This window comes from Taurulus bubalis (assembly GCF_910589615.1).
Source record: "Taurulus bubalis genome assembly, chromosome: 16".
Lineage (NCBI taxonomy): Eukaryota > Metazoa > Chordata > Actinopteri > Perciformes > Cottidae > Taurulus > Taurulus bubalis.
Window position 1 is genome coordinate 21,911,714 of NC_136604.1, and position 105,000 is coordinate 22,016,713.

General features: G+C 40.6%; 7 protein-coding genes and 1 gene segment (V, D, J or C); 3 read left to right on the forward strand and 5 right to left on the reverse strand.

Moving 5' to 3' along the window:
• Positions 1-62: 62 nt before the first annotated feature.
• On the reverse strand, positions 63-8,677 carry LOC306748772 (cell division control protein 42 homolog). The gene is made up of 6 exons (XM_079231982.1): positions 8,641-8,677; positions 4,645-4,749; positions 2,858-2,930; positions 1,858-1,967; positions 1,046-1,243; positions 63-173 (listed from the first exon to the last, which is right to left on the reverse strand). Exons 2-6 carry the CDS (start codon positions 4,747-4,749, stop codon positions 84-86), a joined length of 576 nt encoding a protein of 191 aa, XP_079088108.1. The 5' UTR covers positions 8,641-8,677; the 3' UTR covers positions 63-83.
• Positions 8,678-24,983: 16,306 nt separating this feature from the next.
• On the forward strand, positions 24,984-38,589 carry LOC306748826 (gamma-enolase; the record flags this gene model as incomplete). 2 transcript variants are annotated; one of them, XM_079232051.1, is made up of 12 exons in its annotated part: positions 24,984-25,068; positions 25,771-25,866; positions 26,659-26,717; positions 29,563-29,632; positions 30,595-30,728; positions 31,619-31,710; positions 31,838-31,968; positions 32,908-33,105; positions 33,572-33,773; positions 35,607-35,715; positions 35,799-35,857; positions 37,636-38,589. In XM_079232051.1, 12 exons carry the CDS (start codon positions 24,984-24,986, stop codon positions 37,703-37,705), a joined length of 1,305 nt encoding a protein of 434 aa, XP_079088177.1. In that variant the 3' UTR covers positions 37,706-38,589. The 2 variants fall into 2 exon arrangements, with proteins under 2 accessions (XP_079088177.1, XP_079088178.1); XM_079232052.1 differs by lacking the exons at positions 26,659-26,717; positions 29,563-29,632.
• A 616-nt stretch (positions 38,590-39,205) lies between these two features.
• On the reverse strand, positions 39,206-43,686 carry LOC306748832 (triosephosphate isomerase). Its single transcript, XM_079232057.1, has 7 exons — positions 43,572-43,686; positions 42,320-42,443; positions 41,452-41,551; positions 41,163-41,280; positions 40,794-40,879; positions 40,063-40,150; positions 39,206-39,879 (listed from the first exon to the last, which is right to left on the reverse strand). Exons 1-7 carry the CDS (start codon positions 43,681-43,683, stop codon positions 39,761-39,763), a joined length of 747 nt encoding a protein of 248 aa, XP_079088183.1. The 5' UTR covers positions 43,684-43,686; the 3' UTR covers positions 39,206-39,760.
• Positions 43,687-46,627: 2,941 nt separating this feature from the next.
• Positions 46,628-53,062, reverse strand: gnb3b (guanine nucleotide binding protein (G protein), beta polypeptide 3b; the record flags this gene model as incomplete). Its single annotated transcript, XM_079232054.1, has 8 exons — positions 46,628-46,734; positions 47,846-48,062; positions 48,998-49,199; positions 49,947-50,013; positions 50,091-50,247; positions 51,377-51,440; positions 52,020-52,165; positions 52,994-53,062. The coding sequence occupies 8 exons, from the start codon at positions 53,060-53,062 to the stop codon at positions 46,628-46,630; spliced, it is 1,029 nt and encodes a 342-aa protein (XP_079088180.1).
• A 6,895-nt stretch (positions 53,063-59,957) lies between these two features.
• On the reverse strand, positions 59,958-69,921 carry LOC306748724 (uncharacterized protein). Its single transcript, XM_079231936.1, has 6 exons — positions 69,803-69,921; positions 68,038-68,166; positions 65,802-65,978; positions 65,519-65,694; positions 64,512-64,627; positions 59,958-61,285 (listed from the first exon to the last, which is right to left on the reverse strand). The coding sequence occupies exons 1-6, from the start codon at positions 69,897-69,899 to the stop codon at positions 61,105-61,107; spliced, it is 876 nt and encodes a 291-aa protein (XP_079088062.1). The 5' UTR covers positions 69,900-69,921; the 3' UTR covers positions 59,958-61,104.
• Positions 69,922-74,972: 5,051 nt separating this feature from the next.
• On the reverse strand, positions 74,973-76,206 carry LOC306748831 (Ig kappa-b4 chain C region-like). The segment is given in 2 exons: positions 76,195-76,206; positions 74,973-75,386 (listed from the first exon to the last, which is right to left on the reverse strand).
• Positions 76,207-86,149: 9,943 nt separating this feature from the next.
• On the forward strand, positions 86,150-93,410 carry LOC306748725 (immunoglobulin lambda-like polypeptide 5; the record flags this gene model as incomplete). The annotated part of the gene is made up of 5 exons (XM_079231937.1): positions 86,150-86,201; positions 86,309-86,392; positions 91,821-91,928; positions 92,238-92,315; positions 93,067-93,410. 5 exons carry the CDS (start codon positions 86,150-86,152, stop codon positions 93,408-93,410), a joined length of 666 nt encoding a protein of 221 aa, XP_079088063.1.
• A 2,579-nt stretch (positions 93,411-95,989) lies between these two features.
• The window catches only part of LOC306748727 (uncharacterized protein), a gene marked incomplete at its 5' end in the record, with an annotated part of 11,102 nt that continues 2,091 nt past the window's right edge, over positions 95,990-105,000 (forward strand). Inside the window, 3 exons of the mRNA XM_079231939.1 lie at positions 95,990-96,026; positions 98,051-98,170; positions 103,685-103,867. Coding sequence (XP_079088065.1) covers positions 95,990-96,026; positions 98,051-98,170; positions 103,685-103,867 — 340 coding nt within the window. The remainder of the gene's footprint in view (positions 96,027-98,050; positions 98,171-103,684; positions 103,868-105,000) is intronic.

The window sequence follows — 105,000 nt, forward strand, 5'->3', positions numbered from 1 at the left end:
CTCCTCCTTCTCCTCGTCCTCCTCCTCCTCCTCCTCCTCCTCCTCCTCCTCCTCCTCCTCCTCCTCGTCCTCCTCCTCCTCGTCTACAGCAGGAAGCAGTACTTCTTGGGTTTGTGGTCCGGAGGCTGCAGAGCGGCCATGATGGCCTCGTCGAACACGCTCTTCAGTCCTCTCTGACGAAGAGACGCAAGAGAGACACGAGCTGCGTTTACAGAGCAGTAGCTTGCTATTTAAATAAGAAAATACAATTTAAAAAGAGTAGAAATTCATAGGAAAAGACACAATATGGCAAAAACATTGGGGTGAAAAGGTTCCCGCACTATAACATGAGGGCATGCTATTGCATAAAATACATAAGTATTATGAGTAAGTAAATACATAAGCAGAGGAAATAAATGAGGCAGTAAAATATGAATAAATGTAAATATATACATATATAAACAAATATATATAAACAAGTAAATATAGTTAAATAAATAAATACAAATAAATATAAGTAGATACATAAACAAATAAATAAATAAGCAAGCAAGTAGGCCTAGGAAATAAATACACATGGCTATGAAATAAAGGAGGCAATACAATATAAATACATGTAAATATATACATATATAAATAAATATATATAAACGAGTCAATGTAGTTAAATAAATACATATGAATACATATAAGTAGATAAACAAATAAATAAATAAGCAAGAAAGTAGGCCTAAGAAATAAATAAACATGGCTATTTACACATATTTACATAAATGAGGTAATAAGTATATAAACACATGTAAACATAAATATATAAATGAGTCAATACTGTTAAATAAATGAATAAATAAATAAATTTGGCTTGGAAATAAACCTCACTGACAATAGACCACCGTCAGCCTCCTCAGTTATTCCTCACACATCCCAATCTAATTGTGACAAATTGATCGGTTTATCTCGACGTGATTGCATCGACTCATCGGCTGCTTGTTTTCCCAGAGAGACGCAGACAGACGTAGCAACAGACTCCTGTGAGTGACGGTTGTTTACTCCCCTCTCTGTTTACCTGCGTGAGAGCTGAACACTCCACGTATTTGACGGCCTTCAGCTCTCGGGCCAGCTTCTCTCCGCTCTCGCAGGACAGAGCTTTCTGTTTGTTCTTGGCCAGCTTCTCCAGGGTGCTGCCGTCGTCTCGCAGGTCCATCTGAGTGCCGACCAGCAGGAAGGGCGTCCGCGGGCAGTGGTGGGAAACCTCCGGCACCCACTGGGAAGAGAGGGACGGGGCACTTAATGGGGGGTCGGAGTCTGGATTAAAACCCTGTGAATGGTAGTCCATAGTCTGGGAAACTAAATAACTTTATCAGAATCAGTAACAGCTTTATTGGCCGTGTGTGTACATACATGGAATTTGACTCCAGTCTGTAAAAAACCTGTAAAAACCTGTAAAAACCCGTAAAACAACAGTAAAAACCCTGCAAAAACCTGTAAAAACCTGTAAAAACCCGTAAAACAACAGTAAAACCCTGCAAAAACCTGTAAAAACCGTAAAAAACGCAAAACCCCGGAAAAAAACGGTAAAACCCCGTAAAATCCCTCACAGGTCCGAGAGGAAACGCCAGCCGCTCATCACAACGTTGGTAAACAAGCAGCACAAACAGTAAATCTCTGAACGTACATATATACATATTTTATACAATAAACGAAATAAATATAAAAAAGACAATAAAGACAACAGAGTAGTCTGAGAAGTAGTGGGAGAGTTATCGTGATTTTAACTTTAAAAGGAAAAAAACGGCATTAATTTATATTAAATCCAAATTTCTTTGCATATGAAGTCCGTTGTTTTCTTAATTTTTTTTTTCGAGCACTCAAACTCACCTTCTCTCTGACGTTCTCAAACGAGGAAGGCGACACGACGGAGAAGCAGACGAGGAAGACGTCGGTCTGCGGGTAGCTGAGCGGCCGCAGCCTGTCGTAGTCCTCCTGGCCTGCAGGGGGAGACACACCGCACGCTCTGACCGACCGCAAGCGACAAGCAAACGCTGTTTGTGAAAATGTGGCATGTAGAATAAGAGGAAACTAGGCGGAAACTTTTAGTTCTGAAGACTGACATGTTGAAGTGTCTTAAAACCTGCATTCTCTCCAGTGACCACCAGGGTTGTATAGAAGTATATGCTTCATGTGTTAAAGCTGCATTCTCTCCAGTGACCACCAGGGGAAGACTCCTCTGGTTGTATAGAAGTCGATGTTTCATGTGTTAAAGCTGCATTCTCTCTCCTGACCACCAGGGGGTGACTCCTCTGGTTGTATAGAAGTCTATGCTTCATGTGTTAAAGCTGCATTCTCTCTCCTGACCACCAGGGGGCGACTCCTCTGGTTGTATAGAAGTCTATGCTTAATGTGTTAAAGCTGCATTATCTCTCCTGACCACCAGGGGGCGACTCCTCTGGTTGTATAGAAGTCTATGCTTCATGTGTTAAAGCTGCATTCTCTCTCTTGACCACCAGGGGGCGACTCCTGGGGTTGTATAGAAGTCTATGCTTCATGTGTTAAAGCTGCATTCTCTCTCCTGACCACCAGGGGGTGACTCCTCTGGTTGTATAGAAGTCTATGCTTCATGTGTTAAAGCTGCATTCTCTCTCCTGACCACCAGGGGGTGACTCCTTTGGTTGTATAGAAGTCTATGCTTCATGTGTTAAAGCTGCATTCTCTCTCCTGACCACCAGGGGGCGACTCCTCTGGTTGTATAGAAGTCTATGCTTCATGTGTTAAAGCTGCATTATCTCCCCTGACCACCAGGGGGCGACTCCTCTGGTTGTATAGAAGTCTATGCTTTTAACATTTCCTTTGTTACATGCAGACTTTATTCGTTTGTTACCTGCCGTGTCAAACAGTCCCAGAGTGTACGGCTCCCTGCTGATCATCACCGTCACGGCGTAGTTATCAAAGACCTGAAGGACGAGAGGAAAGACGAAGTGACACGTGTGCCATTCTTTAAAAGCCCAGTAAAGAACATGTAAAACTCTGTAAAACCCCCGTAAAAAAACGTTAAGAAACTGTAAAACCCTCACAGGTCAGAGACGCCAGCCGCTCATCACAACGTTGGTGAACGAGCATCACATAATCATAACAGATTATAATCACAAACAGCAAATCTGCCGTCCGCCGTCGCTCTGCTGAAGGAAACGTTAGCGACGCCACGCAAAGGTTTTATCGTAAGAATGAAGTCTAATCACTCGGCCATTTTGTTTAGCTGCGAACGCATTTGAAAGCTTTTGCAGTTGCAGGTGCTCGAGAAACAATATTTGTCTTTTTTGTTGTTGTTCTTCTCACAATCACTTGATCTTGGCCCTCGCCAAGAGGCTGCACCCTCCAACAAACCCAGAGGCGTTAAGTAATCCTGATTCCGGAAGATGATGGTTAACCGATGCGTCAAAGGGAGTTCCTCCGGCTGCGTCACCCTCTGGCTGCGGTCGCGCCCCGACACGCCTGCAGAAAGCAGGGAGGGCCTCGAACACGCGGCATCAGGACGCATCGCTGCAGGAGGAGACGCTACACACCGACTCCAGCTCGAAAAACACCCCTCGAGTACGGAAAGCATCGAATGTGTGTTTAATTTGTCGATTAAAAACTATGGAGAACGATGTATATGTATGTGAGCTGTACACAGCAAACAGTGACACTTAAACCTGAAAGACACACATGTGATTAAAATGTACAAAAGCTCAAGAGCTGAGACTGAATGTGTTTATTTTGCTGACTCGATGTGACTGAAACTAAACTAAACTAAATCTAAACCAGACGTCGGCTCTGATTTCACTCTCAGTAATAAATAGCTTTAGTTGCAATAGTTTGTGCAGAAAGAACTGAATTAGTTCAGGAGCTGAAGTCGTGGGTTCAAGTCCAGACAGAGACGCTGATGAATGATACGTTGAGACACACACACACACACACACACACACACACACTCGTATGCTTCCTGGAGCTCGTGGGGAAAGCGAGGAGAAGAGCAAACAGGAGTGGAAGGACGAGGGCTCAACAAATAATATCAATCAGTATTTAAATGTTATTCCATGACGATGTCCAGTCATAACTGGGATTACTGGTTTCAAAGGTTGAAGATATAATTCATATAATATTATATGATATAATATGCCGTCACTACCAGCTGAGAGTGGAGGAGGCAATAAAAACAACAGCGGTCATTAAGCAATGCAAATACATAAACTACATAAATGTTTCAGACTGACCAAACTGTGGACCAGCCTGGATGAGTCATAATAAAGATAAATAAATAAAGGGCAAATATTATTATTATATAAATAATTTATATATATATTTTTTATTATCTAAATAAAAATAATTAAATATGAAAATACATCATACTTTCTACAAAGAAGTATTTGGACCACAGGAAATAAAGTCAAAATATAATGTTGGGAGAATATGTTTCGGAATTTGTCGACAAATCGGTTCTAAAATACTATTAAATATCATATTTAAAGTTCGGGTTTTAAATCTGTCGATTTAAATGAGCAGACAGACAGACAGACAGATATACAGACAGACAGGAAGAGGAGGAAACAGTTGAGTCACTTCCTGTCTGCAGCATCACTTCCTGTCCAGAGCAGCGTTCTGGTTAAACTAAAGGCGAGCGCTCCTCACCGTGGGAACGTATTCTGAGGGAAACTTGTTGGTGGTGTAAGAGATGAGGAGGCAAGTCTTCCCCACCGCGCCGTCACCCACCACCACACACTTTATGGTCTGCATCTGAGGAGGAGAGAGGAGAGAGGAGGGAGGAGGGAGGAGGGAGGGAGGATGGAGGAGGAGAGAGGAGGAGAGACAGGTATGGGGACAGAATATATATTTTAAACATTTATATGAGATTGTTTGTTATTTTATTGACGCACAATTGTAAAAAGAAAAATCACATACACAATACAACTATTTGTAAAAAATACTACAAATACAGCAATACTGCAAAATAAATAAAAAGAAGTGCTGCTTTAGGCTTCTGAAAAGGGTTGTTGTTGTTTTCTTTCACATTAATTAATACATGTGAACACGTAAAGATGTAAACAACCATTTAAACATGTAACCTTGTGAACATGTAAACATGTGAACATGTAAACATGTAACCATGTGAACATGTAAACATGGTTACATGTATGCATGGTTTACATGTTCACAACAATTTAAACATGTGAACTTGTAAACATGTGAACATGTAAACATGTTTACATGTTCACATGGTTACATGTTTAAATGGTTGTTCACATGTTTACATGTTCACATGTAAACATGTTTATATGTAAACATGTAAACGTGTGAACATGTGAACATGTAAACATGTAAACGTGTGAACATGTGAACATGTAAACATGTAAACGTGTAAACATGTGAACATGTAAACATGTAAACGTGTAAACATGTGAACATGTGAACTTGTAAACATGTGAACATGTAAACTTGTAAACATGTGAACATGTAAACATGTGAACATGTAAACATGTAAACGTGTGAACATGTAAACATGTAAACGTGTGAACATGTGAACATGTACACATGTAAACATGTGAACATGTGAACAACCATTTAAACATGTAAACATGTGAACATGTAAACATGTAAACATGTGAACATGTAAACATGTAAACATGTGAACATGTAAACATGGTTACATGTAAGCATGGTTTACATGTAACCATGTTTACATGTTCACAACCATTTAAACAAGTGAACTTGTAAACATGTGAACATGTAAACATGTAAACATGTAAACATGTGAACATGTAAACATGTAAACATGTAAACATGTGAACATGTAAACATGTAAACATGTGAACATGTAAACATGTAAACATGTGAACATGTAAACATGTAAACATGTGAACATGTAAACATGTAAACATGTAAACATGTGAACATGTAAACATGTAAACATGTAAACATGTGAACATGTAAACATGTAAACATGTGAACATGTAAACATGTAAACATGTGAACATGTAAACATGGTTACATGTAAGCATGGTTTACATGTAACCATGTTTACATGTTCACAACCATTTAAACAAGTGAACTTGTAAACATGTGAACATGTAAACATGTAAACATGTAAACGTGTGAACATGTAAACATGTAAACGTGTAAACATGTGAACATGTAAACGTGTAAACATGTGAACATGTAAACGTGTAAACATGTAAACATGTGAATGTGTGAACATGTAAACATGTAAACGTGTGAACATGTGAACATGTAAACATGTGAACGTGTGAACATGTAAACATGTAAACATGTGAACGTGTGAACATGTAAACATGTAAACATGTAAACATGTGAACATGTAAACATGTAAACATGTAAACATGTGAACGTGTGAACATGTAAACATGTAAACATGTAAACGTGTGAACATGTGAACATGTAAACATGTGAACATGTGAACGTGTGAACATGTAAATATGTAAACATGTAAACATGTAAACATGTAAACATGTGAACGTGTGAACATGTAAACATGTAAACATGTAAACATGTGAACGTGTGAACATGTAAACATGTAAACATGTAAACATGTAAACGTGTGAACATGTGAACATGTAAACATGTAAACATGTGAACGTGTGAACATGTAAACATGTAAACATGTAAACATGTAAACGTGTGAACATGTGAACATGTAAACATGTAAACATGTAAACGTGTGAACATGTGAACATGTAAACATGTAAACATGTGAACGTGTGAACAGCTCCGCTCTGCATCAGAACACGCTGACAGGAACATGGAGGCCGTGTGACTCCGTGTTTCTCCCTCAGGAGGTCATGTGACCAGCAGGCCGCCCACATACCCGGCGGCGCTTCAATGGCGGCCGGGGTCACGGGGTCACGGGGTCACGAGGTCACGAGGTCACGGGGTCACGGGGTCGTCACCGGCTCTTTGTTTGGCCGTTTGGCCGCGGCAGCACTCAGTAAGTTAAACGCTCTTCTGCAGCACGAGGATGTTAGTGAGGTTTACTGAGACACACACACACACACACACACACACACACACACACACACACACAGGTCTGAGCACTGCAGGCGAGTGTCCACACTGTGTTTTAACTCTACTAACTGCTCTTTACTCATGTGAGGTGTCATCTCTCGTTCACTCACAGGTCACTGAGCTTACTGATGAAGATATTTGATTTGTCAACAGATCACAATATAATCATCGTTCCAGGTAATTAAAGAAGGAAAAATGTCAAATATTTGATGATTGCAGCTCCTCACATGTGAAGGTTTGTTCATTTTCTCTGTCTACTTGTCATGTGTATGTTTGGACTATCGGTTATTCAAGTATTACATCAAAAAAAAAGTATTTTTCTGAAATTATTGGCCTAGTTATTTAAATACATATCAACAACCCCCAATGTTTCTTTTTTTACCATTTGCTTTTAATCATCTATTTTCATTCCTTGTAATTATTAATAATTTTACAATGAATTACACACACACACACACACACACACACACACACACACACACACACACACACACACACACACACACACACACATACAATACAATATACTTTAATTACCATTAATTAATCTGTGGATGCATTTTCTGATTAATGTACATATATATATATATATATATATATAGTATATTGCAAAGTGATGCATATATATGTATATATATATATATATATATATATATATATATATATATATATATATATATATATATATATATATATATATATATATATATACATATATATGTACATTAATCAGAAAATGCATCCACAGATTAATTAATGTTAATTAAAGTAATCGGTAACTGCAGTCGTGTCTATACATTAAGATTAGTTCCTCATGTTATTCGTTTATGATGTGTGTGTGTGTTTATACATTTTGCATGTAAGTATACACACTTTGAAACTCTTTAATATCCTAACTACTGTTTTATTTTTTCCTTTGTGTATTTATCTAGATATGCATGTGTGCTCCGCTGCAAATACTTAATGTTTTCCCCATTTGAGGGTAAATATAATTCATTGAGCTGAACATTATGAATCAATCAACAGATTAAATAATTATTCTGCAACTGCTTTGATGGTTGACAGACAAGAACAAGCCTTTTGAATTTGGGTTCTATAAAAAATGTTGTTATAAAAATAAAACATTGGTAGATTACAGCCTCTGAGTGCATCTACTTTCCTTCAGTGAGACATCAAGATGAGCACAGTGTGAAAACAAACCCTCAACTATCGGAGAGCAGATATACGAGTTAAAAGACAAACAAGCTAATGAATTACTTCATAATAATATATCATTAATAACCAGGAGGATGACAGCAATAAACCAAATGTTGATCAGCTGCTGATTCATTTTCTGATTATAAAAAACGAAAGCAAGAGCTAATACATATGAATCAAAAGCAAAAGTTAGGTCCTTTTGGTTCATTTATATAAATAAACATGAATAAATAATGTATTTCTGCATGTTGACAACTAGAACGACAGAAAGTGAACAGACTATTAAGACTTAAGACTTTTGTCACGATAAAAAATAATCTCTTTAAAGTCAACAGCTGCGTCTCTGCTGATACTTCTGTATTTGTTAAGTATAAATATACATATCTAATAAAGACATTAACAGTTTACTACCTCGTCTCTCTTCTCAGCCGCCGGAGTGTTGGTAACGTCGCGGTGCGTTCAGGTGCTTCCTGTAAACTTCCCCTTCGCCGCCAGCGCGGAACCCGGAAGTGAGACTGCTGGTGTGTTCGCGAACCGCTGGTTTTATTGATTTTACTGATGAGTGGAATGTTCTTGTTGTTTTGGTTGTTTCCGTGACGTGAAGTCTGGTTTCCTCTCAGGATCTAAAGAGGAACATGTTGAGCTTTTACATTTATTAAATGGATTCAAACTTAAAAATGCTTTAAAAAAGGTATTAAATAATAAAAAGTATTAATCTGAAATGATTGGCCTAGATATTTAAATATATATATATATATATATATATATATATCAACAACCCACAATGTTTTATTTTTTATTTTTCGGTTTGCTTCTTTTGTTTTTTTATTATGTATTTTTTTACCATTTATTTTTATTGATTTAATTTAATTCGTTACAATTAATTAACTATTTCACAATTAATTACACATACATGTACACAAAATATATGTCCTAATAGAGTTACAATTCCATGCTTTAAGCTTGGTGATTATATTCAGATACATTAAGTATTTGTTTTCAAGTATTAATGAAAACAAACAAACAAATTAACAAAAAAAAGAAGTAGATGAACCTTTATGGGTATTTTGAAGGTTGTAATTGTAAATAGTATTATTCTAATAGTTTCGGTCCCTGAAGGCAGCATCAGTATCATGTAATACCTAAAAGCAGCTGTTGAGCAGATGTTGTAGGTTCACATGTTTAAATAGTTGTGGTTTATTGTGTAGCTTCAGGGATATTGACATTAAGTATGGCCTTTAATTTATGATCAATGTGCTCCTTATGATCTGCTCTCTCTGAGTGAATAGACTGCAACATGGTTCAGTGACCACCAGAGGGCGATGAAGTACAGACAGTGAAGATAATTCAGCACAACCTGATGAGATAAGTTGTCGTATTGAAGCCTAAGGCACCACTTGGCTGCTCGCTAGATGATTGTTCCTGACGTGTTTCATTGATGACAAAGTCCAGTTGTAACATCCATCGTGTTTATCCTTACAAAACAAAATAATAACCTCATCGGCAGAACTTAATTGCGTATATTCAAATCATAAAGCGCCTTTCAAGGCACCCAAGGTCGCCTTACAATAAAATAATACAGGGTAAAAGATAGAAGCATGAAAGATAGAAACAACAGTAAAACAGAGCATCAACATAAAAACAAGTGAAGTGCACAGGGACCAGTTATAGAGTGTATGCCAGTTTGAAAAGGTGAGTTTTGAGTTGAGACTTGAATGATGTGATGGAGTCTGATTGTCTTATGTGTGGGGGGAGGGAGTTCCAGAGCCTGGGTGCTGAGCAGCTGAAGGCTCGGGCACCCATGGTACTGAGGCGTGGCGTGGGGATGGGTAGCAGTCCAGAAGAGGATGAGGGAGTGTATTCCTGAAGGAGGTCGTAGAGGTAAGTGGGGGCTAGATTGTGGAGAGCTTTATAGGTGAGGAGAAGGTTTTTGTAGTCGATGCGGTATTGTACAGGGAGCCAGTGAAGTTGGATGAGTACAGGAGTGATGTGGTCCGATGATTTGGTACAGGTGATGATCCTGGTGGCTGAGTTCTGAATGATTTGCAGTCTGTTGATGAGTTTGGTGGGGAGTCCGGTGAGGAGGGCATTGCAGTAGTCGATGCGGGATGTGACAAATGAGTGGACCAGGATTTCGGTGCTGGACTGGGTCAGTGATGGGCGGAGTCTGGAGATGTTGCAGAGGTGGACAAATGCAGTCCGGGCGATGTTTTGAATATGGGGTGAAATGAAACGGTGCTGTCCAGAATGACGCCGACGATCTTGACTTGGGGGGAGAAGGGTACAGGGAATCCGTCGACGATGATGGGTGGAGGGATTTGGTGATGATGGATTTGGAGCCGATGAGCAGGGCCTCAGTTGTATTGCCGTTTAGCTTTAGGAAGTTCCTGCTCATCCAGCTCCGAATGTCATTAAGGCAGGTGATGAGGGAGGTAGGAGGGATGGCAGCGGTCGGTTTAGAGGAGATGTAGACCTGTGTGTCATCGGCGTAGCAATGGAAATGGATCCCATGGTGATGGAGGAGTGTGCCCAGGGGGAAGAGGTAAATGGTGAAAAGAAGGGGACCCAAGACTGACCCCTGGGGCACTCCCAGTGAAACACCCGAACACCCAGACTTGTGGTTCCTTAGTTGCACGAATTGTTGGCGGTCAGTGAGGTACGATTTGAACCAAGAAAGTGCAGCGCCAGTGATTCCAATGCCAGCCAGGCGGTCCAGGAGCAGAGGGTGCGAGATGGTATCAAATGCTGCGCTGAGGAGATCCGGAGTCCGGAGTCTGCTGCACGGAGGAGGTCGTTAGTGATTTTGACCAGGGCTGTTTCAGTGCTATGTTTTGGACGGAAGCAAGATTGGAATGGTTCATGGAGGTTGTTTATGTCAAGGTGGGACTGTAATTGTGCGGCAACCACCCTTTCAAGTGTTTTAGAGATGAAGGGGAGGTTGGAGATGGGCCGGTAATTGTTAAGGACAGCTGGGTCAGCACCGGGTTTCTGTGTCAATTACATAAACTTGTTTATCACTCTTTTCTTTTTTAACCTCTGCCAGGCTCCAATCAACAGAAACATGTTTCTTTTCAGACAGGGAAGCTTGTCCTTTTGTGAGTTTCTTCCACTTCACAAAACCCTGCTCCCTCCTCTTCTCCTCAGTCTTCATGGTCTCCCTCTCCACTGGCCTCTCCACAGCAACAGACCCCTGCTAGTCAATGGCTTGGCTAGCTTCCTGTGCTGGGACTGTTGATCCATGTCTCTTTGCAGGGCCAGTCCCTTCGCCTTGTCAACAACAATCTTATTAACAGTCACCATGGTATCCATGAAGAGGTCCATTAATCACCCAGCCCAGCAGGGTTCTTACTGGATATGGTCCCTCTACTAGACTGTTGATCACTTCCCATGGTCACATTCACTTTGAGGTGTTTGTGCCAATCAACAACTTGACATCAGCGTTCATTCGAAGTCCACTTTGACAACTCTTCTTCAGAAATGATATTGTTTGTCGACACTGGCATTTTAGGAAGCTCAGAGAACTGATTGTTGGCAAGTTCAGAGGCTTCCAAGCCTTGGACAATAGAACTTGGAACAGTTACTGTGACCCATTGTGCGAAGATGAATCTTTGTTTTTCTTCCTTCGATGTTCAGAACGGAACGTACTTTAGAAGTACTTTCTGGGTCCAGGAATGCAGAAGTTTGTATGATTTTGTTTCCCTTTGTACACTTAACGTTGACAGGTGAGATTGAAAGGACGCCGTTGCTGCCTTCGGCCCCTGGATGACCACAAGTTGAGACAGTCGTGCCACTCACCGACAGGTCCTTTGGCTGTGCAGCGTGCTGGGATGATTTTGGTTGCAAATAATGCACAATAAGTGTTTATTGCAACTCTTGCTCATGTGCCCTGTGTGCATGCAACCAAAACAAACCCTTTTGTCTTGCAGAAAGTCACATTTTTCCTGATGTGTTCTTTTTCTTAATTGTAGACAGCGCTCCAATGCATGTCCACACATAAATGTGGACATGAACTGTCAGCAGCAACAGGTTTGTTGTGCTCGTCCAATGGGTATGGGTATTTTGGAGGTTGTAGTTGTAAATTGTATTATTCTAATTGTCTCGGTCCCTGAAGGCAGCATCAGCATCATGTAATACCTAAAAGCAGCTGTAGGCTGTAGGTTCACACGTTTAAATAGTTGTGGTTTATTGTGTAGCTTCAGGGATATTGACATTAAGCATGGCCTTTAATTTATGATCAATGTGCTCCTTATGATCTGCTCTCTCTGAGGGAATAGACTGCAACATGGTTCAGTGACCACCAGAGGGCGATGAAGTACAGACAGTGAAGAGCAACGTCAGATAATTCAACACAACCTGAGATAAGATAAGTTAAGATAAGATAGAACTTCATTGTGTTAAACATCACAACAACAAAAGAATAGGGTTAGAAGAAGTGTGTGTTTACACAGTTTACATTCTTTAAACGTGTGTGTACGGTAAGTGTCAACTCCATGCCACAGACATATTTCCAGCCTGTGGGATCTTGACTAAAATTCAATAAATAATTTTCACCATCAAATATTGCTTTGTTGCTTTTGAGGTGGTAAATGGTATGAATTTTCAATTAAAGATACAACAATTCAAATACGATGCACAATGTTGAGTTACTAATGTGAAGACGTCGGCCATTTTATCTTCCTATAGAATTGTTTGTATTGCTGCTCTTTACAAATATGTACTTCTGTTGTTGTTCTGTTTGTCATTGTGTTTGTCGTGTCACAAACGGGCCACAACGGAATTTCAGTTGTGCATCACTATGCTGCATGGTGACACAATTATTATCCTTGAATCCTTAAAGCATGGCGAAATTAACAAGCTAGCTATAGCATACTGGCTGGCTGGTTAGCTGGTGTGCTAATTCCACCATGCTTTAGTGCTACACTGGTTACACATTTTTTTATATTATAGTTTTGCACTTGTCAAATGACTTCCGATCTACTCCTCTTCCATTTCTAACCATCCGATAGGTTGGTATCGCGTCTCCAGAGAGCATCCTGAATGTAGAGCAAAATAAATAGTATTTAGCGTCAGAGTTCATCAACAAGGAATCAATGAAACAACATGAAAGGACGAAGTAGCCTCTGGTGATATGTCTTTAATGGCTGTTTGTTTTGCTCGTCGAGGGAAAGGCCAGTCGACCTTCAGCGGCAACGCGGCGGAAAATGAGATAATTACAATGCGAGGCACTTCTCCATTACCCTTTTCCTCCGGAAGGCTTCTCTCTTTCTCTCACTTCACAAGCATTTCATCGCACTTTGATCTCTCCTCACCTGCTCTTTTTCTTCTTCTTCTCTTTGTTGCTGCCTCCTGGTTTCTCTTTCTCTCTCTCTCTCTCTCTCTCTCTCTCTCTCTCTCTCTATATTATATATATATATATATATATATATATATATATATATATATATATATATATATATATATATATATATGTGTGTGTGTCTTTATCCGTCGCTTACCCGTGGCTAACCGGGGGGATGGATGTCAAGGACGTTGTGCTGCTTGTCTCCTAAAGATAATCCCATTAAACTCAGGAAGTTAATTATAGATTATCTCACACACTCACAGTCACACACATTCACACACATTCACACACACACATTCGCACACACAAACACTCAGGCATATGTAAATACGTGCACATGAAGAAAAATGTGCACATAAATAGATGGAAATACAAAATAAATAAACTGGTACACCAAGATTAAAATACTCACCCATGTAGAAACGTTCTTTAGTACACAAAGGTAACACACAAAGATGTGAACGCGCACACACGCGAAACGCACACTGGCTTCAGCCTGTTGCCCTGTCAATGTGTATCAGCGTCACCCTGCAGTCGGCATTAACAGCTCAACCAGTCTGATTTTAGAGCAGGAAGGACGCACAACACACACAACATGAACAAAGGAAGTAAAACAAGTCCCCACTGCGCAGAACTCAATTTAAAGGAGTTCACACACAACAAACCGCAGCGAACCATAGCGCACAAAAGTCATGCAACCTGTTGTATAGAAGTCTATGCTTCATGTGTTAAAGCTGCATCCTCTCTCCTGACCACCAGGGGGCAACTCCTCTGGTTGTATAGAAGTCTATGCTTCATGTGTTAAAGCTGCACTCCTCTGGTTGTATAGAAGTCTATGCTTCATGTGTTAAAGCTGTACTCCTCTGGTTGTATAGAAGTCTATGCTTCATGTTGTAAAGCTGCATTCTCTCTCCTGGCCAAAAGGAGGCGATTCCTCTGGTTGTATAGAAGTCTATGCTTCATGTGTTAAAGCTGCGCTCCTCTGGTTGTATAGAAGTGATCACCAGGACCAACCACACAGCACCTGCTCCAGTTTTCAAAGGGATTTCTGCAGCTGCATTGTTGTCGGTGTTTGAATGCTCACACACACACACACACACACACACACACACACACACACACACACACACACACACACACACACACACACACACACACACACACAGAGCTTCATCATGTCTGAGTGTGGAGGAGCAGGATTGATTATGTAACTGTATGCGAGCGCCTGAACCCCACTGCAGCAGCAGAGAGAGAGGGAGACACACGGAGAGAGAGAACCCGTCCTCCCTTCTTCTATTTATACCTCTGCACCCCGTCCTTATCCCTCCATCAGACCCCTCTGTCCATCTCCTGCTATTTAATTAACCCTCCTCTTCTCCTCCTCTTCCTCTCTCTCCATCTCCCTCTGAGTCATCTCCCCTCCCCCTCCCTCTCTGTCACACATTTCTCTCTCTCTCTCTCTCTCTCTCTCTCTCTCTCTCTCTCTCTCTCCTGCTCTGCCTCCTCTCCAGTATTCTTCTCGGTTGCCGTGAGAGGCAGAACACACACACAGGCGGCAGGTAAAAGAAGGAAATCCTCCCTTTCCTCTTTTCTTCCACTCTCTCTGTTGTGTGCGTCTCCATCCGTTACTGTTCATTTTCTTATGATTTCATGATTGATTATTGATTTGGCTGCAGGATAATGCTGCTTGTGTGTGAGATGGATTCAGTTATGGGTGTTATTGTACGTGTGTGTGTGTGTGTGTGTGTGTGTGTGTGTGTGTGTGTGTGTGTGTGTGTGTGTGTGTGTGTGTGGTTTTGCTTCATGCATTTTATCTGATGTCTTAAAAATATGTGTGTATATTTGCATGTGACAAGAAAGCATACGCGTGTGTGTGTGTGTGTGTGTGTGTGTGTGTGTGTGTGTGTGTGTGTGTGTGTGTGTGTGTGTGTGTCTGATTGGAGGAAAGAAGAGATGTATGTGTGTGTGTGTTTTGGCAAGAGGAGCATTATATGTGTGTACGAGTGAATCGTGCGGTGTGTGTTGGATGGTTGATTTTGTTATGACAGGAATGTGTGTGTGTGTGTGTGTGTGTGTGTGTGTGTGTGTGTGTGTGTGTGTGTGTGTGTGTGTGTGTGTGTGTGTGTGTGCATGTATATATTTGTTAATGTGTGTATAGGTTTCTTGGATCTCTTGAAAAATGGTGTATGTGTACATACAGTAGTGTGTGTGTGTGTGTGTGTGTGTGTGTGTGTGTGTGTGTGTGTGTGTGTGTGTGTGTGTGTGTGTGTGTGTGTGAGAGAGAGGAGATCCTGCAGTCATTTATAGTGGAGTCCTTGTATGGTTGATGTGTTTTAATATGGCAGGCACAGGATTGTGTGTGTGTGTTGTGTGTGTATGTTGTGTGTGCATGTTGTGTGTGTGCATGTTGTGTGTGTGTGTGTGTGTGTGTGTGTGTTTGATGGTTAATTAGTTTTTTCAATATGGCAGGCGTGGGAATGTGTATGTTCATAGGATTGTGTGTGTGTGTTTTGGCAGCCGGAACATTGTGTGTGTGTGTGTGTGTGTGTGTGTGTGTGTGTGTGTGTGTGTGTGTGTGTGTGTGTGTGTGTGTGTGTGTGATCTTGCAGTCAATCGTGTTTGAGTTCCTGGTATATTAGGTGTGTGCGTGCGGTAGTTGATATCTAACATGGACGACACAGAAATGTGTGTGTGTTGGATTTCTGCATCTTTGGCGCTCTGCGTGGGTGGATGTGTGTGTGTGTGTGTGTGTGTGTGTGTGCGTGTGTGTGTGTGTGTCAGAGTACTTGTGATAATTGCGAGTTGAAGATGTGAGTGTGTGTGTAAATGTGGACAAATTATTGCGTATGTGTGAGACTGCTCCACTTCCTCCTCTCTCTGTGTGTGTGTGTGTGTGTGTGTGTCTGCCATACGTGCGATGATCAGCCTTCCTCCTCCTCTTCCTCCTCCTCCTCCCTCTCTTCATCCCCCCATTTCTCCTCTCTTCTCCAGCCAAACAGGGTCATTTAATTATTCATCTCCTCTCTTTATCTCTCTATCTCTCTCTCACAGCCTCGTTTCCACTCGCTCTCCATTTTGTGCTCCCTTCCTCCCTTCTTTCCTCCTCTCCCTCTCTCCTCCTCTTCCTCCTGGCCATCCTCTCTCATTCTCTTTGCATATATTTCTATTTAAATCCATCTTTTATTCCTCCTCTCTGTCTTGTTCTCTTTCTCTCCACATGTTTCAGATTGATTTTATAATTATTCACGATATTTAAATGTTTTAGATGTAGTTGATTTATTTTGACGTCCAGAAAGTAGATGTGACACTTTGAACGTTGGAGGAATGTAAAACTCTCTCTTGCAAAAGATGAACGACTTTGTCCACACAGATATTTATGTAAGAAGTGGACATCACCCGTTGGTTTGTGGACGGCCGTTTTGAAGTCTCGGATTTGGCATTCTGGCCGTCGCCATCTTGTTTTTTTGCAACCAGAAGTAGCACGAGAGGGCGGAGCCAAGTGCAACCTTTTTGAGACGCCCAAAATGTTGCAATTAACTTCCAAGAAGTGAGAACACTAAACAAAAACATGGACAGCACTGTGGTAGAGACCTGTCAATCACCTTTAGCCCCGCCCCTAAAGGATCCCCTGCTTTATGGTCTGTTTGACTCTAAATGACCATAATGTACTAAATGAACATCATGCTGTATTGAAGAAGACTTGAAACTAGAGATTGAGACATAAACTCATGTTTACAATGTTTACTGAGGAATAAATCAAGAGAAGTAGAGTCACTTATATAGACTTCTATACAACCAGAGGAGTCACCCCCTGGTGGTCAGGAGAGAGAATGCAGCTTCAACACATGAAGCATAGACTTCTATACAACCAGAGGAGTCACCCCCTGGTGGTCAGCGGAGAGAATGCAGCTTTAACACATGAAGCATAGACTTCTATACAACCAGAGGAGTCGCCTCTGGTGGTCAGCAGAGAGAATGCAGCTTTAACACATGAAGCATAGACTTCTATACAACCAGAGGAGTCGCCCCTGGTGGTCAGGAGAGAGAATGCAGCTTTAACACATAAAGCATAGACTTCTATACAACCAGAGGAGTCGCCCCTGGTGGTCAGGAGAGAGAATGCAGCTTTAACACATAAAGCATAGACTTCTATACAACCAGAGGAGTCGCCCCTGGTGGTCAGGAGAGAGAATGCAGCTTTAACACATGAAGCATAGACTTCTATACAACCAGAGGAGTCGCCCCCTGGTGGTCAGCAGAGAGAATGCAGCTTTAACACATGAAGCATATACTTCTATACAACCAGAGGAGTCGCCCCTGGTGGTCAGGAGAGAGAATGCAGCTTTAACACATGAAGCATATACTTATATACAACCAGATGAGTCACCCCCTGGTGGTCAGGAGAGAGAATGCAGCTTTAACACATGAAGCATATACTTCTATACAACCAGAGGAGTCGCCCCTGGTGGTCAGGAGAGAGAATGCAGCTTTAACACATGAAGCATATACTTCTATACAACCAGAGGAGTCGCCCCTGGTGGTCAGGAGAGAGAATGCAGCTTTAACACATGAAGCATATACTTATATACAACCAGAGGAGTCGCCCCCTGGTGGTCAGGAGAGAGAATGCAGCTTTAAGACTCTTCAGACTTGGCTGTTGCCGCCAGTCTTTTTGTCAGCAGATGGTGTTTGTTCAGTTGAAACTATGCATAAACTATTTTGTGCCCAAATGCTCCAATGAACTCTTCTCAATGTCGCTGAGGCTCATGGGTATTGTAGTATTTTAGAGTCATTAGCCATACCGAAGTACAAGGACAGCAACGCTGAACAAATACAGGAAAACAAAACATTGTGTTTATGTGAATGTGTAAAACTCATTTGCTTCAGAGACAAACAAAATCAGCAAAATCCCAAAATAATATAATATTTACACAATATTAAACTGAATTGAACTGAAACAGGAGATCATAGATCCAGTATTTCTCCCCATCGTTCTCTCCATCTTGTCTTTCTGGCTTCATCCTTTCATCCCTCCTCCCTCACAGAGATACTGACACAATGATATACATGTTGTCCCTCCATCCCTCCATCCCTCTATCCCTCCATCCCTCTATCCCTCCATCCCTCCATCCCTCCATCCCTCCATCCCTCCATCCCTCCATCTCTGGCTCACCCTGCTCACGTATTATCTCTCTCGCTTTCTTTTTTTCAGCGCTGCTATATTTTTCTGCTGAGCACTGCAGTCTCCTGTAGGTGTGGTGTGGTGCGTTCATGGGTGTCCTCCCTCTCTCCCTCCCTCTCCCTCTCTCTCTCTCTCTCCCTCTCTCTCTCTCTCTCTCTCTCTCTCTCTCTCTGCTGCTGTAGAGCTTACGTAACTCACAGCACCAACAGCACAGAGACACACCGAGATGAAGGAGAGAGAGAGAGAGATAAGAGTTATAACTCATTGAGGTGGAGACAGCAGGAACATGTGTTTATGGATATGAGACGAGTGCCTCGCTGGTGTCGTGCAAAAACGACACAGTACATGTAGAAAAAATACTACTCTGTTACTTGGGTACATAACATAGGATGAAACGTTGCATACTCTGTTTTTTTGTACATTAAAGTACGCAAAAACTGCAATTTAAACGGAGAAAATACATCAAATTGCCTCAAGAAACGGCTCCTCAGTCCCTCAGGAAATTATATTAGATTGAAGGTTAACAACATCGATTTTTCTCACCAAAATAAAAGCTTCTCTTTCTTTGTGAGGGCCTCAAAGAATTCACAACAACGATATTATCGCGACATCTTTAGAGAATTGAAAATGTTATCGGCCAAATCCAGCTTTAACTTTTTTTTGTATTAATACTTTTAAAACATCAGTGCAGTGGAGAGTCTGCACTCAAAATGATTTAAGAGGAGTTTATTCACATGATGTTATTATATGTTTATTATTAATACAATGCTCGTATTTCATCTTTAAAATATCAATAACGGTCAGAGGAAGATGTCGTTGTTTACCTCTTAACTTTAAGTCGTTAAACTCAAGTGTCTTATAACTCCGTGACCAGGACCCTAAATATCTCTCGACGCCGATCATAAACAGATCGTGAAGATGCGCTCGTCACAGGAGAAGATGGAGTGAAAACACAAGTAGCCAAAGCAAACAGCACAATGCTACGGGAAAGTATGTATTTGTATATTTGTACATGAGTTCTGCTCAGTCCACCTCTTTGGTCCCATCGACTTGTTCCATCTGCCTTTATTTGGCAAATCCAATGTAACTCCCATGAGCCTCAGCTCTATGTTGTGCTATGGGCTAATGCTAGCACGCTAACACACTTAGCTCTACTTTGTGCTATGTGCAAACGTTAGCACGCTAACACACTTAGCTCTACGTTGTGCTATGGGCTAACGTCAGCACGCTAACATGCTTAGCTCTACTTTGTGCTATGTGCTAACGTTAGCATGCTAACATGCTTAGCTCTGCGTTGTGCTATGTGCTAACGTTAGCACGCTAACATGCTTAGCTCTGCGTTTGATTGGACCGCAAAAAAAACAGTGGGCGGGCTTTAGGATGCCACGATGTTGTTGGTGGAAATATCTCACGAAAGCTACGCGTCACTATATAAAACTATATAAATAAAAACTGTTTGAATAATCCAATTATAGTACTTTGTTTACAGAGTTAACTTTTATTCTGATAATAGTCAACAAGATTTAATAAATCGTGAAACTGTCTGTTTCATTACTTTATAATTATGTAGTAAATATAGAAATAGATGGTAATTTGCATTAAAAATAATAATAATTATAAACCCAGACATACACTGTGAGACGTTTTGGCTGTATTTTGTTTTAAAGGAAGAAAAGCTGATTGGATTTAAAATATATTTAAAAAAATCATATATTGTTAAATATAGTCTTCTCAACTCTAACTGAAATGGTGATTTTGGTAAATTTTAATTTTCACATGATTTACCGCTCCAGCAGTGTTATAATAGACAGATATTTATATACATTCACACTTACTGATGAACATTTCATTATGTTGAAGATATAACAGATTGGTAAAGTGCTTTCTCAAGTATTGCACCTAAGTACTGTACGTAAGTTAGAGGTACTTGTACTTTACGTGAGTATTTGTCTTTTCTGCTACTTTAAATTTCTACTCATTAGAATAAGAGGGGGGAATTTAAGCTACCAAATAATATATTAAGTGATATATATATATTAAATATATATATATACACATGCATATATTAGCATATACAGTATATATCTAAAATAAATATAAAAAAAGTGATGACACATACTATAATATCATATATATTCCGGTAGCCTACTTTAATTATAACACTTTTGCAATTTCACTAAAGTAAAGTGTTTAAATGCAGGATTTCTACTTGTACCTTGGGAGTATTTCTACACCGTTGTATTACTTATTGTACTCGTGTGACCACCATGCAGATCACGCCTGTTGGGAACTCGGCCTGACACGCACACCGATTAAAATTTCATAAGGTTTGGAATATTAGTCCAAATGTTGCGTCTTTGGTGCTTTGAGGACAAGAACAGGAGAAGAATGATGTAAAAACAGAATGATGCAATGATGTAAGAGAATGATGTCAAACAGTTGGCAGGCGTCTTGAGTTCTGCAGGAGGAACTTTTGGAAAAAAAACCCTGCAGTACTCTTGGGTGGGGCTTCACAACAGCAACAACATGAAGGGAGAGAGAGTGAGGAGGAAGAGCATCCCCCACACATCAACCCCTCCACTCTGCATGTGTGGAGGCTCCTCTGAGTCAGACGCCTTGTCTGCTCTTTCTTATGCCGAGCACCTTTTATGCATTTTACACACTTTCCTTTTTGCTGACGCTTTTATCCCCTCGCGACTTAAATATATATAAATATTCCTTAGTCGCTCAGGAGGATGACGTATACGATGGAGGGTAAAGAGACCAGAGGAGGAATGTGATTCTGCAGCAGGTTAAAAGAAAAGACTTTGGGGGAAGAGCAGAAAGGTGACAGCGAAGATACGAGCAAAACAAATAAAGACACATGTGTAGACTTTATTGTCTTCAGGAAGGTTTAACAAGAAAACACCAGAGAGGAGATATGAAGGAGAATATGTGAAGACAAGAGTTTCTACAAAGAAAGAGAGACATTAATGAAGGCGCTCATCCTAAAAAAAGGACATTTTGTTTTAATCCGGACCACAAACATCTCCAGAAAGACTTTAACAAAAGATTCCATGAAGGAAAACATCTCAGTGCACAAGATATTAACACGAGACCACCGTGCATTCACTCAGCCAGGACTTCAGTGGGTTTAAAGCTCTAGTGGAGGAGACGCACCAAGAACCGGATCACAAGAGGGGGACACTTCCAGAGGAATAATTGAAACGTGTGATGTGGAATCAGAGCGCGTTGTCGTCAACGCTCGGCGAGGAATTCAGACGTCAAAACAGACAGGAAGGCGACCCGTAAAGGAAGTGTGAGGGTCACGGGGGAAGTCTCTGTTTGTACCGCACCAGAGCTCTGTGTTGGACACGCAGGGTTTGTGTTTAAGGACTTTAAATAAGTAAACTGGAGACTTTAATTTGTGTTAATTGGAGTTTAAAAGGGATGAAATCCTACAATACAACAGATGGTTTAGTGGCAACTACGTCTTTTGTGCAACTTTACATTTCTATCAATAAGACTTTACTGATCCTGAGGGGGAAACTCAAGCCACCAAACAATATATGAAATGATAAATATGTATAGAATATATACAAATACACATGTAAGTGATGACACGTTGATGCATCCATAATTATAATGATATAAATACTATAATATCATATAAATACTATTCTGAAATGAGGCATTCTGCAAAATTAGTACTTTTACTTCTGGTAGCCTACTTTAATAATAACACTTTTGCAATTTTACTGAAGTAAAGTGTTTAAATGCAGGACGGCACCGTAGTATTACTCATAGCAGTGGCTTTCTTTGACACAACCACCTGGTTAATAAAAAGTAGAGCGTGGATTTGAAGCCTCTCCAACTTCTTGTTTCTTCAAATATTGTTAATATTGGAAACCTCGGACGTCCAAAGTGCACCAAATTGGACACTGCTTCTCCTCGGGTCCCCGTCAACACACACAAAATGTAAAGTAGATGGGATGCGTCGTCTTTAAGCTACGCAGAGGACTCACAGACACATCGGCAGCTTTATTACATTAAAAGCTGCGAGTACTTCTTGCATCACTGCAGCATCTTTCTCAAACTCCGTCAGGACACGAACGCCAGAGGAAGCTTCAGTCCTGTCCGCCGGCACACCTTAATGGACCCGAGCCATCACGACTGAAATTATTCATACCTGCGCTTCTCGCTGATAACTTAAAATGTCTGCCGTGAGTAAAGGCCCTTAAATCACTGCACCCTCTTTCCCCGCAGACTTGGCTCTCAAACGGGTACAGCGTTTGTCTCTCTGCTGGCAACGCGGCGTCGTACTGCGTCGAGGGAAAAGAGGACGGAGGAGACGAGAAGCGTCTCCGGGAGTCTGGCAGGACCTCGGCACAGTGCCGGGTTTCGGAGCCGGATTTAGCTCCTCGCAGATCGATAAAGTATTCATGCAGGACGGAGACGAGGTCGGCATTAAAAGGCACTTTTTTTTTTGCAGTGTTGCGTGCCTCGAATGTCGGGGGGGGGGGGGGGGGGGACACCCACACAGGAGATCAGCCCGGATGACTGGGGAAATGAGGACGCAGCTCCTGGCGAGTGGGCGGTTGGACTCCACTCTGCTAACGAAGTCACGGCGGCACGCAGACCGCTTTTAAATGTATCATCAAACAGAATTATTACCTTTTTTTTTTACACCAAGAAAAGTAAAGAGAAACAAATCCTTTCATGTTAATAATTAGGAGTGGAAATGAGACTGGACTGTTACAGTGAAATGAGCTCATTCAGGACATTCGTTCAATTTATAATCCATTATTTGTGAGAGGATTGTAATCATAAATTGACTGATAAGTTTGCAGGAACCATTTGTTTAAAACGGATATCTTAGCTGTAAAGATTTCAGGAACATGCATTTTTAAAATCTTCCCAGTTTACATTATTAAATAGCATTTTGATGAAGAGTCATGTGACTTATTTGTGTTAGCTTTATGTTTTTGATTAAAAAGCAGCCAGGTTGCAGCCGTGCACTAAACTACTTTAGCGAGCGCTGTCATCGGTTTCAAAGTGTGGAACGGCTCCTCCGAGATCATCTTTCCCGCATTAGCGCTGCAGGTTCCCTTTCCCCGAGGAGAGGAAACACAGAACCAAGAACCCGCAGAGCCCCAAAACAACCTGACTTCTTCTGTTTTCCTTCGTCCAACCGGCTCACCGTTGGGTTCAAACAGAGGTGTGGCCTAATGAGTGTGTGCAGAGGGAACATCTGGTTATGGAGCACATTACAGTCCAGGTGTTCACATGCATTCTGACTGCAGACGAGGGTTCTATGAGTAAAGGTGTGGAATATAGATAGCGATGCATAGAGGTGCTATAGAGAACACATTTCATATTGCTTCGGCCCCGTCTCATAAAAATTACGTTCCCATATAATGAAATTGCAGCGTGCATTACGTTCGCAGGGAAGCGTATTTAGCCGTGAGCTACGTCATGCAAAAGTGACTTTAACCCCGGAGGAAGTGCATTTCTCCCTGAACGCAGCAGTTCAGTTGAACGTCGCGTTGTCGTCACATTTCTAAGCTGCGATCACAAACAAGCATTTCGATATTCCAACAAACATTATTGTTGGGTTTCAAGTCACCAATGGAGGGATGGAATGTATCGGACAGACAGGAAGTGACATTGTTGAGTCAGTACACATTTGATTAAGATGATTCAAAAGGTGTACAATTACAGCCTCCGGTCACCTGACACGACCGCTCCTCCTCCTCCTCCTCCTGCTCCTCCTCCTCCTCCTCCTCTTCCTCCTCTTCCTCCTCCTCCTGCTGTGAGGTTGCAGAGGAGAAGAGGTTGTTGTGTCTCTGACAGCTTTATTTATTCATCGATGCGTCGGGTGAAAACACACTTATGTACATTTAGGAGATGCGGAAAAACGTTTGCCTGCTTCCAGAAACAGCGAAGTAACTGCAGAGCTTGTGTGTGTGTGTGTGTGTGTGTGTGTGTGTGTGTGCGTGAGACGACCCACTCCTCTGTGGCGAGCTTTGATTTTCCCCGTGAATCTGCTGCGATGCGGTTTCTCTGCTCCCCTGACAGGTTGTTCTCGTGTGTGCGATGTAAAAATAGACCCTTTTTACCCATGAGACATCTCTCTCTCTCCTTCTCTCTCTCTCTCTCTCTCTGTTATTCTCATCACCCTCTTCTTCAGTTCAATATGAGCCAGACCATGTGAAAGCCACCGTAACCTCTTTCCTCTCTGCGTCCCTCAGGATGTCGATCGTCAGCATCGTTGCCAGGGAGATCTTGGACTCCCGGGGAAACCCCACTGTTGAAGTGGACCTTCGCACAGAGAAAGGTGATGAATATGAAACAACAACAGCAACAACAACAACAAAAACATAATCATCTGGATGTCAGCGTCTTCAGAGAAGCTTTAGCAGCACAAAAGATGTAATCAGAAAATGTGTCTGACATTAAACGACCTTCATTTGACCTCCGGCCAGAGATGAAAACGCATCAAAGGACATTTTGTACAGATGACTCATAGAATCATATTTTATCTTCATGAGAGCGTTCAGGTTGCAGCACAACAACCGGCCGCTCTACGTTGCCCTCTAGCGTCACCTTTGGGCGTCGCAGTGTCTCTTCAAAATAAACTTCCACTGTCGGTTTACGTGTTTAATCTCGTGAAGAGCTCATTGGGTAGAAGATGATCTCAAAGAAAGGATGCATGGTGCAATTCTTTTTCAAAAAGATATTCCACGGCACACTAAATTCACCTTTATTCTCCACGCCAAAGCGTATTTAAAAATGGCCGCCATCAGTGTAGGTCGTTGCGTAATTGCCGTTAATTAAGTACGTAAGTTATGTCAAATAAAACAATGTTGACCCGGTTTCACCGGGACACGGACAGCGGCCAGCAAGAGCGCGTCGGCATCGGACGCCAAGTTTCCAAACTAAAAACATTTAAATTCATCCTAAGAATACTGCCTCCTCCTCTCCTCTCTCCATTCTCTCCATTTCAAACTTTAATTATTCCCTCCTCCTGTCTCCTCAGGTCTGTTCAGGGCTGCGGTGCCCAGCGGAGCCTCCACAGGGATCTACGAGGCTCTGGAGCTCCGAGATGGAGACAAGAGCCGCTACAAGGGCAAAGGTATTCCATCAAAAGAGTCGTGGGATTTACGACCACCAGGGGGCGACACATTCCCGATTTAGCTCTCTGCTATAGCGTCTGCTTTACTAGCATCTGTTGCTCGCTGTATTTTCTCATAGTGGGTTATTTCTTCAATGTGTCTTTCTGAAAAACACATGAATGTCCTGCTAGCCTCATTGGCTTTATAGTTAGCATGCAGACATGATAAAAAATGTCGTAAAACTAATTATTACAAGCATTACAAGCTCCGCCAATGCTTTGAAAAGGTTTACGCTTCCTGTGTCCTCCATGTTTCTTATGCCTACACTTTGTTTTCATGTATTTCAACGTTACTTTTCCACAGGTAGCGTATTTAGCGTTGCGGAAATTATCTGTTAGTAAACGTTAGTGGCAAGATGTGTGTGAGAAAATAACAAAGTTGATCTTCTCCAGATTTGTGTGTCTGAAAAATATAATTTTAGTGCTAGAATATTAAAATGATATGGGTCCAATGTTTACTTTGGTGACTAGACTAGTCTCAAAAAAAGGGGGCGGGGCAGTGGTGACCCCAACGTGATGCAGGAACTCTGATTTCGATGCAAATAAAGACATGAAGCGATTTAACATGAGAGGTTTGGTGAGAGCCAGAAGGACTCAACCATACAGCTAAGAATGAGCGCAACAATAAGCAAAAGAAAAAGGCCTAATATCTGCTCTGAGCTTTACTGCTTGTATTCGTTCTTTCCTCCTTTAGTGGTTGCAGAATAAAAATGTCCTTTTTGCTGCCTGACTTATTGTCGTCTCTTCTTCTAGGTGTTTTGAAGGCAGTCGGGCACATCAACGACACTCTGGGTCCCGCCCTCATAGCCTCTGTAAGTCACTGGAACATTCATATATTGTATTATATATTATCCACCATGTAAATCCATATTCACACAGTCTGGGATCCTTTAAGCTCTCGGCCGGCCTGCATGCGAGCCGGAGAGAGAATTGGGCAGATAAATGTACTGAAGCAGTCGGTAACGGAGGAGAAATTTGAGTGAGAGAGTCTGTGTGTGTGTGTGTGTGTGTGTGTGTGTGTGTGTGTGTGTGTGTGTGTGTGTCGAGATACTGTGAATGAAAGATGGCGATAATGTGTGAGGAAATAAGTGTGAGTGAGTGAGAGGAACAGAGAACGAGTGAGTGTGTGTGCGTGCATGTGTTCGTGTGTGTGCGTGTGTGTGTGTGTGTGTGTGTGTGTGTGTGTAATATCTGCAGCAGTGCAGTGTGGGTAATTTCCTCCATCAGCAGATGTTTTAAAATGTTTTTATTAAATGAATCTTGTTGATCAGTCAGGCAGGAAACGAAATCAGCTGAACGGCTCCGAGCTCTTGAACGCCACATCCGAGAGATCGGTGTGTGTGTGTGTGTGTGTGTGTGTGTGTGTGTGTGTGTGTGTGTGTGTGGATGTGTGTGTTGCAAATTATAAAAAACAATCAGAAAGATCTGTCAAAACATTTATAAAAAATTAAAATCACAAAGTTAATTTAATTATGATAATACTCAAGGAATACTATTCAAGATCCAATGTACAAGTTTGAGGCTCCATAAAAAAAGAAACAGTATACATATATATATATATATATATATATATATATATATATATATATATATATATATATATATGTATATATATATATATATATATATATATATATATGTATATTTCCCCATATGTTCATTTAGAAAATCACGTAAAAGAGTTCGAAAACAAACAATAAATGTATATGAATAAAAAAAGGGAACATTTAGCAATTTACTTTTAGAGATCCGATACTAACTGCCGATCATTGATCCATATCGCAGATACAGATCATTAATATTTTAGTTTTTTCATAACAGCTGGTCTACGAAGCTCCAGACTTTTGTGTAAAACCATAACAATTCGAAATGTTATTATTTTACTTAAAAAAAAGTCATCTATAGTCATATTTTTTTTGTGCATGAAATCACAAAATTCAAATGATGAAATAATTATATTTTATTTTTGTATTGATAAAATAAATACAAAATATTGTCGTTATTTGTTTTAATGTTGTATTATATACGTATTCTATAGATTTTACTAAATGGCACTTCACTGTAACGTTTTAATTTTCATTCAACTGATGTATTGATCACAGCGTAACATTATCAGGGAGCATATGCTGATCGTGTATTTTTACTGAATACTTAACTGTTGTACTCTATTTAAACAATACAAGTACACCGGGAGAAGGAAACACACCTTATGGACACTGCCAAGACCAGAGGTGTATGTGTTTTAAACCTTTTCATGTCCAGGACTCTAAACTGAGACACATTAGTTCATTAGAGTGAAACGAGTCCTAGATGAGTCAGCATGTTCTCTGATATGAAATAGGTCATAAACAACCCTCTGGTGAATGTAGAAGCTTTTACAGGTCATAAAAAAAGGTTTAAATCAGACGACCTCCCTAGTCCTCCTTTTGAGTGGAGGAGACGTGACCTGGTGGAGTTTCTCTATAACATGAAGTCATGTGACCTGGTGGAGTTTCTCTATAACATGAAGTCATGTGACCTGGTGGAGTTTCTCTATAACATGAAGTCATGTGACCTGGTGGAGTTCCTCTATAACATGAAGTCATGTGACCTGGTGGAGTTTCTCTATAACATGAAGTCATGTGACCTGGTGGAGTTCCTCTATAACATGAAGTCATGTGACCTGGTGGAGTTCCTCTATAGACTAACATGAGGTCATGTGACCTGGTGGAGTTTCTCTATAACATGAGGTCATGTGACCTGGTGGAGTTTCTCTATAACATGAAGTCATGTGACCTGGTGGAGTTCCTCTATAACATGAAGTCATGTGACCTGGTGGAGTTCCTCTATAGACTAACATGAGGTCATGTGACCTGGTGGAGTTCCTCTATAGACTAACATGAGGTCATGTGACCTGGTGGAGTTCCTCTATAGACTAACATGAGGTCATGTGACCTGGTGGAGTTCCTCTATAGACTAACATGAGGTCATGTGACCTGGTGGAGTTCCTCTATAGACTAACATGAGGTCATGTGACCTGGTGGAGTTCCTCTATAGACTAACATGAGGTCATGTGACCTGGTGGAGTTCCTCTATAGACTAACATGAGGTCATGTGACCTGGTGGAGTTCCTCTATAGACCATAACAATGGAGGACGGAATTAGATCAGGTGTCACGACAGAGAGCTTTTGATCAGAGAGCTATTGACCGGGACCAGAACCAAATGATACTGTAATGAAGTTAATAAAGTTAATAAAGTTGCCGTACAGATTATTAAACTACTCAAAAACATGATTGGTGGAATGTCACATTTAATAAAAGGCTAATACTCTAGTTAGCTTGGTAAAAAGTAACTCTCTTCTTCTTCTTCTTCTTCTTCTTCTTCTTCTTCTTCTTCTTCTTCTTCTTCTTCTTCTTCTTCTTCTTCTTCTTCTTGTACTGTCTGTAACTTCAAATACGAACTCAAATTACATTTTTTACATCAAAACGTAAACAAATTTGAGCCAACATTGCTCCAAAAAAGATGTTTTGTCAATAAGCTAAACACTCGTATTTAAGGTAATATCTTTACTGCGTTTTACGGTATTTTACGGTGTTTTATGGTGTTTCGCGGTGCTTTACTGCATTTTACGGTTTTTATTGTGTTTCACGGTGTGTTTCTGTATTCCTGTCCGCAGGGCGTCAGCGTGGCCGAGCAGGAGACGCTTGACAACATGATGATCGAGATGGACGGCACAGAAAACAAGTGTGAGTCCAAACAACAAGGCTTCCTTCTCTTCTTCCTCCTCCTCCTCCTCCTCCTCCTCAGTCCAGCAGCTCCCATGACGTCTCACACAGACGTTGGTTTTCCAAAGCGTTTGTTACAAAGCGGAAACCAGAAACATAAACACCGACGTGAACGAGGCCGAGCCGACAGATCCTTTTTTTTTAAACGATCGTTTTCTCCGTCTCGACCGATAAATAAATTCAGCGTTCATTTATTTTAATCTACAACAATGCCAACTAATCACTTCAGGCAGCGAGGTAGACAAACAGAGAGTAACGGCAGGAATTCATCTCGGCTAACGGAAACCTGTCGGACTGAACGGAGCTGATGTGTTTTTTAATCAGCTTTCATGTCCTCGTTGAAATAAACACAATTATATGCAGATTAAAAGTCCCAGAGAGGGTTTATTCACACTTATTGCTCAGAATAACAAGTGAGCCACGAGGACTCGTTTCATTTGTTTGTGTCGGTAATTCTTCTTTTAGAAAATAGAAAGTTACCAAATAAAATGCAGTATTTATATATTAAGAAAAATATTGTGAAAGAAAACTGTTCTTGTTATTTAGGTTACCTGATGGTTTAGGAATTTAAATGTAAATGTTCTATTTAATTTAACAAGAAATTATTGAAAAATATACTTAAGAATTGAGCTGCAAATAATGTCTAGTTGTAAAACATAAATATACCTTTCTTAATGAATAATGTTTGTTTTTGCTCCAAATTTGAAATAATCTGAAATATAAAATTGTAATAAAAAAAATAATAATACAAATAATATATATATATATATATATATATATATATATATATATATATATATATATATATATATATATATATATATACTAAAAAAATTAAAATATTAAAAATAAACAAAAAAATACAAATATAATAATATAATATAAACATAACTTCCCTGTTCTTCTTCTGTCCCGTCAAACAGCTCAGTTCGGGGCCAACGCCATCCTGGGCGTGTCCCTGGCCGTCTGCAAGGCCGGTGCGTCGGAGAAAGACGTCCCCCTGTACCGCCACATCGCCGACCTGGCCGGAAACACAGAGCTGGTGTTGCCGGTTCCCGTAAGACTCAAACGCAACACGATGCCTTTTTTAGACTTTTTTCATTGCTACTGATTGATTTTAAAGTTGTTTTTAATTGACATTTAGGTTTTTACATGTAGAAACACAATCTTTGTTGTTTTGGTTATATTTAATTTATTCCAATGCTTTTTATTATTTCATGTGTTTTGCACCGTAACATGAATAACGACTTTTAGACTTTGATGAAATTACAATTTACACATTTTATTGTGTTTTTTTTACAAGTTTATATGTATTCTCTTCTCGTTTCCTCTCCTTGTCTCCTTGTGCTCTCCTCTCGTTTTCTTTTGCTTTTTTCATCGTTTCCTTTTCTTCTTCTCCCCTCTTCTCCTTGTTTCTGCTCCTCTTGTTTCCTTTCCTTGTCGCTTTGTTTTCTCTTCTCCTCTCCCATCTTCTCCTTGTTCCCTCTCCCCTCTTCTCCTTGTTTCCTCTCCTTGTCTTTTGTTCTCCCCTTTCTTGTAATCTTATTACCTCTCCCCTCTTCTCCTCATTTCCTCTCCCATCTTCTCCTTTTTCCCTCTCCCCTCTTCTCCTTGTTCCCTCTCCTTGTCTTTTGTTCTTCCCTTTCTTCTCCTCTCATTTCCTCTCCCATCTTCTCCTCATTTCTTCTCCCCTCTTCTCCTTGTTTCCTCTCCTTGTCTTTTGTTCTCCTCTTTCTTCTACTTTTATTACCTCTCCCCTCTTGTCTTTGTTTTCTTTCTTTGTCTCCTCATTTCCTCTCCTTGTCTCCTTTCTTATGGTCTCTCATTTCCTCTTCCCTCTTCCCCTTTTCTCTCTCTCCTTGTTACCTCCTATCCCATTTCTTCTATCATCCACTCACCTCACCCCTCTTCTCCTCTCCTTGTCTCCTTGTTTCCTCTCCCCTTCAGGCCTTCAATGTGATAAATGGAGGATCTCATGCCGGCAACAAACTGGCCATGCAGGAGTTCATGGTCCTTCCTGTCGGAGCCGAGTCTTTCAAGTAAGAACGTTTTTAAAACTACAACATGATCTCTTCTCGATCGATCAATATCAAAGATCTCTTGTTGGTCTCCTTTCTCGTCTCTTTGATTCCTCTCTCTAACGGTCTCCCCCTCCCCTTCTCTCAGGGAGGCGTTGAGGATAGGATCGGAGCTGTACCACACCCTGAAGGGGGTGATCCAGGAGAAGTACGGCCAGGACGCCACCAACGTGGGAGACGAGGGAGGATTCGCCCCCAACATCCTGGAGAACAGCGAGGGTGAGGAAGGTTTAAGCCCCGACCCACCGCGTCTTCTTCTCTTCCTCTAATGCTCGTAGAATGCGGAGAAAAGGAAGCTTACATTGTGACGTTCATCGCTGAGCTGAAATGAAAATGAATCGTTCTTTAAAATGATGTGTGGTTCCACAAAGAACCATTCAATGTATTGGATGGTTCTACGTGTTTGTTATATGGTTCTTTGGGATATTGAAGGGTTCTTAATTCATATTTGAGTTGTTGGATGATGGTGGGGAGGTTGAAAAAGAAAATAACCAGAAATGGCACCTTTTCTGGTTCTCTTTGAAGTTGTATTTTCTTTTTTAAAAGAGGCATTTAAGAAAATGGTTCTTATGGTTGCTTTGAAGTTCCTTAAAGGTTTTTCTTGAAGCGTTTAAGAAATGGTTCTTCTGTGGCCTGTTTTAGTTGTTGGATGCCGGTGGGGGCATTGAAAAAGGTTCTTCAAAGAACCAGAAATGGCACCTTTTCAGGTTCTTTGAAGTTCTCTTTGAAGTTCCTTAAAGGTTGTATTTTCTTTATTAAAAGAAGCTTAAAAGAAGTTCTTTCAAGAAAGGCTCTTTGTGGAACCAAGAAATGGTTCTTCTGTGGTATCGCTCTAAAAGACCCATTTTATGCATTGGATGGTTTGGAAGTGTTTGTCGTATGGTTCTTTGAGCTATTAAAAGGTTCTTAATTCATCTTTGAGTTATTGGATGGTAGTGGGGGGGTTGAAAAAGGTTCTTTAGAAACTTTTGAATAACTTCAAATAATTCAAATAACCTTTTCTGGTTCTTTGAAGTCCTCTTTGAAGTTCCTTAAAGGTTTTTCTTGAAGCGTTTTAGAAAATGCTTCTTTTGAAGAAACGTGGTCTGAAAGGCTCTCTGTGGAACCTGAAGTGGTTCTTCTGTGGTGTCTAAAGAACCTCTTCCCTTCCCTCCTCAGCTCTGGAGCTGCTGCAGACGGCCATAGAGAAAGCCGGCTTCACGGACAAGGTCGTAGTCGGGATGGACGTTGCCGCCTCTGAGTTTTACCGTGACGGGAAATACGACCTGGACTTCAAGTCCCCGCCGGATCCGGAGAGACACATCTCTGGAGAGGAGCTGGCCGACATCTACCAGGGCTTCGTCAACAACTACCCAGGTGGACTTCATGTCTTTTAGAAGTTCGCTTGCTCGCTCCGCTCGGTTTCTGCTAATCGGCTTGTAGCTTCGTCACTGCGAGCGAAACACTCAACAAAGTCACGACTGTTTTCTGTCCTGGCTCCTCATTGGAGGAATAAGCTCCCCATTGACACCAGGACAGCAGAAAGTCTCTACATCTTCATACGCAAACTAAAAACACATCTTTTTCGACTAATAAGTAGCACCCGTAGTAGCACTTTAGTGGCACTTAAATGTCACTTACTGATAGCACTTTGTAGTTTAACTTCATTGACGAAACTGTACTTTCTTGATTCTTGTTGTTCTGAGTTTGTACTCATGGTTGAATGCACTTATTGTACGTCGCTTTGGATAAAAGCGTCTGCTAAATGAAATGTAATGTAATGGATCTTCAGGTCGGAGAGAAACACGCCTTTTATTCACTTCCCTCCCTCCTTACTTCCCAGTGGTGTCCATCGAGGACCCGTTCGACCAGGACGACTGGGAGGCCTGGTCCCGCCTCACGGCCCAGGTGGGGATCCAGGTGGTGGGGGACGACCTTACGGTGACCAACCCGAAGAGGATAGAGAAAGCCGCCGAGGAGCGAGCCTGCAACTGCCTACTGCTCAAAGTCAACCAGATCGGCTCCGTCACCGAGGCCATCCAGGCGTACGTGTGCTTTACGTCAACGTCAACGAGCTTTTAGACACTAATGCAGAGTCTCTCCCCTTCTAGTTGAGCTTATTTTAGAAGAAATATACACGGTAGTGAGGTCGGTTTATGGCGTTTTGCTGTTTTTGTTTTGCTTCTTCTCAGTACATTTTGTTTGTATGCCCTCTTGAGCATTGCACGCTGTCGTTGGCACGAAGACGGAAGTTTATTTTGAAAAGCCTGAATGCATATATCACGTAGAAAATAATACATTTTGGAGGCTTCCGTAGGAAAAAAGGCCATCCCTGATTGGCCGGCTGCACTTATGCTAATCTTCTGTGTGGGGGTGGAATTCGTGCTTGGGAGCGGAGGAGAGTATTACCCAAAAGGCTCAAGAAGAGGACTCTCCCTGCGCTCATAGAACTAGAGTTACAACATTGTAACCTTCATTTCAAACAGACACGTTATTAGCATAAATCTGCTTTATTATACACTGTGTGAAGACAGTGTTGGTCCCACGCTACACACATGACTACTACTCTCTTCTCAGAGATAAAAACAAACAATATGGCCGCCTCTGGCAGGCCGGCGAACTTGGACTGGCTGAAGAAGGTCATCTATCTTGGCTGAGAGACGACAGAGGGGCCCATAGGGAGATACGTATAGAGGCCCCGCTGCTCTGCTATCAATCACACATGTTGTCAGTCACATGACATATTACCTGTCGGCCATGTTGACCTTGTGTTGTGACCCCGAGCCGGAGATAAACGCGGGACAGGAAGTGACAGCGGGTTTTTAGTTTGAAGATTAGCTGTCAATCAAAACGCATCTGCCTGCTGATATCTTTGTGCAGAGAGTGTCTGCAACGCGTGCGTCATCAATCTCAGACTTAACAAAAACGTCACTCCGGGTTATGAAGCCATCAATCACGTCGGAGTCGCCGCATCACGGCAGGAAGGGGACGAGGAGATAGAAGCGGTGGCGATGACAGAGGTGATGCATCGTACCGCCACATGAAAAGCTCCCACGCGTCGTTAATTTGATATATTTTTCTAATATATCTCAGCAGGACGACGGCTTTTTTTTTATCTCAAATTTGACCCCAGACACCAACAGCATCTTAATTGTCAGCAGGTCGACGTGTCAGACGAGCTCAAATAAATCACGATCTAATTAATTAACTCTAAGATTAATAATAAAGAGTCTAAGCAGGTAGAGATATCACCGGGAAACTCTGTTGTGTTTAAATTAGCAAATTAGTCATTATCTTATTAAATATGTGCTATTTTTCATACATTTTTAGAACAGAAATCTGAACATTAAATAAAGCCACGTTCAAAATGACTGTCATGTTGTTGACATATTAGAGTCAAAGGTTTTTACGGAGGGGATTCAGGATATCTCTTCGTATCGCTCCATAAATCAGAAAATACTGTAAGGGGGCATAAAGAAGAAAAATGGAAGAAAAATAGACCAAATTCTGAAAAATCATGAGATGTATAGGTATAGATATTTATAGAATTTGGGTAAGCATATGGCATCAATAAAGTATTTTTGAAATCATGACATCATCATTTATAGGTTTTTTTTATATTTAAATTATTAATCTGAAATTGAAAAGTTACTTAAGTTATGAAATAAATGAGGTGGAGTAAAAACTTGAATATGTACCTCTAGAGTAGTAAAGTATAAAACAACTCAACTACTAAAGTACCTCAATATTGCAACTAAACCCAGTACTGGAGGTACAAAGTAGCGCACATATCATACTTTCCAGTAAAGACTCGTCTCCGGTGACTCTGGAGGTGAACGAGCTCTCAGTGTCTGATGCTCTTCTCTCCCGGCTCTCAGGTGTAAACTGGCCCAGGCCAACGGTTGGGGAGTGATGGTCAGCCATCGCTCAGGAGAGACCGAGGACACCTTCATCGCCGACCTGGTGGTGGGACTCTGCACCGGCCAGGTGGGAGCGCCGCTCAGTGACGGGGTCATGGGGATGTTTCCACAGGTTCTCTTGGGTTCTGATCTTTGTGTTGTGTGTTGCAGATCAAGACCGGCGCCCCCTGCAGGTCTGAGCGGCTGGCCAAGTACAACCAGCTCATGAGGTCAGTGAGCGCGCTGCACCAGGATGCAGATCAGTCCAGGCCATATGTTTTGTTCATTTGAAAAAAAATGGAAAATTCGAAACTGTAAAAAAAGAGTGAAAATAAAATCTGTTACTGAAAACTGAAAAAATATATTTTATGAAAAAACTAAAACAGAACTAAATCAAAATGGTATTTAACCCCAAACAACTTTTCATACACTTATTTGTATTTCAAATACATTCAAATACATTGTTGCATTTTTCAAAGTTCAACTTTGTTGTTGAACTTGATTTTTCGGGTTTTCAAATGAACAAAACATATGTCATGGATTTAGCTCCATACAGGAGGGCATGCAGGGCTGCACGCCTGTCCATCACGCCTTCTTTATAAAATGTAGCCCAACACATTCGGTATATTTGGAAACATTTCTGAAACGTATACGAACATTCAACGTTTATTGATTTTTGATTCATATCCCCTCATAACGTAGAGTCAGGGAGCAAACTTTGTTTTATAGGACTGTTAAAAATAAATAAAAAATGATGGAAACTCAATTTAAAGGTACGCTGCTTAATTTAATATATATATATATATATATATATATATATATATATATATATATATATATATATATATACATATATATATCATTCTCTGTAGCAGCGCTGCGACTGTACAACACGCCTCTCAGATCTCATGGACATGACAGGCGACAGCAGCGCCGATGTGTCACCCCATGTGTCCGAACCAGTCAGCCAGCAGCAGGAGCAGTGGGAGGAGGGAGGGAGGGAGGAAGAGGAGGTGGAGGAGGAGGAGGAGGAGGAGAAGAAGGAGGTGGGATCGGCTCAGCGTTGTAATCCCATCGGACTGCTGAGGAGACGCAGGAGAGGTGGAGGGTGGAGAGATTAACAGGGGTATTAAGCAGCGATAAACGCTAATCAGGGTAGTGAAGCAAGCACACACTCACACACACACACACACACACACACACACACACACACACACACACACACACACACACACACACACACACACACACACACACACCAGAAATAAATTAATCATTTACACTGTGGCAGCTTTGGAGATGCATGTTTTTCTTAATGCAATTTAATATTACATTTCCATAAATGTCGGGGATCTTTGAGAGACAAGTGAAAAGTCGAAAGCAGGAGAGAAATAATCTGATTTTATTAGTTCCTCGTAAGCGGCAAGCTCCAAAAACCTGCATTTTCCCGAATGCAACTCTTGTTAAACTTCCTTTGCAGACATTTTATACTTTTTGTATTGTTCTTTTTGTTCAGGATACAAATAAATAACAATGACACGTAAACTGATATCCTTGTTTGAAACATTGATGGACTTATAGTATTGCAAAAAAGAAAGAAAACTATCCGGTACAGGCAGGAAGTTATAGAATGGATGGTCAAACACGGGACTTTCACCAAGGAGACCGGTGTTCGCGTTCTGCGTGAAGACTAAAGTAATGTACTTATTTTAGCCCAATGTGTATTTCACTTTACTTCAGCTTGATTTGGTTTGAATAAAGCATTTAAAATCTTCCTCAACGTACACCGGCCTGCACCACCAGAAGTGAATTAATCCACCGCTGAAAATAGTCCCCAACAAATAACCAAAATATGGTGTTTATACTGAAAATTGCATAGAAATACTAATTACAAATAAAAACAGATGAACTCCTGTTTGTTTGATAAAATCTACGACTGACCAGCTGTTATAGGAAATGTCTCATTTATATATTTCCTTAAATATTTCTCTCATCTCGTTCTCTGCAGGATTGAGGAGGAGTTGGGCGACCAGGCTCGCTTTGCAGGCCACAACTTCAGGAACCCCAGCGCCCTGTGAAACTGACAGACGAATGACTCACACACACACACACACACACACACACACACACACACACTCACACATAAACTGACGGACACGCCAAACATGGGAACGAGCCATGCGCAAAGAAATATCACACAGATAACACACGAGCAAAAGAGCCGAGCAAAAAATGAAGAAAAAAAGGTTTAAATAAATTATGCACTGGACTTATAGGTAGGGTGATGGTGCTTTATGCACGCGCGCACACACACACACACACACACACACACACACACACACACACACACACACACACACACGCACACACAAATATAGTTGTATGTAGATGCAACACGCGCTCACGCACACGCAGGGGAATATCATAAGAAAAATCTAATTTATAAGCCAGACATGCACTGTTACTGTAGTTTTAATAGTTCATGTACAGCCAGAGGACAGACCTGCAAAAATAAAGATTATTGTTGTAAAAACAGAGAGATAAATAAGTAGAGATATAATAGAATACTTTAAACCGACGCACGCACGCAACTGAAAGAGATGAAGAAAAAAAATATACAAAATAAAAAACCTTTCAGCACCAAAAGAGGACGACACACTCTCAGAAAGAAACAGCAAACAGCTGTTTCAGGGACGGAGTGTAAAGACAACTAAAGTACGACACAAACACACCTACACACTCCGCTGTGTCTCACGCTCACCTGGACACTGAAGTACCTGCACTCCACCCACTTCTGTCCTCCTTCCTTCCCTCGTTCTGTCTCCTTTTTCTTCTCGTCGTGTCTGTTTTCTCAGTAAAAAAACAAAGAAACGAAAAGAAAAAAAAACCTCTGATGTGACTCTGATTATTTGTCCTTTATGCTTGAATAAAAAAAAAACCTTTATCCAAAAGAAAAAGAAAACAGATCTAAGCCCCGCCCCTTCCCCGTTCCTTCCTCCTGAATGTCCGTAGAATAGCTGTGTTGAAAAAGACGAAAGAAAATTAAAAATGAATTAAAAAAAGAACGCTTGTCATTGAAAATAATGTGAAAATATGTGAAATAAAAAGATGTTAATTTACAATTTCAATCAGTTGAAAGATTGTTGTCTTTTTTTGAGTCTGTGTTTCTAGTTCAGTTCATTACAGCGTACAGATATTGATTATATTGATTATAGATATCAGCCCTCTGTATTGTCCACTGATGACAAGCCCGACCCATAAAGACAACCAGGGGGTCCCAACATGTGGGCTGGGACCCCCGACGGGGTCACAAGATGGGCTGATGACACATTCAGTTTTTCTCCCACAAAAATGTTTTTTCTCTAATAATGTGGGATTTATTATGAAATAGCAGCTTTTCTGGCCTCTAAAAATGATTATTTGGTTCCACATGTCATGGTGAATGTATTTGTGTGCATCATTTTCATTTTATTACCTCCTTAAGAAGACGTTCTATTACTCATCAGACTGGTCTGACCTGATTGAAGCCAGAAATGTATATAAATGCACAAATCAAACAGAAATAAGTTGTATTTATTTATTCATTCATATATATAGGTCCAGTGTCGAAAATACAGCCAAAATGTGAACTACATCTTCTACAACTTCACAATGAAAGTCCCCATATAAGTGCATTCTATCCAGAGCTTTTATTCTGAAGGGCGCAACAACCTGAGGCGAGCGTTCAGTGTTTCACACGAGGAGGAGATGAAAGAAACTGTGTTTGCGTTTTAAAATAAAAATTTCATATTTCTTCTCATCGCTAAAATAAAGAAAGCAAACCAGGAAAACCGCTCACACTTTTTATTTTTATCCCCTGAAGCTGAAGTCACGTCCTCTTTAATTAAAATCAGTTTTCTGTTTACTGACCTTTAAAATCAACACAAATCAAGCCGCATGATATTTGAAGCAGGAACCAAAACATTAGAAACAGACCGACTGGTGCGAAGAACTAGAGTTTGACTCTAAGCTGAAATACGACATGAGAGCAAAGTGTGCAGCAAACAGATATTGACCTGTTTCAACACATATATTTCAAAATAAAACCTCAGTTTGAGGACAAATCTCTTTGGTCTCAATGTGTTTTTTTGGAGCTACACACGCGCGTTGATGATGTCGATAAACTCCGGCTTGAGAGAGGCTCCGCCCACCAGGAAGCCGTCCACGTCGCCCTGAGACGCCAGCTCTCTGCAGTTCGCCGCCGTTACTGAACCTGCAGAGATATATATATATAAATAAAAAGACTGGGACTGTTTAAAAAACATTAAATCTGTATCTGCTTTACAGAACAATTATAATAGTATCCTAAAAAGTCACTAGACTGAAACATTAGTTCAGATAAAGATGTTCTTCTTCGTTTAGATTCCCTGAAGCCTCCAGCGGCGCTGCTACTGACCTCCGTAGATGATCCTCACAGAGTCGGCCACGGCGTCAGAGACGTTGGCTCTGAGCCACGCCCGCAACTTCTCGTGGACCTCCTGAGCCTGGAGAGAGAGAGAGGGAGAGAGAGAGAGAGAGACACACACACACACACACACTTTTTAAATCAACGTGCTCTGTGCATTTCAAATCAAGAAATACATTAATAGCCAATAGAAATACAGCCAGCCACCAGGGAGCGCTCAAGATAATGTGGCTTCACTTTTGGGGAAAGTGTCACGCTCAGGCAGCAACCTCAAGTCACTGCTTCAAGTGTTAAAGCTGCATTCTCTCTCCTGACCACCAGGGGTGACTCCTCTGGTTGTATAGAAGTCTATGCTTCATGTGTTAAAGCTGCATTCTCTCTCCTGACCACCAGGGGGCGACTCCTCTGGTTGTATAGAAGTCTCATGTGTTAAAGCTGCATTCTCTCTCCTGACCACCAGGGGGCGACTCCTCTGGTTGTATAGAAGTCTATGCTTCATGTGTTAAAGCTGCATTCTCTCTCCTGACCACCAGGGGGCGACTCCTCTGGTTGTATAGAAGTCTATGCTTCATGTGTTAAAGCTGCATTCTCTCTCCTGACCACCAGGGGGCGACTCCTCTGGTTGTATAGAAGTCTCATGTGTTAAAGCTGCAATCTCTCTCTCCTGACCACCAGGGGGCGACTCCTCTGGTTGTATAGAAGTCTGTGATTCATGTGTTCACCTGCTCAGGTGAAGCCGTCTTGCCGGTGCCGATGGCCCACACGGGTTCGTACGCCAGCACCACTTTCCCCCAGTCCGTCACGTTCTCTGGAACACAAGAACCAGGATTTATGAACCAGAAAAAAAAGTTCCTAAACTCATAAAAGTTGCCACACATCATATATATATATATATATATATATATATATATATATATATATATATATATATATATATATATATATATATATTTATGTATATACCAATAAAAATAATAATAAATACATTTTTTTAAAAATCTGGAAAATAAAATAAACATAAATTGTATAAAATAAAAAGTATCAAGAGAATAAATAAATAATAATAAAAATCTTAAAACGTGTCTCTTTACCTGCGATGACCTGTGTCTGAGCGTAGACGACTTCTTCGGTGGTGCCGGCCTCGCGCTGCTGCAGCTGCTCCCCGACGCAGGCGACCACGGCGAGGCCGCCGGCCAGAGCGTGAGCCACCTGAGGGCGACGTTAATGCTCACCAGGGTTTCATGGTGCCGTCAGTGCGATTATTAATGTCTGCACAGCTGAGTAAACCAATGCTTAAACAGCTACTTTCCATAAAGGACGATATAGATTCATAGGAATTCATTTTAATAAACATTCTCATACGAGCGTTTTGCTTCTCACCTTCTCACCGATCAGCTCGTCACTTTCCCCGAAGACGTGGCGACGCTCAGAGTGACCCAGGATCACCCAGTCGGCCCCGCAGTCCTTTATCATGGCCGGACTGGGGGAGAGGACAGGGTTTAGTCAAGACCACCAAGACCAAGACCAAGACCACCGAGACCAAGACCACCGAGACCAAGACCACCGAGACCAAGACCACCGAGACCAAGACCACCGAGACCAAGACCAAGACCAAGACCACCGAGACCAAGACCAAGACCACCGAGACCAAGACCACCGAGACCAAGACCACCGAGACCAAGACCAAGACCAAGACCACCGAGACCAAGACCACCGAGACCAAGACCAAGACCAAGACCACCGAGACCAAGACCAAGACCGAGAAATGTGTAACGTGCAAAATATTCCTCTTTATTCACCTCTTTTATTTCCATATATATCTCCACACACACACACACACACACACACACACACACACACACACACACACACACACACACACACACACACACACACACACACACACACACACATCTAGGACCGGGTGACGACTAGAACCCACGAGAGGCTCCATCTAGGACCGGGTGAGGACTAGAACCCAGGAGAGGATCCGTTCAGGACCGATTAAGGACTAGAACCCAGGAGAGGATCCGTTCAGGACCGATTAAGGACTAGAACCCAGGAGAGGATCCGTTCAGGACCGATTAAGGACTAGAACCCACGAGAGGCTCCGTTCAGGACCGGGTGAGGACTAGAACCCAGGAGAGGCTCCATTCAAGACCGATTAAAGACTAGAACCCAGGAGCGACTCCGTTCAGGACCGATTAAGGACTAGAACCCAGGAGCGGCTCCGTTCAGGGCGAGGTACCTGATCTCCCCTGTGAACGCCCCCTTGGCCTCCTTGTAGCAGTTCTGGGCCGCGACCCCGATCCTGAGATCCAGACCGGACCGGACCAGGTCCAGGTAGATGGAGGGAGCGCCGCACACCACCTCTGGGAAGAACCAACCCCATCATCATCATCATCATCATCATCATCATGCATGATTGTAAATCCTCCTCCATGTTGCGTTGTGTTCATGGTATCCATTATTAATCTTCAATGCAACTATGCATAGAAAAAGAAAAAGTGCAACTATGTGGCTGTGAGAAGCAGATAATAATAATAATAATAATAATAATAATAATAATAATAATAATAATAATAATAATAACAACATTATTTACGTAGCACATTCAAAGACAGAGTTGCAGACAAATCAAAAGCAACATAAAGGCAATATAACAATAAACTAAGGTAAAATGTAAACACAATAAAAACAATCGATATGATAATAAGAACAAGCTAATAAGTCAAAATAGGGTTTTTAGAAGTGATTTAAAAAGAGATTCTGATTCTGCAAGATAAATGGACGATTTAAACATTTATTCAGAGAAAAAAACTCAAAAACTGTTAGAAATTGTCTGAGATTTATCAACAATTTTAAATAAAAACTCAAATAATTAGTTAAACATGTTTTTGAAAGATACATTTACACATTTTATTTGTTAAATGTTGTTATGTACATTCATAAATAATAATATAATGAATATATTTTGCAGTGTTTTTGTGCCTTAGGACTTTTTTTTCTTGCTACTAGGACTAAGAAAATCCAAAATCTCATAAATTCTGATATTTTTCACTTTTACTTTAAACCTACAATGGCCTTAATATGAAACCTCATAAATATGTTCCATTAGCATGTCCTCCTTGTTTACATCATAAATAAAACACCTGAGATATGAGTATCTTTTGTAGGACAGGAGCTCTGGGATTAGAAAGTTCCACTAATCATAGCTGCCGATGCGTAAAGTGGAGTAAAAACAAACACACAATATGATATAAATAATATAAATATAGTGGAGTAGAAGTACTTGAGTAAATGTACTTAGTTACTCTCCAGCTGTGAGGATAAACCATGACGTCAGAGGCCTCCAGGCACCTCATCCTGACCGCGTGACTCACAATGTCTGTCTGGCTTTATATCGATTGTTTTATGGATGCATCTCTGCATCACAACAACAACAACAACAACAACAACAACAACAACAAGCGCAGGTGCGTCGTCATCGCGTCGGTTACCTGTCCGCTCGTCCAGGCTCGCGGTGTTCAGGCTGCTCATCAGCCGCTGCAGGCTCTCCTTGTCGCCGTTCATCTTCCAGTTTCCTCCCACGAAGAAGCCCCGGAGCGCCATGGCCGGCCGGAGGTGAAGGTTACCCGGGAGAGGAGCGGTGCGGTGCGGGGCGGTGCGGGGCCGGAGGAGCACTTCAGCTGCGGGACAGTGTGCACTTTAAGGGCGCTCGGAAATATGAGAACTCAATGTAGGGTGAACGAGAACGACGTCCCTGTTCTTCTTGTTTGGGTTTATGAAGAGAGTCCAACAGCTTTGTGGCGCATTACCGCCACCTGCTGTTACTGTGAGGTACGACAGTCTCTTCTTGACTGTTTGTATTACTGTTATTACTGTTTATTTATATAAACATATACATAAGTCAATTTTTAGTGACTTGATTTGTATTTACTATGTGTCTCTTGCTGCTGTAATCCTAATTTCCCCACTGCGGGACCAATAAATGATTATTTTATATTTATATGTTAACATTGTTGAGGACATAAAACATGACGAACACAATGTGATTGCTATTACTATTTTTACATTTAATGCATTTCAAACACAACTTGTCCCCCCAACTGACAAGTAAAATACTGAAAAAAGTAAAATAAAAATAAACTGTTATAATTGCACGTGCATGTTTTATACTCTCAATGAAACACAGAATGATGCATTCAGTGTGTCCATTTACGGTAGTTTTTTCTACCTGTTTTCACTTTGTCCTGATGGAGCATTGAGTGTCATGGAGGAGGGAAACATTAACGTAAACCATTTCTGCATAACAGAATGTGAAAGTGAAGGAGTCTGAATACGTTGGTTCCCTTTACATTATTGGACTGTAAACCCACTAGGTGAACTACTTTCACAGTAAGTTACTGTATACTTTTTTAAAGTAAATGATTGTGAAACTGCAACTGTGACCTCACTGTAGTTATGCCTGTATATTACTGTGATTTAGGGAATTCTACCGTAGAACTACCGTAGGTATACTAACTAACCTCACAGGTAAATAATCTGATTTACCATTACTGTGCTGCTGGAAAATTACAGTTTTTATACGTTAACCCATCCATAACTTTGATCAACAATAAGGTTGAATTGTAATAAAACAAAAACACATAATGTATATTTTTTGAAGCTAAACTACTGCTTTAATGAAACTAATTCAGTAAGGGAGTGAAGGGCTGCAACTCGTCTGTTTTTTGGTTTCCATCTCTTGGTTCACTGCACCGCCACAATGTGTGTGTGTGTCTGTTGTGAGTCATGCTGCTGCTGTGTGTTGACCTTGTAAAATGAAAACTCCCCTCCGGACTAGTTTGTCCACCGGAGCTGAAGCGCTTTGCACCTGCAGGGGACAAATGGAACTGCATGCACGCGTAGAAATACATATTTACCAAAGTAGTTTTTTAGTATCGTATTCAAGACCGTAAACTTGTTTAGGTCCAGTTGAGCCCCAGACTTTTTCATCAAACATTTCAAATGGTGTGCATACCCATACTAAATACAGAATATCCGTAGGTTTAGTTCCACTGAAAGCAAAAATGCCCTAACTTTCCTCCTGGACCTTGAACGCCTCTGGTTCCACAACAGAGAAGCTCTGCTCAAGGCAAGCAGATGCACCAAAACATACCAAGCAAGTATCATTTCGTAAGTCATATTTCAGTTTTCTGGCTGGAAACAAATGTAATGTGGTTGATATCTGGCTGAGGCTTTTTCTGACTGTGGTTTTGGCGCAATTGTCGGATTCCGTAGGTCGTAAGCTTTCCAGGAAGGTTTGGCATCAAGCTAGGGATAGGAACATTCATAATTTCATAACTTGAGCAGCCGTCTCAAGTCATATTTATGGTGTATGTTAATATTTATGTTTGAATTGTGTTCTAAACATGTAAAATTGACTTATTTTTGCTGTCACATCAGTGGCTCTGGCATCGATTAGTACGAGGACTTGGACAGTGAGGAAGACGTCTTGATGAAGAATTCTGCCCCCAATTTTGGGGCACCTGGGGTTTATTTAATGAAAACGCACAAACACACCGACTCGGACAAGGTGTCAATGCAGAATTCTATGTTTATTAGAAAGATCTTCAACAAACATTTCGTCTTTTTACAGAGGAACTGCACAAGTGTAAAAGCACTACAAAATGCAGCTGAACCCGGGGGAGTGACATGAAGAGTACAGGTCTTTTACAGAGTGCCACCTCCACCGCTCATCTCGTCGTCTTGGTGCGTCATCGTGTTTTTTGAGACGGGGGGAGGGGGAATGAAACAGCACCCGCCATCTTGGATCAAAGTCTGCCGGTGGTCGGCAGGGGACCCAAGATGGCGGCTCTACCGTACACGCATGGTCTGGATATGTGCAGCCCCCCAAAAAACAACCCCAAAATAAAATAAAGAAAAAATAAAGACACTGTACATCGACTCTCCATCCTAATGTGTTACACTATAAAATACAAATAAATGTACATATCAATCTTTCATCTAGATAAGTGCAGGGCTCTTTTACAGTTCGAAGACAATACAAATAGATGTGTCATCCTACAGTCTTATTTTCAATATTCAAGTGTTCTTTCTGATTCTTTTTTATTGTCAAAAATCTATACGTGTTTAATTTACATTCTTGATAAGAGCTTATTTTATGCTCGGTAATCATTTTGAATAATGTGCTATTTTTTACATGTTTTTTTTCCTCATTTTTCCTTAAATTGTCCCGACAACAATGAAACTCTCTTGTACACAGCGGGATGCATCGGGATGCAGCTTCTTTTCTTTTTTTTTTTTACCTGATGCCATTTATACAACGGGACTCATTCGCAACCTCTCGTGTTTTTGCATCCGTGAACGAGGAAGACGAAGAGAGGGAGCGAGAAAGAGAGGAAGATCTGCACCGAATATCCGCCAGCCCCACTTGTCTAGTAGTTTGTTTCCCTCTCTCCTTGACCTCTCTGTCTCTTCATCCTTTTCCTTCCCCTTTCCTCCTCTTCCTCCCTTCCACCTCCTCCCCCTCCCCACCGGCCCGGTGCTCTCCTCAGTTCCACAGTTTGAGGAAGCTGTCCCAGGATCCTGTGCAGACGCCCATGCCGTCCACGGGGACGCCGGTGCAGCTCACCCTGTTGTCGTGGCCGGACAGCACACCTGAGAGGAGGAGGAGGAGGAGGAGGAGGAGGAGGAGGAGGAGGAGGAGGAGGAGGAGGAGAGGAGAGGTGGAGGAAGAAGAGGAGGAGGAGACGAGATGAGAGGAGAAAGAAGAGAGAGAAAAGAAAAGGAAATGAAAGGAGGAGGAGGAAGAGGAAGAGGAGGAGGAGGGGAGAGGAGACGAGATGAGAGGAGAGAGAAGAGGATGTGAGAAGAGAGAAAAGAGAGAACAGGAAATGAGAGGAGAGAGAGAGAGAAAAGGAAAGGAAATTAAAGGAGAAGGAGGAGGGGAGAGGAGAGGTGGAGGAGGAGGACGAGATGAGAGGAGAGAAAAGAGGATGAGAGAAGAGAGAAAAGAGAGAGAAAAGGAAAGGAAATGAGAGGAGAGAGAAAATAAAAATAAATGAGAGGATAGGAGAGAGATAAAAGGAAATGAAAGGAGGAGAGGAGAGAGAAGAGAGGTTAGGAGGAGAGGAGAGGAGGAAGAGGAGGAGGAGATGAGATGAGAGGAGAGAGAAGAGAGAGAAAAGAAAAGGAAATGAAAGGAGGAGGAGGGGAGAGGAGAGGTGGAGGAGGAGGAGGAGATGAGACGAGATGAGAGGAGAGAGAAGAGGATGTGAGAAGAGAGAGAAGAGAGAGAAAAGAAAAGGAAATGAGAGGAGAGGAGAGAGAGAAAAGGAAAGGAAATTAAAGGAGGAGGAGAGAGAAGAGGAGGGGAGAAGAGAGGGAAAAGGAAAGGAAATTAAAGGAGAACAGGGGAGAGGAGAGGAAACAAGGGCAATGGGGGAGAGGAGAGGAAAGGAGAGGAAAGGAAAGGAAGAGTAGAGGAGAGGAGAGAGTTTACATTTTGTAGTCATTTTAAGACAAACCATGATGTTTTTACTTAACATAACCAAGTATTGTTCACATTTCAAACTGTAATAACAACCGTAATTCTTGAGAAAATAAGTTTCTCTTGAAATATGATTATTTAATGGGAGCGTATGTAACCTCTAGACTTTTTAACTGGCGATGCTGGTGCTGTTTTTCAACACGTTCCTTCTGCATGTGAATACATACTTTTTTTTATACATGTTCTTCATTCTTAGCCTTTTCTTTCATCAACACTCACCAACTTTATCTCCCTTCAGTGAGTCCCAGATGTGGCAGTTGAAGTCGTCGTAGCCGGCAAAGATCAGGCGGCCTGAGTTGGAGAGCGCCACAGACGTGACGCCGGCGTTCAGGCTGCTGTCCTGGTAGGTCATCACCTCCTGGTCGGAGCGCAGGTCGTACATCTTGCAGCTGCAGTCGTCGGAGCCGGTGATGAAGCACTTTCCATTGGGGAAGTACTGAGGAACGTGTACGTGATGATTTAGATAATAATAATAATAATAATAATAATAATAATAATAATAATAAAGGACATTCTTTAAACTTTTAGTATCCAGGGAGGATTTGAAAAAAGAGACGCCCTGATTGCACTGAACACAGGGATGTGCCTTGCTCTAGAGTAGCTCGTGGTGGAAAGGATATAAATCAGATATATTCTACCTGTCTGGGGGAAAAAAGGTTTTCTTTGTAGTTGTTGTGTGTCTGTAGTCATTTTGTATCTCTTTGTAGTCATTTTGTATCTCTTTGTAGTTGTTTAATGTTTCTTTGTAGTTGTTTTGTATCTTTTTGTAGCCATGTTGTCTCTTTGTAGTCATTTTCTGTCTCTTTGTAGTTGTTCGATGTCTCTTTGTAGTCATTTTGTATCTCTTTGTAGTTATTTTGTATCTCTTTGTAGTTGTTTACTGTTTCTTTGTAGTTGTTTTGTATCTCTTTGTAGCCATGTTGTCTCTTTGTAGTCATTCTCTATCTCTTTGTAGTCATTTTGTCCCTTTGTAGTTGTTCGATGTCTCTTTGTAGTTATTTTGTATCTCTTTGTTGTCATTTTTGTTTCTGTAGTTGTTTTGCATCTCTTTGTAGTCATGGTGTATCTTTGTAGTAATGTTGTCTCTTTGTAGTCATGTTCTCTCTTTGTTGTCGTTTGTCGTATCTTTGTAGTTGTTTTGTGTTTTTTTGTAGACATCTTGTGACATCTTTGTTGTCATTTTAGTAGTTGTTTTCTCTGCGTAGTCATTTTGTGTTTCTTTGCAGTTGTTTTGCGGTTATTTTAGTTGTGGTGCTTATCCACGTTAGAGGTTGCCTGTCCATCCAAAAACCCAATTAACATCCAAAGAAACTGATCAAAGTTATACAATGTTATTTCTGGTGTGCGTTTGATGTGTTGTGGGATCCTCACAGAGATGGAGTTGATGTCGCTGGTGTGTCCGGAGAAGGTCTGCTTGCAGGTCCCTTCCCTCAGGTCCCACAGCTTGGCCAGAGAGTCGCAGGCTCCAGAGATGAAGGTGTTCATGTCGTCGGAGAGAGCCAGCGACATGCAGTCTCCAATGTGGTTGGTGAAGATGGTCTTCTGCTTGCCAGTCTCCAGGTCCCACAGACAGCTGGGGAGGAAGAGGAAGTTTTGAGTGCAAAAATTAACTTATAAATGGCCGTTCTGGGCAGGTTTTCCCTCGAGTCCATTTCATATGTGGCCCCGTGAAAACCTTCTTGTTCTTTGCTAAGAAACTGTAGTATGACAAATTAAATAAGTTGACTGTGGGGTAATGCTATTATAAAGATAATCATAAATATTCTGAGTGACTTGAAAAAAATGTCATAGCAGAAATATGAAAAACACAGTTGGATAATAATTGTGAATCCCAATTATTTTGGCCAGGATAATCCGGACATGTTATTTTCATATGGTCCCAATGATATGTTATTAAGTTGATATGTTGATAAGTGACTGACAATAGAAAACATTCTATTTCCATAATGGGTTTTCAAAAATGGTGTATAATTTTGTAATATTTGCATTTGAGCGTCACGTCAGTGGCAAGAAAAGTGGCAAAAAGAAACCTGATCACTGAAAACATTTTGGTCAACTATCTTGTTTTATATTTCTACCTTCGTTGAATTTTCTGCCTTATGCAAGATCTATTTGGCTGTATGGAAAATATAGTCTTCATATATTGTTAGATATATGATCTAATTAATGCAACATTTGAAGGCCAACATTTACATTTGTTTCCCCCTTTTGGTTTTGACAAGTGATTCACAGAACAAGTATACGTACTGCACATCTTTCTTGCATTGCACTTCATTTAGATAACCCTGTATTGTGGCTGAAGGCCAAAGGATCAACTCACCAGGTGGTGTCACCAGAGGCAGTCAAGATCTCAGTGTCACTAAGGAAACGAGCGCAAGACAGGTAGCCTGGGAAGAAAAATCAAGTCAGTTCATTTCATGCTTTTATGTAACGCAAACTTCATTCCAATTGATTTCATCCTCACCTGTGTGTGCGTCCAGCTCCCTGAGGGTCTTGGGGCTGGCGGACTTGATGTTGGACACCGTGCACATGTTATCCAGACCGCCACTGGCCACCAGGTTACCAGAGGGGGCTAAGGCGACGCTCATCACCCAAGCTGACTTTAGTGGGACAGCAACCAACTGGGAAGTGGGAAACATTGAGTTTAGTTGAATCAAATATAGTGTTGCAGGAATGAGACCTAAAAGAGTCAACGTTTATTTTTGCCACTTCCGGTTTCATCAGCTTGAAGTCAATGTGTTTTTGGTTGGATCTCTGAAATATAACTTCCATACCTCTATAAAATAGGTCAGTATAAAAAAAGGCGGTTGTTAATAAATGGTGAAATGAGACGACTAAACGTGACCATGACGACCAGTCCGAATTTAGCTTTGTTGTGGTGACATGAAGTCATGTGACTGTGATGTAGTTCCGTTAGCTTTTTACTTCTGGCGATTATATCAACTTGTTTAAAGTCATATAAGTGGTGTTTGCCAAAGAGTTTATTGGCAATAATCCAAAATACAATTATTAAACAATCCCATTGGCTTTTGTTGAGGAAACCCGTGTGATGCTAATTGCCTTTTGGACTACAAAAATAGGTCATCTCTGCATCACTCTATACGGGTTTAACATACACTTTGTGTTTATACGCTGCAAACACAATTTGTAGTAAGATCAGTCAATCGTCTTATATCTTGCTGGTTGTACTGCTTCTTGTTTGTTTCTTTTGTTTGTGTGTTTTATACAGTCAATCATTACAATACAATACAATATTCTATGTAATATACAAAACAGAAAGACTGAAAAGGTATAGATAGAAGCAAAACATGCTTCTATATTCCTATCCTCTTAGCAACGTCATATCAAGATTTAACTGATGGATTACAGCCTAATGCATGATAGATTAGGTAAAATTAAAAACCTTTAATTAAACAAGTTTAGGACACTTGCCTCTTGTAACAGTTATTTTAAATTGAGCAACTTCAAAAAATAAAATCACATTTGGTTCTACCTCACCAAGAAATGAATTATATATATACATATATACGTATATATACGTATATACATATATATATATATATATATATATATATATATATATATATATATATATATATATATATATATATATATTAATACTTGAAATACCTTTTAGAGTACTTTCTCCACCACTGGATGTCAGTGTATCTCCGCACCGACACCATAACCTCTGCTGATAAAACCTTTGCAATACAGATTTAATATAAAATAAAGAGTACGTGATCTCACCTTGTTCCCTGTGAAGGTGTCCCAGACCAGAAGCTTGCCATCCTGTGATGCACTGACCATTTGCCTGTGAGGGAGATTAGAGAGTTATGAAGCATCACACAAATAATAATACAAAGATTAGAACCTATAAATACTGAACAACCAGAAGTATCAGACCAATGAATTACATTGTGTCTTAATGCCTTTTAAGTTAAGGTGTTTTATGTTCTTTGATAGGAAAGATGCAATTTAACGTTGAATTTCATACAAAAAGAGGCAATTACCCAAACCATTATCCAAAATGGTGAATGGACGGACCTTTTACCAAATCATGGTTTACTGGGACACATTACCAATTCATGGTTTACTGGGACCCTTCACCAAATCATGGTTTACTGGGACACTTTACCAATTCATGGTTTACTGGGACAATTTACTAAATCTTGATTTACTGGGAGACTTTACCAATTCATGATTTACTGGGACCCTTTACCAAATCATGGTTTACTGGGACACCTTACCAAGTCATGGTTTACTGGAACAATTTCCTCAGATTGTTGTTTACTGGGACACTTTAACATAATATGTTTACTGGGACGATCTTACAGATAGTGGTTTACTGGGACCCACTAACAGATTGTGGTCCTGTCAACCTCCTTCTCACCTGGAGTCAGCGGCCCAGTGCAGGGAATAGATTTTAGCCAAGTGTCCCTTGAGTGTCTTCCTTAGCTTCAGCTGGACTCGGCTCACGTCGGATGCCCCTCCTGATGCTGCTGACATGCCGCCATCATTCACAGCCTTGCGGGCCGCCTGGTGGTCACACAGGGAATTACATGTTGGGGTGAAAGAACAGAGATGAGAAAAAGAAAAGAGGGAGAACTTTAAACTTCACTCAGACCAACAAATGTCATCCCAACCTGCAGCTTGAAATTGAGTTTATTAAGATTATGTTATGCAGGATGAATTTCGATCTGACCCTGACAAACAATAGAACAGATTTGTAGGTGCTATGTAATTAATTTAAAGGGATGGAGATAAGTTAGTGTTTCACATATGGTGGTACCAGTACCTCAAGTGGTACTTTAGAGTACTGCAATGGGTACCTGAGATTTTTCCCCATCATGCACAATTCCCCAAAAATATAATAAATTCAAATACACATGTATATATACGTTTAATGAACCATGTTTTATATTCAATATTCCTATTTTCAAAGTAATCGTTAACTGGCGTAAACTGTCAACTACAGCATTTCAGAGGGGGTACAAACGTTTGAAAACCACTGAATTGTGAAAGTTGTATCATCATTGCTAGTACTAGTAATGGTATTTTCATTTATTGCACTTGTAATAGTACTAATAGTAATGTGATAGAGAACATATTGGCAACAGTAGATTGTAATAATACTAGTGGTAGTGTACATTATGTATATTTTTCCTTTATCACTGTCACATTAAAACAATGTACTTTCAAGTAAACTAAAATAGTAACTGTTTCTTTATGGTTTAAGAAAATGCTCCTACTCCTTTAGTGAAATAAACCTTTATAAAACGGGAAGTGCCTGAAACACTCAGAGCTTTTCTGTAATCGTGAGCATCCCATCGCTTCCCCATTTAAAGAAAAAACACCTTTGCTCACCTCAATCTGTGTACGGAGGCCGTCGCACTCCTTTTTCAGCGCATCAATTTCAGCTTTCTCAGCTGCCATGGCGACGGTTGTTTGGGAATGTTAACTGACGGGAAAAAAGAAACTGTCAATCTGGAAAAAAGAGGAAAAGAGAGGAAAAAACAAAGAATGAAATGTGTTAGTTATGTCAAGTATAAACAAGTCAGCACCACAACTGCTGAAGGAATTCACCGCCTCGGGCAATATTGCTGTCAAACTCCTGCCGTACATCACGGCCCAGTGCAGGTACACAGAGATCACAGCCCAGTGCAGGTACACAGAGATCACTGCCCAGTGCAGGTACACTGAGATCACAGCCCAGTGCAGGTACACAGAGATCCACTGTGCATCACTCAGTGACCCAGATACCTTGATCAGGATGCTGTTACACCATCACGTCTAGATTAGACACCTACTTGACGACGTAATTCCTCCCTAAACCAAAGTTGTAATACAGTTAGCTCTCATGCTGGTCCATCTATGATGGGCAGAGTGTGAAGGGAGAGAGAGATGAAGAAGAAGATGAAGAAGAAGAAGAGGAAATAAAGACAGAGGGATAAAAGAATGACAACGTGAGGGGAAAACTGTGTTCATAGAGGGAAATAAATAAAGGAAAAACAGAAAGATAGTACAAAGAATAACAGAGACAGGATAATAAAATAGTATTTTATGAAGGAAAGAAGCAAAGGAGGGAAGGGAGTGAAAAAGAGAGCTAAAGCCAGACTTTATCTCAAGGTGTAAAACTACACTTCTCTGAACTCGTCTCACAACATAAAAAAATCACCAGAAAATCCAGCAAATCTCCTCTATATTTTATTATTTTATTTCTGTATTTTCATGCCTTTTATGTGCAAACGTTCTTGGCAATTAACTGTTTCTGATTTCACTTTTTCTGGGATCTTTTGGGATTAGCTTCTCCTTTCCTTTTGTCAATAATTTCCAGATTAAATCAGTTTTGGTTACTTATTAGCTAACTAATAAAATGTACAGGCAACAGCAGAGAGAGAAGCGTCGAGTGGCTGCGTTTCTAGACATTTTACTCCTGGCATTAAATGTCCTCGCTGTCGTTACTTTACTTCCACATCATTGTCATTTCAAGCCCTGCGTGCAGAAGTTAAGTGTACGTGCCTAATACTAATTCTGTAATAGGATAGTGTCGCCTGATTTATTTAACCCCAACAACCTCCTGCTTCATGGTAAGGAAAGTCTTTCATCGCTAAAACTCTGCACCAATGATATTATTGTTGATGATAAAACGTGGATTCAATGCATGGTTGAGAAAATGCAAAAATGTATTTAGTTGGTCACAGAAAATAACTTTAACCACTTGTTGCCTAAATGCTTTATGCGACAGGTTCCTCACCCTCTCTATTTATAATTACGATTAAACATTACTAATTTGCCATGGTAGAAATAATAATGATTTAATATGGTGATGCAGAAGTCAGACAGGAACATGTTTTAACTTAACTTTCTCGGTTCCACCTTCTCAAATGCTTTTGATTTGCAGATTTTCTCTCTTTTATATCATCATACATCTGATATCTAGAGGTTTTAAAAATGTTCAGTGGACTTTAAGATGTCATCTCGGCAAATTCTGACATCCATTTCCCCCCGTTTTCTGACATTTTAATAGACTGAACACTTCAAAAATAATGAAAAGATCGATCAAAAGAATAATTAGGAATGTAAAGCTGCAGCCCTACACCCGTGTCTTTCACAATGCAATCAAAGGATCACTTGACCAGAAGAAGTGAAGGGTCAGGATGAGGCCCACATGCAGCCTGTGGCAGGATGCAGGGTGGAGGATATGGGAGGGGCAAGCGGTGGCAGGGTGGATTGCTACAGGGCTTTAAATCCGGGGCAGGAGATCTTAAAGGAAGCTTTACCGGTCAAATCTCCTGTCATCCGATTACCGACTGCTCTTTACCCCGGGATCAGAGACGCGGGGAGGGAGGGAGATGTGGCGTCGCTGTCACAGTCCAACATCAGCGGCTCCTCCCCGACGCTACCGTTCTCTTATTCGCCGAGAAACGATGTACAAAAAAAAAGTTTCTACTCTCAAGTGGAAACGTTTTTCTAGAAGAATTGCCGAAAAACAATCGGCAAAAGTCGCATCGCTACGAAACAAAAGCCCGTTTTGCGATAGCAACCCAAGCGACATCACACCTGCGGCACAGACATCCGCAAGCCTGAGCGAGCTGCAGGAGGTCCTGCAGCCTGATCTATCCTGTGGGATAGATCAGGCTGCAGCTTACTGCTGACTCACCTGAGGAAGCAATCCTCTTTGGCAGCTTCACCGCAATCCAAAGATCACCTTCGAAGGGTTTACGGAATCGTTACTTTGGATGCAATGGTGCACTGATTCTATCGCTCTTATAACAAAACGATGCTTCACGATGCCTTTATGAAGAAGCGTTAGGCGCCTGTAGAGCGGAGACGGCTTCTCGCGCTGGATTTTACAAAACATTTGCGAGCCTTGGAGGAAAGCTCACGCTTCTCCAAGACCACTGCAGCGTGCGTGTGCAGCTTTTGTCGGAAAATCCCCAAATAACAGAGATTATTCCCACAATTTTCCTGTGTTGCACGGTGAAGCAAAAGTCCACTTCCTGTTTTGGTTATTTATTCATCCTCACAAAAGCAAAGCAAATCCACTTCCTTTCTTTACAACCTCACAAACTTAGAGGACGCAAACGTTCTCCAACCGCAGAGGAAGCGCCTGAGGAGAGGAAGCGTAGCAAGAAGGAACTCACCTTGTTTTCCTCCTGCACCTCCGGCTCTGCGTTCCCCTTTTGAGCTTTTTTAGATTCCACAATCCCAGGGTGCACAACCTGCTCGCGGGCTCCTCCAACGCTCTCCCCCGGCAGACTGATAGCAGCTTACTTGTGAGAAACTCTCTCTTTCTCCCTCCCTTCCTCCACAGTGAAGAACAGATGAGGATTGGAGGGGATGAAGGAGATAAGGGATGAAGGGATAAAGCTCAAAGATGGAAATAGAGAGGGAAGGTAGAGGGAGAGAGAAAGACGGGGAGAGAGGGAGCGCGGCGAGAGGAGGCAGGTAAACCGATTGGAGGGAGGAAAGGAGGTCATGAGGTCAAAAGACAAGAGCAGGTGAAGAAACAAGAAGAAGGCAGGAGGAGAAAGGGAACAGCTGGAGGTGAAATGTGAGAATATGAGAGAGGAGACCAAAGATTGTGCAGGTTTTTAGAGAAACTACACCTGTTGCACTTGGAAATTAGGCAACGAGGGAAGGAATATGAAAGAGCAAAACGGGTTTTTAATGAGTTTCAGGTGTAACGACAGCAAGCTAACGTAAAAAGAAGTGCAAAAGAATTGGCCTGAATCCAACTATTGGTCAACCATTTGCGACCACTTTTTCATCTTTTCTTTTTTCTATACTTTTTCATTTCTTCAGTTCACATGATTTTCAGGATATGTCCGCCGTGTCCTATATGTGACAACGGAGAGGTGACATTGCACTCGGGTTCCTGGCATTGCGCTGCATGCGTTCTGTCAGGAGGCCGGAGGCAGGATGGACGGTGTGGGGCGGATGTGGACGTGGGTGAATTGGTTTGTCAGAGCTAATGAGCTGAGCCCGGTTAATCAGGGACTAATGGGATATCCGGGGACGGCCAATCTCGTTAGGGAATTAGAGCAGGTCAGGCCGAACATGCGTCACACCTGACACAGGCGAGGCGAGGCAGAGAACTCAAGTGGATCAAGAGTCAAACGCAGATTTTCGATGGCCGCTGCTTTTTTTGAAACTTTAATTCAAAATGGAAAGAGTTTCAAATGCTTTCTTTCGTGAGGCGAAAGGCTCAGCGCCTTGGAAGTGATCTCTTTATGAGGATGGATGAGATCCAAGAGCAGGAGGTCGATTTTGAGTCGATCCACGACAGGAAGTTGAGCCGGTATTGCTCTCCAATGAGAAACGATCGTTGGTCCAGAACTTCCACAGCTTGTGGAGCTACGTGTTTATTGTCTACGCCGAGTATTCATAAGCAAGTTCCTATCAGAACTATATCGGCTCAAAGTCACCAGTTAACGCGGTCGCTGGTGAAACCAAAACACCCGTTTCTCTGAAGCGGTGCCGATCCGGTCTGAACCGCTGCTGAAAGAAAGATTCTGACAACAGAACAAGAAACAACCAGATATGTGATGCCGGGAATCTGTTTTAATGTTGAGCTTTTCGATCTCGTCTGGATTAAAGAGGCAAAACGGAATTTCTGCATCGCTGTCTTGAGGCAGCAGAAAGAGAGTAAAAAACAAACTAGTCTAAAATAAACGGTGCAGTATTTGTTGTCCAAAGTCCAAAAGTCAAAATATATTCGTATCCTACGAAACTAGGTTCCCATTGAACATGACTCAACTTTTTTTTCTCGGTTATGTTTATGCAACAAAAGGACTTGGTTGGGTTTAGGAAAACAGAACATTTGTTACGTTATTGTAGTTACGGTCGTCTTTTAGTTCATTAATAATACATTTTATTTATATAGCACTTTTAAAATTTCCCGAGCAGGTCAGTGAGGTAGTTCAGAGTCCCGTGTCGGGCCAATATATCCACCATGTGCTATGTATTTGAAATATGTCAAAAAACTAAAGGAATCTGGGAGGAAATGGGGAAAATACCGTTGTGTTGTATAGTAAAGGACAACTTAAAGAGACACGACATGACAATCTGACACACTATCAGTTCATGAAGTTAAAATAATCATTTTTTTAGCTCTGGGTTGGTCTCTACCAATTCCTTTATGAAACATCCATCGTAGCATCAAGAGCGGTACCGTGCATACAGGGAGGAGGTCAGGGCGGATGGATGGGTCCAAAAACAGCAGACTTTTACCCAGAAGACCTCTGGTTGTGTATATCGCCACTTCTGCAGCTATAACAACCCAAACCGCCATCTTCTCCGAATGCTATAACCACGTAGCTCCGTTGCCTAAACGCTGCAGGAGAACCGTTTGCGTTGCTTGTGGACATTCGGAGAAGAACAAACTAACTTTCTGCACGACGTCAGAGATGTTGCAGGAGGAGACGACGCACAGAACGAGTTTTCGTTGAGACCCTAAAACCACCAACGTGGTCTTCAGCCAAGATCAAGATTTCCAAAAAGAAAACGCTTTACATGAGTTATATCCGTCCCCGTTGCCTCGTTACTACACCGCAGCTCTAAGCCACAAGACTCGTTCTCATTGGCTGAAAAAGCTGCTAATCCAGCCTTTGACTTCATGATGACATCATCTGTGGAGGTTTGATGGCCTCCTCTAGGGGGGACGTTAAGCTTCACCCCTCGGACCACGTCTTTTTTTAGCAATTGACGCAACGGCGACATACATCGCCCTGAAGCAAGGCACATGCGTTCTCACTGCATGTTTTATTTATTTATTTGTTTATTTTGCAGGGACGATGAACACCAATCAACAGTAGAACTGTGAGCGAGCTAGCGTTAGCCAGAGAAGCTAAGTGTCATCTCAGATGTCCATCATAGAATACACTCAGTATCTACAAAGGTTTTTAGCTATCAGATTTGTGCGTCTGTTCTTTGAGTAAAACATGTGTGTGTGTGTGTGTGTGTGTGTGTGTGTGTGTATGTGTGTGTGTGTGTGTGTGTGTGTGTGTGTTCCACTCGCTTCTTCTTCTATGAAATGATACATGAGACAAAAATGTGAAAATGTTTGCATTAAATAAAATGTTCAGCATGATCACAGTTTGTCTTATATATTTATTTGTGTTCAATTTGGGATTTATTTTTTACGCACAAAACCAAACTTTTAAGTTTCAATGAATCAACTTCAACACTTAATGGGAAGAATTATTGCAACATGCAAACCTTGCCTGAATGTATTGGCACCTCACTTAAGTTATTCATTTATAATAATACAATTTATTATTTTTCAATGTCATGTACTACCCTTTAAAACCTTGAAATAAAACACGTTTTTTTTTTATTCTACATGATATTTACTGGAGACAGCACGAGTGATCGTACCTATTAATCATTTGAGTACCACGTGGACGTTTTTCTATATTTTCTGCATTTTTCTGTTGCTTATGCTTCTTAAACAGACATTTTTCTTGTCGGGTTCCTGAAACTAAAAACTGGTCCGTTGTTTGATTTGTTGAAGGGCCGATATCCCTCTCAGCCTGTAATCTGGGCTAATGAGCTGTGACAGGAGAGGCTAGCTGACTTCCTGGTAACTGGCCGTGGTAACGAGCTCAGAGGGAAGAAGGAATACAACAAAAGCCACATCGGCTTCTTCATCCAGGAAGTGGATGAGCTGTAGACAATATGTGGAGAAGAAGAGACCAAACCACCATATAAAAGTGCATTAGTTTCTTTTTACCGATTGTCTGTGCTTTACTTTGTGTATTTGTGTACTGCTTCGTTCTTTGAAAAATAAATGTATATTTGATTTGTTTTGGCTGAAACATGTTATTCTAAGAGAAATAGCAGTTAAAATTGGATGTAAATTGCTATTTCTTTCAGTTAATCAGGTTAACATATTCTTTATTTTTTATTTTTATGTTTTTGCTTCATTTTCAGTCAAAGATGTTTTACATTTTATTTCCAAAAAAAAAAAAAACGTTTAAAATGGTCTGGTATATGTATATGTCGAGCTGAGAAAAAATAAATAAAAATATACTAATACAATATATAATAGTATGCACATGAAAGTCCTTTCCGACTTTAATGGACCAACATTGAAGCAGGAGGAAATAACTTCCATAAATTGACCTTCCTCTCTATCTGCACATTAAATGTGGCCTGCAGACTCAAATCTATTCAACTGATGGACTGCTTGTGTTAGGAGCGCCACCTGCTGGGCAACAACAACAACAACAAGGATGAGTTATAAAACCAAAGAGAAATAATTCCCACTTCACATATTACTCTCCCTCATTGTTTATATCAATAAATACAATACAAGCAGTCTGAGACATTAAGATACACAAACAATTATCATTATTATTTATTTACAAGATCCACAGGACATATTTCCACATAATTTCAAATATTTGATTCACGTTACATTCAAATGTAAAACAAAAAATTGTATGAAATTGTATAAAATTCAAATCGACTTAATCACACTTGCACACAGTCACCATGGTGACACTTGTACAGTTAACAACACGCATCAATTATAAACACTATTCATTGCCCAAAAAGTTAAAAGTTCATGTTAATATGTTACAAAATAAATGAGAACATTGATAATTATGTTGAATCCCTGATCTGTTAAACAAAAAAAAGAGGAATCATTTAAAAAATATATGATATAATGTCGTATAAGGCAAAGACAGAAAAGTAAAAACACAACAACGGAATTTTTTCAGCGTCTTTTTGGGAGAATATTAATGAAAAGTTGTATTTTTCAGTCGTGATAACTGATTTCAACATCCAGCTTCAATTTGACTAGTAGTTCTGGAAATGAAATGTCTATTTATTGTGTTTATTTTTTTTAAGACCGTAAAAGGAATAGTCCCAATAATAATCATAATAATAATAATAAGTATTTCACCAAGACAAAATAGAAACGACTGCTGCTCCAAAATAAAACGATTAGAAGATTAGTAACGTGTTTGAAAAAGCACTCGGGAAGCGCCACTTCTTCATATAATGGACTGGGGACAGACAGTGACTCACTATCGCCTCTCAAGGTTACAGGTGGTACTACAACAGCGGAAGGGGCCGAGGCTAGCTGGTTAGCATGCTAATTTCAGTCGGTATCTAAACACAGACGTCAACACTGAAACGTCTTCACATTGTGTTGAGGATGTTGTAGCTCTTTAAAAATACACCTTACATCTTTTAATGCTGATGTTCATCATATGATCAGTGACCGAGAAAATACGGAATATCTGAAGTATGAAGAAGTCATGAAAACATATGTTGATGCAGAGTATACGACTACTTCTAATTATCTCCACTAAACCCATTTTAATAAGACATACCAGTGCTTTTGAGCGGAGAGAAAGTCAGAATTACCACACGTTCATTTCATTGCATTCATCTTATATCCACCCTGTTAGATCTTACATATCTGACTGTACTTAAGTGGCGTCCGTGCACACGCTGGCGCCTCAGTGCGGCACGGCGGTGCTGGCGCCGGCGACCATCTCCTTCTCGCAGATGAAGGGCCAGTACATGGAGCAGGGCGCGTCGTACCAGCTCCGGATCGCCACCCGCTCCAACACTTGCGTTTTCACAATGTAGCCGCAGTCCCCGTTGATGTGGTTGTTGGGCTCGCCGACCTCCCAAAAGCTGCAGTTAGTAACGGGGAAAACCATTCAAATCAGCTCGCTCAGCGATATATTCAAAGGCAGAGGACAATGTGTCTGTTGCTCAACCGGCTTTGCCCGATTGGCAATTTTTGTCTCATTATTTTTGCACCATTTATTTGTAGCTTCCTCTTGGATGCGTCGCCCCACACATCCAGTGGGTTTACACGTAAATAATGAGTTTAAACGTATACATATCTGGGCTTCCTCCTCGAAGATAATCTGTCTTTTAAACAGCACATCGAGTGTCTTACAAATGAAAAGTTTTGAAAGTTAGGAGTCAATTAAACTGATTTTTTATTTATTTATTTGCTGCAAGAAGAAAATAAATAATTCCAGTGATGCATCTTTCAGCAATTGCTTATGGTTATATGTTTTATATGGATGTTCAGATGGAAGTTCAGATGCAGTATCTTGTCTCTGTTTGGGAGTTTCTGCACACGTGTTATGAACGTTGCATGTATGAAATACAATGACAGTAGTTTTTCTTAGATTTATAGAACTATAGAATGCAACATTGCTATATTTCTACATTACAGACACAGCCTTCTTCTCTATGTTCTTTACTAACGTCGAAAAATATCTATCGCTGCAACCGGAAAAAAATATGTTCACATTCTTTGAACGTTGTGCTTTTAAAGTTTATGGAACCTCATCTTTGTGTGAGCTCCATTTTAAACTAGATTACTTCATAAAGCATGCAAGATTCTAAAAGCAGGATCAATGATCATTCAAGCACTGAATGTACTTAATGTCTGATGTCTCTTTTATGGACAAATTATGTTATTATTTTTTAACTCTTTGCTGTTGAGTTTTGAAGTTATATCTGTGTTTTTATTTACGCATTCGTCTTGAAAACGTTGTCAAAGATTTTGGATAAATAAAGGTTACATCAATTGAAAATAAGTGATGATTGAGAAGGATTATTTTTGTATGAGTCTCTACATTGTTTTATGGATAATGAAATCAATCCTACTAATTTATTTCCAGAAAAACCTTCGGGATATAAAAGTAAAAAAACAAGTGGTTCAAGGTGCAAGTTCAAGGTCACGAGGAAGACGTGAAGGACATCCCAGCAGGGAAAGAGGAAGGGAAGGAACGCGGGGGGCAAAAGAGGAACGACAAAAAGGTTGGTCATCTTCAAAATGAGGAAGAGAAATCAGATGGTTATTAGAACATCTGTCGAGTTCACACGAGACGGGAAAATAAACTTCAAGAAAAGATTCAAACCAGCCGAAAGTCAGATGACTTTACGTTTTGCTCTGACACATTTGCTTTTTCATCGGAGGTCAGAGGTCAGGGTCACCCGCCGTGAAGCGGTTGCGTAACACTGCGGCTCAGAGCTGCTGCTTCAGCGGGGAGACGTGACCCTGGCCTCCCTCCAGCTGCTACCTCACATCTGGAACATCCAGGACCGTTAACTCATTCATGCACTGAGCGTCACTGTTCATTTTGACAAATAGGTTAACATAAGTAAATATTACGATACGGTTCATGTTAAAAACTATTGTAAAAAGGGCCAAAGGTGATGTTTTTAAGTTGCTTTATGTCCAACCGGGGGTCCAAAACCCCAAAATATTCAATTTCCAATGATGCAACTAAATGTTTGGATGTGTGTGTGTGTGTGTGTGTGTGTGTGTGTGTGTGTGTGTGTGTGTGTGTGTGTGTGTGTTACAGTGCACATTTTTAGACTTTCTCTCGACGGTTTCAGAAAGTTTCAGAGACTGGATATTTGTTATAAATAAGGATCCCACGGATTTACTGATTTCAAACAAGCACTAGTTTTAAAGAAGTATACTTTTCAGCCCTGACACTTCTGACTTTGGAGTTCAGGAAAATCACTTCCTACTTTTCCTTCCTTCCTTTTTTTGAAAAATGATTTACCTCCAAAAAATGTTCTGCACCCCAGCGATGACTCTCCAGTGAAACAGGAAGTACTGCGATGAAGTTTGCCCTTAACAGCATTTATTCTCCTCGTCCACTTCCCACTTTTTCTCCTCCGCTGGCTACTTCTTCCCTTCTCGCCACCTGACTCCTTCCGTTTGGCCTCGTTAAGCGTCACAGTGCGGCTCGCAGGCCCGAAGGCCTGCAGGTATGCGAGAGGTCAGCGTTCGATGTGCGTGTGCTTGTTTGTTCAGCTGAGTGTGAGTCACAGACAGTCTGGAGCCACGGGAGTCAAATCAGTTTGGGCAGAAATGAACCGTTCGAGACTCGGTCCTCCGTGTCCTTTACGTTCATCCCCTCATCTGTTTGTAATACCTGGGGAAGTTACTGATATCAAATAATACACTAAATGATGAGGAACGTTTGTTTGTTGTCCACTTTTGTATGTAATGCAAAAGAGACGAATCATGTTTTGAGCTAATATGATGTTTTTCAATTTAAAAGATAATTTTGCATGTCAAGAAAGAAAGCTGCATTTTGTAGTAAAATTCTGCAAAAACGTGAAGTCACACGAACATCCATTTGACTCTAAATGACCATAATTTACTAAATAACTTGAAACTAGAGATTGAGACATAAACTCATGTTTACAATGTTCACTGAGGGAATACATCAAGAGAAGTAGAGTCATTTAAATAGACTTCTATACAACCAGAGGAGTCACCCCCTGGTGGTCAGGAGAGAGAATGCAGCTTTAACGCAAGAAGCATTTACTTCTATACAACCAGAGGAGTCACCCCCGGGTGGTCAGGAGAGAGAATGCAGCTTTAACACATGAAGCATAGACTTCTATACAACCAGAGGAGTCGCCCCCTGGAGGTCAGGAGAGAGAATGCAGCTTTAAGACCTGAAGCATATACTTCTATACAACCAGAGGAGTCGCCCCTTGGTGGTCAGGAGAGAGAATGCAGCTTTAAGACATGAAGCATATACTTCTATACAACCAGAGGAGTCGCCTCCTGATGGTCAGGAGAGAGAATGCAGCTTTAACACATGAAGCATAGACTTCTATACAACCAGAGGAGTCGCCCCTTGGTGGTCAGGAGAGAGAATGCAGCTTTAACACATGAAGCATATACTTCTATACAACCAGAGGAGTCGCCCCCTGGTGGTCAGGAGAGATAATGCAGCTTTAACACATGAAGCATATACTTCTATACAACCAGAGGAGTCGCCCCCTGGTGGTCAGGAGAGAGAATGCAGCTTTAAGACACTTTTCCGCCTTGTTAGAAGGTGAGATGAGTCGTGCAAAAAAGTCAACCTACCCTCCGACCAGCGGGGTGCCATCCACCCATTTCCACTGATCCTCTGTGTGCCCGTCACTGATCCCAAACCAGAAGGCGGCCCAGTGGCCTCTGGGAAGTAGATCCCACAGAAACGTCTGAGAGGGAACACACACGCACACACACACACACACACACACACACACACACACACACACACACACACACACACACACACACACACACACGCACAAACAAAGGTAATGTTCAAGTGTGTTAAAGGAACACATTCATTACTGGTTGTTTTTGTCCAGCAGACGTTTGATCACAACCTTATCACCAGACAAGATGTTGATATTGGACCATACAGCTCATGTTATGACCGTGCAGCTCATGTTATGACCATACAGCTCATGTTATGACCATACAGCTCATGTTATGACCGTGCAGCTCATGTTATGACCATACAGCTCATGTTATGACCGTGCAGCTCGTGTTATGACCGTGCAGCTCGTGTTATGACCATACAGCTCATGTTATGACCATGCAGCTCATGTTATGACCGTGCAGCTCATGTTATGACCGTGCAGCTCATGTTATGACCATACAGCTCGTGTTATGACCGTGCAGCTCATGTTATGACCATACAGCTCATGTTATGACCATGCAGCTCATGTTATGACCATACAGCTTGTGTTATGACCATACAGCTCATGTTATGACCATGCAGCTCATGTTATGACCATACAGCTTGTGTTATGACCATACAGCTCATGTTATGACCATACAGCTCATGTTATGACCATACAGCTCATGTTATGACCATGCAGCTTGTGTTATGACCATACAGCTCGTGTTATGACCGTGCAGCTCGTGTTATGACCATACAGCTCGTGTTATGACCATACAGCTCATGTTATGACCATACAGCTCGTGTTATGACCATACAGCTCGTGTTATGACCGTGCAGCTCGTGTTATGACCGTGCAGCTCGTGTTATGACCATACAGCTCATGTTATGACCGTGCAGCTCGTGTCGCACACAGTACCTGCTCCTCCGCCGTGTGGATGATGGCCAGGTGACCTCCTTTGCTCTGGCAGTACGACTGGCTCTCGGGCCAATCCCTCGTGGTTCTGGAGATGAAGTAACAGCTGCTGTTGAAGAGATGCCAGTCCCTGGGGCAGACGGGCGGGGCCTTCGTCGTGGGTTTGATCACCTCAGGAGCTGATGAACGAGAGGGATTAAGCATCCAGGAAGCAGATCAGTGCGGTCTGCAAGTATATATGTATGTGATGTATAAAGCACCCATCAGCATATATGGAGCCATCTACCTTCAGTGGCTATCTTGGGTTCCAGTTTGGCCAGAAGCTCGTCCTTCTCTTTCTGCAGCTGTTTTTTCTCCTCCTGCAGTTTGCTGACGGCGGCGGTGAGAGCCGAAACCGCCGCGTCCTGCGTCTGCTTCTGCGTCGCTGAGGTCGCTTCTCCACCGGGCGGCGGTTTGTTCTTGTCTGCGGGTTGTAAATGAATTTATAGGTCATTGAAGAGGAACATCTTGGGGAAAAACACAAGCATAAAAGTTCAGGATCACACAAGACAAGACTTAAAACTTAAGCTAAAAGTTAACCTGAAGGATGCGGCTGAGTGTTTTTATTTGTAATTTACTCATTTTGTATTTACTCATTTTAAAAATACAGCATTGAAACACACATGGCGTCCATAGAGATGGAAGACTAACTGCTTTTACTTGGGCATATACTGACGCCATCAAACTGTGTGAATAGGAAGCTATACTTCCAGAAAGGAAAGGAACATCATGGTTGTTCTTAAAATAAGACTGTAAACTAAGTAAAATACAAGGTGACATAAGTAAGACGAACGCGTCACAAACGGCAGTTACCAGCGTACCTTTAAAATAAATCGATGACATTTTGGGACTCTAACAGCGGTCTCCTGGTTGAAAGTCCTGTGTTTGTTCACGTTTTATGCTGATATATAGAGTAACTTGCACGCTAAATGACTGATTCGCTGTGAGATGCAGTCTGTAATAATGCATTGCATTCCTCTCCTCCCTCATCTCAACTAATTCATGCTGTTTTTCATGTTCAATCATTTATTTCCAAGAGATTTATGAGCACATTTTTGGAAAAAACACAATTTAAAGTGATATTTTTGTGTGATTCTTCGAGGAGAAACTTTCAATTAAATCAACTAATGGAATAGTGGAAAAGAGTGTCTTCAGATAATGACGTTCATCATCATCATCATCATCATCATCATCATCATCATCATCATCATCATCATCATCACATCATCCACACTGCATTTCAAATAGATTCTCATTGTGTCAAGTCATGATAATTATCGTAATGAACACAATCATACTTGCATCTTCTCGCCAAAGTGTGTTAATTAATCTGAAGTTTAATTATCACATTTAAAAAGCATGTAAAGTCTTCACTTTGTCTCACTCTGGCTCCGCTGGCTAACGAGCTCGTTCAGCGCAGAAGCAGCGGTTCAGCCTTCTGAGTGTGTGGCTGTTTCAACATAACACACACACACACACACGCACACACACACACACACTAAATGTATATGAAAAATAAATCCGGCACGCTATCGACAAACGTGTGTGTTGCAATGCTCAAATAGCTGCTTCCTCATTTTTTTTTACATGAAACTTTACATGTTGAAAAACAGCGTTCACTGATGACGATCGCTTCATGTTTATATTTGATATCTTTCTGTTTAACCTCCTGATTATCAACGGTGAACAAATTACTTTTCTTCTGACAGTAAACGTGGGAGAAATGTTCCCTTGGTAAAAATTACAAAAGGAGCTTAAGATACATGTTTTTTAATAGCTCAACATTAGCTTTCAAATAAAAAAAACCTCTTACAGCCTACATGAGCATAATCTGACTTCTTTAACAGAGTTAAATTTGCTCCTATGAAATAATGTAATATATTTCTAAGGAGAAACAGAGATTTTGTGAATGTACTAGCAAAAATAACTGGATATTTGCTAAGATCAAAGTGGCAAATTTAAGAGAAAACAACTTCATTTTTTCGCGTATTTACTGTAAAATCCTAAATTTATGAGCAAAAATCTGCAAAGCTTAACTTCTGTGTTTGTCTTTTCTTTCAGCTAATAGTAAAAAACAACAAACGTCATAAATTCCTCGTAAATTTACGACTTAATATTTTACTTGGAATGATACCCTCTAATACCCTTTAATTATTTATTTTTTTACCAAATCCTCTTTCATACTCAAACTATGTTTGTGTGATGTCATTGTTTCCACCCACCAGTTTGCATTGTGTTCATCAGCTGCATGTTTTTAATCTAACTCATTAAACTTTTGAGAAGCTTTTTTGTTGTTGTTGAAATACCTGCATTATATTCCGTGCTGCCTCTAAATGAGTGTCACCCTCGTCCACAAGTTTGTTCTGGTTGAGCACTAATGGGAACGTTGGGTTCCCTAGTGGGTTCCCTAGTGGGTTCCCCAGTGGGTTCCTTTACATGTATTCCCTTCAACAGTAACAGCGCGTGACAGTTCATGTCCTCACAGTGCGCGGTGACGGCTATGATGGAGATCAGCAGCACGGCGCACAGCGTCGCCAGGCAGATGGAGGCGAGGCGGTAGGGCCCGGGGCCGCTCGGCCTGGGGGCCGGCCTGACTGGGGAGACTGGGTGAACTGGAAGTGGAGAGAGAGAGAGAGAGAGAGAGAGATTGTTTATCAATCAAATAATCCAAGTGTTCTGGATGTTACGCACTGATATATTTAGAGATGAATAACCACGATATCGAGGCTGTTTGATGTGAATGTTAAAGGAAGGGTCAGGTTTATATTTACATTGCATACGCTTCAGCAATTTAAGTGCATTACATGACACGTCAAAAGCATCTTGTGCAAAAGTAAAATTCTACACACAGAGATATTGTGTCCTGTCTCCATCGCTACTTCTCGTGGTAAGAAGTCAAACGGGTCATAATTATCTCTCTAACATCTATTTTATATCGCCGGGAAGCACATCACATGCACACGTTATAATCTATCTTTTTATAGTCATATGCACAGATAACAGACAGTTACTGTACAATGAAAAGCTTATTTTTCTGGATCCTCCGAACACAGAATTACAATAAACTTAAGGTAAACAAAGAAAGTAAGTAGTAGTAGCAATGGGCTAGTTTGCATGTGTGTGTGTGTGTGTGTGTGTGTGTGTGTGTGTGTGTGTGTGTGTGTGTGTGTGTGGATCGGGTAGAGAGTGACACATGTTGTTTTTCCTGTAGCTGATAAATGATACGGTATCTTGGTATCCAGCATCATGCGGCATTGGGACCCGACACAACTCTGTCTTTTTTATTAGCTTTTTCATGACCCCGAGCGCTCTTTTGAAATCTGTTCAGACTTGTGGAAAAAGCTGCCGGAGCAGTTTCAGGGAGGTTGAGGATATGATTTGTTTGGACTTGATGCAACCGTCACAAGGCGGGAAGTTTTATTCCCACGGATTCAAGGGGGTTATTGTTGTTGTTGTTAATCTCCGATCATTGTCAGAAATGCGTGATATTTAACGACTATGAGGGTTGACCAGAGGCAGCCTGACTCGATTTCATCCGTCAGTCATGATCCAGGTTTTTTGAGTCTAAAGAACAACACTTTGACCTCTCACCCATTACTTCAATATCCTTAAAGGTCTTTCATTGAAATGCTAACAGCTGCATGCTAGGATAGGTTAGCGTGTGCACTGTTGTGGTGCTTTGTTTGGATGTTATGTTGTAATGTACTGTTTGCTCTTTATAATGTACTTTGCACTTTTTTCGCACTCGCTGTGAAGCACTTTGCAACTTGTGTACAGCTCAAAGGAAAAAATAACCAGCTGTGATTATTCAATGTATGTTTGTACTCATTTTCAAACAAAAATACAATAACAAATGCTTGTTTCTGGCATTTAATAAAACAAAGAATGAATCTGTTTTCATCGATGATAAATAATCATTAGCAGCCCTAACAAGTATTGTCATAATAAACAATTAATAAATAACCAAAAAAAATATATTAAAAGCAAACCAAATATTTGCTGGATGATACAAACAAATGTGCAAAAACCGACATTATGGGGCAATAACGTGTTTTGATTTGTGTTTTACACATTCTGTCTTGAACTGAACAAAAAAGTCAACAAGAGAGACTCCAAATAAAAGTAACTCAAATATTTAGAAAAGACGCAGTTACATGCAGACGCAGTTACATGAAGACGCAGTTACATGAAGACGCAGTTACATGCAGACGCAGTTACATGCAGACGCAGTTACATTACATTACTTACCGCTGAGCCCCACATCTGGACTGCGGTTCAGATCGTCGTCGTCAATCAGCTTGGAGTACATCCCCTCACCGGCCAGGGAGCTCCCGGGGGTCGACATGAAAGCAACAACAACAACAACAACACAAGTATGTGTTTAAAAGTAAAGAAATAATGATAAAGTTTCAATGTGGACAGCTGAACTCCCAGTGAAGCTGCGCGCGCCCCTCCTCTCCCTGTTTCCAGTGTCCATGCGCCGTCGCTGAAGCAGTCAAGTCCCACAGAACAGCTCCAAGATGCGTTCAGGTCCTTTCTTTCAAAATAAAAGACCCCAAAAGATGCGGTCGGTCGTAGTACAGTACATCTTCTCTCTAGCGCCACTATTATGTCATTATCTATTGTAGAGGCTCCACTGCACCTCTCGAGCGTTTCTTTTAGGAAGAAGAAACTTCACCGACATCTGCGACTTCTGACCAGAATAAATGTCCAAAAAAATCCGTTCCAACATATTTTGCAAACAAGGATTTACTACAGGAGTAAAGTAGTGTAAGAAACGACCACACCCGCTTATTTATTCTCAAAACGTGAAATGTTATGTTTGTAAAGTCATCTAAAGAAAGAAAAAAAAGGATTGTTATCATTATTTTAATTGTTTTTAATTAATTACATTAATTTGCATACTGTGTTGAATAAATGACTGACAGAGTGCATGTACAAAATGGACAGATACAACTAGTGTCTAGTTTGAATTCCCCGTTGTCGAAGAATGAATGGCATAAACACAGCAAGTCTATTTGAGCGCGCTCAATGTTGGGCTTTTATTTTGAAGGCAAAGCTGTGTGTTATCCGGTCATGTTGTGGGGTGCTTGAAGTAGCTCTCTGACTTTATTACGTCACGGTTTTTACGGTAAAAACAACATTCTGGGCTGATGAATAGAAGAAAAACAGATGGGATGAATTTCAGTGCAGGTTAAAATAGTAGTTTTGTAAATCTATTTTTCTCAACTTGATGTCTGTTGATGCCAGCAGCTGTGAGGATGGAATGAGATATCTCAACTGCTGCATTGACCTCCATGACACTTTGTACTGACACTCATGATCCCAAGAATGACTTTGCTTATCACATGACTTCTCATTTGGCATCACGCTTTCTATTCATTCAATTTGTACTTTTTTGTTCAGTAAATATTTGAAAAACAAACGTGGTGACCTGGAAAGGTGGGAGATGCTTCCCCTTTCCTTGGTTGGGAGAGTAGAAGCCATCAGGATGAATGTTCTGCCAAGGCTGTTATTTCTCTTTTGCTCTCTTCCTATTACTTTCAAGCTCTTAGATTGTCTTGTTTCCCGGTGTTAGTAAATGGGCGGAGAAGGGTTTGACCACAATAAATCAATTATTTGTAGGAACGACTCTCAGGGCTTTCGCACAACTTCAAGCAAAGTATGGTATTGAAGCCAAGGATCTATTCCGATATTTCCAACTTCGACACTATTTGACCACACACGAGGAATGGGACAAGATTAAGGACATACCAGGCAATTTTGAGGAGTACTGGGTGGAGATAGCTGAGTATCGAATCCAAACAAAACATGTAATATCCTGTTTATACAGTAGAATTCATATGGACACATCTATCGACACACTGGGTATAACAAGTAAATGGGAATTGGAGGCTAACATCATCATTGCAGATGCTCCTGGGTGTCCTGGCACAAATGTTTAAGTAGTCCAACCTGGAGAGAATTTAGTTGGAAGCTAAGGATGAGATTTTTTAAAACGCCCTTAGTAATAGCTAAATATGACAAGAAGTATTCCCCTCTCTGCTGGAGAGGTTGTGGCCTAATAGGAAACCTTTCTCACATTGTCTGGGATAATATTGTATGACATGCTGTGTGAGACTCACTACCCTAGCTAATGTTTACATGCTAACGTGATACCTTGTAAACAACAATGTATATGAGCCGTGACCTGAAGGGATGAGGAGCAAACGATGAAGACGAGGGTCAGGATGCACAGAAGAAGATCAGAACCAGAACCAGAACCATTTATTGCCATGTAGGTTTCCACATACAAGGATGTGTCCTGGCGGGACGTGCGTAACATTTCACATTTAACAATAAACAGAGTGCAATAACGGGGAGCGTGAATATTTACAATTAAATATACAGTACAATATAAAGCTAAAGTTAAAATAAAGTGCACAGTCAGCAGTACTTTAAGGGGGGATGTGTGTTATTAAAGGCCATCAGCCGAAGATGAAATGTCTGTTACTAATTAGCAATATGTCAGCTTTAGCTAGTCAGTTTTATATCTTATAAGAAAGTTTGTGTTTTGATCGAATTTGATTTGAATATTGAGTGAACAGGCATTGAAAAAAGGATTCAGAGGAAGTTGAAGTATTTATGGCTCTTTTTTTGGAATCCCTTTAATCAATATGTAACGTTGTCATTCTCTCTCTCTATTGATTTGTCTTCTGCAGGAGGCCACGTCCTTTCGGCTGACTTTCAGAGGTTTAGGTGTTCTGACCTGGTTGACGTCCCATCGACTTCACAGCTGCCAACCAGCTGCAGGTATTGAAGAGCGCCCCCTTCAGCCCCATGGCCACATGTGAGTACTGCAGCCAAAGTAGAGCATAGTGACCTAATAAAGATTCAAAAACATACCTAAAAGTTCAGGTAATTGATAGAACACGACACATAAAAGCTGTAATTCCTTACTATTGTACATACTGTATGTGTAAACATAAAAAAGAGTATATTTAACTTAACAGGAGCTTTTTAGTGGGTTCCAGGTGTTTACATTCTTACCTCAGTGATTGAGAAGTGTTCTCCAGTTTAAAATGATGCTGCTTTGTGAATGGTTTGTATTGTTATTACAAATTATCACAGAATCCAATCAAAGAAGTGGGTGAGTTCCAAAAAATAAAATGAATTGCTGTTAGTTGGCAAACAAATATAAAATATACACAGAGTGAAGATGAAGGTCTTTCCAACGATGATGAAGACAAGTGAGACTTTGATGAGTCAGTGGAAAATAAAATCAATGAATTTCTGATCTGGTCAACACAGCTTCATGAACATGAAGCAATGCCACTTTTGCACCAGAAGATGTCACCATTAAATAATATATTACACTCTGAAAGTCCAGCGACCAGGTGGTGCAAATGGGATTGATATGTGCAGCAGAGTGAAACTACACAGACCACAATGGTGCTGTTTCAGTAGCAACCAGAAGAATGTTTCTGTTCCCTTTTCACTTTATTCACCTCCATCTGCACCGACTCTTACACAGCTGGTAGGTTGAACACTCTATTTCAGTAATCAGAGATGCAATATTATTAAACCTTCTTCAAAATTAAAAAAAAGTATACAAATATAAAATATAAAAATCAGAAAATGTATTAAGAAAATATAAAAATATAAAAAATATAAAAAAATATAAAAAATAAAAAAATATAAAAAATATGAAAGAAATATAAAAAATATAAAAGATATAAAAAATATAAAAAATAAAAAATATATAAAACATATAAAATATATGAAAAACTTAAAAATTACAAATGAATTGTACAATGACCAAAACAAATGATGAAGATACGTGCTGTAATACTGCTAGTGTTTAATGAAGGAGAAGCATACAACATTTTATATATTAATTATATATGTGCTGCTGCAATAAATTGAATTCCACTTAATGAATCACACAATGATGCAGCGGTGCAGCAGTTTTGCACAATGCACAACAAAATGTATGAAACATGGACAAGATGTTCTTTGAGACATGTTAACGAGGGACTTGTGAAAACAATCAGGGAGAAGCAGACGACCACAGAGGAAACACATTATCATCATATTATTATTATAAAACATGAATGTACGTACAAATATTAAATGAATGCTACATGCGACTCAAACCCAGGACTTAATAACAACAACTACTTTCAGACTTTATCAAAAACTAAATGAATACTGCTATGAATTGTATCATATTTATGTTAGATTTTACTGCATTATTTTATTCTTAATTCATCACCTCAAATAATAGCCTCTTTGGATTAAATATGTCCAGTGTTTAAATGTAAGCCAGTCAAATATGAAATTAGTTATACTTTTATAATATACATGAACACATCTGATGTGATCAATATGTATTCAGTATTTTAATGAACATCAGTGTTACTCCAAGCAGTGAAACATGAGCATGTGTTGATCCTGCAGACAGACAGGAGGAGACAGAGACTGAGCTCACCTCTCTTTTGAGTCTTTTGGTCAAGTTTTACCGTCTCATGAAACATTATTAAATGTACACACTCAAAATAAATTCATGTTATGTCCCAGTATGCAGATGATACCCTGCTTTTTAAAAAATATATTCTGGAAAAGCCTTGTTATTTAGATCATAAATCCATATTTTCACAATTTCTTGGAATAATTTAACAACACATGGACATAACATGGATCTTCTTAAAGGTTGAACATTAGTATTAAAATAGAGTTTTGTGGTTCACCACTACAATGTTCTCACCATGTGTATTGTTACCAAAGTTAATGATTTTAGTTTAAACTGGAACATAATTGGATGTTACTGTTTTTAATTTTGTGCACTGATCTGACTAATGTTCCTAATATGTAGAAAATATCGTTGTCTTCCTAAAATAATGGCCTCAGTTATTTAATACCTAATTTAATAACTAATACCGATGTAATCGGAGTGCAGAAGCTGCCTCTAGACACACGGCACAACAGGCTTACTGGAATACCGGTCAAATTATGTTTTGATTACTAATATTATGTTCCAGTGAGATTTTCATTGACTAAATTGCTAGCTTAAATGCTAACTTCAAAATGCCATATTTAAAAAGCTTGTAAAATTGACTAAGTCAGATTGTCTTTTGACTTAGGCAAAATAAAATGGCCTAAGTCACACTCTAGACATGTTATACTACAGAGGAGAATCACATGACCTGTTCAACTGAGGACGGAGGAGATTTTACCAGAGGTGGCCAGAATCATGAGGAGAGGATTTAGGCCCTTATTTTAGGAGGGTGATGATATCAAAGAAAGGAAGTCAACAGACACATAACCTTTATAATACACAAGATGACATCTTTATTGTAATAAATGTTGAAAGCATCAACACAAGCAGGAAGACGTTCATGTTGAAACATGTCATGAGAGAAAGAGAACCAGAGAGAGAGCTACAGAGTGAGACTGAGAGCAGTAGCAGACTGAAACCAGTAGCAGAGTCCCAGTGAGGCAGCTCAGGACTGGGAACACTGGTCTCTCCTCAGTGTCTCTGAGAGCGGAGCCTGGGAGCCCTGGGTGGCCTCACAGGTCACAGAGCCCACCTTCCTCCACTGGTCTGCAGGGAGCCTCAGGGTGCTGCTCCAGCTGTAGTGGCCGTCCTTCTCCAGCACCCCGGGGCTCCTGCTCTCCTCCCAGCTGCTGCTGCTGCTGATGCTGCTGCTGCTGCTGCTGCCGTCCACCTTCCAGGCCAGACTCCAGCCTGAGGGGAAGCCCTTGTTGGCCAGGCACATGAGCGTGGCCTTCCCCTGCTGCAGCTCCTCACTGGAGGGCGGCAGCACCGTCAGGGTGGGGACGACTCGGCCCACTGCAGAGAGAGAGTCATGCCGTTCATATGAGGGGCAGCAGAGGAGGCTACTAGTTCTGTTGCTCTTCCTCAGATCGGATGAAACTGATCTTAAACGTCTCACTTCCCTCTCTGAGCTCAGTGAGCGTGACAACAGACAGGTTTCAGTACTGAAGAGGAACATCTGAACTGGCCTTCTTTTACTAAACTTTCTGAGTTACAGTTCAATATATTACAGTAAAGATGACGATTGTGAGGCTTTCATTGTTTTAGTATCTGAAGTATTTCTTGTTTCAAGACAAAACCTCAGACATGAAGACGTGTTTGTTCTCTTCATGTCAGCAGGAATCATCAACAGTCAGACTTCATTACTGACTCATTCAAATGAAGAACGTTAACTACTGAAATACTTTTTACAAACTCGTAAAACATGTTGAATGGCTTTAAAATCATCAGTCTGGAGAAAGATGGAGTCATAACCATCACATGAAACACTGAACATAAAATAAACTAAAAAGTCATTCTTTAGCCGTACTATCAAAACTTTAACATTAATAAAGTTAATTATTTATGAAAAGTAATGCAGAGTAGGTACAATGAATATAGAATAATGTGTAAACATAAAGTAAAATGTTTTGTTCAATAAGATTATTCATTGAAGAGGATTTTAACCGAGTTATTGAAGATGAAGACTTCAGGATTTGATACAAATAGATACAATTTTAAATATCAGACAAAAATATAATTGTAAGCTCTCCAGCTATGACATTCAAATATGGTACATATATAATGTATATTGTAAGTTATTAAAGGACTCAGATGTACTTACAGTTAACGGTCAGTCTGGTTCCTCCACCAAACGTCAACCACAGTGACACAAAGTCATTGAGCCGCCGTACAAAAACCTCTGAGTGTAGAGAGACACGGCTCTCTGACTCTGACTGACTGAACTAAATCTACAAGCACTCAAGAAACTACTTCACCATTAAAGTTGGAGGAAATGATTTATCCTCCAGTTTAAAGTTTTACTTTTGTAACAATGTGTTTCTTTACTTTCTGTTGTGAAGTGAACTTTGTTTCTTTGAGCAACATTTTTGACGAAATAGTCGTCAATATCAATTTTAAGAAAACTATTTTTCCGACACTATTGAATACATTAATGAACACAAAGACAATTGACTTCTGAAATAATAGAAATGTTAAACATTTGACTTACTTCCAACATCCAGTCTGGTTCCTCCACCAAACGTCAACCACAGTGACACAAAGTCATTGAGCCGCCGTACAAAAACCTCTGAGTGTAGAGAGACACGGCTCTCTGACTCTGACACAAACAAAGTCACCAAACTCATTCACAGTTTACACACTTCATGTAAGAACTGGTGACATCACTTAAAACTCATTAACAAATACTACATGAGGATTTAACTATGTATTTATTAAATGTTAGACATCTATGAGCAATATTAACTTGTGTTTCAGTAAAACTAATTGATGAATCATCAAGATATTCCTAAAGAAAAACATTTATTCCTGCCGAATGTAAATAATGGTCATAAATGCATGTTTCTTGTCCACTATAATAAATAAATAAACCATAATATTGTTTAAATTGTCCCACAGTGATGATGATTTGTGTCGTAGTGAATTTGGGGGATTTCACAAAACCTTCTAGAATAAAATGTTTCCATCAAACTCAAACTAAAGACTGAAATGAGCGCTGACACATTCCTGATCAATACTGTGATTAAGTGATTGATCCATTGATAATCAGCATCATCAGAGTCATCAAGTCCCTGTTGGAGTCCGTCAGAGCATTTCCATAGAGAGCCACTTTGCATCAGCAGCACCATGCTCCAGTGCTCTGGGAGAGTTTATAGTCCTGAGAGTTGGACACTGGATGACTGACAGCTGTCCTTCATCACAACAGAAGACACAGAAATCCTCCTCATCAAAAACATGACTTTGATCTCCGTCCTCATCTGGACTCTCCTCTGCTGCTGCTTCACAGGTAAAGTCCAGAGAATCAAACTCCTCTCCTCTATGAACATCCGTCCCTCTGAAGTGAAGCCGACTAAACCGTGACGCTGCTTTATGTCTTTGTCTCTGTGTCCTCAGAGTCCAGAGGACAGGTCACAGTGACTCAGCCTGGAGCAGTGAGCTCTGCTCTGGGAGGCTCCGTCTCCATCGCATGTCGGACCAGTCAGAACGTTTATGGTGGTAGCTATTTACACTGGTACCAACAGAGAGATGGAGAAGCTCCTAAACTACTTATTTATCAAACTAGCACTCGACAATCAGGGATTTCAGCTCGTTTTACAGGCAGTGGATCAAACTCTGACTTCACTCTGACCATCAGTGGAGTTCAGGCTGAAGATGCAGCAGTTTACTACTGTCAGAGTTCTCATTACATCAACAGTCAGTGGGTGTTCACACAGTGAAAAAGCGTCGTACAAAAACCTCCCTCAGTCAGACTGAACAGGAACTGAAGTGACTGCTGCAGCTGGAAGCTACTGAAGAGACTGATACACTTCACTGAAGACACACACACACACACACACACACACACACACACACACACACACAATACACACAATAAAATGCAACAAGATCTCAGACTTTTCATCTCAGAGTCACACATCATGAAATCAGTTTGTTTGCAGATGACACACTTTTATACATCACAAAATCTTCATTCATTTTTTCAGTCCCTAAATCTGATCAATAATTTAAAGCAAATGGACGCTTAAATTGAATCTACAAATTGGGTTTTTACATCTCAGGATGATCAGATATTTTAATACAAGCACTGAAACTGTTCATCCACATGAAAATAATGATCTTCTCAGCCAAGAAAATTGTTCCGTTCTTACATACTAATACTTATATATTTTCTCTCTTATTTGAAGGACGGGAATGGATTGTGCGAAACAAAGTTAAATATATATAACATTTGAAAGTAACTTTCCATCTCAGAGATAATGTCCTGGTTACTCTGGAAAACCAACATACTTCACTTTCAACAGTTTTAATGGGACTGCTTTCTGTCAAAGAAATAGACCTCATCAAACCTCTTGTGATGCAGAAGTCATGCACAGTTCCAATAACACCTTAACAACTCACCTCACCAGCTACATCCCATGCAGTTTGGTTTCCGAGCCAAGCACTCCACTGAGACAGCCAACTGCATCCTCCTTGAGAAGATAAAGCTTAAATTGGATAAAGGGGGAGTAGTAGGAGCAGTATTTCTTGACCTCAGGAAGGCTTTCAACACTGTTAACCACAATATCTTGATTAAGAAAATGTCACATTTCAACTTCTCAGCTGAATCGCTAGCACTGATGAAGTCCTACCTTGAGGGAAGAACCTAGTGTGTAAGAGTGGGTGAGGCTGTATCGCCAACGCTAGGATATGAAGTGGGTGTCCCTCAGGGTTCGATTTTGGGACCATTATTATTCAGCTTGTATATAAATGACCTCCCCAGTGTTTGTAAGGGATGTGATATTCAAATGTACACTGATGACACAGTGATTTATGTCCATGCAAAAAGCAAAGAACAGGCTGCACTTAAAGTCACCGATACAATGGTCAATGTGTCTCAATGGCTCTCAGATTCCTGTTTTCACCTAAACGTGAAAAAGTCGGTCTGTATGTTTTTCACAAAGACGGCGTGTAACTCACCTGAGCCGGATGTCTATGTCTCTGGTGAGAGGCTCCAGATAGTGCCTGAATATAAATACCTAGGTATCTACCTCGATTCAAACCTTTCTTTTAAGAAGCAGGTAAAAAACGTGGCAAAAGTTGTCAGATTTCATTTGTTTAATTTCAAGTACATAAGAAACAATCTAACCATAGATACTGCAAAGCTGTACTTTAATGCAATGATCATTCCATATTTGACCTATTGCCTAACCAGCTGGGCTCAAGCCACCAGCACAACTCTAAAACAATTCAAATCCTTCATAAGCAGGCTCTTAAAACACTTGATAAAAAGCCCAGGAGTTATCACCACTGTGCAATAAGTAAACACAGTCTCCTGAGCTGGGATAACATCACTAAATTCTCCTATATGTGTCTTGTTTCTAAAGTTCTTCATGATATGGCTCCTCCCCCACTTGGTGGATTTATCAAACAAAACCCGCAGAGTGGTAGACAAACTAGATCTGAGAGAGAGGTGACTGTATCATCCCCTTTAGGAACAGTTCCTTTAGCCAGTCTGCATCCTCAGTAAAAGCAGGACACCTCTGGAATGCCCTGCCCCTGCAGATCCGCACTAGCAGAACATATCCCCCTTTTAAACGGCCTGAAGACCTGGCTTATTAGCAATCAGGTGTGTGAGCATGAACCGTGACTCCCTCCTCAATGATTGTGTGTACACAATGTGTGTATGTTTATTGATCTTTATGATGTTTTTATGATTTTATGATGAGGCCTATTTATACATTTGATCGTAACCTGTATGTTTATTGCTTTTGATGATGTTTTGTTATAACCATTTCTTTCCTTTAGTGATGGCTTGTTATATCTGGCCACAGGGACTACGGTTGAAATTTAGCCTTAGCTAAGACTGACACATTTACCCCTGGGTTGATTGATGTGTACGGTCCCTGTTCAAATAAATAAAAATGGAAAATGGAAATGGAAAATACACTAAATATTTTTAGTCAAAACAATATTTCCTCTTAGGCATGTCACACATGTGTTAACAGAAATGTTGCTTATTTGTTGAGAAGTGACAAAGCATATGTGAAAAAGGACAACCATCACCTGAAAAATAGAATTAATGAACATAAAAGTTCAATGAGGCAAACATACTTTTACTAAACTCACTTGAAATATTTTGAATCAATATTCTCATCCAATCATTTCTCACAGATTTAAGGAGATAAAATGTTAAGATGCGTAACAAAAATGTGGAGAGAAAGGTTTAAAAAAAAAATCGTTTTGAAGTTCTATGATTTTGAGGCACTTATACTTTTGGGTTCATATTAAGAATGTATTATTAGTGTCACTCTGTCATTTTTTATTGTTAAACTATGTTATGAGTTATGACAGGACTTGTCATTGTTTATGGTTGAGTGCAGTTGGTTGTCAGTACTTGTTTCTGTTTCATACATTGATCATTTCTAGAAGGGATTGTGTTACAGAAACACAGATGTTTTGCATTCTGACTAATTACTGGAATGTATATTTATTTAAATAAGTATTCTCTGACTCTGTGTTATATCAAGGACGCTGGTCCCAACAGACAAAGGACTTGATACACAGAAAAGTTTGAATATAAGATAGTGACTTTAAGGCCGTGTTCAATACACAGGTAAGCAGACCAAAAAGTAAACGTATGGAAGAAAGGAACATACGGCTGATGCTCTCATTAAAACAGAAAAAGGAAGAAAGTGACTAAAAACAGAATAAAAGGAGGGAGATAACGAGGGGCAGGTGGAACCAATCAGGGCGGAGCAGACAATCACAGAGGGGGAAACACAAAAGGGCAGAAATGACAGTTTCCATAATAAGAGACAACGGAGATATATACCAAAATAAAAGAGTATATAATGACAGAAACAAGAAGAACAAAACCTTAGAGGAGAGCGGGACATGACATGTGAACCCTGAAGAAAGTTTGTTCATAATAAAACCAAATAAACAGATCTTTGTTTAAGACATCTGTTGTTTCCTGTTTTAATTTGTTATGTCAAACACCAGTTGTATAGGTCTTAATCATTTGAAATAGTCAATATCACCCAAACCACCAACGTAAACCAATACATGTTCTTTATTTCTCAACACTTCATATCAGATGATGTAAACAGTGCAAGCTGTCACCAGTGAGGAGGAACCACCCTGACGTGCTGAGGACAGCTACACTTCACTGACTCTGTGTGTTTGCATATGTGTCCTGCCTCTCTGCTGCCAGCCGTTAAGAGGCCAGTGTTGATCAGTGGCTGTCCAGGCCTTTCAGAGACACTGACACGCCGGCAGCACAATGATGATGTCACTGACTCTACTGCTGAGCACCCTGGGGCTCCTTGTTCAGGGTGAGACTCTCTTGTGAACACTTTGGTTCCCCAGCAGCATGTTCTGCTGTGATGGAGAAACACTGGAACAAGCAGCATTGACCTTCTTCCATCTGTTCTCCGGGTTCAAGAAATGAGACTCTTCTGTTGGGATGTTGATCATCTTTCTCCAAACTGGATTTGTCTCAATAACCCTTCTGCTCTTCTTCATGTTTTCAGACTCATCAGGAGAAATCCTCCTGACTCAGTCTCCTGGATCTCAGTCTGTTGTTCCAGGACAGACTGTCTCCATCACATGTAAAGCCAGTTCAGGTGTTAGTAACTACCTTAGCTGGTACCTTCAGAAACAAGGAGAAGCTCCTAAACTTTTGATTTATGCTGCTACAACTCGTCAGTCTGGAGTTTCAAATCGTTTCAGTGGAAGTGGATCTGGAGCTGACTTCACTTTGACCATCAGTGGAGTTCAGACTGAAGATGCAGGAGATTATTATTGTCAGCAGGGTTTCAGCTCCCCGTTCACACAGTGATACACCGTCGTACAAAAACCTCCTCAGCTAAAGAGGAAGTGATGTGACTCAACAGCTGCACAGAAATATTAACGCTAGAGGTTTGACTAACAGATTGTACTTATACAACATACATATATATTTTGCCCATTTCTAATAAATATAGTTCATGGAGTATTTTGTGAGATTATCCTCAAAGTCAGAGCAACTACTGTGTAACTCAGCTGTTGAAGCATTGTAGTCTTATTATTATAAAACAATATGAATGAATGTAGGTACAATATTAAATGAATGTTACATGCGACTCAAATCCAGAACTTAATAACAACAACTACTTTCAGCCTTTAACAACAACTAGATATATTCATACTGCTATGAATTGTATCATATGTTTGTTACATTTTACACTTATATTTACTTATATTTTTGCATTGTTTTGTTGGTAATCAGATGATATCAACAAATTATATGATACAACACAATTCAGTACAAAGTGCATCGCTGAACATTATTGCATTCTTAATTCATCACCTTCAATAATAGTCTCTTTGGATTAAACATGTCCCGTGTTTAAATGTGTATGTATAATATACATGAACACATCTGATGTGATCAATATGTATTCAGTATTTTAATGAACATCAGTGTTACTCCAAGCAGTGAAACATGAGCATGTGTTGATCCTGCAGACAGACAGGAGGAGACAGAGACTGAGCTCACCTCTCTTTTGAGTCTTTTGGTCAAGTTTTACCGTCTCATGAAACATTATTAAATGTACACACTCAAAATAAATTCATGTTATGTCCCAATATGCAGATGATACCCTGCTTTTCCTGTCTATTCTGGAAAAGCTTTATTATTTAAATTATAAATCCATATGTTCACAATTTCTTGGAATAATTTAACACATTCTTAAAGATTAAACATTAGTTTTGGCTGAATTCTTCATCGGAGCTCTTCTTCACTCTCCATGTCCTCGTACTCCCATGAATCGATACCAGAGCCACTGATGTGTCATAGGAAAAAAAAACCTGCAGAGCCTGGTTTATAGCACCATTCAACCATAAATATTGACATAAACCATGAATATGACTCGAGAGGACTTGGAAGTGACTCAAGAGAGCTCCCCAAGTTATGGAAATATCAATTTTCATGATTGGCGCACCTGATTGAAAGCTTACGACCTAGAGAATACCGGCAACACCGTCAAATTCCTTGTCAGACAAAGCCTCAGCAAGACATCAACCTGTTGGGAAAGAACTGATTTCCTCTCATATTTGCTGCTTCATGGCCTGTGATGTATGGGTGAACTTTACCCTAATTATGACTCCGGTGTGAACTTTCCCTAAACGAAGCAACTTCACTTTGGGAGTCGAGTGATCTGCTATATCTGTATGTTCCGGACTGAAGACAATACACATCATTGTTGTTCTTATGGCTTAAAACATATCTACGGGGAGGAAGTGCAAGACGTCATGAGAGCTTCTGTTGATTGTGTGTTTTATGTATTTAAGAGGTAACTCTCCGCTCGTTCGGATATGCAATTACTAAAGCAACACGTATCTCTGCCTCTGCTCCTTTTTAGCAAAGAATAAATTACCTGAATAATGATTTTACAACCGGTGTCGAGTAACAATTTTACAAAAACTGAAGTATGACTTGATGGATAAAACGATTTTACCATGTGTATTTTTACCAAAGTTAATACATACTGGAATGACAATGAACTAATATCCAGTGTTAAAAACCATCTCAAAGTAATCCAGACACAATTTGACTTGCTAAAGTTTTACATTGTGTGCACTGATCTGACTAATGTTCCTAATGTGTAATACATATCAAAGAAAGGAAGTCAAAAGACACATTACTTTTATAATACACAAGATGAAATCTTTATTGTAATAAATGTTGAAAGCATCAACACAAACATGTCATGAGAGAAAGAGAACCAGAGAGAGAGCTACAGAGTGAGACTGAGAGCAGTAGCAGACTGAAACCAGTAGCAGAGTCCCAGTGAGGCAGCTCAGGACTGGGAACACTGGTCTCTCCTCAGTGTCTCTGAGAGCGGAGCCTGGGAGCCCTGGGTGGCCTCACAGGTCACAGAGCCCACCTTCCTCCACTGGTCTGCAGGGAGCCTCAGGGTGCTGCTCCAGCTGTAGTGGCCGTCCTTCTCCAGCACCCCGGGGCTCCTGCTCTCCTCCCAGCTGCTGCTGCTGCTGCTGATGCTGCTGCTGCTGCTGCCGTCCACCTTCCAGGCCAGACTCCAGCCTGAGGGGAAGCCCTTGTTGGCCAGGCACATGAGCGTGGCCTTCCCCTGCTGCAGCTCCTCACTGGAGGGCGGCAGCACCGTCAGGGTGGGACGGACATCACCTAGGAGACACCAATCGGCTTAGAGGACGGGGACCACACAGCTGTCAATCAAGCAGCAGACACGTGGACACCTTTACTGAGAGAGAGTTGCTTTTCTCCTTTAAGGAGTTTCTGTCAGATGTTTGTTCTGCTCCACCAGTCACTCACTCACACATTGTTTCACTTCCCTTTAAGAAGCCTCTCATGCAGATCAGCACAGAGAGAATCATCAGAAGAACGACATGAAATATATCAAACTACACTGAGATAAAACATTAATATGTGGCCTAATATGACAGCTTCATCATTGGAAACCTTAAAGAAACATTACTTTAAAATATTGAGTCACAAGTTTCTGATGTGGATGTCAGTCGTGATTCAAAACTGTTTCAAAGTTTTTCAAAATTTGCAACAATATTTGACAAAATGAAGAAGATTTTACACATCATGAAATACCATCTGCATTTTTACTCTGTTCAATTTGATTTGAATCCTCATTTATCAAAATTAATCTTGTACAACATTTTTAAAATCGAGTTTAAGTTTGATCTTTTTTTAAATTTCAAGTTGTTTAAATTTGAGGACGACATGAAGGTGTAAAGACAAGTTTAGTGAAGCTGCTCTGAGTTAGTCTCCATGATGAAGGTGGAGATATAAAAACATGAACACTAAACGTGTGTTAAATCAAACCAAAGTATTTTATCTGCCTTGAACATCCTCAAACTGAATCTAAAACACAACTTTACAAAATCATATTTAGTCATTTTGTGCAGAAACTTACTTCCAACATCCAGTCTGGTTCCTCCACCAAAAGTCCACCACAGTGACACAAAGTCATTGAGCCGCCGTACAAAAACCTCTGAGTGTAGAGAGACACGGCTCTCTGACTCTGACTGACTGAACTAAATCTACAAGCACTCAAGAAACTACTTCACCATTAAAGTTGGAGGAAATGATTTATCCTCCAGTTTAAAGTTTTACTTTTGTAACAATGTGTTTCTTTACTTTCTGTTGTGAAGTGAACTTTGTTTCTTTGAGCAACATTTTTGACGAAATAGTCGTCAATATCAATTTTAAGAAAACTATTTTTTCGACGCTATTGAATACATTAATGAACACAAAGACAATTGACTTCTGAAATAATAAAAATGTTAAACATTTGACTTACTTCCAACATCCAGTCTGGTTCCTCCACCAAACGTGTACCACAGTGACACAAAGTCATTGAGCCGCCGTACAAAAACCTCTGAGTGTAGAGAGACACGGCTCTCTGACTCTGACACAAACAAAGTCACCAAACTCATTCACAGTTTACACACTTCATGTAAGAACTGGTGACATCACTTAAAACCCATTAACAGATAATACATATGTATTTATCAATTTATTTATTAAATGTTAGACATCTATGAGCAATATTAACTTGTGTTTCAGTAAAACTAATTGATGATTCATCAAGATATTCCTAAAGAAAAACATCTATTCCTGCCAAATGTAAATAATGGTCATAAATGCATGTTTCTTGTCCACTATAATAAATGAATAAACACTAATTTTGTTTAAAATTGTCCCACAGTGATGATGATTTGTGTCGTAGTGAATTTGGGGGATTTCACAAAACCTTCTAGAATAAAATGTTTCCATCAAACTCAAACTAAAGACTGAAATGAGCGCTGACACATTCCTGATCAATACTGTGATGAAGTGATTGATCCATTGATAATCAGCATCATCAGAGTCATCAAGTCCCTGTTGGAGTCCGTCAGAGCATTTCCATAGAGAGCCACTTTGCATCAGCAGCACCATGCTCCAGTGCTCTGGGAGAGTTTATAGTCCTGAGAGTTGGACACTGGATGACTGACAGCTGTCCTTCATCACAACAGAAGACACAGAAATCCTCCTCATCAAAAACATGACTTTGATCTCCGTCCTCATCTGGACTCTCCTCTGCTGCTGCTTCACAGGTAAAGTCCAGAGAATCAAACTCCTCTCCTCTATGAACATCCGTCCCTCTGAAGTGAAGCCGACTAAACCGTGACGCTGCTTTATGTCTTTGTCTCTGTGTCCTCAGAGTCCAGAGGACAGGTCACAGTGACTCAGCCTGGAGCAGTGAGCTCTGCTCTGGGAGGCTCCGTCTCCATCGCATGTCGGACCAGTCAGGATGTTTATAATAATAACTATTTAGCCTGGTACCAACAGAGAGATGGAGAAGCTCCTAAACTACTCATTTATTATGCTAGCACTCGACAATCAGGGATTCCAGATCGTTTTACAGGCAGTGGATCAAAGTCTGACTTCACTCTGACCATCAGTGGAGTTCAGGCTGAAGATGCAGCAGTTTACTACTGTCAGAGTTATCATCACATCAACAGTCAGTGGGTGTGCACACAGTGAAAAAGCGTCGTACAAAAACCTCCCTCAGTCAGACTGAACAGAAACTGAAGTGACTGCTGCAGCTGGAAGCTACTGAAGAGACTGATACACTTCACTGAAGACACACACACACACACACACACACACACACACACACACACACTCCAGAAGTTAGTTAACTGGTCTATACAGATTACTCACTGTATCTGTTGATCAATGTCAATTCATTAATAATACAACAATAGTTGTAAAGATGAATTACTTATGGACGACTTGTTCCTCCAACACTCTCAGTATTTATTAATAAAACAGCTGTTTCTTCCACAGAGAAATTCTTTATCATCTCAGGTTTCTGTTCATTCACACCATCAGAAGATCAGCCTGTATGCCGATGACATCCTATTATAATAACTCTTCATTTTACTATATAATGACTTAGTGGTCCTGTCTCCTTATAGCGCTGGGTTACAGCAACTGCTCAGAGTCTGCTCAAGTTATGGGCTGCACTATGACATCACATTCAACTCTAAAAAGAGTGTTTTCATGATTGCTAAAACAAAAGAAGATCAGAAGCTACAGTTTCCCTCATTTTTTATGGGAGACCAGCAGCTGAATGTGCTGCACAAAGTCACATATTTGGTTCACATTATTAGGGATGACTTAATTGATGATGACGATGTGCAGCGGCAGTGTTGCAAACTTTATGCACAAGCCAATATGCTGGCACGTACATTTTTTATGTGCACAGAAGATGTTTAAACTGCTCTCTTTAGAGCCTACTGTACTCCCCTCTATACAGCACACCTGTGGTGCAGGTACAGCAGAGCAAAAATTAAAACGATTCAGGTGGCATATAATGATGCTTTTAGAATCTTGCTAAAACTTCCAAATGGGCAAGTGCAAGTCATATGTTTGTGACTCATAATGTTCCCACTCTTTATGCTGTTTTGAGGAATTTCATGTACAAATTTAAATGTCGACTGGATGAATCCGAAAATGTAATTATAAAAGCCTTGACCAAGCCAACACAAAGTGATACAAAGTATTTTTCTTGTCTCTGGAAGCATTGGAACAAGTGTCTGTATGTGTTTAACCACGAGTGACTTTTTAACTAATGATTATACCTGTGTCCTTGTATTGTAGTGTATTGTATTTTATATATTCTTGTTGTTCTGTTTGTTGTTATATGGACTTACGAGTCTGAAATAAAAGAAATATATATAGTCGAGTCTATCATTCCCTGTAAACGAACATAAACTTTCCCTAATAATACACATTGGGTGACAAGGGAGATCAAAGCTGCTATTAATAAGAAGAAAACTGCTTTTCTCAGCGTTGATAAAGATAGGATTAAAACTGCCCAAAAGGAATTAAAAGCTATAATCAAACAGGGTATGCCTGAATATAAGGAAAGGGTTGAAGGACAGAGGTCCAATAGTAACACAAGGGGCCTTTGGAACGGCAGGACGTCTATTACTGGTTACGGGACCAGTAATCCCAGTTTCCCTGGTGCTGGGATCAATGTAAATGAAGCCAACCAGTTGTTGTCCATCCACGCAGCCTGAAGGTCTGTGCTGACCAGCTGTGTTCAGTCCTTCTTCATTCATTTCCTTGTCTCTGTCTTCCTAAAGAAACCCAGTAACGTGGAAAACATCTTGTTTAGCTCCAATCCCAAAGGCAAACAGTGTGAGGAGTCATAGTCTCACTAACCTGAGACCTAAAGCCCTGACGTCTCACATAATGAAGTGTTTTGAAAGGGTTGTCCTGGGTCACCTGAGGAGACAGGTCTCAGTCTCCCAGGATCCTTTGCAGTTTGCATACAGGAAGGTGTAGGTATGACGATGCACTACTTTTAATGCTCCACAGTATTTATAGTCATGTAGAAACAACTGCTGGCTCTGTTAGGATCATGTTTTTTGACTTTTCTAGTGCTTTTAATACAATTCAGCCGCACCTTTTAGCAAAACAACTTTGACTTTTAAACTTTCAAACTGCACAATACAAAGTATTGCTTGGGTCTTGGATTACCTTTTTTCTCGACCTAACCCATGGACCAACCGCATATTCAAGGTCTCGTATTGATGACATGAAGTCCTCTCTTGACCTGTTTCTGCCCACGCCTATTGAAGAGGTGGTGCTGAACATGACAAACAAGGAGGGGCAACAAGTGGAGCAAGATGGATCCAATGGACCTGCAGGCATATGTGGGTTGGTTGTTTCTCGCTGCCGTGTACCGATCCAGTAAAGAAGCTACAACTCGTTTATGGCATGCCGACTGCTACAGTGAGAATACAAAGGGGCTTCAAACTGTTCCCTGTGGTGCTCCAGTTTTAGTTCAAATAGTGTAAGGCAGTTTTTCTTTCAAGCCTGACAAACTGTGGTCAAGACAAAAGGTAATCCAAGGATCCTGGGAGACTGAGACCTGTCTCCTCCTTTGGGATTGGAGCTAAACAAGATGTTTTCCACGTTACTGGGTTTCTTTAGGAAGACAGAGACAAGGAAATGAATGAAGAAGGACTGAACACAGCTGGTCAGCACAGACCTTCAGGCTGCGTGGATGGACAACAACTGGTTGGCTTCATTTACATTGATCCCAGCACCAGGGAAACTGGGATTACTGGTCCCGTAACCAGTAATAGACGTCCTGCCGTTCCAAAGGCCCCTTGTGTTACTATTGGACCTCTGTCCTTCAACCCTTTCCTTATATTCAGGCATACCCTGTTTGATTATAGCTTTTAATTCCTTTTGGGCAGTTTTAATCCTATCTTTATCAACGCTGAGAAAAGCAGTTTTCTTCTTATTAATAGCAGCTTTGATCTCCCTTGTCACCCAATGTGTATTATTAGGGAAAGTTTATGTTCGTTTACAGGGAATGATAGACTCGACTATATATATTTCTTTTATTTCAGACTCGTAAGTCCATATAACAACAAACAGAACAACAAGAATATATAAAATACAATACACTACAATACAAGGACACAGGTATAATCATTAGTTAAAAAGTCACTCGTGGTTAAACACATACAGACACTTGTTCCAATGCTTCCAGAGACAAGAAAAATACTTTGTATCACTTTGTGTTGGCTTGGTCAAGGCTTTTATAATTACATTTTCGGATTCATCCAGTCGACATTTAAATTTGTACATGAAATTCCTCAAAACAGCATAAAGAGTGGGAACATTATGAGTCACAAACATATGACTTGCACTTGCCCATTTGGAAGTTTTAGCAAGATTCTAAAAGCATCATTATATGCCACCTGAATCGTTTTAATTTTTGCTCTGCTGTACCTGCACCACAGGTGTGCTGTATAGAGGGGAGTACAGTAGGCTCTAAAGAGAGCAGTTTAAACATCTTCTGTGCACATAAAAAATGTACGTGCCAGCATATTGGCTTGTGCATAAAGTTTGCAACACTGCCGCTGCACATCGTCATCATCAATTAAGTCATCCCTAATAATGTGAACCAAATATGTGACTTTGTGCAGCACATTCAGCTGCTGGTCTCCCATAAAAAATGAGGGAAACTGTAGCTTCTGATCTTCTTTTGTTTTAGCAATCATGAAAACACTCTTTTTAGAGTTGAATGTGATGTCATAGTGCAGCCCATAACTTGAGCAGACTCTGAGCAGTTGCTGTAATCCAGCGCTATAAGGAGACAGGACCACTAAGTCATTATATAGTAAAATGAAGAGTTATTATAATAGGATGTCATCGGCATACAGGCTGATCTTCTGATGGTGTGAATGAACAGAAACCTGAGATGATAAAGAACTTCTCTGTGGAAGAAACAGCTGTTTTATTAATAAATACTGAGAGTGTTGGAGGAACAAGTCGTCCATAAGTAATTCATCTTTACAACTATTGTTGTATTATTAATGAATTGACATTGATCAACAGATACAGTGAGTAATCTGTATAGACCAGTTAACCAACTTCTGGAGTGTGTGTGTGTGTGTGTGTGTGTGTGTGTGTGTGTGTGTGTGTGTCTTCAGTGAAGTGTATCAGTCTCTTCAGTAGCTTCCAGCTGCAGCAGTCACTTCAGTTTCTGTTCAGTCTGACTGAGGGAGGTTTTTGTACGACGCTTTTTCACTGTGTGCACACCCACTGACTGTTGATGTGATGATAACTCTGACAGTAGTAAACTGCTGCATCTTCAGCCTGAACTCCACTGATGGTCAGAGTGAAGTCAGACTTTGATCCACTGCCTGTAAAACGATCTGGAATCCCTGATTGTCGAGTGCTAGCATAATAAATGAGTAGTTTAGGAGCTTCTCCATCTCTCTGTTGGTACCAGGCTAAATAGTTATTATTATAAACATCCTGACTGGTCCGACATGCGATGGAGACGGAGCCTCCCAGAGCAGAGCTCACTGCTCCAGGCTGAGTCACTGTGACCTGTCCTCTGGACTCTGAGGACACAGAGACAAAGACATAAAGCAGCGTCACGGTTTAGTCGGCTTCACTTCAGAGGGACGGATGTTCATAGAGGAGAGGAGTTTGATTCTCTGGACTTTACCTGTGAAGCAGCAGCAGAGGAGAGTCCAGATGAGGACGGAGATCAAAGTCATGTTTTTGATGAGGAGGATTTCTGTGTCTTCTGTTGTGATGAAGGACAGCTGTCAGTCATCCAGTGTCCAACTCTCAGGACTATAAACTCTCCCAGAGCACTGGAGCATGGTGCTGCTGATGCAAAGTGGCTCTCTATGGAAATGCTCTGACGGACTCCAACAGGGACTTGATGACTCTGATGATGCTGATTATCAATGGATCAATCACTTCATCACAGTATTGATCAGGAATGTGTCAGCGCTCATTTCAGTCTTTAGTTTGAGTTTGATGGAAACATTTTATTCTAGAAGGTTTTGTGAAATCCCCCAAATTCACTACGACACAAATCATCATCACTGTGGGACAATTTTAAACAAAATTAGTGTTTATTCATTTATTATAGTGGACAAGAAACATGCATTTATGACCATTATTTACATTTGGCAGGAATAGATGTTTTTCTTTAGGAATATCTTGATGATTCATCAATTAGTTTTACTGAAACACAAGTTAATATTGCTCATAGATGTCTAACATTTAATAAATAAATTGATAAATACATATGTATTATCTGTTAATGGGTTTTAAGTGATGTCACCAGTTCTTACATGAAGTGTGTAAACTGTGAATGAGTTTGGTGACTTTGTTTGTGTCAGAGTCAGAGAGCCGTGTCTCTCTACACTCAGAGGTTTTTGTACGGCGGCTCAATGACTTTGTGTCACTGTGGTACACGTTTGGTGGAGGAACCAGACTGGATGTTGGAAGTAAGTCAAATGTTTAACATTTTTATTATTTCAGAAGTCAATTGTCTTTGTGTTCATTAATGTATTCAACAGCGTCGAAAAAATAGTTTTCTTAAAATTGATATTGACGACTATTTCGTCAAAAATGTTGCTCAAAGAAACAAAGTTCACTTCACAACAGAAAGTAAAGAAACACATTGTTACAAAAGTAAAACTTTAAACTGGAGGATAAATCATTTCCTCCAACTTTAATGGTGAAGTAGTTTCTTGAGTGCTTGTAGATTTAGTTCAGTCAGTCAGAGTCAGAGAGCCGTGTCTCTCTACACTCAGAGGTTTTTGTACGGCGGCTCAATGACTTTGTGTCACTGTGGTGGACTTTTGGTGGAGGAACCAGACTGGATGTTGGAAGTAAGTTTCTGCACAAAATGAGTAAATATGATTTTGTAAAGTTGTGTTTTAGATTCAGTTTGAGGATGTTCAAGGCAGATAAAATACTTTGGTTTGATTTAACACACGTTTAGTGTTCATGTTTTTATATCTCCACCTTCATCATGGAGACTAACTCAGAGCAGCTTCACTAAACTTGTCTTTACACCTTCATGTCGTCCTCAAATTTAAACAACTTGAAATTTAAAAAAAGATAAAACTTAAACTCGATTTTAAAAATGTTGTACAAGATTAATTTTGATAAATGAGGATTCAAATCAAATTGAACAGAGTAAAAATGCAGATGGTATTTCATGATGTGTAAAATCTTCTTCATTTTGTCAAATATTGTTGCAAATTTTGAAAAACTTTGAAACAGTTTTGAATCACGACTGACATCCACATCAGAAACTTGTGACTCAATATTTTAAAGTAATGTTTCTTTAAGGTTCCCAATGATGAAGCTGGCCACATATTAATGTTTTATCTCAGTGTAGTTTGATATATTTCATGTCGTTCTTCTGATGATTCTCTCTGTGCTGATCTGCATGAGAGGCTTCTTAAAGGGAAGTGAAACAATGTGTGAGTGAGTGACTGGTGGAGCAGAACAAACATCTGACAGAAACTCCTTAAAGGAGAAAAGCAACTCTCTCTCAGTAAAGGTGTCCGCGTGTCTGCTGCTTGATTGACAGCTGTGTGGTCCCCGTCCTCTAAGCCGATTGGTGTCTCCTAGGTGATGTCCGTCCCACCCTGACGGTGCTGCCGCCCTCCAGTGAGGAGCTGCAGCAGGGGAAGGCCACGCTCATGTGCCTGGCCAACAAGGGCTTCCCCTCAGGCTGGAGTCTGGCCTGGAAGGTGGACGGCAGCAGCAGCAGCAGCAGCAGCAGCAGCAGCAGCTGGGAGGAGAGCAGGAGCCCCGGGGTGCTGGAGAAGGACGGCCACTACAGCTGGAGCAGCACCCTGAGGCTCCCTGCAGACCAGTGGAGGAAGGTGGGCTCTGTGACCTGTGAGGCCACCCAGGGCTCCCAGGCTCCGCTCTCAGAGACACTGAGGAGAGACCAGTGTTCCCAGTCCTGAGCTGCCTCACTGGGACTCTGCTACTGGTTTCAGTGGCTGCATCTCTTCCTGTCTCATCATACATGATTTAAAAAGTGATATTTTGTTGATTGTTATGATGCTTTTCAGACAATAAAGATTGTTCTCATTTAACTGTTTCAGAGGATTTTATTATTTAAAAATAAGTGTTGGTCTATTAAACATCTCCAAGTTGACTCAAGTCAAATGAAGGACATTTTAATAAACTATTCTCAAATGATTAACTAAGGATTCAGAATAATGTGGCAAAAACTAGGAATGAACATCATGTTTACAAGGTATTTATATAGAGCAGCAACAGTTTGCAAGTATTAGAAATATATAATAGCATATCATCAGCATAAAGGGACATGACATAAAGATGAGATTTTTACTTTAATTTTACTCCCAAAAAATATTCATATTCCCAATTGTTATTTTTAAAACCTAACAAACAAAGACAAAATAAAAAGATGACAACAGGAGAGACCTAACTGGTTAACATTAGTATTAATTTCCTTATCAGTGACTTGAAATTAGTTTGAATTCACTAAATTAAAAAGGGACTTGACATTCCTAAATATCTGGATGTTATTTATTAGCAATAAATATATAATTCATGAATGAGTTTGTGTTTATTTATACAGTTAAACAATGTTTGTTAGTTTTATATATCATAAAAATATTCTCAGAAAACACTGACAGAACAATTCTAAAGAAAAGATGATTTTGTATCCTTCTCCTTCATTAAACACTGGCAGTGTTACAGCACGTATTTTCATCATTTGTTTTGGTCATTGTACAATTAATTTGTATTTTTTCTTTTTTAAATATATATATTTTTTTTATATATTTTTTTAATTTTGAAGAAGGTTTAATAATATTGCATCTCTGATTACTGAAATAGAGTGTTCAACCTACCAGCTGTGTAAGAGTCGGTGCAGATGGAGGTGAATAAAGTGAAAAGGGAACAGAAACATTCTTCTGGTTGCTACTGAAACAGCACCATTGTGGTCTGTGTAGTTTCACTCTGCTGCACATATCAATCCCATTTGCACCACCTGGTTGCTGGACTTTCAGAGTGTAATATATTATTTAATGGTGACATCTTCTGGTGCAAAAGTGCCATTACTTCATGTTCATGAAGCTGTGTTGACCAGATCAGAAATTCATTGATTTTATTTTCCACTGACTCATCAAAGTCTCACTTGTCTTCATCATCGTAGGAAAGACCTTCATCTTCACTCTGTGTCTATTTTATATTTGTTTGCCAACTAACAACAAAATATGAACAGTAACTATGAACGTTGTCTTTTTTTATTTTATCTAATTCACCAATTAATTTTCTTTTTTGGATCTCACCCACTTCTTTGATTGGATTCTGTGATAATTTGTAATAACAATGCAAACCATTCACAAAGCAGCATCATTTTAAACTGGAGAACACTTCTCAATCACTGAGGTAAGAATGTAAACACCTGGAACCCACTAAAAAGCTCCTGTTAAGTTAAATATACTCTTTTTTTTGTTTACACATACAGTATGTACAATAGTAAGGAATTACAGCTTTTATGTGTCGTGTTCTATCAATTACCTGAACTTTTAGGTATGTTTTTTAATCTTTATTAGGTCACTATGCTCTACTTTGGCTGCAGTACTCACATGTGGCCATGGGGCTGAAGGGGGCGCTCTTCAATACCTGCAGCTGGTTGGCAGCTGTGAAGTCGATGGGACAAAAACTCATACAGACAACAATAGACAACAATTTGCAAAATCAGAAAAGGAAAATAGACACAACACAAAGTGATAAAGAACATTAATATTTATTGCAAGATGCAAACAATGTACTCATAGCGGGACACACGTTTATCTTATGCACGAGTGGTGAGTATGTTTCTTAGTTTGCTGGCACGTACAAATGATTGATTATGAATATCTAGCTATCTCCTGGATTGGTCTACTCACAACAGAGGTGACGGGGTGGCACGTTCTCAGAACCTCTAGTCCTCTAGTTATCTTTCTAGTTGGCTAGCTAGGTAGATGCTAATAATAATCAATAATATGTGCCATGAAACTGAGAAACATACTCACCACTCTGCCACTGACCGGCATCGCCTCCTTCGAAAAACCGTCGAAAGCACAAATGGATCACCTGGAGATTGGTCTACTTACAACTGAGGTATATATATATATATATATATATATATATATATATATATATATATATATATATATATATATATATATATATATATATATATATATATATATATATATATATATATATATATATATATACATTTCATTCACACTGTTTTATAAACAATCCTTTTGATGAAACAATCCTTTTGATGAAATGACTTATTCTCCTTGTGTCGGTTTTAATTTGACATTTTTAGGTAATCACAGATCTTTTCTGAAGAAAACTAAAACAGATTTACCAGTTACAGTGTTCAGTTCAGTGTTCAGAGTTTAAATACTTTTATTTTGAAAGCTGACCCCTCCACCGGAAGTACAAAGCAGTGAGGAGCGCCGTGAGCTGAACCAGTCGGGTGTATTGATCTTACCGGAGCAGAGCAGCGATGGATGAACAGCTGGATGTCGGGTTGAACCCCGCAGGTTGGTGTTTTTATTTCTCCTCTCGCTGGAAACACGTTCACGTTTCCACTGATGTGGAGCAAGAGACCAAGAACCTGCAGAAAGATATCAACATCACTTCTGAGACATTAGTGCTTTATCCTGTACAGTGAGGATTTAACTAGCAATTATATTTACATATGTAACCAGAGTCAGAGAGTTCAGATTTGCATGTCATTAATTATCTGCTTCATTAATTCTCATTCTTATTCTCCTTATCTCAGACCGTTTAGTATCTTACAGGAACTATATTTACACGTCTATTAAACATAAATTCATGTTACAAACTAAATATTTAAAATGACTCCTGAATCAGAATAAATCCATTTCATGTGTAAAGAATCGATCCAGTGAATGGTTATGATAAAGATATTTTTTTACCAATTTTTTACCTATAATTTGTCTAACATATTTTGTATCAATAGCAAAACCACCAGTAATTCATTTTGATTTATTTATTTCCATTGCATAACTTTTTTATTTTTATAAAGCAGACATTGTTTATGGACTCGTCATGCAAAATAGAAAATTGCAAAATAGAAAATATGACATCCCAGTTAACGAGTTTCAAAAAATTCAAGTATATGAAAGTAAAACCTTGTTTTAATGGATTTCATAACAAGCAAGGGGTTAGGGCGTGGAAGGTCTGAAAATTAGGGAGGGGCCAGGTTGTTTAGGGATTTGTAAGTTTTGGACATATCAGAGTTTGTTGAGGATTTTGTTGGGTGAGCCTTAGAGGATGCCGTTGCAATAAGCAAGTCTGGATGTTATGAGAGCATGGATAAGATGTTCTGTGGTGGCAGAGGACAGGGAACCGGGAGAGGGCAGTCCCAGTAATGCCAATGGAGTGCTGGAGACGTGAGAGGAGGGTGAAGTGGTTGATAGTGTCCAAGGCGCCGCTGAGGTGATGAGTTGGTGAGCTGAGGAGGATGAGGAGTATGTCGTTTGTGATTTTCAGTTGGGCGGTTTCAGTGCTGTGTTTTGAACGGAACATATTGCAATGATTTTGTCATTAAAGAAGGATATAAATGAGTTGCATTTGCTGGTGGTGAAGGAGGTTGAGATGGTGTGAGAGAGACATTTTCTATAGACTTCTATACAACCAGAGGAGTCGCCTCCTGTTGATCAGTAGAGCGAATGCAGCTTCAACACATGAAACATATACTTCTATACAAGCAGAGGAGTCACCCCCTGGTCATCAGGAGAGAGAATGCAGCTTTAACACATAAAGCATAGACTTCTATACAACCAGAGGAGTCGCCCCCTGGTGGTCAGGAGAGAGAATTGCGCTTCAACACATGAAGCATAGACTTCTATACAACCAGAGGAGTCACCCCTGGTGGTCAGGAGAGAGAATGCAGCTTTAACACATGAAGCATAGACTTCTATACAACCAGAGAAGTCATCCCCCGGTCATCAGGAAAGAGAATGCAGCTTTAACAAGAAGCATCAGCTTCACATTTCAGAACTGAAGGTTGCCACCTGGGCAACACATTCTCACCCTCAACTCGTGAAATACAGAAACTGGTCAGTGGTTCTAATCTTCAAAGTGTGACGCTCTGCGTACCCCTCCAGCGTCAGTTTTAGACGTGTCCTGGACGGGGTGTTAGTTTCCACTCATTACATGCATAGTGTCTTTAAAAAATAAACAGGACAAACTCGTTAGGTTGAGGAAAACCGTGGTTGACGTTAACCGGACCGACAAACGAGTCTTGACTAGCAAGACACTGACAGTCACCTAACAAAACTCAACGTTTACTTTTAGTTCGTCACTGGCCACATACAGCTGTTTGCTGAACGAAAGTCCTGTGATTGTTTACACGAGATAACAAACACTTGTAGTTAATGGCTGTTTGTTTGTCTTTCAGCTTTTACTTCAGACATCCACAAATGGATTGTTATCAAAGAAGAACAGCAGGACTGGATCTACAGTCTGGACCAGGAGGACCCAGAGCCCCCACACATTAAGGAGGACCAGGAGGACCCAGAGCCCCCACACATTAAAGAGGAACAGGGGGACCCAGAGCCCCCACACATTAAAGAGGAACTCTGGACCAGTCAGGAGGGAGAGCAGCTTCAAGGGCTGGAGGAGGCTAGTATCAAGTTCTCATGCACTCCTGTAAAGAGTGAAGATGATGAAGAGGAAGCTCAGTCCTCACAGCTTCATCAAAGACAAACTGAACAGAATGAAACAGAAGCCGATGGAGAGGATTGTGGCGGACCAGAACCAGACAGGAAGTCAAATCCAGATAGACATCCAGAACCAGATACTGATAACGAGAATGACTCTTCTGAACCTGAGACTGATGACAGTAATGATTGGAAGGAGACTGGAGAACTTCAGTCAGGTGGCCGTGAGGCAAATCTGATGACACAAAAGAAAACCCACACAGAAAAGAAACCATTTGGTTGCTCAGTTTGTGGTAAAAGCTTTTCCCAGCGTTATTACGTGAAGACACACATGACATGCCATTCAGGAGAGAAACCATTTAATTGTTCAGTTTGTGGTAGAGGTTTTTCTCAAAAAACACACTTAACAAAACACATGATATATCATTCAGGGGAGAAATCATTTAGTTGCTCTGTCTGCAGTAAAAGATATGCACAAAAGGGGTATCTGCTATACCACATGACGGTGCACACGGGGGAGAAACGGGTCAAATGCAGGGTTTGTGACAAAAGGTTTACTTGGCATTATCAGCTTAAAAGACACGATTGCGTCAGTGAGTCCTCACAGGTGCAACAAAACCAAACCGAGAAGAACAAGGACTTCGAGCATCTAGCCAGCAGCTCAACGGTTCCTGCTGGTGTGGGATTTAATGACACTGATACTGACACCTCTGAACCAGAGACTGGAGTCAGTGATGATGATTTGAAGGAGACAAGAGAACCTCAGTCAGGCTCTTTAAAAAACAATGAAGTTCCTGTGAGTGATTCGCAATGTAGCGCTAGTGACAAACCCTTTCGGTGCTCCGAGTGTGGGAAAGGATTTGGCATCAAGGGTTCTCTGAAGAGACACATGAGATGTCACACAGGAGAAAAACCTTTCAGCTGCTCAGTGTGTGACAAGTCTTTTGGATGGAGAGGGAGTTTACAGGTACACATGAGAAATCACACAGGAGAGAAACCATTCAGCTGCACAGCGTGTGGAAAATGTTTTAGCCGCAAGGCAAATTTGAAGAAGCATGTGAGGATTCACACAGGAGAGAAACCATTTAGCTGCTCCGTTTGCGGTAAAAACTTCCTGCGCAAGGACCACATAGTTCGTCACATGGTAACCCACACAGAGTAGAAACAATTCAGCTGCAGCTGATGTGGGGGAATATGGATAGAGTTGGGTATTTTCACGCTTCAACTGATATTAGTACTCAATAGTACCTTTATCTGTATACTTTACTTTCTCTGTAATAACAAAAACATATTTTAATTGTAAAATGAGTCCACACTTCTCATTTTCAACTTTATTTATTTAGAACATGGAATTTTCATGATGTGTTGATTCTGGCGCCCCCTGTGGACTAAAGCGATAGTGTCTCTGAGCACCAGGGTCCATTTAGAAAACCGCTCATTTTACTGCAGCAGGGTCTTACAGTTTGCCCTCTCAGTCCTGGTTCTGGTTCAGCAGCGTGGTGTCGGGCTCCCAGAGAGGAGAAGCTCTGCTCCTGGAAGAGGAAGAGGAGGAGGAGGAGGAGGAGGAGGAGGAGGGGACACTGCTGCTGCCGGGAGCTGAGCTCTCCTCCTCCCTCCGGAGCTCCGACTGCAAGTCCGAGAATGCAGGTGAAGCCGGATCTGGGTCTGTCCACAGTGGACTGGTCTCTGCTGGATCTGAGTCTGTCCACGGTGGACCGGTCTCTGCTGGATCTGGGTCCAGTTCAAGGTGGACTGGTCTCTACTGGATCTGGATCCAGTCCACGGTGGACTGGTCTCTGCTGAACCTGGATCTATCCATGGTGTACTGGTCTCTGCTGGATATGGGTCCAGTCCCCGGTGCACTGGTCTCTACTAAATCTGGGTCCAGTCCACGGTGGACTGGTCTCTGCTGGATCTGGATCGGTCCACGGTGGACTGGTCTCTGCTGGACCTTGGTCTGCTGGATCTGGATCTTCTGAACTCTCTAGAACCAGACACTCTTCTCTCTGGTGGTCTGTTTACTGATGGAGGTCTATAGAAGACCAGGAATACACTGAGGTCTATACAGGGCCAGAACTAAACTGAGGCCTATAGAGGATCAGGACTACACTAAGGGTCATATGGAGGACCAGCACTACACTGAGGTCTATAGAGGACCTGGACTAAACTTAGGTCTATAGAGGATGAGAACTAAACTGAGGTATGTAGAGGATCAGGACTACACTGGGGTCTATAGAGGACCAGGACTACACTGAGGTATACAGAGGAGCAGAACTAAACTAAGGTTTATATATGACTAGGACACACCTGATGTATATTGGTCCAGTCCTAGACTAAGGTATATACAGTACCAGGACTACACTGAGGTCTACAGAGGCCCATGACTAAATTGAGGTCTGTAGAGGACCAGGACAAACCTGAGGTATATTGGCCCAGGACTAGACTGAGGTCTATAGAGGACCAGGACTACACTGAGATCTATAGAGGACCTGGACTACACTGAGGTCTATAATGGATGAGGACTAAACTGAGGTCTATAGAGAACCAGGACTACACTGAGGTCTATAGAGGAGCAGAACTAAACTAAGGTCTATAGAGGACCTGGGCTACACTGAGGTCTATAGAGGATCAGGACTAAACTGAGGTCTATAGAGGACCAGGACAAACATGAGGTATATTGGCCCAGGACTAGACTGAGGTCTATAGAGGACCAGGACTACTGAGGTCTAATAGACCTGGGGTCTACAGAGCACCAGGACTAAACTGAGGTATTATAGAGGCCCAGGACAAACCTACGGGTCTATAGAGGATCAGGACCAAACTGAGATCCCTGTTGCTGTGTGGGAGACGTGATGCTTTGGCCAGCTTTGTGTTAGCTGCATCAAGTTTGAAGACGCTTGCGACTGCTTTTGAGTGGTCAGAAGACGAGTCCATGTACCATCAACACTGTCCCACAACCTTTTGAACACCAACCTATTTTTAGGCCCTTTCCTTGAAAATTGCATACCCAAACTAAAAAGGGTCTCTTCCTACCCAAATCATAGCACAATATGTGAACATTCTCTAACCCAAATCATAGCACAATATGTGAACATTCTCTAACCCAAATCATAGCTCAATATGTGAACATTCTCTAACCCAAATCATAGCTCAATATGTGAACATTCTCTCTGCAAAGGTTGACTTGACTGATAAAGTGGAGCAGAACAAGGGTTTGGTACAAAGAACATTCAGGTGAGGACTCCAAAATGTCCACTAGGGCACATTTGCGCACATGTGACATTTAAATTTTTTCATGTACCAAACCATATATTTTTCTTGCGTATTACACATGGTGTTCAATACATCCAAATACAGCAGTTTGGGGCTTTTTTTTCATCAAACAAGCTATGATTTACAGTTTTTCATATAACAATCGCTCAGTTTGGTTAGATTGGATTTTAAAAGGTTTTAAAGTGAGACAGTTGATCTGGTTGCTGTAGTTTGTTGATGTAGTGATAAGTTGATGTTTCGACAGATTTATATGATGGTGTGATGTACTTTTATTGGCTTTACATATTCTGTTTATTGATCTGTTCGGTGCATATTAACAGCACAGAAATGAACATCCTCCCCAACACTGCCACCCCCCTTTTTTTCTTTTAACGTTTTTATATATTCGGGACCGTTTATTGAAATGTGGTGAGAGACGAGGGAGCCTCCATGTGCAGAGCTCCACCGGTTAGACTGTCTCATAAAAACATGAACCTTTCTTTCTTCCGTTTAAAAATACCATTAATCTATTAGACTTTGATTTGTTGTTTTCTCAGAGCTCTGAAAATCTAATAAAAACATATGTGTCGATCTTCAAACTGAGTTGGTTGAATAAGTAAAAAAGTGTTGACATGCTCCGCCTCTTTCAGCTTGCAATCTAATGCTCGTCTATTTTGCTGTGCCATTCAGCTTCCTGTAGCCAGGGAAATGGATCACATCACTCCAGTTCTGGCTTCCTGTCCTGGCTTCCTGTCCAACAAAGAATTGACATTAACATCTTGCTACTGGTTTATAAAGCACTGAATGGTTTAGGGCCTAAGTATCTACGGGTCTACTTCCTGTTCCAAGAGTCAGAACTAAACATGGACAAGCAGCGTTCAGCTTTTCTGCTCCACACATCTGGAACAAGGTCCCTGAAAGCTGCAGGTCTGCTGAGACCCTCAGAGACCACCAGAGACCACAGAGACCCTCAGCACCTTTATATCCAGCTTGAAGACTTTTCTGTTTGCTGCTGCCTTTAATGGAAACAGATTCAAGGATATTAATCAATTGCTGCATCTCACTACCGCATTTTATTTCTTAAACTGCCCTGCAACTTTTATTCTATTTATTGCTTTCTTGACTTTTTTATGTTTTAATGAATGTTCTTAATTGTTTTAAATCTTGTTTTCTTCTGCATTATTTTTTGATGCTTTTAATGGTTTTATGTGAAGCATTTTTGAATCACCTTGTTGTTGAAATGTGCTATACAAATAAACTTGCCATGCCAAGCATCTTTTAGTGCCCTAAGAGCCTCATTTGTGTGAATAATGAATCACTGCTGGTTATAATGGATATAATTGATCCAATCAACATTTGTGTTTGGTGTTATCCAGGTAAAATATGGAGTTGAGGCCCTGCTTACAGCTCATGTCTCACTTTAATCTCTTTAGGGATTCCTCTGGGTTGTACCATTTAAATACACCGCCTCCTTGGACTTGTTTACTCTAATTATGATTTCTACGCCTTTCTACGCATCCAATAACTAATGGCTACGGCAAATGTCTGCTCACTCAAAACCCTGAGAGTGAAAACCATCATGGTTATATTATGGCATCACACCACACAGGTGTAGTAGCGAAGACAGGTGTCACATTCATGTTCTCTTACAGCTGACCGTGACGTCTCCTACCTGCACTCCTAAACCGAAGAACAAAATTAGATTAGGACAAAAACAGATTAAATATTAGATTTACTATTATTTTTATTAACATTAACATTATTAATATTAATATTATTATTATACGCAGATACCACAACGTTTTACCTGTATCTTCCATTTAAATAAAGGCTGAATAAATAGATATCATTTACCTTTTCATTTAAGGGAAACAACATCTTTATTTGAACTTGTGTTGATAAAAGTGTTTTTCAATGAACGCCATTCTTTAAATGTTGTATTTTTTCTGTGTGTCATTTATCTTCCTGCGTGTGTTTAACCTCTGGACTTTTATTCTGAAGAGCATCTTCCCCGGAAGTTCCATCCGGTAACGTCACACGGTTCGAACAAGATGGCGTCTTGCAGGAATACATATTAGCAGCGTCTCGTTGTTGCGTTGATAAAGTGTCAGGTAGCTCCTTCAGTCCTGATCCAGCAGAGTCTCTCTATGGGGAAGGTGGTCAGCAACACAGCTGGTCACAGTTTAATGGAGAGGAAACGGGGTTTGTGACGGAGTTTGTGTGAGAAAACGTTTCTGTTGTTGTGAAAATGTCTAAAGTCCAAATGCTGAGATCTGTAGTGAAGCAGCGACTAACTGCGGCTGCTGAAGAGATATTTGGGCTGTTTGAAAGAACGATTGCAGAATACGAGGAGGAACTTTCTGCTTCTAAAGAGGAGAACGAGCGACAACGGAAGCTACTGGACGCTGTTTTCAACCCGGAAGTCCGGATACAAAGAGCAGGTTGGTTCTGTTTGTTTCTTCATCACTTTAAACTGATGGAACCAGTTCTGGAGGAAGTATTCACACCATGTACTGAGGTAGAGTTACAGGTACTGTACTGAAGTATTCACACCATGTACTGAGGTAGAGTTACAGGTACTGTACTGAAGTATTCACATCATGTACTGAGGTAGAGTTACAGGTACTGTAAGGAAGTATTCACACCATGTACTGAGGTAGAGTTAAAGGTACTGTACTGAAGTATTCACACCATGTACTGAGGTAGAGTTACAGGTACTGTAAGGAAGTATTCACACCATGTACTGCGGTAGAGTTACAGGTACTGTAAGGAAGTATTCACACCATGTACTGACGTAGAGTTACAGGTACTTTACTGAAGTATTCACAGCATGTACTGCGGTATAGTTAAAGGTAGATTCATTTACGTCATGAAATAAATAAATAAAACATTAGTGCTTCTGATCGGACCTCTCTCAAAGCTTCTATCGTGTTTTACTTTTTCAATAACAGCCATGCTTTACAATCGCAGCACACGCCTGCTCTCTCTTTTCTCTTGACCAGAAGTGAAATCTTTAGCACATTAAAACATGTAATAAGCAACTTGCCGTTAATGACCCAAAGGTGCTCCATTGGACCGAGAAGAGTTGAGCTTTGTGACATGGCGCGTTATTCTTTTATAGCCAATAAAAGATGGTAAGGGTGGGGGAAAAAAGACATTTAAAAAAAAATAGAAGCATAAAACAAACTGGCTACTGTGTTTCTCTCTAGTAGCGTTGGAAGTCGGTGAAATTCACCACGCTGTGTGCGCCTACGGATAATATTATGTTCCAGCGTTTTTGGGGATTTCCACAACAAGTGTAAAGCAGAACTAGTGGTTCAGTATAGTACAGCAGTATTGCATATTGTAAGTATTAAGTCTACAAAAGGACACACAGTACCTATCTATCTATCTATCTATCTATCTATCAATTTGTACACTTAGGTATTGACAAAAGAACGCAGCTCCTCCCTACTATGACTATAAAACTGATTTAGGAAATGTCGCTCCACCCACTCAGCTTGTCAGTTTCTCGACGAGTGACGTTCGCTTGCCGCTGTTCGGCACTTGAGTGAAGCCTGCCACTGAGACGTCA

What these genes read in the sequence shown, in the direction of transcription:
- LOC306748772 (XM_079231982.1), bottom strand. Translation starts at nt 4,749, where the DNA reads ATGCAGACCATAAAGTGTGTGGTGGTGGGTGACGGCGCGGTGGGGAAG. An exon ending in GGGACTGTTTGACACGGCAG is followed by an intron (nt 1,968 to 2,857) that starts GTAACAAACGAA and finishes CTCCCCCTGCAG; the next exon opens with GCCAGGAGGACTACGACAGG. An exon ending in AGTGTTCAGCTCTCACGCAG is followed by an intron (nt 174 to 1,045) that starts GTAAACAGAGAG and finishes TCTCTTCGTCAG; the next exon opens with AGAGGACTGAAGAGCGTGTT.
- LOC306748832 (XM_079232057.1), bottom strand. Translation starts at nt 43,683, where the DNA reads ATGGCGCTCCGGGGCTTCTTCGTGGGAGGAAACTGGAAGATGAACGGC. An exon ending in ACGAGCTGATCGGTGAGAAG is followed by an intron (nt 41,281 to 41,451) that starts GTGAGAAGCAAA and finishes CGTCGCCCTCAG; the next exon opens with GTGGCTCACGCTCTGGCCGG. An exon ending in TCAGACACAGGTCATCGCAG is followed by an intron (nt 40,880 to 41,162) that starts GTAAAGAGACAC and finishes CTTGTGTTCCAG; the next exon opens with AGAACGTGACGGACTGGGGG.
- LOC306748724 (XM_079231936.1), bottom strand. Translation starts at nt 69,899, where the DNA reads ATGTCGACCCCCGGGAGCTCCCTGGCCGGTGAGGGGATGTACTCCAAG. An exon ending in TCCAGATGTGGGGCTCAGCG is followed by an intron (nt 68,167 to 69,802) that starts GTAAGTAATGTA and finishes CTCCACTTCCAG; the next exon opens with TTCACCCAGTCTCCCCAGTC. An exon ending in ACCCAAGATAGCCACTGAAG is followed by an intron (nt 65,695 to 65,801) that starts GTAGATGGCTCC and finishes CTCGTTCATCAG; the next exon opens with CTCCTGAGGTGATCAAACCC.